Here is a 144,179-nt window from a genome sequence, read left to right as displayed (position 1 = left end):
ATGCACCATTTATCCCAGCAGACTCCAACCTCAGTTGTGCATGAGAATCTGCAGGAGAGCTTTTTAAAAAATACCCATGCCTGGTGTCCAACCCAAAGATTTTGGTTTAGCTGCCTTGGGATGAGGCTCAAGCATTTCCAGATGATTTGAGTTTACAGCCAGAGCTGAGACCAACAAGGTACACAGCTGCCCAGGGGAGGAGCATTCTCCTTCCCCTGAATTCCTCCTCACTCTTGAAGACCCCTGTTGAACTCACTGCTGAGACACTTTTAACTCTTCCTCATTCTCTCTAACCTTGGTGTCAATTGCATGCTTGTTGCTTCTCCATTGGACTGCTGAATAAACCTCCCTCTTGGCTTCTGGACTTTCAGTGTATCCCTCGTCAGTGGTCAACCTGCCCACCATTCTAGCTCCCCAAGTGTTCTTTTCACAGCATGCATCTGATCACAGTGCTTAATCTCTCAATGGTTTGCCATTGCCTATACGATTTAGTCCAACTCCCCAGACTCTATTTAGAAGCCCTTCTAAATAGGCTCAGCCTGTCTTTTCAGCCTCATCTGCAACCTCCTCTTCTGCCTGAACAATCACTGTTTGATCATGCTCTTCTTTCCACTACATCTGTCCTTGCCCAATGGTAAACCCTTACACATTCCCCAGCCCAAGCCCCTCATCCACCTCCCAGGCAATATGGATTGCTTCCTGGGGACTTTGTAGCCTAATATGATACATGCTGTAGAAGTATGTACAGTATGGTTTTTATTTACATATCCGTCTCCCCCATTTGCCTTGGGAATTCCTCAAGTTCAAGGACTGGGTCTTATTCATCCACATGCTTATTCATCACCCCTCAGAAGTATTTGTTGAGCAGAACAAGCTGTATCACTTTCAGGTTTTACTCTGTGGCAGATTCTATTTTCCAGACTGCCACAGCGATATCTTCCATTCTACATCTTCTTCTTCAGCATGACCCTGCGTGCCACGTGGAAAGTCTAGATTCCCTCTGCTTGGGCAGGTTTGTGAATGTTTCTACCAATGGAATGGGGCATAAATGATGTTTTATGACTTCCAAGGTTGGGCCATAAAAGTCAATGCAGCATCAGCTTTGCTCCCTAGAGCACCTCTGCTTGCATCCTTAAGCCTTCATGGAGAAAGTCTGATACCCCTGGGGCCACCATGTTGTGAAAAAGCCAAGCTGCATGGGAAGGCCAAATGTACATGCTCTGTAGACAGTCCCAGCTGAGCCCAGCCTCTAAGTGGTTCCAATACAGGCAACAGATACATGAGAAAAGAAACTTTCAGAAGATTCCAGCGCTAGTCACCAAGTCACCTCCAGGCATTTGAATCTTTCCAGCTCAGATCTCAGACACTGTAGAGCAGCAGTAATCCACCTTTATGGTGCCCAGTCTAAATTCTTGACCCTTAGAACCTGTGAGCATAAAAGCTTTGTTATTGGAAACTGCAAAGTCTTGGGGTAGATTCTTATGCAACAATAGCACCTAAAGGGCTCTGTTTTCTCCTTTGTTTGATATGCAGCCCTGCACTGGTTCTGCCTACCACCCCCTCCCATATCAACCTCCCTCACCAGGATGCACCTTTACTGGACTTTCTGCTCCTCTATCATCCCTACCTGGCTCCACCTCAGGGCCTTCACGATTGCTGTTCCCTCTGCCTGAAACAGTCTTCCCTGCCTCTTCCTATCATGGTACCTTCTTATCATTATTGAATTTTAATTAAAATATGTTTTATATGACATATATGTTATAAAGTATAAACATGTAAATAATTGATAATTATATGTTGTAAACATAGCATAAAAATTATATTTTATGTGATAGCCAATACATTCACAAAAACATGCTCAACATCGTCAGTCATCAGGGAAATGCACTATGTATATACTAAGATGGCTAAAATAAAAAAGGTTGACAATACTAAGTACTGACAAGGGTGTGGAGCTGGTGGGAATGCAAAATGGCAGAACCACTTTGGAAAATAGTTTGGCAGTTTCTAATAAAACTATACACAGAGTCATGCACACATATAAGCCAGCAATTCCACTCCTATGTATTTACCCAAGAAAACGGCAAACCCATATCTACCTAAAGACACATGCATAAGTGTTTACAGCAGCTTCATACATAAGAGGTAAAAACTGGAAACAGCTCAAGTGTCCATCAACTGAGGGATGGGCTAAGGAACTGTGGTTCATCATCCGTACCACCCATACTATTCAGCCACAGAAAGGAACAGGCCAGTGATACTTGCAAGAACATGGATGGATCTCAGCCACACTGGGCTAAGTGAAAAAAGCCAGGCACAAGAGGCTGCATACTGTATGATTCCCTTTTAACCACATTCCAGAAAAAGCAAAACTAAAGGACAGGAAACAGATCAGTGGTTTCGGGAGGCTGTGGGGGTTTGGTGGTGGGGGGCAAATGGACAGGCTGTAAAAAGATTCAAAGGGACTTTGGGGGCAGGAAAATGTTCTGTACTTTGATTTGGTGGTAGTTATACAATAAGACGCATTCATCAGAACTCCTTGAACTATATCATTAACAAGGGAGAATTTTAACATATGTAAATTACCCCGATAAACCTGTCTTACGAAAAATCACTTCTTTAGGGAGGCTAAAGACTTCTCTGACCTTGTTTTATTTAAAAGATATCCTCATCCATCATAATTCTTTCTCACATGACTTTATTTTTTTGCATAGTACTTAATGATTTCTAAAATTATATATAAACCCACATACATTTAATTTATACTATATATATTTTATATAAATGAATAATATATTTATATAAATAAATAAGAAATATATATTTCTATAAATAAGAAATATAAAATATATATAAACAAGAAATATAGAATATATTTTCTATAAATTAATAAGAGATAGTATATTTTTATATAAATAAGGCATATATAACATATTTATATAAATAAGAAATATATATTTTATATAAATAAATAAGAAATATATTTTTATATAAATAAATAAAATATATTTATATATAAATAAGAAATATCCATTTTATATAAATAAATAAGACATATATAATATATTTACATAATATATATATTTTAACTTGCTTACTGTCTGTTTCTCCTCCAGAATGGCTAACTCCCGAAGCAGGGATTATATTCATCATGCTTACTTCTCTATCTCTAGTTCCAGCCCACCGAGTAGCAGACAATGAATGTTCAAAATAAATATTTATTGAGTTAATGGAAAACAAAGTGGCTTAGGCAAATACATGCAGTGACCTAAGCTGTTAAAAAAAATTTTTTTTTAACCCTGAACTGAGTTACTTTCAAACTAGGCAACTTCTCAGCCAGAGCCCACTCTGCCAGAAGAAACTCCAGCCTCTTCAGAAGGGGCAAACGTGGATGATGAGGATTCCCAAGTGGCCTGGGATTAGGGGACAAGACGAGCACTTTCCCTGGACAGCTCAGGTCAGAAAAGAAATCTCCCTCTCCCAGGCATGGTTCACTTCCCCCATGCATGGCTGTGCGTTTTCCATCCGATCAGGTAATAAAAGTACAGTCAGGAGGTCTGCAACCTTTGGGTTTTGCTTTGTTTTATTATTAAAAACTAAACATGTAGAACACAGATAATTTGGTTCTGCATGAGGCTTCCTTTGGCTCCTGCATCTGAGGAATTTAACAAGGGACAAAACAGGGAAATACATACATACACAGCTATTTGGTATAGAGATTGAAAGCAAAGTTTTAATTCAAAGGATTATTAGAGTAACCTCTCTGGGCAAGTTGTGATCAGTAATGGTGCCCAGATCATCATATTGTGGGCTTTTTAAAGAATCTGGAGGCAGTGGGGGACTGTAAGACTTTTTTTTGTTTTGTTTTGTTTTTTAAAAAAATTAGCTTTAAAAGGAAGAGTAGAGTGATGCTAAAGCCAACTTTTAAATATCCTTCTTGGAATGGTTGGAATTGAGTTTCAAACCTTAATGTGCTCCCAGGGACAATAATACAGGCTGGAAAATAATTATTTTCCAAGTTCCAGAGCTGCTTTACCCCTCTATCTGTACTGTCCCTGGCCAAGTTAAGTTCCCACCCGGGGCACATTGCCCCATTTAATTCTTTTTTTTTTTTCTGCTCCTTCCTTCTTAAACATTATAAAGGGGGCAGGTCCTTCATTATAAACTCTTGGGGATCATGCCAAGACCACTGCTAACAAAACAGTTTAGAGTTGAGCCCTCAGAAGCTTGAAAAGATGACACACACCACAGTTCAAGTTGAAAAAGACTCCTCAGGTGTAAAATCAGGCAGCAATATGAAGCTACTCTTTTGTATCTCACTTCTTTCACTCAATGTTATGCTTGTGAGATTCATCCACTTGTTTCCAAGAGGTTGTAGTTCATTCATTTTTCACTGCAGTGTGGTACTCTTCTCAGTGAATTTGCCACAATGTATTTATCTATTTCACTGTGGATGATGGTTGCTTAGATTGTTTCACTTGTAGGGCTATTAGCAACAGTGTTGCCATTAAGGTTCTTCTACACATCCTGGTGAATATGGGTACCTTTTGTTCTCCAATATCCTTAACCTCCTGGCCCGGAAGTTCAGAACCCCTTTGGAGTCATGGAGCTCTTGGATAACCTGATGGAAGCTGGGCCCCATATCCAAAATACACAGACACATACACACAGACAGAGACAGAGATAGACATACACAGATATAGAGAGGCAAAGGTGTAGACATATACGATATTGCATATCATTTTAGGGAGGTTGCAAGGAGCCTCAAGTGTAGGCAGGGATCACCTCAACAACACCAGCTGTACTCTGGTCTGGGAACGGAATCAGGGAGACCTTTTCAGGGGTGCCTGACAAGCCGTATCTTTGGGGGAAACCAGAGAACAATGAGGTGAGTTTCCCTCCAAATCTGCTTCTGAATACTTTTGTTTTTCCTCCTTGGTGCTGGGAGGTTTCCAGCCCCAGAGAGGGAGAAACAAGAGGTCAGTTTCCCTAGCATAACTCCAAATCCCATGGCACTCCTGCAAAGCCTGGTCTGCTCTGTGTGGATGTCTGTGTTTGCACCAAGGGTGAGGGCAAGGCTGGAGCCAAGAATAACCCATAATTCTGCACACAGCAGATTGAGTTTCTTGCAGAATTTGCTCCCAGAGGAAAAGGTAATGGCAGGAGCTGAGCATGGCTAAGGCCTCAGAGAGTGGATACACTATGTGTGTTGGAAAGCACCCAGGGCAAAATTTGCAGACAGTGACGGGCTCTGGGGGGCATGCACATGGGTCCAGCCATGTTGGAAAGTGCCACTCTTAGTCCTGGTTAACAGGGTCCCTATGCTCTAAAGGGTTTTGCCCCGGCTCTCTTCTGACTGTCCCCCTTCCTTAAAGGCAGAAGAGTCGGCAGGAGCCACTTCGCCCCATCATTGGTACTCCCATGTTCAGGGCACCCAGAAACTGAAATTTCTGTCACCTTACTGCAGCTTGGCCACCCGGGGTCACTGGGCTGTGGGTGATGCACCCTCTAGTCCCAGGATGCTGAAATTCCCACCGATGTCTCTCTCTGCATTGCTCTGTGTGTCTCTTGTCTATTGCTCTCCCGCTGCTTCTATCTGTGTCTGTTTCAATATCTATCTCACTGTGCTTTGTTTTCCTGTATGCTTCTCTTCCTCAAACTGTCTCTCCTTGACGCTCCTGTCTCTCTGTTTATCTCTCTGTACATCTCTCTCTGATGTTCCCTCCATCTTTCCTTAGCTCACAAGCCTCTCAGTGCCCTCCCCCCCATAACTGGCCACTGGGGACAGCTGCCAGCAGTGACCCCAGAGCCCTTTTGTGCCCACTTTGCTTTCCTCCCTCTGCAGCGCCAGCCCTGGACCACTGCTGGAAAGGGAGCTGCAGAATGAGCTCAGCTCTCTTTGGAGAGACCTGCACCCCCTTTCTTTCTCCAAGCCCCAGGGCTCCTTGCCGTCAGAGGGGCTTCAGAACAGCCTCTTAATAATTAGAACTAGGTTCCCCATGAATCCTAAAAAATGCATTTCGATCCTCTTAGCACTAGGACAGGAAAAAGACTGGAAGCTCCCTGAAATCAATCGAATCTGCATCTCCCGGGCTTCCTGAACAGGCAGCTCCCTGCACCAGTCGGGAATCTTCCCAGGTTGATGCCTTATCTCAAAGGGAAGGAGAGGGAGATAGTTTTGAACTCATCCCCCTTCCCCAGCTCTCCGCTGCAGGAGCCTCAGGTCCTGGAGTCCAGAAGGAAAAGGACTGGGGGACAGCGCCCCGAGTGTGAGGAGGTGCTCTCGCTGGAACCTGGCACAGGCGGAGCTTCAGGAGCACCCAGGATTTCCTGCTCCGAGTCCGGGGTCGCATCGGAGACCCCCAGCTAATCAGCCTCGCCTGCCGGATCTTGCCTTCTCCAGAAGGTGAAGAAGGCTAAATTTTGAAATTTCCCTCCCCTCCCCGCCAAAATGGGTTGAGATTACTCCAGGCAAAACTGTCTCTTCAAAAATTAAAATTGGGAACGGTTCCATTCCAACTCAAATGGCTGAGCAGAGAATATTGCAAAAACTTTCCCAAGTTGCGCAAAAAAACTGTTTTACTCCCGGCTCCCGCCAGGCATGTCCCTAAAGGGCATTTTTCCAGGCAGACGGTCCATAGCTCTCATTAGATTTTCAAAGAGCTACGAGGAGCCCACCACCGCCACCACCAAAAGGGTGAAAAGGTTAAGGACCCTTACAAAGGTACGCAGCGCCGCGATTACGCTTGGAAAGAAAACCTCTGCCTGCCTCCCCGCTTTCTTCTTATTATTTTTTAATCTCCCTCCCCTTCCTCCTCCTCCTCCTCACCCCACCCCGTTTTTTCTTTCGCAGCTTTTCTTTGACATTTCAAAGCCTCTCTCCTGGTTTCGATTTGAAGCTCCCGGATAAAATCGATCAATTTCAAAAAAAAAAAAAAAAAAAAAGGCAAGGATTCCGGTTCTGGAATTCGAAGTCCTCCCCCTTCCGCGAGGGCGGAGCTGGAGCCAGAGGCAGGCGGGCATCAAAATTTCGCTTGGGCAGGCACCTCATTCCCCCCTACTTCCCTCTTCCCCAGACATTTTTCCCCCCAAAGAAGAGCGGGATCAAAGAAAAAGGTTTAACGTTTTCGGCAAGCGAGCACCAGGCGCCCTGCGCACTTAAGGTCGGGGAAGCGGAATGTTGAACTTGCCCCGCCCATTTGGCGGCGGGAAGCCCCCACATCTGTTTACTACCTGAATCTGCGACCTCAGGTATTCCAGGAAGCCGGTCCGGCGACCTTAAAAGACTGCGAGGTGGCCAAAGTCATAAACTGGAAGACAGAAAGCGACTCTTGGATCTGAGACCTAATTCCTGTTCTGTTGATTAAGGAGGGCAGGCTAGATGGAGTTAGAAACAAGACGAAAACTTGAAAGGTCCTGCACAAGTCCTCTTCCGCTGGCCTTCGCCTTCCCAACAGCTTCTGTGCCGCTCACCCCAGCTCACCTCTGTGGGGAAGGGGGGGACGCCCAGGGAGGGGAGGTGGAAATTTGCGAGTGTGGCCCTTACAGGAAATTCAAAAGGAATAAGGCTAAGGGAGCAGAATTAAATCTCATTTTATTTAGTAACATTGTGGGCTGCAGGTAAGAGGGCTCTATCCTGGTTATTGATTTTTTCTTGATGTAAAATTTTTACATTTTGTTCATCATGGGATTCTTTTTGTATTCATTTTTTGGCGTTTTAAATATACTGCATTAAAATATTATTTGTCTTGATTACCAAGATATTTTCACCATCTTATTGGCCCATGCAAAGCCTCATTCTGGTCCCTGCCCTCTTAGCCAGGGCAGCCGAAAGGGGCTCTCAAAGTCCAAGTCTTGGCTGGGAAACATTTGGAGGTTTGGGTATCACTGAGAGGAACAGGCATTTAGGAAATGAAGAGAAGGAGACAGAGGAGATTTTAAGGGTGCTGAGCTTGTTTCCTGATTGGAATCCCCGGGTCAGATCAAGGCAAGAGAGAAATCTCATTTTCTCCCCTAAAATGTGACTCCATTCACTGTGACATTTCTGGCTGTGATTGAGAGCAGGGAGGCTCGGCCATCTGACGTGAGGTCAGGGGCCTGGATTTTGTTCCTGGGAGCCCAAATCAAACTTACTGTGTGGCCTGGGACAAGCTGTGCTGTGCTGAGACTGTAGCCTCCTTGGGGGAATTTTTTTTTAATGGAAAAGACCAGCCAGAGACATCCAGAATGTGTTAAATAAATCAGTTTTCCAAAATTCTTCTTGGTTTAAGAGTAGGTTTCCCCTACAAAGCCTCTATTTGATTAAAAGGCTTGTAATAATGGTTAAGCTTTAGTGAGTGTTCACCCCAAGTCAGACAGTTTGCCAGTCGTTTTTAAAGCGTTATCTCTTTTAATCTTCACAACAGACCTAGGAGGTAGAAAGTATCTTTCATTCCTATTTTACAAATGAAGAAACTGAGGCCAAGAGAGGGGAGGTAATTTGTTTACAGCGGCTGAATGGTGGACTTCAGAGATCAGGCAAGTATCCTCCAAAGATCCCCTTCTTACACAACACATGTCTGTGAAAATTTCACTGCATTTGCATTTAAGAACATTTGAGGACAATGGAAGTGTGAATGGATTTGGAGAGGGAATGCCACCTGCTCTAGAAGAAGCCGCCTCGGGATCTGCATTTCTGTACCTCCAATTGCCCTTCAGAGCAGCTTCTTCATTGCCCGGTTCATATCCCCCAGAATGAACTACACTGCCATCCAAAAACAGCTGTTTTTTAGCCAGTAACAACCCAGGCATGTACTCTGTGTACCAGAGCATTTTCAATAAGCCACAGATCCTCAGGCTGAGAAAGAGGCCACTGGAGGTTCAGAGCCAGGCATGGGGGATGAGGCAGACAGAAAACATAAGATGAGAAACAGAAACAGGGAATGTCCTGATGCTGCCTAAAATTCCAGGAAAAAAAGGCACACAGTGGTTAGAGGAATGGGTGCTGCAGCCTGAGAACCATGGAGAGGAAACGATGCTGGTTGGTTCTCCATTCATAGCCTTTGGTATCTCTAGGGTATTTGTTTTTGGAGAAGAAACATCTGTGAGGGTAAAACACTTCCTGAGTGAAGCAACTGTGTCCCACAGAAGTTGGGATACATCTAATTTTCTGTGATGCCTTCAATGCAGAAGTAAACATGATTAGACTTTTAGTTTTTCATACAAATACTTTTTTTTTTTTTTTTTGAGACAGCGTCTCGTTCTGTCGCCCAGGCTGGAGTGCAGTGATGTGATCTCAGCTCACTGCAACTTTGCCTCCTGAGATCAAGTGATTCTCCTGTCTCAGCCTTTTGAGTAGCTAGGATTACAGGCATGCACCACCGTGCCCTGCTAATTTTTGTATTTTTTAGTAAAGATGGAGTTTCACCATGTTGGCTAGAATGGTCTCAAACTCCTGACCTCAATGATCCACCCGCCTCGGCTTCCCAAAGTGCTGGGATTATAGGCATGAATCACTGTGCCCGTCTACAAATACATTTTTAAATGTATTTATAAAGGTCTTTCAGATTTGAGGTTCAAACAAAAAGGTCATCAGAGATCAGATTGGCAGCTGGAAATGGATGACCTATTAAAAAATCTGAATTATCGTTCCCTGTTGTTAATGATTATAACTTTAATTCAGAGAGTGCTTTAAACACGTTTCTTCTTTTGTCTTCAGGCCATAGCTCTATGTGATAGATAGATTAACAAGTCATTCCTTTTCACCTGTGAAGAAACTAAAGCCCAGCAAGGTTAACTAAAGCCCAGCAAGGTTTGCTCACCCAAAGTCACACAGCAGTAAACAGAAAAAATAGGATTCAAACCAAGTTTTTGTGGAACCCTAGACCCATGTCCTTATCCCACTCCAGGGCCAGGGGCTAAGCTCATGGAACATACTCAACATTTTGCAAGGCTGTCCAGGGAGTGTCAGAGATTCAATGTGTCAAAGAAATGCCAGATGTGATTTCTGAAGGCAGCCCCAGAAAGTTCTCTCAATCCTTTCTCCTGGCCAGGAGGCAAGAAAGGAGCTGAGAATTGCTGTCCAGGATAGCCACAGTGCTCAAAAACATGGGGCAAGGGACATACGTGTTGAGAAATAGACTGCCACTGACTGAGCAACACGATCCCCAAGCGAGATTTCTCAGTGACTGTCACTTGGCTCAAAGAGACAGCGTCATCCAATCTGTTTGAGCCAGAGCTTAACAGAGTAGTCAGCATTTGCTGAGAACCTGTGTGCCATTTTTTTTTTTACCAAAGTGCTAAATCATTTCTCTTTCTAATACTCCAGTGAGGAATTGTCTGGGCAACCATGCACGGTTGTGCAGGTCATGCACTGCACAAAAGGGATGTCATTCACATCCTTCTATTCTTGCCTTTGCACATGTATATATATATATAGCTGCCCCTCAGTATCCATGGGGTACTGGTTCCAGGACTCCTTGCAGATAACAAAATCTGAGGATTCTCAAGTCCCAGATATAAAAAGGCGTTGTATTTTCATATAGCCTACACATTGTTTTTAATGCTTTAAATCACCTCTGGAATACTTACAATACCTAATACAATGTAAATTCTATGTAAATAGTTGATACACCATATTGTTTAGGAAATAATGACAGGAAGAAGAGCCTGTATGTGTTCAGTACAGACACTTTTTTGTTGTTGTTTTGAGTATTTTCCATCTGCAGTTGGTTCAATCCCTGGATTCAGAACCCACAGACAGGGGGCTGACTGTATTTATTACAACCATTTTCCAGAAGATGGCAGTAAGGTGTCTTGTTTTAATGACAGTGTATTATGACAAAATTCCAATGTGGAAGTAAGGTGACTTGAGGGAAGGGTGCCTTCTTTTAATTGCATAAAGACACAGTATGGGTAGTGACCCTGGCTATGATCATTTTTTGCATTCATAGCTGGGCACACTGAAAAGTGGAGTGCCTGACTTAGGTTCACAGAAATGGTTAGAAGTCAGCCCTCAAACAAGCCGATAGTCTGGGCTTCTACCCACTATACTGGGGCTCCTAGGAGATTGAGAAACAATTTGAAATCACCCAGATCTGGGTTTAACCTCTACCTCTCCTGTTTAAAGCTGTTGTAAAAAGTGATTCATACCCTCTGAGCCTTGGTCTCTGCATCTGTAAAATGGGTACAATAATAGTTCCTCTCACAAGCCTAAAATTTATATGGAACCACAAAGACCTTGAAAAGGCAAAGCAATCCTAAGTAAAAGAAGCAAAACTGGAGGCATCATATTACCTGACTTTAAAATATACTACAAAGCTATAGTAACCAAATCAACATGGTAGTGACATAAAAACAGACACACAGACTAATGGAACAAGATAGAGAACTCAGATATGAATCCACACATTTATAGCCAACTCATTGTCAACAAAGCTGCCAATTACATACAATGGGGCAAGGATAGCCTCTTCAATAAATGGTGCTGGAAAACCTGGATAAACATAAGTAGAAAGAAGAAACTAGAGCCCTATCTCTCACCATATACAAACATGAAATCAAAATGGATTGACAGCTTAAACATAAGACCTGAGACTTTTAAACTACTAGGAGAAAACATTGGGGAAATGCTCTAGGACGTTGGTCTGAGCAAAGATTTTTTTGTGTAAGACCTCAAAAGCACAGGCAACCAAGGCAAAAATAGACAAATGGGATTACATCAAGCTGAAAGGCATCTGCACAGCAAGGTAAAGAATAAACAAACTGAAGAGACACTCCACAGAATGGGAGAAAATATTTGCAACCTATATTTGACAAGGAATTAATAACCAGAGTATCCTGCAGGAGCTGGACTTAAAAATAACCAGAATACATAGAAGTTCAAACAACTCAATAGAAAAAGGGAAAGGAAGGGAGGGAGGGAGGGAGGGAGGAAGGAAGGAAGGAAGAGAGAAAGGAGAGAAAAAGAAAAAAACAGGCATATGAAAAACTATTCAGTAACTCTAATCATCAGAGAAATGCCAGTCAAAACCACAATGAGATATCTCACTCCAGATAAAATGGCTTTTATCAAAAAGACAAGGAAGAACAGATGTTAAGGAGAAAAGTGAACCCTTATGCACTGTTGGTGGGAAGGTAAATTAGTACAGCCACTATGGAAAGCAGTATAGAGGCTATTCAGAAAAGTAAAAATAGGTCAGACATGGCAGCTCATGCCTGTAATTCCAGCACTTTGAGAGGCCGAGGTGGGTGGATCACCTGAGGTCAGGGGTTCAAGACCAGCCTGGCCAACATGGCGAATCCCCATCTCTATTGAAAATACAAAAATTAACCTGATATGGGCCGGGTGCGGTGGCTCATGCCTGTAATCCCAGCCTCTGGGAGGCTGAGGCGGGCGGATCACGAGGTCAGGAGATCGAGACCATCCTGGCTAACACAGTGAAACCCTGTCTCTACTAAAAACATAAAAAATTAGCCGGGCGTGGTGGCGGGCACCTGTAGTCCCAGCTACTTAGGAGGCTGAGGCAGGAGAATGGCATGAACCCGGGAGGCAGAGGTTGCAGTGAGCCGAGATCGTGCCACTGCACTCCAGCCTGGGCAAGAGAACGAGACTCCGTCTCAAAAAAAAAAAAAAAAAAATTAGCCAGATATGGTGGCAGATGCCTGTAATCCCAGCTACTAGGGAGGCTGAGGCAGGAGAATCACTTGAACCTAAGAGGCGGAGGTTGCAGTGAGCCGAGATCATGCTGCTGCACTCCAGCCTGGGTGACAGAGTGAGACTCTGTCTCAAAACAAACAAACAAAAAACAAACAAACAAATAAAGCCCATAAAAATAGAATTACCATATGATCCAGCAATTCTACTTCTAGGTATATCTCCAAAAGAAAGGAAATCAATATATTGAAGAGGCATCTGCACTCCCATGTTTATTGCAGCACTGTTCACAATAGCCAAAATATGGAAGCAACCCAAATGTCCATCAGTGAATAAATGGATAAAGAAAATGTGAGCTATAGCTATAGATATAGCTCTCACATTGGAATATATATATACACACACATACACACACACACACACACACACACACACAATGGAATATTATTCAGACATAAAAAATAATGAAATTCTGTCATTTGCAGCAACGTGGATGGACTGGAGGTCAATATGTGTAGTGAAATAAGCCAAGCACAGAAGGACACATGTGCCACATGTTCTCACTCACATGTGGGAGCTAAAAAAGTGGATCTCATGAAGATAGAAATTAGATTTGTGGTTACCAGAGGCTGGGAAGGGTGATGGGAAGAAGAGATAAAGAGAGGTTGATTAATGATAAAAATATACAATTTGATAGGAGAAATAAGATGTAGTGTTTGATAGATCAGTAGGATGACTATAGATCATGATAATTTACTATATATTTCAAAATAGCTAGAGGAGAATAATTTGAGTGTTCATAGCATAAAGAAAAGATGAATGTTTAAGGTGATGGATAGCCCAGTTACACTGATTTGAGCTTTACAAGTTATATGAATGCATTAAATTATCACATGTATCCTGAAAATATGTACATCATCTATTATGTATCAATTTATAAAACTTTAAAAATAGTCCCAACTGCAGGAAAAAAGAGATAATATAAGCAAAGTGTTTCGTTCAACACCTGGCATGTAAACATTGACTAGCGTTATGATGAATTGTGTCTGATTTGTACATGGTTGAATCTTTTTCTTTCATGTGTCTTGAATGGAAGGATTCCAGACCAAACCCTACCTCCCAGCACACAGGATTGAGAATGTTAACAGGCTTTCTAGTCATCATGGTTCCTGGAAGGGTCTCTTGTTTGGGGACATTCTGTCATGTCTATTTTCAGTCCTATTTTTCTTCAGTTTGCAGCTGGATATGGAGGAATTATTGGGAGGGGGGAACTAGATGATTTGTCCAGCTGTGGCTGCCCTGAGTTCTCTGAGACACAGAGAGAGAAAGGGGGAAAGAAAGACAAAGAGAAGGTGGTAGAGGGAGATTGTCAACCCAGCAATATTCATGAAGCCCTAAATTTATTTTGCAAATGATGACTTTAATAATTCAAACCCAGCAAATGGCTGGGAAAGCCAAAGTACCACCTCATTCAGCACCTTAGTGACATTCAGAACTAAGAAACCTGTCCTCTTATTTCAGCCTGATGATGTCACCAGATGCAGATGATGGAATTTCCACAACCTCCCCCACAACAACAAAATTAAGTTATTAAGACCGCTGGGGAACTTACAATTCTTAACATTTATTATATAATTGTTATGATTATTACCACTCTAATTTATTTCCCTACTTAAAAATGTTCTGGCGACTGTAACTCATTTTAGGCTGATCCTCACAAACCGGGAGACCTCGGATTATTTAGAGAGAGAGAGAGAGAGAGAGAGAGCGTTTAGCCAGGTGCATGAGTCTCAAATTTCCTCAAAATTGCTGCAGGGCCTCACTCAATATAGAAATAAGCAAAAAACAGTGTGTGCATTATATCAATATTATGATAATGTGCACCGAATGCAGATCATAAGTGATTAATTCGGTCATTTTCCAAGTTTATCCCTGGGGGTTTAGATCCTAAAGAGCCCATGAATGAACACAAGCACACACATAATCCCATCTTCCTAGGGCTCTGTGGAAAAACACTTTAATGCAAAATGAGGAATGAGAAATTAGGTATATATAGTAGGAAAAGCAGCTTTTTAATTGCAGTCTTAGTCTTGTCTCTAACCTGTGGGCAAAGCGGGGGGACTCAGGAGGTAGAAAGGAAATAAAAGTGGCTGAATCATATCATTATGTGGTATTTCACCAGTATGTTAATATTATAGAAATGAAAAGCTCTTCTATGGAGAAGTTTGCATCTGAGGTTAAACTGAGTATTTGATCTGAAGGGCCTGTGAGTAGAAAAAGAAATTGGACTCCTACATGGACAGTTAAAATGCCAGTGGATTTATACTAATTCAGCCACTGGATGTTTTATGTTCAGTAAATGTGCTACCCTGTTATAATGATGATATTAATATTAAGGAGAGTTTATTGAGTATTTAATATCCTCCATTGTGCTAAGACAGTGATTCTCAGTGGGGAAGGTGATTGTGTCCTTCCTTCCCTCCCCCAGGGGACATTTGACAATGTCTGGAGACAGCTTAGGCTGTCACAGCTGGCGGGGGTGCTGCTGGCATCCAGTCAATGAAGGTCATGGATGCTGCTACGTATCCTTCAATGCACAGGACAGTCCTCACATCACAGAATATCCAACCCCAGATGTCCATGTGCCAACAGGGAGAAACCCAGTGCTAAGGCTTTGCATGCATCAACTCATTTAATATTTGCAACAATGTTTCAAACTAGATATTACTCGTTCCCCCATTTTACACATGAGGTAATGAGGCTTGGAGAAGTTAAAAGGACTGTCCAAGATCATTCAAGGACTACTGGAGGCATTGAGAAAAGGACTCCCCTTTGTCTCTGTTCACAGCTGGAAACAAGGCAGAGAAATGCTCCCAGATAATCCATGCGGCTCCCATCTAACGCTCCCGTGCAAGCTCAGGTGTGTGGCCCGTGGAAGGTTCTACCTCCAGCCACGTACCAAACCACCTCTGTGTAGACAGAACGTACTCCAAGCCTGGTAGACAGGTAGACAATACTACCTGCCCTGAGCAAATTCTGAAAGAATATAAACAAATCTATCAATGCTTATCTCTAGGGTCAGAGTTGGGAGACTTTATTTTTCACCTTATTCATACATTGAGCATGTGACAATTTCATGATCAGAACAAAACAGTGATTTTAAAAATATGTAGAAAGCTTATGTAGTAATGGGGGAAATAATTGCGAAGGGAAACAAGATAAATAGGTGCATCTTCTGTGGCTACTCTCGGTTTTACAAGAATGTAAACCACAGTGTCAGGATGTCCACCTTGATGGAGGAAACCTGGAAGCCAGGAGTCCTCACTTTCTTACAAGGTAGGAAATGAATGCTTTCTTTCTTTTGTATACCTTGTCTAGTAAATTGACTTACTGTATACTAATATATATTTTTACTATTTTTCATAAATTATATTTACAATAATAATACAAAGTACCTCTGGACTCATTTTATTTTATTTATTTATTTTGAGGCAGAGTCTCCCTCTGTCACCTAGGCTAGATTGGAGTGGCATGATCTCGGTTCACTGCAACCTCTGTCTCCTGGGTTCAAACAATTCTCATGCCTCAGCCTCCCGAGTAGCTGAGATTACAGGTGTGTGCCACCACATCCGGCTAATTTTTGTATTTTTAGTAGAGACAGGTTTCATCATGTTGGCCAGGCTGGTCTCTAATTCCTGACCTCACATGATCCGCCCGCCTCAGCCTCCCAAAGTGCTGGGATTACAGACATGAGCCACCGTGCCTGGCCCAACCTTTGGATTAATTTTAAAAACTTATTTATTTATTTATTTAGAGGCAAGGTCTTGCTCTGTCACCCAGGCTGGAATGTACTGGCATGATCATAGCTCACTGCAGCTCAAACTCCTAGGCTCAAGAGATCCTCCCAACTCAGCCTCCCAAGAAGTTTGGACTACAGGTGTGAGCCACTGTGCCCAGGTTAATTTTTTTTTATGCAAAAGAATGTAAACATTTAATGTATATTTTTCTGAGACATCTTTCCATAGTTTTCTATAGATTCTCAAAGAGGTACAGGGGAGTCCAAAAATAATAATTGCAACTAACATGCATTAAGCGCTTAGTTTCAAGAATTATGCTAAGCATTCCACATTCATCATCTCACTTACTATCCCAATAACCCTATGAGGTCAATAATATTTTTAACCTTATTTTACAGATAAAAGAGAGACTCAGAGAGGTTAAGACACTTGTCTAAAGACCCACAGCAACAATGCCAGAATTTGAACCCAGATGCATCTAGCTTTTAACAGAGCTTTAATCGTCCACCACATAACAATGTTAAGCAGCGCAGGATTCAGTTATTCTTTAGGGACCTTCTAAGTGTGCCATTTTATTATTTTCCAAGAGAGTTTAAGGGACATGTGAAACAGAACCTTAAGCATCTAACAAGAATTCTTCCACCTAAGAGCTAGGGGACTGCAGGTACGTGCGTGGTGAGAAAAAGACTCACCTCTTGTCTCTGTTCACTGCTGGAAACAAGGCAGAGAAACACTCCCAGATAATCCATGAGGTGCCCATCTGGGGATGGGGGTGGGAAAAGGTGACTTTCATTAAGTTAGAAGCGGGTGAAAGTGAGAACTTGAAGAGTACATGGTGGAGACAAGCATTTGGAATGGTCATGGTGGTTTTAAAGCTGTGTTAAAAACACTAACAAAACTGAAGGCAGGCTGGGAGTGTGGACCCATCAATCAAGGCAGGGATTGCAAATAGTGTGTTTCCCTTTGACGAGACTCCTAATTAACCACAAGCCATCACGTCCTACATTTGAGATGTGTCTTTCCTTATGGCTCATTGGAGGGTGGAAGAGTGTGTTAAATATGTCCATGCGGTGAGAGTAGATGGTGAAGAAACCTACAGTGGGTTATTACCTGGAAAACAGTGGCCGGCTTTGGTTGCCCAAGGTCAGGGTGAAAGAAATAAGGCAACTTGGATTAGATACAGTGCCAGGAGCAGGGTAAGGAGAATGAGGCACTCTACTTCTAACGCAGAATTTAAGGGAGCACTGAAAACCTCAGTAATCAAGATAAATAGTATTTTAATGGATTATTTTTTATTTTTTTATTTTTTATTTTTTTGAGACAGGGTCTTGCTCTGTCACCCAGGCTGGAGTGCAGTGATATGATCATGGGTCACTGCAACTTCTAACACCCGGGCTCAAGCAATTATCCCACCTCAGCTTCCTGGATAGCTGGGACTAGGGGCGTGAGCAACCATGCCTGGCTAATGTTTTGTGTTTTTAGTAGAGATAGGGTTTTACCATGTTGCCTAGGCTAATCTCAAACTCCTGGGCTCAAGCGATCTGCCCACCTAGACCACCTGGGATTACAGGTGTGAGCCATTAAACCTGGCTCAACATTTTTAAAAATACAAACTTAATGCACAATAATCTGTGATTTTAAATATCATTTATATTTTAAATGTTAAATGAAAACAAGATCTTATATGTCCAGGTCAGGTGAATAAGATGAAGTAAGACAGGACCAGACCCTGGTTTTATTTAAAATTATTGCTGAATAATTTTAAAAGAAATCCCAGCCATTGTGTTATTTCACCCCTAGAACAGGTTAGTGGGCATCTCTAAATAACATAAGCAGCCTTTTGCATAACCTCAATGCAATATTGCATGAACAGCCTTGACTTATTATCATCTAATGTTGAGTTTAGAATCAAATTCTCCTGATGGTCTAAGAGAGTCTTTCATGATTGATTTGTTCTAACTGGGGTCTGAAGTGCACAGTCACATTTGGTTGAGATACCCCTTAGTTATCTTTCATCTAGAGCAACGCTCCTTTTCTTTACACCGGAAACAAGTCATAGATAATGCTGTGTATTCTGAATTTGTTTGCTTCTTATGATGCCATTAAGTTTTATTTATTTTCTCTATTGATTTCCTGTTTTCAGTTTCATTGATTTCTCTACTTCTTTTTTTCAATAGAGACAGCATCTTGCTATGTTGTTCAGACTGGTCTTGAACTCCTGGCCTCAAGCAATCCTGTCTCAGCCTCTTAACGTGCTGGGATTACAGGCATGAGCCACCATCCAACCAGCCTATCCTTCACTTGTTATTATTTCTCTTCTTCTGCTTAATTTGAACATGTTTTCTATTCTTTTCCTAGTTTCTTAAGCTTCCACCTTAGATCATTCATTTTAGATCTCTCTTCTTTCATATCTGCATTCAATGCTACAAATTCCCCCTTAAGCACAGCTTTTGCTGCATCCCACAAATTTTGATAAGCTGTATTTCTATTTTCATTTAGTTGAAATATTTTTAAGTTTCTCTTAAAATTTCTTCTTTGATCCATGTATGATTTACTAGCATGTTTAATCTCTAAGTATTTTGGAATTTTCCAGATATCTTTCTGTTATTGATTTCCAGTTTAATTATCTTGTGGTCTGAGAGCATATATTCTATGGCTTCTATTCTTTTAAATGTGTTAGGATGTGTTTATTGCCCAGAATGTGATCTAGCTTGGTGAATGCTCCATGTGACCTTGAGAAAAAATGAGTATTCTGTTATTGTTGGGTGAAGTGGTCCATAGATATCAATTGCATCCAGTTGATTGATGGTGTTGTTAACTTCAACATGGCCTTACTAATTTTCTGCCTGCTGGACCTGTTCATTACTGAGAGAAAGCCCATATATATATATGTGTATATATATATATGTATATATATATATATGTGTATATATATGTGTATATATATATATGTATATATATATGTGTGTATATATATATACGTATATATATATACGTATATATGTGTATATATATACGTATATATATATACGTATATATGTGTATATATATACGTATATATATATACGTATATATGTGTATATATATACGTATATATATACGTATATGTGTATATATATACGTATATATGTATATACGTATATATATATATATATATATATATATATTTTTTTTTTTTTTTTTAACTAGCCTGTGTGGGTTTAGAGATTACTGGGTTTTACCAATATGTGATTGGGCAGGAACTAGCCATTTTATTAGGGTAATTCTAAATGTCTTTTCAATTTTATTTTTATTTTGAGATCAAGTCTCACTCCATCACCCAGGTGGAGTCCTAGCTACATGGGAGACTGAGGTGGGAGGATCACTTGAGCCTGGGAGGTCGAGGCTGTAATGAACAGTGACCGCACCATGGCACTCCAGAGCTGGGCAACAGAGTGAGACCGTGTCTCAAACAACAACAACAACAACAACAAAAATACGTATACATTTTGGGATGGCTAAATCAAGCTAATTAACACATGCATTACATCATAGACTTATCATTTGTTTGTGGTGAGAACACTGAAAATCTACTCTCTTAGCAGTTTCCAAGAGTACAATGCATTGTTATTAACTGTAATTATCATGTTACACATTAGATCTTGAAGATTTTCCTCCTATCTACCTGATATTTTGTATCCTTTGACCAACATCTTCCATGCAGGCCCTAGAGTCTCTGTTTCTTAAAATAGAATACAGTTTATGATTTTTAAATTTTTCTCATGGGCTTTTTAAAAATTATCATTCTTAGACAAAATTTATTTTTTCAATAATTTTACTTTAAAAATTATCAAAATAAAAATGTGGTTGAGATAGCACAGTTAGGAAAATAGAAACATAAATTAACAGCTTTTATTTATAAAGCAATAAATCTACAAGAAAAATACACACATTTAAACATAATATGAATAGATGCATGCATTTGTAATGTTTAAACACTCCATATTCTTCCATTCACCACTCTGCTTCTAAAATTCTATTCTTAAGAAATAATCATGGCTGTGTCCAAACGTTTCCCTATGCTCTGTCACCCAGGCTGGAGGGCAGTGGTGCGATCTCGGCTCACTGCAACCTCTGCCTCCCAGGTTCAAGCTATTCTCATGCCTCAGCCTCCTGAGTAGCTGGGATTACAGGTGCCCACCACTACGCCTGGCTAATTTTTGTATTTTTAGTAGAGATGGGGTTTCACCATATTGGCCTGACTGGTCTCAAACTCCTGATCTCAAGTGACCTGCCCACCTTGGCCTCCCAAAATGCTGAGATTACAGGCATGAGCCACCAAGCCCAGACACATGGGCTATTTTCAAAATACTTAACCGCAGATACAGCAGAGACATTAATGAATCCAAAAAGATTCTGGCCATAATAACAGACACAATAGAATTGGTGGATGCCAGTTGAATACTCAGTCTTGGTTTTCCCCCCTCTTCTATTCGGTACTTTTGAATCCTCAAATTGCATCTGAGGTACCTGCTTACATATGTGAAGCACCTGGAACATTTTCAAATGATTTTAGTTTTTCCACTCTCCTACTAAGGCAAGCAGAGATCGGTGAGTTATCTCCCCATCATTTCTACTCTATACAGATGCCACATCCACTTTATTAAATCAGCCTCGGACACTGTACACGCAGGAAAGCTGGCATTGATTCTCATTAAACATAGCCTGAGGAGCTTGTCCAAGCCTCTTCTCTCCCCAGTCCTCTGTGAGCTGAATATATGTGAGCTTCTGTTTATGGAGGAAGATTAAATATAACAGAGGAGAAGAGGAGACTTTGGTAGGTTTTAAGACTTCAGTTTCAAACCAATTGGGAGCAGGTGGTGAGACACACCAACTTCAAAGAGAATGTTGCCTCCAAGCTGATGAAGAGCCAAGTGTGTGGAGGGGAGGCATCTGGGGTCCTGATGTGCTGTGGAGGACCCTAGATTCTGGGAAGCCCCAGGATGATGATGGTAATACATTGTGCTGCTCTGAGACCTTGCATCTAGTGATCTCTGGAGCAGCCCACGTTGAAAATCTGTTGTTCAGTGTAGCCACTTTTATCACTGTTCTTAGCTAGATGTTCTGAATAACTTATTGCAGCTTCTCCATCAGCACTTGCTGTTTCACCTTGCATTTTTACGTTATGGAGATGGCTTCTTTTCTTAAACCTCATGAACCAAGATCTGCCAGCTGCCAACTTTTTTTCTGCGGCTTTCTCACCTCTCTCAACCTTCACAGAATCATAGTTAGGGCTTGGCTCTAGATTAGGCTTTGGCTGAAGGGAATGTTGCAGCTGGTTTGGCCTTCTATCCAGACCACTCAAACTTTCTCCATATCAGGAATAAGCCTATTTCACTTTCTTATCGTTCATTTGTTCACTGGAGTAGCACTTTAAATTTCCTTCAAGAAATTTTCCTTTGCGTTCACAACACGGCTAACTTTGGCGCAAGAGGCCTAGCTTTCTGCCTATCTCTGGTTTTCACATGCCTTCCTCATTAAGCTTAATCATTTCTAGCCTTTGATTTAAAGCAAGAGACATGTGATTCTCCTTTTCATTTGTACACTTAGAGGTCTTTGTAGGGTTATTAATTGGCCTAATTTCAATATTGTTGTGTCTCAGTTGTGTCTACAGCTCCCACAGATAGTGATTTCTCTGATGGATTTAGGCCAAGTATATTGAAAATTTTATGGAAAGGATTCACTATTCTAGATACCATTAAGAACATTCATGATTTATAGGAGAAAGTTAAAATGTAAACATTAATAGGAGTTTGGAAGAAATGGATTTCAACTCTTTTGGATGACTTTGAGAGATTCAAGATTTCAGAGGAGGCAGTCACTGCACATGTGGTGGAAATAGCAAGAGAAACAGCGTTAGAAGTGGAGCCTGAGGATGAGGCTGAATTGCTGTAATCTCATATAAAACATGAATGGAGGAGGAGTTGCTTCTTATGAATGAGCAAAGAAAGTGGTTTCTTGAGATGGAATATACTCCTGGGGAAGATGCTGTGAGCATTGCTGAAATGACAACAAAGGATTTAGAATATTACATAAATTTAGTTGATAAATTACAACAGGATTTCAGTGGACTGATTCCAATTTTGAAAGTTCTACTATGGGTAAAATGCTTGCAACACCATACTACAGAAAAATCTTTTGCGAAAAAAGAGAGTCGGCTGGGCGCAGTGGCTCATGCCTGTAATCCCAGCACTTTGGGAGGCCGAGGTGGGCTGATCACAAGGTCAGGAGATCAAGACCCATCCTTGCTAACACGGTGAAACCCCGTCTCTACTAAAAATAAAAAAAAATAAAAAATAAAATTTAGCCAGTTGTGGTGGTGGGCACCTGTAGTCCCAGCTACTCCAGAGGCTGAGGCAGGAGAATGGCATGCTTGCAGTGAGCCGAGATTGCACCACTGCACTCCAGCCTGGGCGACAGAGTGAGACTCCATCTAAAAAAAAAAAAAAAAAAAAAAAAAAAAAAAAAAAAAAAAAAGAGTCAACCAATGAAGTAACATTTATTATTGTCTTATTTTAAAAAATTGTCACCCCAACCTTCAACACTGCCACCCTGATCAGCCAGCAGCCATCAACATCAAGGTAGGACCCTCCACCAGCAAAAAGATTACAGCCTGCCGAAGGTTCAGGCGATTGTTAACATTTTTTAGCAATAGAATATTTTTAATTAGGGTATGCACCTTGGTTTTTGTAGACATAATGCTACTGCACACTTAATAGACTATATCATATTATAAACATAACTTTTATATGCACTGAGAAACCAAAAAAATTATGTGACTCAATTTATTGCAGTCATCTGCAACCAAACCTGCAATATCTCTGAGGTATGCCTGTAGTTGGAAAGTCTTTGGCTCAAGTAACACAAAGCCCAGATTCAACCTGGTGCTAACAGTGAAGACAAGATTTCACGCAACAACGGGTCTAAGGTAAGGTAGGTTTCAAGGCTGGTTGATTCAGTACTGCCACCGTGCCACCAAGAACTCAGGTTTTTTTCCATTTCTTTTGCTTTACTACCCTCAACATGTGGACCTTGCCTTCAACTGGATTTCCTGTTCTCAAACCGGCTGCATCTAGACCTGACACATCCAGAGGAATCAAGTGGAGGGTGGGTGGTGTCATCTTTCCCCATATCTCTGTCTTAGAAACAAAGAAACTTTCCATAGAAGTTTCTTTTTCATGATTCTTTGGGTTGAGTGGGTTCAGCAGGGCAGATGTCACTTGGAGTCTCTTATGAGACTGCAGTCAGATAACAGCTGGAACTGCAATCATTTGAATGGCAACTGAGCTTGGTGTGCAGGATGGCTTCTTGTCTAGTGTCTCAACTGGGATGTCTGGAACAGCTAGGGGATGGCCAGGCATCTCTCTATGTCCATACAATCTCTCCATGTGGCTATCTTGGGCTTCCTTACAATATGGCAGCCTCAGGGCAATCAGACTTCTCACATGATAACTGGCTTCCCCCAGAGCACATATGCCAAGATATCTAGCTGGGAGCTGCAAGCCATCTTATGACCTAGCCTTGGAAATTCCACATCATTGTCATCATATTTTGTGAGTCAAAAGTAAGCACAGGGTTAGCCCAGATTGGAGACCAGGAGACAACACAAGGTCATGAGTATTGGGAGGCCCAATTCATTGGTGGAGGGTGTCTTCGGAAACTAGCTACCATAGCCCCCTTCCTCCCAGGAAACTTCCGTATGTCATTGGCCAAAAGTGGATTATAGACCCTTTCCTAAATCAATGGCTGGCAAGGGAAATGGAGTCAGTATGATTCATCATCACATCGAGGAAGGCACCACTATGGGGGTCAACATCATGGTATTGAGAGAAGTAATCCAGGGAAGACCCACCTTGCTTCCCTCACACTGCTTTGAATTTATTATGGTTGGTCCTTACAATGATCTCTTTCCCCAAGGTCCAAAGATCACATTCTCTCCCCCAAGACATACTAGAGAAGCAAGAGCTAAGGCCTTAGCCTTGTAACTAATCCCCTGCCATAAAATACACCAAGGTTACAGCAAAGTTCTCTTAGACATTTTTTTTTAAGTTCAAACTGTCCTCTAAGTGACATGGACTAACTGTGTTCCATGCCACTTAGAGGGTCTTGTCCCATGGTATTGGAACAACACCAATAATTGGTTTAGGTTCTGGACTCTTGGGAAGTTCTCCTGTGTCCACAGGTGTTTCTGTATGACCTATAAAATAGGCAAGTGAGAGGGGGAGAGAGATAGCCTGAGGTTACAGAATGAGAATGGGACAAGAAGTCAAAAGGCTTCTTGTTAGCCAGGTGGTCTCAGACTAAATGGCTTTAACCTCAAAGACTCTTGGATTCTTCACTTGTAAATGATAATAATAGTAATAATATCCTCACAGAGTTTTTGTGAAGTTTGTATGAAATATGCAAAAAAGATATAAAGTGATATATAGAAACCAGATATTCTTATGAAAGAGGAGGAAGGCAGAACAGTAGAATGGGCAGAGGGGAGGAGTGGAATGGGAAGCCTTGGATTTGGGTTCTGCCCTTTCCTGGCTGTATGTGTTCTTGGGAAAAATGCCATCACCTCTCTGAACCCCAGTTTCCTTATATGTAAAAGGGGGCAGTGGTAATGCCTACACATCTGCACCACAGGATTAGGGGAAGCTGAATTGTGATAAGAGATGTGAATGAGATTTGAAATTCATTAAGTGCTCTATGGATGGGAGTTATCACGCAAGAAGAAGCAAACAAGAGTCACAGACTTTTTTCTCTCTCTCTTTTCCTTTGCTTTCTTTTTTTCCTTTTTTTTTTTTTGTTTTTTTGTTTTTTTGTTTTTTTGATACAGAGTCTTATTCTGTCACCCAGGCTGGAGTGCAGTGGTGGGATCTCTGCTCACTGCAATCTCCGCCTCCTGGGTTCAAGTGATTCTTGTGCCTCAGCCTCCTGAGTAGCTGGGATTACAAGTGTGCACCACCACACCCGGCTAATTTTTGTATTTTCAGTAGAGATGGGGGTTTTACCATGTTGGACAGGCTGGTCTCAAACTCCTGGCCTCAAGTGATCCACCGGCCTTGGCCTCCCAAAGTACTGTGATTACAGGCGTGAGCCACCTCACCCGGCCAAGTCACAAACTTTTTAAAGAGGGCATAGGACGGGTTACAGTAGCTGCCTTGGGCTGGGTGCCCAGAAGCACATCCTAAGACAAGGTTTGTTTTGTTTTGTTTTGAAACAGGGTCTTGCTGTGTTGCCCAGGCTGGAGTGCAGTGGCACAAACATGGCTCACTGTAGTCTCAACTTCCTGGGCTCAGGCAATCCTCTCACCTCTGCCTCCTGAGTAGCTGGGACTACAGGTGCATACCACAACACTCATCTAAATTTTTTCTCTTGTCATAGAGATGGTGTTGGGGGCTGGGAGGGCAGTCTCACTATGTTGCTCAGGCTGGTCTTGAACTCCTGGCCTGAAGTATTTCTCCCACCTTGGCCTCCCAAAGTGCTAAGATTACAGGTATGAGCCACACACACCCAGCCAAGACTAAGTTTTAAGTAATTTATTTGAGAGGAGATGCCAGGAAATATAGCAGGGGTGTGGGGAAGTGAGGCAGGATGGGAGCGAGTTAATACAGGGTGAGTTGTCCAGCAAGTGAGCTCTGTAGGATATCGGAGCTTAATCCTACTGGCGAATTGTGAAAGTCAGTGTAGACCCACACCCCAGGGTTAACCCACCCAAAAGGCTGCAGTATTTACATACCATGTTCCATTGGTCATCACCTGAGGGCTGTCCTGGGAGTGGAGGTGAAACAGCAATTCCAGTTTGCCCATAAACAGGGAGAGTTTGCCCACTCCAGTGCCACTCCTCAGGCAAAGAATTTCAGGTGCTGGCAGTTAGAAATTAGGCTAGTGTGCCGGAAAAGAAAATGTGAACAGATACAGGCAGGCACTAACTGTACCTCTCTAATAGACGGCCACAATTATCTCTTAGATCTAACCTACTGACAAGACAGCAGGTAGAGTGTAGCCATGGTCAGCTGCAAGGGTTGTCCACTGTGCAGGGGCCATTCTCCTTGTTCAATCCCCATAACAACCTGTAAGGTTAAACAAGATAATGCATACAGAATGGTTTGCCCAGTGCCTGGCATGGATTAGGTGCTCAGTTGCAATTAGATATTCTTCTTCTTCTTGCTGCAAAGGAAGGGCATTCTCTACGCAGAGAGACTTGGAATCTCCTCTCCCTGGTCCTCAGTGAACTTTGAGGGGTCAATGTCTGAGTTTGTTCGTCCTTAAAAGGGAATCCCGATTGCTTCTCATCTCCCCACCATTTTCCCACTGGGCCGTCATCATGAGTGTGGGGCATTTGGGATCCTTCAGCAGGGAGACCCAGGAGAGGGTGACCGTGAACCTCAGAAGCACATCTCACTTCATCCTGGTGCAGGACTTCTCTCTCTTTCCTCGAAGCTTGGCTTTTGTGCATCTGGAAGTCCTTCTCATCTCACTCAAATGTCCATAAACCTCTTTTTTATTAGTCTTTTCCTGACCTCCTACCACCCCCAGTCATTTTACAACGACTACTTCAGAGATATTGAATACATGTATAAAGGAATCCACACCACTGAGGGCAAAGAAGGGAAAGTCATTTTCTTCCTTCTTCCTTTTTTTTTTAAAATCTACAAAAGAACTGTTTTTATGTTCATTTCAGAAATAGCAGAAAATGTGGACAAACGAAAGAGGAAAAGTGTAATAGCATCCACAGACCAAGCCACCCAGAGATCACCAACTCTGTGTATGTCTTTTAAGATATTCTTCTATGCATAAAGTTCATATTCTTTGACTACTTATAACTTCACTTTTTTTTTTTTTTGAGGTGGAGTCTTGCTCTGTCACCCAGTCTGCAACCTCTGCCTCCTGAGTTCAAGTGATTCTCCTGCCTCAGCCTCCCTAGTACCTGGGATTACAGGCATGCACCACCACACTTGGCTAATTTTTGTATTTTGATTTTTTTTTTTTTTTTTTTGAGACGGAGTCTCACTCTGTCACCCAGGCTGGAGTGCAGTGGTGTGATCTTGGCTCACTGCAACCTCCGCCTCCCAGGTTCAAGTGATTCTCCTGCCTCAGCCTCCCTAATAGCTGGGATTACAGGCATACACCACCACGCTCAGCTAATTTTTGTATTTTGATTTATTTCTTTATTGTTTTTTGACATGGAGTCTCACTCTGTCGCCCAGGCTGGAGTGCAGTAGTGCAATCTCAGCTCACTGCAACCTCTGCCGCCCAGGCTCAAGTGATTCTCCTGCCTCAGCCTTCTGAGTAGCTGGGATTACAGGTACCTGCCACCATGCCTGGATAATTTTTGTAGTTTTTAGTAGAGACAGGCTTTCACCATCTTGGCCAGGCTGGTCTTGAACTTCCCACCTCGTGATCCACCTGCCTCAGCCTCCCAAAGTGCTGGGATTACAGGTGTTAGCCACTGTGCCCGGCCAATTACTGTATTATAGTAGAGACAGGGTTTCACCATGTTGGCCAGGTTGGTCTTGAACTCCTGACCTCTCAAGTGAGCCACCTGTCTCAGCCTCCCAAAGTACTGGAATTAACAGTCGTGAGCCACAGTGCCCAGGTCATTTTACTTATTTTTAATAAGAAGAATTCACGTGGTTCGTAGTTTAAAGGCTAAAATAGCATGAAGAGTGAGAAATCTGCCTCCCATCTTTGTCCCCAGCAGTGCATTTCCCCAGCCCAGAGCCACCATTGTCCTCATTCCTCAGGAATCTATCTCCTTTTATATATGCACTGGCTCACACTAGACCCACTGTTAAAACATGGCTTGTTTCTTAATTTGTCTCAGAGATGGTTCCTCTTTTCCTTCTTTTAATGGCTGTATAACACTCCACTGTAGGGATTAATCCATGACTTCTTTTTGGATTTTTGGAATCAGGGACTTGTTCTGTCACCCAGGCTGGAGTGCAGTGGTGTGATCATGAGTCAACTGCAGCCTCCACCTCCTGGGCTCAAGCAATCCTCCCACATCAGCCTCCTGAGTGGCTGGGACCATAGGCATGCGCTACCACAACGTGCTAATTTTTTGTTTTTTGTTTTTTTTTCTAGAAACAGGGAGGGTCTCACTATGTTGCCCAGGGAAGTCTTGAACTCCTGAGATTAAGTGATCCTCCCACCTTGGCATCCCAAAGTGCTGGGATTATAGGTGTGAACCCCCACTTTTGGGAGTTCGAGATTTCTTTAATCAGGCTCCTACAGTTGGGCATTTAAAATGTTTCCAATCTTATGTTATCCCAAAAGATTCTGTAATGTAGAAATATTGTGCAATTTTGCAAGTATCTCTGGAAATGAAATTCCTGAGTCAGAAGGCATATGCCTTTGTTATAATAATAAAACATACAGACATTTTAAGACAATGCATTCAAACTAGTTTGTAACCTGTTTTTTTGTTTGCTTTTACTTAATGGAGAGAGAGAGAGAGATCAGAGATGTCAGAACATATTCCATTTTGTACATGCATGATACCTTTATTTAACCCATTCTAAATTAGGAAATAGACTCCACTTTTGCAAAATTGTAAATCACTGCAGAATTGCAACTGCTCTGTGGCAAATGAGAAGGGTGTTTTCAACCATGAGATTGAATGTGAAATATTAGAATAGCGAATCAAAATCCCGTTCAATTATGCATTAAGGAGTCTGAAAAGAATGAGAAAAATCCAGGTATCAAGAGTCGGTATTTTTTTTTTTTTTTTTTTGTAACGAGTAAAGGATAAGGGATCCTTTTAAGTGATTCTTTTCCCCAAATGAGGATTCAATGTTTCAACTCATCCCGTGCAAATAAATTATTTATAAATTACATTCTTCTCTTTTAAAATAAACATCATTCCCCCAGAAATTTAGATAAATAAAACGTCATCTATTTATCAAATTGACTCGTTGTGCTTAATAACCCACGGCTGAGCTAAAGGAATTGTTATCTAACAGCTAGGTCAAAAGTGCAAGACTCCAGACTTATTAATGCTAAGCCTAGCCTGGCCATTGATTAGCTCTGTGGAGCAAAGACTGGGAGGAGGGGGACTGTGAACACTTCAGTTCCCTGGGTCTTCTCCCCTCTTAGATGATACCATTTTCCCTGGCCTTGGCTTGTGTGTTTAACAATGTTTGTGTAGCACTCAGATAAAAGGTGCAGGGTGAGACTTAAGTGGTTGTTAAAATTGTCAGCCCCAAAGTCATCAGAATTCCGATTGATAACCCACACTTACAGTGAGAGGAGAATTTGTGTTCTTAGGGAGGCTGATTTTCCCTTTTTAATGACCTGGGAAAACTCTCCAAGTTCACTTGCACTTAGAAGGATTTTTATCCAAAATCTTAATTTTCTTTTTTCTATAAGAACTGAACTTCTTAGCTAACAGAAAGAGCTCATAGTCTAAACTGGAAGGTCATGAAAAATAGGATTCAGGAACACAGAGATGAACTCAGAATCATCCTGCAGTTGTGGAAAGTGAGGCCGAAAGAGGGACCAAATGGCCAAGACACATGATGACTTGGAGTCAGCTCTGGGATTGTGACCGAGGTTTCTTGACTCTTGGTCCCTTGCTCTTTTCCTTAATGGTTCCATGAATCACCTCCTATTTAACCCTTGCTGGACCACTCTCCAGAGCCCATCTCCCCATTTAACAGGTGGATAAACTGAGTAAGGGATGAGCCCACACAAATTTAAGCCCAATATCCAGAATGTCTTAATTTTTGTTCTGCATCATCTCTGCTCCTCAGAAACCTTGGAGCCCATTTCCATATTCTTCTAGAATAAAAGCCAGTCTAACATTTAAAAATATCTGGCTTCACGGGTGTGGTGGCATGCACCTGTAGTCCCAGCTACTTGGGAGGCTGAAGCACGAGAATGGCTTGAACCCCGGGGGCAGAGCTTGCAGTGAGCCAAAATTGTACCACTGCACTCCAGCCTGAGTGACAGAGTGAGACTGTCTCAAAAAAAGAAAAAAAAAAGGCTGCATCAGAGAAAGACTACAGGGTTCTCAGCTATAGCCAGAAAACAGCCTCAGCCCCCATTATTTCCTGGGGTATTCAGAAGGTTTGGGGCCAAATCCTGCATCCTTGCTTCTGAACTCTGTACACTTGGAAAGTGAATCTCCCTAGGCTTCAGGTTCCTCATTTATACAATGGGAATAATCATATACTGACCTAATAAAGTTGTGAGAATGACACAACCAGTTTCCTTTATTAATACCCTGTATTAACATAGATGCTACATTTGTAGAGACAGGGTTTCCCCATGTTGCCCAGGCTGGTCTCAAACATCCATTCGAGACCTGTTTGTTCATAATTAATAAAGCAATATTGATACGTTTTATTAAAAATAGTTGTGAGAATGAAATTTAAAAAGCCATGTAAAAAGGCTGGGTGCAGTGGCTCATGCCTATAATCCCAGTATTTTGGGAGGCTAAGGTGAGCAAATTGCTTGAGCCCAGGAATTTGAGACCAGCCTGGCCAACGTGGCAAAACCCTGTCTCTACTAAAAATACAATGGTGGTACACGCCTGTAGTCCCAGCTACTTGGGAGACTGAGGCATGAGAATCACTTGAACCTGGGAGGCGGAGGTTGCAGTGAGCCAAGATCACACCACTATACTCTAGCCTGGGTGACAGAGTGAGAAACTCTGTCTGAAGAAAAAAAGAGAAAAAAATCCATGTAAAGATAAATTACATGGATTAAATGTCAGTTTTAAAAAATCCATATTTAGCACCATGCTTGACTTCCAGGAAGCCCTTAATAAATGGTACCTGTTGTTGCTATTGTTGCTGTCATTGTTGTCACTGCTGTTGTTTTCATTGAAAGTTACATGGCTTTGCATAAGTCACTTCACCTATCTATGCAACAAGTCCCCTCCTGCAAAATGGGTATACTGTCTCCATGAAGGAGTTGTTTTGAGGATGCAATGAGATAATGTATACACAATTCTCAGTGCAGAGTCTGACCCATAATAAACCTGAAATAAATAGCAGGCATAATATTTACCTGTGATATTACAAAATGAGTGGTACAAATAATATTTATTGTTACATCACTTTGCACAACTTGTCTCCTCTGTGTCTCAGTATCTTTTAAAACTAAATGTCAAGGCTGGGCGTGGTGGCTCATACCTGTAATCCCAGCACTTTGGGAGGCTGATGAGTGCAAATCACTTGCGTCCAGGTGTTTGAGACCAGCCTGGGCAACATGGGGAGACCGTGTCTCTATAAAAAATACAAAAATTAGCCAGGGGTGGCGGTGTGTGTCTGTATCCCAGCTACTCAGGAGGCTGAGGTGAGAGGATCACTTGAGCCAGGGAGGTTGAGACTGCAGTGAGCCAAGGTCACGCCACTGCACTCCAGCCTGGGTGACAGAGCAAGACCTTGTCTCAAAAAAAATTAAAATTAAAATTAAAATTAAATAAATGAGTGGCAAAGGTGTCTGTAGCAATACTGTAATTGTGGGGGGCATAAGAATGACCTGTGCTGACTGCTCACATTGTAGATGCTGCAGACCTGAGGTTCTGATTCAATGAGGGTGGAGTGGGGCCCAGGAATCAGTGTTTGTAGCAAATAGATCAGCTGACAGGGAAGCAGGTAGTTGTAGACCACTCTCTGGGAAATGCTGCAATAAAGGTGGGGCCATTTTGCACAAAGTCAACAAATATTAATTAATTCCTTAGTTCATAGACACCAAGGAGTCATGGATGCCTACTCTGTTGCAGGCACTGCAGAGCAGCTGACTACATAGACAGAGGCAGGCCCTTCTTCAGAAACTTACAGGCTGCTATTCCATTGGCTAAGCCAGCAGGCTTCATTTCTAGCTGTGAAAAATTTCCGCCTCATCTCCCTTCTCTCCAAAGCCAGCATGCAGGTTTTCTGCAGGCCAGTGGGCAAGAACATCTACTGGTGATTTCTTTAAAGGTTTTGGCAAGAGAGGCCAATAATTAACTTTCTCCAAAATGGCTCAGTGCCTAGAACCTCAGCCCCTTTGTAAGGGGACCTTCTGCTCCCACCCTCTCATTGCTCCGTGGCTCTCAGTGGCCCCACTATCAGAAGATTTCAAAGCATTTGGGATTACTTAGCCTCAGGGGCACTGGGCCTCTCTCCAGCCCACTGACATGCTCAACATTGCCATTTTTCCTGTTTCAGCTTTGCTGGGTTTGTTCATTCATAATAGCAACCAAATGTCCCCCCAGGTTTAAAAGGTCCTTCTTCTAGTTCCCTTTGGTGACAAGACTTTCTATGTTAACTCCTGGCCTCTCAGAATAACCTCTTATTGCAAGCCCACCTAATTGACTTCTCCAGACTTTGCCCCCTTGGTAGCCTTTGTTGGTCTTCCCAGACAGCTCATCATCAGACATGAAAGTTTGAGTGGGCGGCTCCCCCCTCCTCCCACTGTGGGCCTGCTCAGGTTAGCAGGGTGTCATCCGGGCTTAGGAATCCCTAGAATCTAGAATCATGGCTGCAATGGTGAAGAAAACTTTGGGGGAAGCTCTTAAACAAGAGCCCCAAAGGGGAAATGCACTTGAATGATATTGTTATCACTGAAGAACTGTGCATAATTATAAACATTGTAAATGTCTTATTATGGAAAAATTTCAAACATATACAGAAGTAGAAAGGACACTATAATGAACCACACCATAATTTCATCACCCAGCTTCAAATGTAGAAATATGAGGGAAGGGATGCTATGCACGGTGGCTCATGCCTGTAATCCTAGCACTTTGGGAGGCTGAGGCAGGAGGAGTGCTTGAGGCCAGGAGTTCCAGACCAGCCTGGGCAACACAGTGAGAACCAATCTCCATCCTTTCAAAAGTGTAAAAGAACCCGTCTCTGCAAAAAATTTAAAAATTAGCCAGGTGTGGTGGTATGCATATATATACAAATATGCATATATATGCAAAGGTGATATATATATATATCACCTTTTAAATGTGCACGAATACACACATGCAGATACACACTTATAAAAATGGAATCAAAAAAATACATACAGGCTGGGCACGGTGGCTCACGCCTGTAATCCCAGCACTTTGGAAGGCCGAGGCCTGTGGATCACTTGAGCTCAGGAGTTCGAGACCAGCCTGGCCAATATGGCGAAATGTCATCTCTACTAAAAATACAAAAATTAGCTGAATGTGGTGACAGACACCTGTAATCCCAGCTACTTGGGAGGCTGAGGCAGGAGAATCACTTGAACCCAAGAGGCAGAAGTTGCAGTGATCCGAGACTGCGCCATCATACTCCAGCCTGGGCAACAAGAGCCCATCTTAAAACAACAACAAAAAACAAAACCAAAAAAACACATACATACCAGACTACCTTGAATTTACTTTTCTTACTTAAAATAGGATTTTTGGCTGGGCACAGTGGTTCATGCCTATAATCCCAGCACTTTGGGAAGCTGAGGTAGGCAGAATGTTTGAGCCCAGGAGTTTGAGACCAGCCTGGGCAACATGCTGAAACCCAATCTCTACTAAAAATACATACACACACACAAATTAGCTGAGTGTGGTGGCGATCACCTGTAATCCCAGCTGCTTGGGAGGCTGAAGCAGGAGAATCACTGGAACCCAAGAGGTGGAGGTTGTAGCAAGCCAAGATAATGCCACTGCACTCCAGCCTGAGTGACAGAGGCTCAGTCTTGAAAAAAAAAAAAAAAGATTTTTAATGGTTGCATAATATTTCATCTCTAGATAAAACATAATTTTACCAACCTCCTATTTTTGGACATCTAAGTTTTTAACTTTTTTGTTATGTATTTCCCTGCTATGAAAATTCTTACAGGTAAAGATTTGCCCATATTTCTTTATGTGTTATTTCTGTAGAAAAGTTTTCTAGAAGTGAAACAGCCATAAATGAACCTGTAAACTAAACTGCAAACTGCCAAAGTGCCTCCAGGAAGGTTGTTACCATTTACATTCCCTCCAGTATTGTAACAGGGACCTGCTGTTTCAGTTAGCATCATGTTCCCCCAAACCCTTGATGGGAAGGCCCCAGAGACTTGGCGAGCATTTCTCATTATAATGTTTCCTCCTCAAATAAGAGAGCTCTGAGGAAAGAAAAGATGAAGGAATAAGAAAGGGGAATGATGACTATAGTGGGAAGAGAGAAGAGGTGGAAAAATGAAGGAATGGACGGAGGAAGCGAGGGAGAGAGGGAGGGAGGGAGGAAGGAAAGGGGAAAGGAAGGAAGAAAGAGAGAGAGGGAGGAAGGAAGGAAAGAAGGGAGGGAGGGAAGAAAGGAGGGAGGGAAGAAGGAAAGGAAGGAGAAATGGAAGGGAGGAAAGGAGAGAGGAAAAAAGGAAGGAAAGGAGAGAGAGATGGAGGGAGAAAAGAAGGGAGGAAGGAAGGAAGGAAGGAAAGAAGGAAGGAAGGAATGCAGGCAGGCAGGCAGGCAGGCTGGCTCACATAAGGGCAGAGGGAGAGACAATAGGAGTTAGGGAAATTGAGAAAAGGGAGAGACCAGGCAAAAAGGCGAGGGAGGTGTCATCTTTTGCTAGAGAACAAGAAACTAGGGAACCAGGAGACAGAGAGAGGCAGACAACATCCTTGGCTATTATTCTTCTGAACAAGGGACATGGCAGTATGGATCTTCAGCAAGCTGCCACCCTTTGCCTCATGTCCTGGCTACTCCAACATCTCCAGTCGGGTTCCACAGGCCCTGGGGACAGCCATACTGGCCTCTCCCACCTGTCACTTGGGCGGCTGCCTGGAAGCCTTCACTCTGGAGCTTCATGGGTTTGTCAGGAAGAAACTGTGTTTAAAAACTATATGAAGGACAACACCAACGCCATTTGGGAAAAAAATATCTTGGTTTGAGTAATTTGAACCAAAATAAATAAAAGAGAAAATTTAAAAATTTAAGTGGTGACAGTGTTGGGGATGGGAGTGGGAGTGAGGAGTGAAATGCACAAAATAATTCCTGAAACTTTACTCTGCCCTGGCAGGGACGACCCCGTGGAAAGCCAAAATAGGCCAGGCGCATCTCCCAGTTCCTGTTGTCCAGTGAGTCTGGTGTTGCTCAACCCTCTACCAAAAAGCATGACTGCCCCTCTGCACAGAATGGAAAATGAACATGGCTCTGCCCTGTCTCTGAGAGACCATTTAAGGCTTTGAAAATCTCCTGCAAGTTGAGTGACACTCCGGTGCCAAGAGCGGATGAGCATGTTTTGTTCCTGGGACATCTGCTATCTCTGATTGGAATGTAAGAGATGTCTGAACTTCCCGATATCCTCTCTCTCTCTCTCTCCCTGTCCCTCCCTCCCCTTGCTGCCCCACCCCCCCATTTCTGTCCTCAAGCCGCTACAATGACCCTAAGCAAAAAAAAACCTGACTCTTTACCAACCCCGGGGAAAAAGCTACACCAACATCCACTTCTTTTTGTTTAGCAAAATCTCCTTTTAGGTACAAAGATTATCGATAAAAAGGCCATACTTTGCAAATGTATCATCAAGTTAACCAAATAATAAAAATGCAAAATGCAGAGCAGTTTGTATTGTGAACTCCATTTGCAATTTAAAAGACTTTTTTATAAATATATGCCTTTATACACATATATGAAGAATATAAACAGATACACAAAACACAAACTTTGATATTAGTGGTTGGGGGGAGGGGAAATGAAGGGAGTAGAGGGCGTAGGTCACTGCATACTCTTTCTGTCTGATTTTTTTTATCATGTGCATAAGTGCATATGATAATTTTTTAGGATTTATTTTTTTTAATCCTATTATTATTTAGAGACTGGTGGATTTGGTTCAAATCTTGCTCTCCCACCTACTAGCTCCAGGAGTGTGGGTACCTGACTTCACGACTTCAGCAGTCATTGGTTGTAAAATGGGGCAATTGTATTGTCTGCCTTCTAGGGTTGTTGCAAAGAGCAGATGAGTTAGCACATGTGAAGCACTTAGCACAGAACCTGACACGTGTGGTCAATAAATATGGGCCTCATTATCATCGTCGTCATCATCATCATCATCATCATCATCATCATCATCATCATCGTTAGTGTTACTATCTGTGGCTGTTATCCTGACCCAGAGAACTTGGTTGTTTGTTTGTTTGTTTCCTGAAAGCCAGGAAACCCTGCAATATCACTAACCAGGCTGTTCTTTGAAGTAGGGCTGCCTGCTCCGCCTGGTGAAGGAGGGAGCCATGTGTTACAGTCCTGAGGCATATAGATCTTCCCTCAGCAGATCATTAGGCTCATGTTTGTCACATTTATTTTAAGGAAACTGGTAGGGAGAGGGTGGATGAGGTTAATTGCCCTATGGATGCTGGGCAGCCCTGTTCTCCAGATGGGGGGAGGTTCAACAAAGCCTGGCGTGACCCCAGAGGCATGGCTAAGGCCCTGGCTCCTAGGCCTTATGAAACAGAGAAATAAGGCTTGCAGAGAGGGAAGAGGAAAGGGGTCACTGGGGCCTGAGCTTTCATCTTGGGGACTCTGGGCTTGCAGAGAAACCCAAATGGATTGATTGTGATTCTTACAGAAGTTTGGGAAAGCCCTAGACTTCATCTTATCCAGAATGAATCCGGCAGAGTCTCACTCCCCGAGCAAGTTAAGAGTCATTCTTATGCACAAATAATTCCTTAAACTTTACTCTGCCCTGGCAGGGAGGACCCCATGGAAAGCCAAAATAGGCCAGGCGCATCTTCCAACTCCTGTTGTCCAGTGAGTTTGGCGTTGCTCAACCCTCTACCAAAAAGCATGCCTGCCCACCAGTTAGTGGCGGGTGCAGGGGGTGGGGTGATTCCTATCTTTCCATCAACAGGGTTCAGACTTTCCACAAACCTTTAGCACAGACCTACTGGGTGATGTCCCTACAGCCATGTCACTCCGGGATGTCACTTCACCTTTTCAAGCCTCTGGTTATTCATCTGCAAAATGGGTAAAATAATCGTTCTGCCACATTGACTTTTTGGAAGGATTAATACACATAAGCATTCATCAAATGGTAGCTACGTATATGATGATTATTATTATGCTTCAGTCTACCTGTGAACCAAGATTTGCTTTCTCCTACCCTGTAAGACCTTCATCTTCATAAAAAGAAAACACATCAGTGTCCGTTAAACTGTATGTTTCAGTCCTTCCAGAAAATAATCAGGAACACACGGCAGTCCCGGCTAAATGAGTAGAAAATGAACTCCTGGTGGATGGGCGGGGGCGGGGGGGTGCGGGTGACACACCTAATTCAATGTTGATTTTCTGGCCACCGAAAATATTCCTTTTTACGGACCTGCTGGAGCTCCTTAGATTAACAACCTCGGCCGGCACTCATCGCCCCCACCCTGGCAAAGCTTCCCAGCCAGGGAGAAGGTGTGACTTCAGACTTCGTGGTAAGGATGGGGGTTGGGGGGGCGGAATGCAGGCCGGTGTGTGAGGTGATTGTAACCAGAAACGCCTAGGCAGGCATCTCGCTTCTGTCCTGAGCGGCCGCTGGCAGGCAGCCGGACCGGGAGCCGGGAGACGGTCCGAGGTGCCCTGACTCGCCGCTGACCGTCCCTCCTGGGCCAGGCCGATAGCTTATCGGGTCCACTCGGGGGGCGCCCAGTGCTACAACCGGAAACGCGGCTGGAGGCCAGTGGATGCTTGATGGAGCCGTTGGCGCCATGGTGCGAGCGCGCCAGGGCTTAGGCTCCAAGTAAAGGCCTTCTTCATCCATCCACCCACAACCAGGTAAGTCATTGCCTCCATCCTCGGATCCGTTCGCTATAGGCAGGTGAACGGCTGGTATTTTATGGACACTGCGGAGCAGGGAGGGAAGTGAAAGTGTGAGCCAATGCAGGGGTCCCGGGAGGTCAGTGCCACCTCAGTGCCCACGGGCCTCAGAATGGGGCATGAGCGCGGGGCGAGGGGAGGGGATGCTGGGACTCCGGTTGTGTACCCCAAGTTGCCGGTAAGGGCGCACCTGACCTCCGATCCGCATTTTCTCTTTGCCACAGCTCGACCTGAGACTCCTGGACTCAGGCTTGGCGTGGGCTCCATTCCACCGCGATGCCAGCAAGCATATTGGGGTGCCTTGTCTTGGGGTGGAAGAACCTGTTGTAAGAAGTTGTTTGTGGTATAGTCGAAAATGACAGAAATTTAGTCTGAAGCCTTGAGTTTAGGTCCAGGCTTTCCACTACTGTGCATTCCTGGGCCGCTTGCTTAACCTCTCTGGACCCAGCCTCCTCATCTTGCAGAGAGGTTTTATTATGAACTAAGTGGGTTGTTGGAGTTTGGTAAGATGTAGAGTTGGAAGATCTTTATAAAGTAGAAGGAGCCTTATTTTTGGTGGTCTGTTGTTATTAGAACATTTTGGCACTGTCTAGGGAAAGTCAGCCGGCAGCTCAGCTGACTGGGGTGTATGTTCCCGCAGAAGAAGACCCGGGAGGGGTCAAACAGGTTGAACCATGGCCCTCTTCTGCTCAGAACAGGTGTCCCCAGCCTTGGGGAAAGACATTTGGAAGGAAAAGCAGGGGGCGTCAGTGACCCTCCGAGGGCTGCAGAGGTTAGCCCTGTGCTCCTCTGAGGCCTTAATCCCAGTATCCCAAACAAGCCGCTCAGGACTCGGTCCCTGGCAGATCGCCGCCTGAGCTCGGCCCCCAGTTCGTTTCTTCCAGCGCTTGGCCTGGGCTCACCGCGCGCTCTCACCCCGGTCCAGCTGCGCCTAGAGTTCACTCAGGGCAGCAGAGGACCCGCAAGTAGGCGCTCAGACAGACAGACGCCGCGGTGCCGGGCGGTCTCCGGCTGCGCCCGGGTCTGCGAATCAAAGAAGAAGCGTCTTTCTCTTACCCTCTCACCCCGCTCCGCTGGCTAGCCAAGCACGGAGCCCTCCAGGCTCTGGCCAACCGGCTCACGTGGCCCGGAGCCCAGAGGCTCGCTGAGGCGGCTTCTCATTACTTTAAACAGGGGGCCTCATAAGACCTGTTTAGGGGCCCTGCAACACTGTATACAGAATCGCTTATTTAAGTAAGTGCTTTTCTCTCTCTCTCTCTTTTTGGTTCATCTTTCTAAAATCAGGTTCTCAGTGGGATCCACATTCCCTCTGAGGTTAAGAACCATCCTTCTCCACCAGAAGCTCAGGGAGTTGTCGGTGCAGGATGGAACATTACAAGATTACAGGCCCCAGGTGGTGGTTTACACCTGTAATTCCAGCACTTTGGGAGGCTGAGGTGGGAGGATCACTTGAGGCCCGGAGTTCAAGACCAGCCTGGGCAACATGAGACTTCCATCTCAACAAAAAATTTAAAAATTAAAAATAATTAGCTAGGCTTGGTGGTATATGCCTGTAGTGCTAGCTACTGGGAAGGCTGAGGTGGGAAGATCACTGGAGCCCAGGAGGTTGAGGCTGCAGTGAGCTGTGAATGTGCCACTGTACCCCAACCTGGGCAACAGAGTGAGACCCTGTCTCAAAAACAAACAAACAACAAAAAACAAGATCACGTGTTCTTTCCTTACATGTACCCCTAAGGCACTTGGCTGTGAAGGACAGCACACACACGTACACACTTCAAAAATGTCTCTTCCCAAAGGGAAACTGAGGCCCAGACAGGAGTTGCCACTGGTTCAAGGTCAGACAGCCAGTTAGAGGCTAAAAGTAACACACGGGCCTGTTGGTTCTTGATCTGATGCTAAGTATCAGATCTAATCGATTATTAGCTCTAAACAAGCTAATCACCAGTCCACAATTCAGCCAGAAACTGGCTTCCACAATGCACTTGATTAAGACTCCTGGCTATGGTTACTCTTCAAGGGCACATGCTAAACTAGTTGAAGACCACAACTTGAGTTTGCAGGCTACCAGTGGCTTGGAAAGATGAAAGGTTCAGCTTAGCTCTATCCTTAATTACTAGATGTTTAACCTTTAGAATGGCAAAGTACCCGTGGAGACACTGATGAAAACTATGGACTTTCTCCAGAAAAATACACCCAAAATACAATTTTGAGACCAGCATCCAGGCTCTGAAGACCTGTGACAGCCATCCATGGAGTCATGTTAAGAACCTCCACTCCAACTAACCCAAAGCTCACAGCGCTGGAGGAGAAGCCTGTTTGGGGAATTCCACCTTGGCTCCATGTCTCTGAAGAGGCTTGTCCCAGGGAGTATATGGGATCCTCGCTCACACACAACCCAACAGCCGACCCACAATGGCATACCTGCCAGTTATTGCCTTGGTCCGGCAAACCCCTGGCTAAGCATCCACAGCCGAGCTGAGGGCAGTGAGAAAAGTTCAAGTCGCCAGCTGAAGTGGTCTTTAACACCCCCCGGCCTTCTCAGCCTCACTGTTTATCCATATGAAGGGCTCTCCTTCCCGGCCTACTTCCACCCCCACCTTTCTGAGATCGGCTATAAAAATAAACTATTTTTCCTTGTTAATAAATCTCCGCCCGGCGCCCTCTTTTAAAGAACTCAAAAAAAAAAAAAAAAAATCACTGCGCCAAGCGCGAGCGAGCAGGGAGATTAATCTCGAAGCAGGATTTATGTGGCGCGGGGATCCTCAAACAATTGGAGTTATAAAGTGAAATGAGATTCGGAGGCGGGTGGAGGAGGGGGAGGGCCTCGGGAACCGCAAACACGTTTGTGTAGCTAAACAATGTGGAAACTTTTAAAGACCCATTTCTGCAGACATCTTGCAGCAACCGCGCTTCTCTGTCAGCCCGCGGGAAAGAGAGAGAGATATATTAACTGAAGACACAATCTAAAATTACTTAGGGGTTTTAAACATGCGGACAATGGGGGCGGGCGCGCTGATAAACTGTTGTCCATATTTCCTTCTCTCAGGGTATTATTTCCAAAATATTCCACCCCCTTCACAATGCCCCCTCCCTCCCCGCCCTTTCTTTTCTCTCTCCATTCATTACTTTGACGAGTGTGCAGCGGCCGAAATCGAAGCCGGGAGGTACCAGAAGCCAGCCCGCAGGATCCGGGTTTGCGCCCTAGTGCCCGGCGCAATTGCGCCTGTGCGTAAAGACGCTGGTGCGGCGCAGAGCCCGAATGCCAGGGCTTAGGTACATCACATCTACTTCTGGGGTGGTCTTTCTTAGGACGTTAGATTCTTAGAGGCTTTAGGGATTCTACGCAGTCTTTTAATGCGTGGCCTCGATCAGGATCGCAAACCTTTTTCCCTGGCCTCAGGAGTAAGCGCGCAGGAACACATGCCCAGGCGGTTCCGGTTCTCAGCCCTGATCTGTACACTTAGAGCTGGTGAGCTGGTTTGGACTCCTTGGCTCCAGATATAAAACTAAGAGAGAAGCAGGAGCGAAGGCTGGCCCTCCTTGTTGTTGGGGGGACTTGTGTAGGAATTGTCGTTAAGTCTGGCGAAACTGGGGCACGGGCTCAACATTCATCGTGCCCTGTAGCAACGCCCCCCTTCCGAGCACGGGATTCCTACAGTCGTCAAATCCCCGCAGGAACTAGGCGGCCTGGGTCAGCCTGTTTGACGTCCCGTTTGCTCCTCTGTAAAATGGGGATATAACGGTATCTACCCCGATAATTGTTGGGAGATGAAATGACTGCAAAGCTCGTAGAAAAGTGTAGGTGGTCAATTAGTGTCAGATGTTTCTGTGGTTATCACTTCTTATGATCGAGTTGTAAGAGCGTGGGCAGAACCCGAAAGACTGCCCTGTTACTCTACAGAGGAGACGGGGCCAGAGAGAGGCATTCCGTGTCTCAGTGAATGAGGAGAATGTTAGGGTTGAAAGCCTGATTTCTGGGTTCATTCATTGATTTGATAAATATCCCATTAGTTTCAGGCTCGGTGCTGAGCTCTGGAGGCCCAGCTGTGACCAGGATGGTCCTCTGCCCCGCGGAGCCCGACGATCAGCGGGAGAGACCGATGCTGAAACCTACAGTATTTCCTTTGATGCCAAATTCTTGCCCGCGCCGCTCCTTAATGCTTCTCTGGTCACAGCTGGGGCGCTGCAGGCTGCAGACAGACCCCTGCCCCCAGGAGGCATACAAACGTGGGGGTTAGGGGAGAACAGGCAAAGGCAGAGGCATTCTCCACCTAGGACGCCTCTGTGGCCGCCGCCGCGCGCCAGCCTGTGACCAGCGGCGCAGCTTCACCCAGGCTGCCGGCTGCCGCTGTCGCCCTTGCGGGGCACACGTCCAGCAAAACATTTCTAAATGTGTCTGGGCCCAATTCCGGAGTGTGAAGCAATCCCTCCGGCCCACGCTGCCGGCGGAACCTTTATGTAGTCGCGTTTCAGCCGCGCAGCGCTCATCAGCGCCACTTATGTCATCGTTTCTGGGTGCGCGCGGGCAAATTTGCTCCGCGCGCGCGCGCCCAGCGACCCTCCCCTCCCAGTGGCCTCCACTCTAGCCCTGCAGGGCCCCCAGGGATTTACTCTGGGGGCTTGGCCAAGAAAAGGGGCCACCGGGACGGGCTGTTCTCTGCCTCCGTGAGTGTGGCCCAGGTGGAAATTCCAGTGAAAACTGAGCATTCTGAATTAAAACAAAACACAGCTAACTTAAACTAACCTAAACTCGTTTAGAGAGGTTTGAATTGGCTGCCTAATTACGGATTCCTCCATCATAAGTCTCTTGAATTACCTAGGCAAAACTGTCAATTATCCAAATGTTATGTTGAATTTCCCAGAATTTCCTGGATTTGCCAGGTAGTCGACATCTGCTGTTGTGGGGACAACCGTCCAGATTGTATTAGCACAATGTTCTGTTCTCCAGCTGTGGCTGGATGCCTGCTCACTCTCCTGAATTTTTCTGATACAGTACTTCTGGATTTATTTTTCCCTGGCAAATTCCACGATGCTCCCAAGGCTGTGATGGAGAAGGGAGGGAGAGATGGGTGTGGTGATGAGAGTGGTGGTTACCTTGGCATCTTCTCCGAGCTTCATGGTGTTCATGGCTGGAAGAAGAGCTTCAGAGGCTGCCCCACCGGGTTTCCCAAATTAGAGAATTAAAGCAATCTCTCTGGTCATCCAGACACTAGATCTCTCAACTTTTCCCAAATTTCCAGATAATTAAGTGTATAAGGGAAAGGAGAAGATGGGCCAAAATTTCCACATAATTTTCTAATTTTCTTTCATCTCCATTATTCATGAGAAGTGTAAATATACCCTTTTTACCTTGAAAGGAGAAAGAAAGAAAGAAAGAAAGAAAGAAAGAAAGAAAGAAAAAGAAAGAAAGAAAGAAAGAAAGAAAGAAAGGCAAACAAAACAAATCTCCTGTATTTGTTTGAAACTCTCTTCCTGCATTTAGAGGCTGTGTGTTTGTGTTTGTGTTTGTGTGTGTTGAGCCAAGGTCACTGGGCAGCAGAGGAACAGGGCTAGGGTTTGGGAAACTGTGTCGACGTTTTCTATTTAGGAAATGTCTGTTGGATCTCAATCCCAGTGGATCCCATTTTCCCCAGAAAGCACCAATTTCTAACACTTTTGTTTCTTCAGGTCCCTGCATCTTGTAACCTATGACAGAGCTCAAGGATAGAGGCTGGTTCTACACTAACAAAGTCCAGTTAATCTGTCCAAAAAGTCTCCTCAACAACTTTGGTATGGTGGTGGTGGTGGTGGGAAACGTGTGGCTGCCTGGGGCAGGAGTCCACATAATCCAGCTGGACTGGATCTTGATTCCTTTCCCTTCCCTTAATTTCACCAGTGTAGATCTCTGCCTAGAGACAGGGAAGTCTGAGAGAAGATCTAGAAGTCCCTGCTCTGGGAGCTCCTTAAGGGCTGTGGTTGGTTATGGTCTTCCAGTTGTTGGGGATATTTTTGAGGGCACAGAGACCCCTGACTTTTGCAGCTGCAGAGGGGATTAAACACATGTCCAAGCGTGTGCACACCCTCTTCCTCCCCCAGCAGCACACAAAGAGGAGGAAAGGTTGGAACATGTGAAGGATCAATCCTCAGCCCTGTCATCAGGGAGGCAGCCTGCAGATCTCCAGCTAATTACAGTGAGGTCCTGGACCATGATCCCGGTTCTAAAGACTTTAATTGGAGTTCAGGAACACCTCCCCATGGGAGGGAATATCCAGAGATTCTATTGCATCCCAAGGATGTGCCCAACTCCCAAACATTAAGAATATCCTCATTAGAACCTGTTTCCCACTGGCGGTCCTCCATCAACTCTTCAACTCGAATTCAACTGGGGACACTTCGGAACGGGTCTGGGTCTGGAAATGCAGCTTTCAGAATGAAGGGCTCTGGAGTCTGAATGCCGAAGCTGAACCTCTTCCCTCACTTGCTAAGTGATGTTGGGAAAGCAATTTAACCTCTCTGGACCTGGCTCTCATCTGTGAACCGTGATAACAGTACTCCCTTCTTAGGGTTGTTTGGAGAAGCCAGTGAAGGAGGCAGGAGGAGGGAATGGCTAGATCAAGATTTATCTGGTCTGTAGTAGAACTGGAGGCCTGTCCATACTGGGTCCTCAGCCAACAGGTTGCAGCATGCAGGCTGGCAGCGGCTCCTCTCAGCCAGATGGTGAGAATGTAATAAAATAAATATATATTGTTGGGCTATTCCAGAAACAGCAATGTGTGGTGTAGGAAAGCTTCGTGTCGAGCTATGTTGGTGGATGTCTGCTTTTCACTCCTAGGCCAGTCCTCAGGCTGTGGGTTCCAGTCCAAGCCCTGCCCCTTTCTTGCAGGGTGACTCTGTGTAAGTGTCTTCCCCTCTCTGGACGTGGAGTAGGCAGTGTTGGAAATGACTCCTACCTGCGGGTCATTGTGCGAATGAAATAAACGAGTAGGTGCGTGGCACGTGGTAGTGAGATTGAAAGATACAGTATCACGGCACGTCGTAACAAACACATAAGCACAGCCTAACACAATATACACATCCTAATGGAAGGTAAACGTGGTATAATATCCGATATTACGATGTGTTATATTGTATTATAATTCTAGGCACACGTGAGCATGCTGGAAGAGACAGACTGCGTTAGCCAGGACGTGCTTCGCCATTTTAGTGCCCGTGGGGGACGCAAGGTCTTACCGACTGGGGTTTCGAAGCGCGGGTGAGCGCTTGGCAAAACGCGACATTTTTCTCCCGGCAGCGCTGCTCAGGGCCCACTGCTCCCGTCCTGGGAAGATTCTTGCAGGTATCCAGGCACTGGGAAACCCTGGTAGGATCCGGCCGCTCTGTGGCTGCAGCTAGGAGCCCACATGGCACCGAGGAAATCTGGCGTCTGTGGCAATTCCCGACTGAGCGCGGCACAGCGCTGTGCAAACTGATGCAGCAACCTGAACGCGCCGTACCTCACCGAGCACGAAGCTTGGAGGAGGCCAAACAGAGAACCCAGAACACCGAACCCACCCTTCCGCCCTCTGCTTTCCGTGCGGCGCAGGGAGCAGGCGGTTGGCGCAGGGAGCAGGCGGTTTCCGCAGGGAGAAGGCATGGTTGGAAGCAAAGCACATTTTGCTTCTCCGCGCTGCTTCCCGGGATTTAGCCAGTGCCGCAGATGCGCGCTGACCAACCATTGAGACACGGTTCTTTAGAGCCCTTTCTTCTAAAGGCATCGACACATCTACAGAATTGTTTTCAGCGGTGGAATCACTGACGCACACACCAAATAGCTTGCACTCGGAACAATTTGCCCGTAGAATTATATGCACATAGAAGTACTTGAGAATTGCAAATCTGTCGGCTCGTGGGCATGGAATTATCTGCACATAGATAATCGTTTGCATATGTTGTTTTCATATGTCGTTTGCATATGTTGTTTGCCACGGATAATTTACGCGTAATTATCTGTAGACAGAAACATCTTTGCGCACACACGTTATTTGCAGGCGCGTTAGCACGCACACACTTCATTATATACATGAAAATTAAGGGCACACCCGCGGCTATGCGCTCCGGCACAGCCCGTGGCCCCCACTCGCAGGCGCAGACCTAAGGGTGTAAAGATGAGCACTGGGTGTCTTATGTTTCGGGGAAAGTTCCAGAGTTGAAAGGAGAAAACTCTCTGGAGTCCGCGTTCTCTCTTTGTTGTTGGGGTTTGGGTGTTTGTTCTTGTTTTTTGTTTTTTATTTTTTGACAGAGGTTGAATTCCTGACAGTTTTCCTGCTCGGAAAGACAGCGGGGACAAAGGCCAGAGGGTCTCCCTGCTTGGAATCGAGGTCCGGGAGCAGTCCTTTTGGCGTTAAGGGCAGCGCCATGGGAACAATGAGTACAGAGATCGTGGCGCGGCCTCCTCGCCTCCCCCAGGCCGGAGAAGAGCCAGGTGGGGCCTGGAGGGACCCGCGGCCTGCGCTCAGAGGGCCGGGGAAGCTGTGTTTATTTTCTAGTTATTCTTGGCCGCCTTCCACGCGATTATTTGTAGCAGCTTAGGGAAGTTCAGGGAGAGCTGGGGCCTTAGGGGGTGGGGTGGGGGTTCCTCTGCCAGACCCCATGGATTTTATGGCATCGGAGCTCCAAGGGCAAATTACAGGCGGAATCAAAATGTGTAAATTCCAGTATAATATATAATAATATAATTATATATAAAATATATAATATAATGTAATGTGTAAATTATAGGTTAGTATCGTAAAGAATCCTAAGTCTGGCCGCTCAAGAAAGGCGAGTTGTGGGTTTCCAAGCTGACTCCCGGCCGGGCGCGCGCCAATGCGCCATGGGCTTCTGCTTCTGCGGGCTCCGTCCCCAGGCTTGGGCAGCCGGGGCGCCGGGGCGCTAAGAGGGACAGCTGAGACGCAGGCCCAGAGTTCTGTCCCAAAGCTGGTGCCCTCACCAGCAGGAAAGAAAGGGGGCCAGGTTGAGCACCCTGGCTTCGGAGGCTGACAAAAGACCGGCAACCTGGAGCTGGGAGCATGGGAATTGGGAACGCTGCTTTTTCTCCCTGGGCCCCGCCGCTGTGGCGGCCTTTTAGCTCAGGCTCGCTAATTAGACTTAATCGAAAGTGCTTTTATACGCCTAGCCAAGAGCTAAAGCTAGTTGAAGAGGTTAGGATGTATGTGCTGCCACAAAAGTGCGTCGCAGAGGTTCCTTGGAAAGAATTTCAGAAGCCTTACGGTTCAGAAAGCTCTCTTGACTTCATTTTTCATTATTTAGCGTTTTCTGGGTCTCGTTTGTTTTCTTCTTTTCCCTCCATAGTCTTTCTTGTTACGTCCTCTTTCCCCCTTTTTCATTTTTTTCTTTCCTCGGTTTCCTTTCCCTTCTTCCCTCCTCCGCCCTTTCTTCCTCCCTCCCTCCCTCCCTCACAACTTTCTTTCTAATTTTTTTTTTCTTCTTCCCCCTTTTCTCCTTGCCTCATCCTTTCTCACTTCATGCCCAATTTTCTTGTTGTTCTCCCCACATTTGCAATATTTCAAAGTCCCTCCTTTCTGGTGTCTTTTTTTTTTCTCTTTGTTCACTCTATTTTGCAATCCCCCATCTATTTCCTCCTTTTCTGCCTTTTCTTTTTTTTTTTCTCTTTCTTTTCCCATTCTATGATTAATTCTTCATGTCTTGGCCCAGAATGTGGTGCAATTGAACTTAAACTTCCTTGATTATGGCAAATTTAACTAAAAACAGGTCACACTGGCCTGGAGAGAATTAGAAAAGGGAGGAGAACATTTTGATAGCAGCATCAAGAAATCCTGCATTCAGTTAGCACTAGCCTCTCCAGGGCTGGATACAGTGGAGAGGTGAGGGGGCTGAAAGATTGGTAAGAACTCAAACTTTCCATGGCCAACGAGATTGTCCATTTGGAAGGGGTGAACTATCCAGTTATCAGCAGGACACTGGTGCGTTATCATGCACATGAGCATACCAGGCTCTGTGCATATCAGCTGTCCATTTGATTTCCATCTTTGTTCTAGGAGCTCCTGAGAAAATCTTGCTAAGAGTTAGCACGAATTTCAAGAAGACAAACCACCATGATAAAAATCCTTTAGAGACCACCTAGCTCCCTTCCTGGATGACAGATTTCTATTTTTCCTCCCTAGGAGCCCAGGTCTCCCCTTCTCAACAGCTGTTCGTCCATTGTTATATTTATTGGGTAAATATAAACCCATAAATACACCTGAATGAAAAGCTTCATGTTCCATAATATGCTGTTCAGAGCCAACAACATTCATCTTCCAACCATTTCACTTCTTTGGTTTGACAATGAGTGTAGGAATTCTACACTCCTGCTCCTTTTCCCAAGTGATGAGAATATTAACATCTGACCACTCTGCCCCCAGGAGTAGCCTCCACCCCTATCCACCTTTCCAAAGCCTCCTTATTAAGAGGTCACTTCCTTCCAGGCCTTAAGCTCAGCCTGCAATTCAGACCAGACAGGGAGAAAATGTTGACATACCTGAGCCAGTGGCAATACCAGGGTGATCCTATCCTCATGAAGGGAAGGGAAGTGGCTTCCTAGGGGCCCATGCTGGGGACCTGTGCTTCTAGAGACCAGAGAAACAGACGCTCCTGTGTGGAGATCAAGGGAGTGACTTCAGGAAAGAAATCCTGGCTCCATCACAGTTCATTTTCATAAGTGCATGCCCTTTAAGTCTGGCTTTCTGGAATGACCCAAGCAGCAAGCTGCTGAGCCCTTCTCCTAGCCATTGATTGCCTGGCTCTTTTAAAGCTTGGAATCCAGTAAGGTTGGTGTAGATGAAAAATATTCAATTAGCATATCATGTTGTTGAGGGTGTGGGTAATAAGCACTCAAACATGGGCACTTACAACTTTTATGGGGGGTGGCAATTTGGTGTGCCATCAAAATGATGACAGCACAACCTTTTGACATAGCAATTTTTGTCCCAGGTGTTTATCCTACAGATGCGGTCATGCATTTGCAAAATGGCATTTGTATGAGGATGTTCAATGCAGCACTGCTGTAATAGCCAAAGTTTGAAAATGACTTGGTGGGCATGAATGGGAAGCTGGTTAAACTGATTATAATAAGAGAGGCAGTGACATACTATGCAGCTATAGAACAGATAGAGGGCTTTCTGTATGTACAAATATGAAAGCATCTCTAGGGTATAAGCAAAGGACAATGAAACTAAAAGCAACAGGCAGAATGGTTTGTATAGCATGCAACCGTGTGTGTGTGTGTGTGTGTGTGTTGTAGTGATTCCCCAGAGGGGCATAAAAGACACTGCCACCCTGTCACCATGGTTACCTCCAGGCAGAGCCAACTAAATTGTTGAAGAAGGAAAATCTGCTTTTCACTGTATACTGTTTTATACTTTTTCAGTTTTTTTTGTCTTTCACATATCCTACTTATGCTATACATAATTTTTAAATGAATTGAAAAAAATAATAGAAAATGGTTGCTGTCCTCATGGTCTTTTCTTCTTCTCTGCAGGCTTCTTATTGCTTTCTCTCATTCTCCTCTCCCTTTCAGAATAATAGTCACCACCTGATGAACACTCACCCCATGTAGAAGTTGTGGCAACTGCCTTAAAAATACCTCACTTCATTCTCACATCAGCTCTGCAAGAGAGGCATTCTTAGTTCTATTTTACAGGTGTATAAACTGAGGCTCTTAGCGACAAATCTCCTGCCCAAGCTCACATACCTGATAAGACGCTTTCCAACCCAGATAGTCTGTTTCCGAAAGCAAATGATTACAATCTAACTGACCCCTACTTCCATATTCTCTTTCTTTTCTTCATTTATTCTCCCAAGACTTCCAGCCACTCCCCCATCCCTTAATTTCCACCCCATCTCCCACCACTCACAACTGAATAAATGAAAATAAAATACTGGAAGGAGAACAGCTAAGTCCAGACCAAAGCAGGCCAACTGGTTCTAATGCAAATTCAAAGACAATTTGCTGAACTACATGGTGGCAGACGGCATGGAAAGGTAGACTTGATGGAGACAGAAATCAGTCAGTCCCTCAGCTGTTCATAGGAAACCCACCCATGGACTCACAAGTCCTGTTTCTTTCTCCAGCAGTTCCCATAAATCCTAGCAGGTCTTCATTCTTGGAGCCAGCACTAAGCCCTGAAAGGTAATGGGGTGTGAGAATTTGGCTTTGGAAAAATTCTCGGTTAAGATCCGGATGTGGGGCCAAGATTCCTGCGGGGAGCCCTTAAACATAGGAGCTGGGGCTGTTAACCAAATTTCCTCTTATCTGAGGATTGGGCTTCTGCAGGTGAGGCCTCCAAACTTCAAATGCATTCCTCTGCTACCACAGCAAGGCCCCAGAAAGATACCAGGAATCATATTTTTTGGCACATGGAACTAACTCGTGGCCAAGTCAGCAAATAGCTCTGGAATACTTAGGATGTCCAAGGCACTGCACAGCCAAGGTACCAAAATGTGTGTCAGTTTCATATATACTTGCATATTATAAAAATTAAATTCAAATTATTACAAAAATCAAATTCGAATTCTATTTTTTAGAAGTTATACGGTGAAAATACATTTCTATCTCAGTTCCTTTCCCCAGTCCTCTAGTTTGCTTTTCTGAGGCCATTCAACTGTAACCTCTTTCTTGTATATTTTCTGGATATCATCTAAGCATGATTGATTTTTCTCTTATTTGAATCATTACCTTTTAGACCCAACATATAGCCATGGCCTAGTATGTAAGAGTCTGGATCCACACACTGGTCCATGACTTTTTTGGTCTATGTACTTGGCCTGGTTCCTCAAAGGCCGTGCTTTGGTTTTCTCATCTGAAAAAGGGGATGATACCAATACTCTCCTGAAAGGTTTCTTATGCAGATTAAATGTGACAAAGCAATGTAAAGCATCTAGAGTTGTGCCTAGCACAAATGCTCCTTTATTTATGAGAGGAGTTAAGATAATTAGTACTTTATTATCTTAATACATAGTTGTGTTCTATTCTGTGTGTGTGACTGTGCATTCTTCCCCATCAAATTTCTTCCTGATGCAGCATAGGTGACAGTATCTTAGACCATAACTAGGAAAATAAGTGAAGAATTAAGATTCTACCATCAGTGAAAGTATCTTATAACTTCCAATGTCTAAAAAGGAGAAAGATGTTAAATTTTTCCAATACTGGCTTTTTCCAAATAGAAAGATGTTGTATTTGGTGGTTCTGTACAAAATAGAACTAGCATTTCTGTTACTACTCTGGGGCGTGTGAGTGTGTGTGTGTATATGCATACACCTGTATATGTGTGTTACGTAGGCAGTTGAAGCAAATGCCTGAACCCAGAACCTGGCCACATTGTATATGAATAGACCTCAATAAGAAATAAAATTTGCATTAAACTTGAAAATGTTCGTAGTCATATTAAAAAGCATGGTGGCATTTACAAATTTAAGGTTATGCACAAACTACATCAACTTTTAAAATAAATTTGTCTGGATAAAACTTTATTCTCTTTAAGAAGTGTGTTCAAGTATCGTTTATTTAAGTTGAATCCTCACATTGTGTAAAATATTGGGGGACCCTAGAAGATGATATTTCCCCTGCATTCTTTTCTGGTCCCCTTGGTGATAGAGTGGTCTCTGATGCTCAGGGCGTGGGTGAAGGTCTCTGTACTTTATAGGTACAAAGACAAATGCTGGGCTCTTCCCTGTAGATGGGTTTTGAAAATGACTTCATAGTTCTTTGCAAAGATCATTGCACAGTTGGATAGTAAATGATGCGTTTTTTTTTTTTTGTTTTTTTGTTTTTTTGGTCATTCGCAAGTACCATCTACCACTTCTCCCTGCCAGGAATGAAGCCAAAAAACAGAAGGATAGCAAGATCTCAAATCTGTTGAGTGTGAGCTTCTCATAGCAACATAAACATAAACTTTGTGAGTTTTTTCTTTATACTTAAAAAGCTGTTTAAATACAGAAAAGTACATAGATTAATATGTCAAATACCTATGTACTCACACCTAGAAAAAACACATATTAACAAGTGGTCATATTCACTTCAAATCTTTTTTTTTTTTAATAACAGAAGCAAAATACTATAAAGTTCAAGTGCTTTTTCCTTTTATAACTTTGTCCCCCTTCCTCTTCCTCTTCTTAGAGAAAACCACTGTCATAATTTTGGTAAATTATTTGCAGTCTAATTTCTTATATGTTTATAAAATATACACTTGTCGGTTAGCAATACAAAATTTTGGCTTGTGTTTTTTAATTTGCATAAATCTTATATATACAGGTCTACAATTTGCTTTTTTATTCAATATTATACTTTTGAGTTTAATACATATTGGTGGATAATATATAGTTGTAAATATTAATATTATATTATATAAACATATTTCATTCATTTTAATTGCGACATAGTAACCTATGATTGAATACTAATTGTAGCTAATACTTGCATAATACTTTCTATGTGCCAAGCACTGTTCTAAACATTTTATGTAATGAACTCACCTAATCCTCACACCTATGAAATAGTTGCTATTGCTATCCTCATTTTCCAGATAAGAAACATACAGTTAAGTAATTAGCCCAAGGTCACTTTCTCAGCTGATGGATTTTTATATATTTTTTCATAACCATTACAGATGGCCGGGCGCGGTGGCTCATGCCTGTAATCCCAGCACTTTGGGAGGCTGAAGCAGGCAGATCATGAGGTCAGGAGATCGAGACCATCCTGGCTACCATGGTGAAACCCCATCTCTACTAAAAATACAAAAAAATTAGCTGGGCGAGGTGGCAGGTGCCTGTAGTCACAGCTACTCGGGAGGCTGAGGCAGGAGAATGGCGTGAACCTGGGGGGGAGAGCTCGCAGTGAGCCAAGATTGCGCCACTGCACTCCAGCCTGGGCAACAGAGCGAGACTCCGTCTCAAAAAAAAAATAATAAATTAAATTAAATTAAAAAACCATTACAGACAACACAGCAAACATCTTTGTATCTGCTTCTTCATATACGCCATTTATTTTTATATGTGAAAGGTTTATTTTGAGTAGAATTGCTGGGACTTTGAGTATGAACACTGCTAACTTTGCTAAATATTTTCAGTGTCAACATCTGCATGTGTGGTTTGGGGCAGCCTTCACTTTACTGAGCCTCAGTTTCTTTCTTTGTAAAATGGGAACATGAGGGCTGGCTCATAAAGGTTGAGGTAGAGATTTAAAAAGCTGTATGTGGTAAACCTGCAATGATGAGTAGCTATTATACATCCTCATAAGAATATTACTGTTGCATTACACTGTGATAGCACTGACCAGACTCTAATTAAGGATAAGTATTTCAAAGTTCAAAAATGATCGTTAGCACCGAACTGGACAGTTCTTAGTTGCTGTCTGATTTTTATAGGCTTGAAAATAAGCAAAAGGAATTTCTGATAAAATTTTATATCAAACCATACCAAACAACCCAGAGGAGGGAATATGAAGCCAAAATTTAAACTACACAACTGAACCATTCTGGACTAATTGATGACTGTGGAGCCTGGTCAGGTCCCTTGGACTTTCTGGGTGTCTTGTTCTCCAGGTCTTAAGGAAAAACAACGATACTTTCTTGCCTTGCAAGGTAAGGTTGTTTTAAAGAAACAGACGAAATAACTGGGTGAATCCCCTTTTTTTCTTTTTTTTGAACTATGGAAAATCAAAGATCTGAAGTAGATTTAAAGATATTATTTTATGGCTGGATACCAGAAAGTATTTTACTATTGCATACATACTCAAAACATTTCAGAAAATTTTATCTTAACTTTTTAAATTAGTTTGTCTTAGAAGAGGAAAGGAACATACCATATTGGTGTGTTCCTGGAATTTTTCTCATTGCTGTGCCAACTTCAGGTTCATGAAAATATTAAGGCTTTGTTTTCCTACACAAACTGATTTAGGTAGTAGAAAGACGGGAGAGAGAGGAAAATACACAGATGCAACTCAATCAAACAGTTGTTTTACAAGCAATTGGTTTCTTGATGGGATTTGATTAATTGTTTTCAAAAATAACTTGCCTGAACAAATTTGGTATCTTTCCTTTGTCTATCTGCCATGACTGCCAAGATATTAAAACCCAAACTAGCTGTGTTTAAAATTTCTTTAATCAGTTATCAGCTAAATTCAGCATCTTTTATGTCAAAAATAGCTCACTGGTAGCTTGGGTAAAGCCAACTGGCTCCTCTTCAAACTGGTTTGTCTGAGGCTGGGGCCACAGGAAATGCTCTGGTCCTGTTCCTAGCTGAGACCCCACTGATGTCAGCTGGAGTTGGGCCATTTTCATTTGCTAATAAAGCCCCAGTATCCATGGTGAATAACTGATGAAAGATGCTGGCTGCTGTTGGTGGCAGGGAAAGAATGCAGCACATCCAGGGGGAAGGCAAGAAATTAGAAGGAAAACTTAACCAGTGGTTCAAACCTGTTCTTTCAGCCAAGTCCTAATGGTGTAATGGCTGGCTTATTTTTCCAAAGGCTAGGGGTATGGGAATAAAAGGGCTGAAGAGAGAGAAGGACAGAAACACACACACACACACACACACACACACACACACACACGTATACACATACACACACACAGAGAAGACAAGGTGCATGATGAAATAGATGTTTTATAATTGTTTAAATCAGCTAGAAGAAGAATAGGCACTACTCAAAGACAAAGACAGTTTATTTTCTCTTGTAGAGAAAGGGTCAGCACAGTTTCAGTTGTATGTGGGATAGTTGTATCGTGTTAGGCAGAAGTACAACTTCGTGATCGTCTTTATTTAGAGGTTAAATACCATTGAAAGAGATGAGTCTGGGTGTTAAGCTGACAAAGGGCAAAATGATGACTTTGTAATGTGGTTATATGATACAGAAATCACTGTTTTCTGAATTTAGTTACTGTTAAATTCACTTAATGACTTTTGCCATATTCAAGTACCGTCTATTCTATTTTCTCTTTTATTTACTTTTCTAAAGCTAAATGTCTATTTTGGCTTCATCTGAAACCATTATGGGTTTGTTGGGTTCATCTTTTTAAATAGCATCCATTACAATAAAGAGATACATATTAACATTTCTTCTAAAGTTCATCTGGTCACACACTTAAAATCATCTTGAGGATGGCCAAGGGTGTGGGACACTTTAGGGTGACGGTTAAGAGTGTAGGGTTTGGTGTCAGTCAGACTTAAGTTTCAGCACTAATATTTAGAAGCTGTATAACTACATTCAAGTTACTTAACCCCTTTGAGCCTCAGTTGACCCACCAGTAAAATGGGGATGATACTGCCATCTTCATGGGGTTGTTGTGAGCATTGAATAAGATCAAGCATGTAAAGTGTCTGTGCCTGGCACCTATGCTATTGGGTGCGTTGTGTCCCTCCAAAATTCATGTTATCAAGTTCTAATCCCTAGTACCTCAGAATGTGGCTGTAATTAGAGGCAATGCCTTTAAAGAGATAATGAAAATAAAATGAGGTCATTAGGGTGGGCCCTCATCCATATGACTGTGTCCTTTTAAGAAGAGGAGATCAGGACACAAAAATGCAGATGGAGGCAAGACAAAGTAAAGATAGGGGAAAAGCAGCCATCTGCATGCCAAGGAAGGAGACCTCAGTACTTAATCAACCCCACCAACACCTCGCTCTTGGACTTCCAGTCTCCAGAATCATGAGAAAATATGTTTCTATTGTTTAATCTGCCCAGTTTGTGTTATTTAGTTATGGCAGTCCTAGCAAACTAATACCATGCATATAGAGTGTATATCCAGAAAGACTCTTGTTTACTCCCTTGGTGGTTAGCCATATGCAGACATGGGCTCAGACTCTACTTAGATCCAAGTTTCAGATGATGGCACAAACCACAAAATAGTGGATCCTGCATTGAAGCAGGGCATCCTTACTGCCTTCTTGACAAATTCACAGCAATGTTGTCATCTAAGAAATGTGGTTATTACGTGGGAAGAGTGACTAATCCCCAATGATTCTGACCCAGTTTAATTTTTAGGTAAGAATTCTAGGATTCTGTGAAACACAGTCATTTTTTTGTTGAAAAAAAAACTTCTGATCCAGAAGTTTTATATTTTACCAAATGAAATTTAAGCCTGCAATTTCATTTTAGATGGAAAGAAAATATAAGTCTTTGAAATAAAGTTGTACATTTACATGCTTTTACAACTCAAAGGCAATTTTTATTTTAATATCAAACTCTTTCAGATTTTGGCACATCATAAGAACAAGTGCCTCAGGACCTTTGTTTTATTCTTTTTTTTTTCAGTTTTATTTGTTTATTTATTTATTTATTTTTGTTTTTTGTTTTGTTTTTGAGACAGAGTCACGCTCCGTCACCCAGGTTGGAGTGCAGTGGCACGATTCTGGCTCACTGCAACCTCCACCTCCCAAGTTCAAGTGATTCTCCTGCCTCAGCCTCCCGAGTAGCTAGGATTACAGGTGCCTGCTACCATATCCAGCTATTTTTTTGTATCTTTAGTAGAGGCGGGGTTTCACCATGTTGGCCAGGTTGGTCTCGAACTCCTGACCTCAGGAGATCCACCTGCCTAGACCTCACAAAGTGCTGAGATTACAGGCGTGAGCCACCACGCCTGGCCTTATTTTATTTTTAAACTTTTTTATTTTTTAAATTGTTTTCCCAAGTTTTTATTTTAGACTCAGGAGGTACCTGTGCAGGTTTGCAATATGGGTAAATTCCATGTTGCTGGGGTTTGGTGTGCAAATGATTTCCTCAACCAGGTAGTGAGTATAATCCCCGATAGGCAGTTTTTCAATCCTCACTCTCCTCTGACCCTCCACCCTTAAGTAAGCCCTGGTGTCTATTGTTGCCCTTTTTGTGTCCATATGTACGCAATTCAACTTTTATTTTAGATTCAGGGGGTACATATGGTACATATGTAAGCTTGTTACCTGGGTATATTGCATGAGGCTAAGGTTTGGGGTATGAATGGTTCTGTCACTTGGGTACTGAGCAATGAATTCTGCAGAGCTTCTGACCCAGATTCATGCTTCAAGATGCAGTTAATGTTGTCCGATGTTTCAAATGGCTTATCAGGCTTGAGAAAATGTTCATCTCAGAATCTGTTTTCAGCTTCTCTCTCTTGGAAATTGTCATTAACCTTCCCACCTCACTACCTCATACCCCTTCACACCTTTCATCCAACTACCAACTAGATTTTTTATAAGGTTTTGTGAATTTCAAAAACATTTTATAGTTATTGTTATATACCCATCTCTATATACTTTATTCCCAATGAGCTATGCATGCAGATGGCATGGTAAGGCATGTGGTGTTATTTACCATTTTTCGCATAAAGTGATGCTTGATGGTTTAATCACTATGAAAACAGTGGTTCATAGGCTCATGAAGGAGGGTTAACTTGGGCTGCCTCCTAAAGGATGATAATTTAGATAGGTAGAAAAAAGAGGACTGGGTGTGGTGGCTCATGCCTGTAATTCTAGCACTTTGGGAGGCTGAGGCAGGCAAATCACTTGAGGTCAGGAGTTTAAGACCAGCCTGGCCAACATGGTGAAACCCTCTCTCTACTGAAAATACAAAAATTAGCCAAGTGTGATGGTGCATGACTGTAATCCCAGCTACTTGGGAGGCTGAGGTAGAAGAATCACTTGAACCTGGGAGGCAAAGTTTGCAGTGAGCTGAGATTGCACCACTGCACTCCAGCATGGGCAACATAGTGAAATTCCGTCTTAAAAAAAAAAAAAGTAGAAAAAAAAAGAGGAGAAACTACTTCAAGCAACAAGGAGACATTGCGCAAAATCAGATGGTATTGTGTTGGTTGAATATCCCTTATCAGAAATATTTGGGGCCAGCAGTGTTTTGGATTTCAGATTTTTTCAAATTTTGGAATATATGCAAATACCTAATAAGATATCTTAGGAAAGGGACCCAAATCTGAACATGAAATTCATTTGTTTCATATATACCTTGTACACATAGCCTGAAGGTAAATTTATACAATATTTTAAAATAATTTTGTGCATGAAACAAAGTTTTGACTGTGTTGACTGTGACCCATCACATGAGGTCAGGTGTGGAATTTTCCACTTGTGGCATCATGCTGGCACTCAAAAAGTTTTGGATTTTGGAGCGCTTTGGAATTTAGACTTTCTGAGTAGAGACATTACCTGTATTGTAATAATTTGCTTGTACGTTCATCTCCTTATTGGAGCATTGTGAGACCATTAAGATGAGTGGGTCTTATTCATCTTTTTCCACCTGTTGCCTAGCACAGTGCCTGCAATGTGGTGGTCATATATTACATCGCAATAATCGGCGGGACTCATGGATTCTCAGCTGACTTCACTCAACTCATAGAAACACAACTCACACTGGTTTATGCAAAAATAAAATTTTAAAGGGGAGAAATTATTGGCTTATGAAATGTGGAAGCTTATGGACATGTCAGCCTCAGGTATATTTAGATCAAAGGACCCCAACAATGTCTCTTCATCTTTTGGTTCTGCTTTTTTCTCTGTTGAATTCCTCACCAGACAGAATCATTCCAGATAGTAGTCTCTTTTTCTCTCTCCCTATATAAATAATTATTAATGAACCATCTAAGCAAGTTAGAGACATTGTGCCTCTTTAAATACAACAGAGAGCATTTGCTAAAAACAAGGATTTTATCTTACATAATCACAGCACAATAACTGAAATCAGAAAATTCAATGCTATTATCAAATCCACAGTTTACGTTTCATTTCCGTCAATTGTCTCAATAATGGCTATTGTGGCTATGACACTCCCACCAATCCAGAATCATGCATTATATTTACTTGATATGTTGTCCTATAATTTGGAAGTGTTTATCTGTTTTTCTTTGTCTTTCTTGATCTTGACATGTTTGAAGAGTACTGACCAGTTGTTTTGGAAAACATCCCTCTATTTGAGTTTGTCTAATGTTTCTGCATGCATTTTTGCAGGTATAACATTTAATCCTTTGGAAGGTGACAGCTTTTTCACTAGACACTTAATATGAGATTGCTCTAAGCCTTTGCCTTCCATGAACTCCACGGAAGTGGTCTTTGGAAAAAGTCTATTTAGCTTCCTGTGTCTACTGGCTCATAGTTTCATGAGGTTTATTGGCCAAGCCTTTATGAGTGCTGGGTTTTCAAAGCCATGTGACTCTTCAGACCTACCTTCAAACCACAGTCCATTTTAAGTCATCTTCAGCAAGGTGTGTCTCCATAAGTCTTCTTTCTTAGGGTCACTTTTTCAAGATTTGTTCAGGAAGGTAGCCTTCCTGCAAAAACATAAAGGCCCCTGGTTTCCTTCATCTCGCCATGCACTGGCAAACCATTTCCACTGTCCCATATTCTACCTGGTCTGAATTTATTTCATGCCCTCTGATCCATTCCATTAACCCAGCTTTTACTCACAAGCTGCACTTATTTACACTAATTGTAGTTGGAGTTCTGGAGCAATTCTTTATTAAATCAAATTACTTTTATTCTGAGCCTCAAGTGTTCTCATCTGTAAACAGGATACAAGAAGACTGCCTATTTCAAAGCTGGTTGTGAGGACTAAATTTGAATTAAAATTAAGTCAAACATTTAGTACAATGCCTGATACAGGGCCAGGACTCAGATCATTTTCTGTATCTCAAGCTATGTATTTATATAGACCTATATGTATCTCTATCTGTTTCTCAGTATGGGTAAATTCTACCCTTTGCATTGCGAAGATCTTTATGCATGGTTCTTTCCAGAATGACACTTGAGAGAAAGCATGATGCAGTTGATATCCAGTTGTGTAGGCCTCTTATGCATTGGTAATTGGTATGACATTAGAATATGAGCTTCTTGAGGGCAGAAATATTTGTCTGTTTTGGTGACTGTTGTAACTTCAGCACCAGGAATAGTTTTTGAGCAGGTAGTAGACAGTCAATGTTTATTTAAATTACAAGCCCCTACTTGGTAATCCTGGAGGTTGATTTTAGAATTAGATAAAGTTGGAGCATTCAGTTAATTCCAAGTATAGCTCAAATCTACATCTGATAAATTTCTTTCAGCTGGTCCAGAGAAACAGGGTGGAAAAGATGCTCTTAGCGGTAGACCAGTGGCACATTAACTAAGTACTCATATTTGAGCTGAAAAGTGAGTGTTAAGAGAATAGCAGTGAACTAAACCTTGGCAAATTCAGTCCTATGGGCTCCTTGATCTGACTTGTCACTTATGATGGCAGTTATACCTGACGTCAGGTTATTGTGTTTCTCCACTGTGCCAGACTTTTTGCAAATGTAACCCCCAATCTTTGTAATATCCTTACGTCGTGGGTGTTCACAGCTTCACTTTTTCAGATACAGTCAGGAAAGCTGAGAAACAACCTAACCAGAATTGGCTTTTTCCCTCTTAAAAGGCTGAAAGACTATTTTGCGGGGTTAAATTTTCTTAGTTCTACACATTGAGCACATGAAAAGAGAATAGCAATTCTACTAGATTTGGTAACCTTCTGTTTGGAGTACATTACATGTTTTACATAAGAATCTTTTTCATCCTCTCAACAATTCTAAAAGGTAGGTAGTATTGTGGCCATTTTACAGAAGAGGAAACTGAGGGTCAGAGAGTTTTAATAACTTAAGTGCAATCATCCATATCTGCCTGTCTATGCTTGAAACCATGACAAAAAAAATACCCTGCACAGGGGGATCTATTTACAGAGCTTGATTCAATATGTGCTTTTGCACTGAGGATCCCTTCCCTACACCCTACACTCCCCAAAGTCCCAAAAGACCAGGAGGAAGTAGGTTGTTTTTACATCACACCAGAGCTTACTAAAAACTTCACCATTTCTTTTTCTCCATGTTGATGAAATGAGACATTAGACAGTGGATGGGCCAGGAAGTGTTGCAATACTGGATTCTAAACAAATATTCACTGAATGCTTGAGCAATCATGTGAATGAATCCTTCCAGGCAAATCTGCCCAGGGCTACTGAGATGTGGAAACTGAGCTGCAGCTGGGATGTGACCACCAGCTCCACCCTGCAATCACTCAGCTCCAAAGAGATGATAATGACTTTCAGCCAGAATATAGACACAAAGATGAAAGACCCTTTTTCAACGTCAATGCTTTAGCCAGTCACCTTGGCTTTAGGGCCATCCTTTGAACTCCCTTCATAATCCAGCAGAAGAGAAGCTATAGGTTAGCTCTGAGCAAGACTGTCTTTCATTATTGCTTAATAACCCTCCACAGGTCTCTTGGTATATTGTACCCCTATACTGTTTGATTTCTTTTGTAGGGGTGTGGAAGGGGAAATCAGGCTTTGACATAAATAAATGGAGACTGATACTCCTGGGAGAAGAGGATGTTGTCCCCAGGATCCATGTGGTCTGCACCAATATCTTCTTTGTTTGGAGTGTAAGTTGTTTCTGGTAAATTTCTGAGCTCTCATAGCAGATGGGTCAAAGTACATTCATTCATTGTTTCTTCCCATACATCGAGGCATGGCTACTTTATGAGCTTTGGGGGTTGAGGGAAAACTGGACCAGGACAGCCTACAGCTGCATTGCCATAAAATGGTGCCTGAGCTACCTCCAGGTGTTTAAACCCACATCCTTGCTTTTGGGCTTTGACCTGCTGAAGACATTTTACAATCTCAGCTTCTTTCACTGACACTTTGTAGATGCTTCCTTGGGAATGCACTATGAGCTGATGTTTCATTTAGAAGCTTCCTCTTTCCAAAAACCATGTCCCACCATGTCCCAGAGACTTGAGTTATCCACAGCAGAAATTTGGGGTGATTTGTCTTGCTCAATAGGTCTCGGCTCCGAGGTTGTACACTGTAGTATATATGTACTTACCAATTCTTTAAAATTGAGATTTAAACAATTATCAAGGGAAAAAATGAGGGAAAAACTAGGAACATTTATTGAGCCATCACTCTGTGCCAGGCACTGTACCTGACACATATTGTTATCATTCATCTACTTTTCTAACAGATTATGTGAGTCCTGTAATTTTCCTGATTTCAGACATAGAGAAACTGAGGCTCAGAAAGCTTGCTAATCTATGAAAACTGTACGATATGTAATTGTCAATGCTGGGACTTGAGCCCAGATTAATGGATGCTTTAGATATGTTTATTAACATCCATGTAAACATGGAAAACATCAGACACACACACACATGCTCATTTTTAGTTACAAGTTAAATATCAGATACTGATCTAGGACAATAGTTGCACCAAATTAATTACAATAGCTTACATTTATGGGTCACTTGCCTGGTACTTTTTATTTATTATCTCCTCACACCCTCACAACAATACTGAGGGGACATAGTTATTATCCTCTTTTTACAGATGAAAAATACTGAGGCTTAGGGATGTCACATCACTTGCGTGTTTGGGCAAACTCTCCCCTTCTGGTAACAAGATGGTGGCCAGTATCACTAAGCTTTCCACCCTTAATACTCTAAGGCCAGTAGAGAGGCCTTCTCTTCCCCGTATTTCTAGCAGATGTCCCACAATAACCTCTGATTGGATAGAATTTAAACACGTGCCTACAGCTGAACCAATCATTGCAGCTGGAGGATAGACTATGCTAATTGGTCATCCACTGGGTAATGAGAGCTAGGAAGGGAAACTCAGGATGCTGTCACCAGAGGAGGAAATGGATGCTGTCCACTATTGCATGACTTGTGCTACAGAAAAACCTGCCATAGATTTCAGAAGGGGCTTCCACTCACTTGGCCTTACTAAACCCAGGTCTGTGTGATTTAGATGAACCAGGAAATTTTTTCAGTGTAAACCTAGTCTTGTTGGAATTCTTGTCAGCTCCAGTTTCCATAATTTTGAAGCCAGAAGCACCACTCTATTTCTGATGCTTTAAATAGCCAACCCTTGAAATTAAAGTAAGGCTGAATGTTTGCAACTGGAACCTCAACATTTCTTTCTTTCTTTCTTTCTTTCTTTTTTTTTTGAGATGGAGTCTTGCTCTGTCACTCAGACTGGAGTGCAGTGGCATCATCTCGGCTCACTGCAAGCTCTGCCTCCTGGGTTCATGCCATTCTCCTGCCTCAGCCTCCTGAGTAGCTGGGACTACAGGTGCCCGCCACCACGCCCGGCTAATTTTTGGTATTTTTTAGTAGAGACGGGGTTTCACTGTGTTAGCCAGGATGGTCTCGATCTCCTGACCTCGTGATCTGCCCGCCTCAGCCTTCCAAAGTACTGGGATTGCAGGTGTGAGCCACCGTGCCCAGCCCAATATTTCTTTCCTTGCCAAAAACTCGAATGTGGAGCCAGTCAGGGATAAATATAGCTCAAGGCTCTATTGGTTAGCCATATTGCTGCAATTATGTCACACAACAAATTACTACCACCACCAGTGGCTGACAACAATAAACATTTATTTTTACTTATAAATCTATGGGTTAGCTGGACAGGTCTGCCAAGTGGAGTGTACTTAGGTATTTGTGGTCAGCTGCAGTTAACAAAGTGGCTTTGTTAGTCTTAGTTGGACTCCCTTACTTATCTAGAGCCTTGGCTGAAACAACTGGGCAGACTCAGTCGTGTGTCTCATCCTCCAAGAGGGTAGCCCAGAATCGTTCACACAAAGAAATCAGAGAGATGAGAGTGTAGAAACATACAAGGGGTTGAGTTTGCTACTATCCCATTGGCTAAAGCGAGTCACAGAGGCCAAGTCTAGAGTCAGCATGGGTAGACGGTAGCATGGCAAATTGGGTCACTAGATGCAATCAATCTTCCGTAGGCTCCAAATGGATTCTTTTTTAAAATTGTTAATTTTTGTGGGTACATAGTAGGTGTATATATTTATGAGGAACGTGAGATATTTTGATACAGCCATACAATGCCTAATAATCACATCAGGGCAAATGGGATATCCATCACCACAAGCATTTATTCTTTGTGTTATAAACAATCCAATTATACTCTTTTAGTTATCTTAAAATGTACAGTTGAATTATTCTTGACTATAGTCACCCAGTTGTGCTATCAAAGGCTAGATCTTATCTTATTCCTTTTTTCTAACTATATTTTGTACCCGTGAGCCATGCCCACCCCTCCACTCACCACACCACCACCACTACCCTTCCCAGCCTCTGGTAACCATCATTCTACTCTCTATCTCTGTCCGTTCGATTGTTTTAATTTTTAGCTCCCACAAAGAAGTGAGAGCATGTGAAGTTTGTCTTTCTGGGCCCGGCTTATTTCACTTGGCATACTGACCTCCAGCACGGATGGATCCATGTTGTCGCAAATGACAGGATCTCATTCTTTTTTTTTACAGCTGAATAGTACTCCATTATGTATATGTACCACATTTTCTTTATCCATTCATCTCTTGATGAACATTTAGGTTGCTTCCAAATCTTAGCTATTGTAAACAGTGCTGCAACAAACATGGGAGTGCAAATATCTCTTTGATATACTCTTTTCCTTTCTTTTGGTGATCCAAATGTATTCTTTTAGTTTCCTGATAGGAGGTAATCAGATAGTGAGAATTATGCCACAGCTAGCAGAAAAACTGAACACATTCACTCCTAGTCCCTGACTCTGGCCTCATCCACACCAAATGCCAGGAGTACAAAGCCGGAGGTCCCCGTCCTCACGTTTGACCATTCACTTAATGAGTGCTTCTTGATGATCTGGGAGCTGGGAGAGAAAAATCACAGAGTTCCTGTCCCCAAAGAGCTGTGTCCTATGGGAAGACAGGCCTGGAAGTCAATGGTTACAACTTAGGTTCTTAAGTGCTGGGCAGAGATGGGGGTGCAGGGCCGCAGAAGACCAGAGAGGCCATTGCTCCCTGATTATGAATTCACAGAACAGCCATGCTTCGTCCCTCTACCCCCGATGGGGGTCAGGGATCTCCAGGCCCATCGACCAGGCTATGAGCATTTCTTCCCTCCTCCTTCTGTCCTCACCCTGCCTCCTGTTTCTTAGAAACCTTGCTCAGAGGAGGCTTAGCTTCTCCTTCCAGATACTGATCAGTTAGTATTAATGTTTTCCAAGAGATCAATTACACATACAGCTGCTGAATCCTTCTCCTGCCTCCTCTCCCCACCGTGGGCTGGGACTCTGGTGAAGCCTGCCTCTGCTTGTCTCGAGAGGATTGGCATTCTTCAGCACAGCGCACTCAAGACCTATTCTAAACCTGTGCCAGATGTTTTACGTACACAGTCATATGTCCCTTGACAACAGGGATACATTGTGAGAAATGCATTGCTAGGCAATTTGGTTGTAGTGTGAACTCCTACATGGTACAGCCTACTAAACACCTAGGCTGTATGGTATAGCCTATTGCTACCAGGCTATCAACCTGCATGTTTCTGTACCGAATACTATAAATAATCATAACACAGTGGTATTTGTGCATCTAAACATAGAAAAAGTACAGTAAAAATACAGCATTATAATCTTATGAGACCACTGTTGTGTATGTGGCCCATCATTGACCTAAATGTCTTTATGTGGCATATGACTGTACTATATTGTATTATTTTTCCTCTCAACAACCACCTGAAGCTGATATTCTTATGAAACCCATTATACGGATTGAGAAACTGAGGCTGAGAAAGGTGAAGAGACTTATGTTCCCTAGTTCGTAAGTCCTAGTTCTTAAAGTTCATTCAATTAGGAAGTGGCAGGGCTAGGATTTGGATACGTGGCAATGCCTAAGGCTTAACCACAATATCTGGCTTCCTCTCTAAGCAACGTCCACTCCATTTGTCTGCTCTCTTTTCAATTCCGAGTCAAAATTTGGGTTTAGCTCTGCTCAAGCTACAATACAAACAAATTCTTCTACACGAGCCCAAGACAGGGAAGTGGAGAGACTGGAGTTTAGAAAGACTGGTTTGAGAAGAGCCCAGCCAATGCTCCTTTTAAGTTGGCTTTTTCTCGCCTCCCTAAATCTCCTTTTCTGCCAGGAATCCAATCCTTCTCCCTGCTCCTGGAAGCCTCCACCCAGGGAAAACAGGAGGTCAGAGTGTGGGCAACAGGCCAGCAAAATCAGCTAGAAACAGCTCTTTCTTTTCTGCCAGTGACGGGTCCACACCCTGGATGCATAAATCCTTTATTTTATTTTTATTATTATTATAGCTCAGGGTCTAGCATGGGCCATAAACGGATTTAAGAGGCTGCTAGAGTATAGAATTTAATATAGTTAGCATCATTAAATAGTGGCACAGCAAACCCACTTGGGAAAGTCTGGACCCCACTATCCCTCTCCCCATCTCTTCTCACCTCCCTCCTGATTCCTCAAATTCTCCTGGCAAACATTGCATGGGGCAGCCTCTCTCTCGCAAAGGCAAAGGGCAGAGAAATTAAATAGAGAGGCAAGAAGGCCAAGGAGGGTGGCCTGAGTCACGTTTCCCTGGTGTCTGCAGCCCTGGTGGAGAAGGCATTGGGCAAATGATCAATTAGGGACACGGGGAGATGGGACAGAGCCTTCTAGATAAGCATGGGTTTTATCAGCCTATAAAAAGTACCACTTTCACTTATCTGCTGGCTCCTTCTCTGGGCTCCTGGGAAGAGATGGAAAGGTAGCCAAAAGAAAGGCCCAGGGGACAGGAGAGGGGTAATCGGTGATGGGGGCCACTTGGGGCAGAAGGAGAGGAACTTTCTCAGGGAAGCAAGGCTTAGAAAGCCAAAAACATGCTGCGGGGGAGGGGGGTATTGTCCCCTGCAAACTGATCGCCATTCAGAATCATCTTCTTATTTTTATCACCCAGAGGATGGAGAGCTCCCTGGTCCTATGCACTTTATTGATTCCTTATGCCGATGGTCCCTGACTTACAATGGTTCAATTTACAATTTTCCAACTTCAGAATGGGTTTATCCGGGTATTAAGTGCACTTTTGACTTAACAATATTTTCATCATACGATGAGCTTATTGGAACGTGACCCCATCTTAAGTCGAGGAGCATCTGTATATGTTTTGCATATGTCTCCCTGGGTTCAAGACCATCTGTCATGACACCATTATATATTTTGTTTAACACATGTTTAACTAGTGTCAATTACAGGAAGGGCATAATCCTTGATACTTGGGATGCGGTGTTGAAGGAAACAGCCATGACCTCTGTTTTTAGCAGCTTAGAGTCTGAGGTGGAAACATAATAACTAAGCACATAACAAAAAATGACAGCAATACAGTGTGCTTATTAGATGCCAAGTATTTTCTAAAAGCTTTACCTCTAGAAATTCACTTAATCCTCACAAATGCCCTAACAGAAGGGAGTACCACTGTTAGCCCCATTTTACAGAGAAGAAACTAATACATAAGCAAAATAATTTTTTTAAAATTATTATCTTTTTTAAGTTCTGGGGTACATGTGCAGGTTGTGCAGGTTTGTTACATAAGGTAAATGTGTGCCATGGTGGTTTGCTGCACCTGTCAACCCATCACTTAGGTATTAAGCCTAGCATGCATTAGCTCTTTTCTCTAATGCTCTCTCCCACCCCCCACCCTCCCCTGACAGGCCCCAGTGTGTATTGTTCCCCTCCCTGTGTCCATGTGTTCTCATTGCACAGGTCCCACTTATAAGTGAGAACATGCGGTGTTTGGTTTTTTGTTCCTTCGTTAGTTTGCTAAGGATAATGGTAAAATAACTTCTGATAGTGATCAGTGCTATGTAATAAATAAAACAGAGTGATAAGATGGAGAGAGGGAATTTCAATGGCCAGTGGTCAGGGTTGGCCTCATGGAGAGGCTGGCCACAGAGGAGGCAGTTGCGAGGGGGGCTGGGAGTAGAGGGAATGGCATGTGCAAAGGCCCTGGGGTAGGAGCAAAGGCTGGTACAAATGAGGATCAGAGAAGGAGGTGGGTGGAATGGAGAGGCAGAAAGGAGGGCAGGATGAGATAGGAGGGCAGGCAGAGGCCAGCTCCTGCAAGGCCTTCTTGATACGGGAAAGAGTTGGGGTTTTATTCTAAGACTTTTTGTTTGTTTGTTTTGAGACAGGGTCTCACTCTGTCACCCAGGCTTGAGTGCAGTGGTGCAATCATATCTCCCTGCAGCCTTGAGCTCCTGGCCTCAAGTAATCTTCCCTCCTTGGTCTCCCAAAGTACTGAGATCCCAGGCATGAGCCATGGTGCCTGACCTTTGGAGGGTTGTGAACAGGATCAGGACATGAGCTGATGCTTCATTTTTGCTCAGTGGCAGGTATCTCAGGCATCCTTGGGGGCTAGATGGGACCACTGGGTGGAAGGATGGTGATGGCAGTGGTGGTGCTGTGAGGAGAGGGGGTTAATGGGATCCAGGAATCTCCCAGAGGTCACTGTAGTGTGGTTTGCACTGGAGGCAGAAGAAAAGGGTCCCACTCTCAGCTTGCTTCGAACTCCTGGAGAACTTTAGCAATTCCCTTCACTCTCTGCACCTCTAGATCTCAGTTTCCCCATATATAAAATTACAGAGTTGGACTAGTTATTGCTAAGGGACTATTCAGGTCCCACCCTCAAGGATGGGGCTGTGTCGAAGCCCTGGGACCTTAAGGGGTGGGCTGAGGACTGAGGATATGGCTGGAGATGGGCTTTTCTTTTGCCTGCTCCAAACCCACATGTCTTTTTTCCTCCTGAATTGGTGGTTTCTAGTCTGAGTGGGACCTGTGGAATCAAGGGGTTCGTTCCAGGCTAACCTCACCATGTCAGTGGGGAACAGTCTCTAATTGTGACCACACAATTCCTTCTGCCAGACTGGGCAGGGGCAGCCCGCCTCCAAGTGTACCTGTGTGTGTGTGTGGCCACATAAGAGGATACATGAAGGTCTGAGGCTGATGTGTGGGGGACCCTGGAATGATGCAGTGACCGTGTGAATATGGAATGAATGGATCTGAATGCGACCGTGAGGGTATGTGTGGATCCAAGAGTATGCATAGGCTAATGTCTGTGACTCAGGGGGAAGACCTATAATTGTGAGTGTGGCTGGTTTGGGACTGAGTGTGTGAGAGTGTGTGTGACTGCACATGCACAGCTGTGCACACAGCTATGAGTGCATGTGAGCTACTCCATGTAAGATGGGGTCACATTCCGATAAGCTCGTCGTACGATGAAAATATTGTTAAGTCAAAAGTGCACTTAATACCCAGATAAACCCATTCTGAAGCTGGAAAATTGTAAATTGAAGTCATTGTAAGTGTGTGTATGCATGGCCTTGGTTGTGATGTGTGTGCCTGACACTGAAGGGGGAGATATACTGGGGGTGGGGGGCAGTGTGTGATTGTGTGTGAGGGTGGACAACAGGGAGTGTAAATGTGACTGTGAGTGTGTGTGTGACTGAACTAATGTGCATTTATGCACAGCTGTGAGTCTGTGGGTGGTTGTGAGTGGCCAGGATTGTGTGTCTGAATTGGTATCTGTGGGTGTGTGCCTTTGTGTGAGAGTATGTGTATGTGGCCAAAGAGGTGTATGTTTGTGGATATTTGCCTATTGTGTGAGGCTGAGTGTTAGAGTATACATGGGTGTTGGTGCATATCAAAGATTCAGTGTGTTTCTGTGATGTGTTGTTGAACGTGACCATGAGAGCGGCAGTGGGTTTGTGATCAGGCCATGTGTGTATAGGGGTGTGTGCATGTGTGGCTGTGTGTGACTTTGAATACTGGAATGTGCACGTGACTGTGTCTACGCATATATGAATTCGTATATTAATATATACATGTATTTATGTATATGTATAGTATATATGTTTATATGAATGTGTGATGAATACGGTGGCGGCTATGTGACAAAATTGCTGAACCTAGACACGCGGTGGGTGGCTGCTTGGCGTGCTTGTGTGTGTGAGATAGAAAGGCTGCACTCGTATACAAAGTGGGTGGCTATGCATGGCTGTATGTGCTATAAGTGACTCCCAAGTGGCCGGGCCTGGGGCATCTCACCGCTTGACCCCTTGGGAACAGAGGGCTGAGGTGGTGGTGTCAGTGAGGGGCTGGGCCACCCTGAACAGGTGAACCAGCTTTCTCCCAGCCCCGTGGTGTCATAGGTGGCCGAGGCCAGAGCATTGCTGCTGCTTTCAGCATGTGGCTGGTGGCTGGCAGAGGGATCGGCTCAGCAGTCCAGGTCTTTACCTAGCCCAGGAAAGATTTGCTGCAAGCAGCTGTCTCTAATCATGCCAACCCTGGAGCTGTCACCCTGGTATCTATGGAGCAGCAAAAGCAAACCCTCCCTGGAGTCCACCAGGTCTGCGAACCCTCGGGGACAAGGTCAAAGGCTGCTTTGGACAAAGGACTTGTGGGCAGCCAGACTGGTTCATCTGATGTCCTGGAATCAACTTCCAAGAAGTACACATAATCAGGATTTAGAGTCAACTCCCCTGTCCTTCTGGGACTGGGGAAGGCCCAGGAGGTGTGTGCAGGGGGAGCATGTGCACAACTGTGGTGCAGGTGCTCTGTGTGCCAGTAGGTGGGTTGTACTTGTATATCACCTACTCACACCTTTCACTCTACCTATGGAGGAAGTAACTGTGCCTCCAATACTGCAAAGGGGTGCATTTCTGCCCGTGTTCGTGCCCAGCATGGATCTTGCACCTGCTATTTCCAACCTGCTAAGGGTGTGGGGGCTTCCCCTGCACGCTCGGGGACAGGGACAAAGTTGCACTGACAACACTGTCCTCTCCAATTCCCAGGCACCTTTTTCCAGTTCCCAGGAAGTGGCTGTGGAATTTGCTTCCAAATATAGACTCGGGTGGCCCAGGCTGCTGCAGACAGCCCCTTTGGCCTCCCAGGCTGAATGGCAGAACAGTGATTGCCTTCTAGGAGGCCCAGGCCCACAGGCCTCTGCTTGGAGTTGTCGGTAAAAATAATAATCATAAAAGTGGCCAATAAAAGCGGGGGGGGGGGCACTGAGCATTAGGTTATGAGCCCAGAAAACCATCTGACCCGAGGTGATGTTTGGGCGGTGGCTGCCCCACCCTCTAAACACACACACACACACACACACACACACACACACACACTCACACACACTGCCTTCCACAATGACACACAGGCTCACACAAACTCCCACCACACATGCACAAGACCCCATGTGCCACAGGCTCACAGCTGTTTTCACATAAGGAGGTCCACAGAAAAAGTGCCTAGGTAACTATTTTCGAAATGCCCCCTCCCAAGGAAGCACATGTAATGACACAGACACACACAACTAACACAACAGCACAGAGACACATAAAGCCCCCCCTCAAATGACTCAGTCCTATAGAAAGACTCCAGGACAATGCCATATTCAGCCACACAGAAGCAGACACAAAAGCCCACCTCTCCAGCTGGGCAGCCTGGACCCTCTGGTTTTGTTAGAAAATGGAGTTTGGGAGCATGGGCAGGAACGCTATAGGACTGACCCTTGTCTTTACGATTCAGTCTCCTGGGTCCTGGGCACTCATCAAAACTCACCCACGGGGACCAGGAACCAGGATGCGGGGCTCTTGTGGGAGCTGTTGCTAGTGAGCAGAGCAGGCTGAGAAATCTGGGAGGAACCCCAAACGTTGAGCCTGGTGTCTGCTAGCATGGGGTGGCCTGGGCTGGGGGGTAGCCGAGGATCCTGGAGATGAGGCAGGATCACCCGAGAGTGCCTCGGAGGGGATGCATTCTACGTGGAGGTGGAAAGACTCAGGCACTAAAAGAATGACTCCGAAGCAGGGAGGACACCGGTGGAGGAGGGTGGAGGGAACCGAAGGGAGGGAAGTGAGAGAGTGGGGATCCCTTGCACCTCCCTTTGAGGCGCTGCTCGAGGGGTTTGGATCTCGGAGTCCCCCACTTTCTAAAGAAGTCATTTTCTTCCTAACTTGGCAAGTGTGGCAGCCAGCGCTGCGCCCAGAGCAAACAGGCCGTGGGAAGAGCCTGAAACACCGGGAAGCGAAGGGAGCGCCTGGGGAGGCTGCAGGAGCGGCGCTAGCGGCAGGTCCCTCCGGGTGCAGAGTCTGGAGACCCTATGAGGTCTGGGACTTTCTTGTCACCAATGGGGCCTTGAGGCGGCAGGACTCCTCCGGCCCCAGGGAGAGCCACAGAGCAAAGATAGGAGAAGGGCTGCGCCTGGCGGGTGCTGTCCCGGCCGTAGAACGCAGTGCCTGGGAGGGGAAGGCCTGGAACGGGGAGGCCGGGCGGCCGCGTCCGACTGCGAACTCCACACTTCACCGGGACGCTCTCCGCCGACTGAGCCCGCAGCCGCAGCCGCTCCAGCACGCCGGGGAGCAGCCTCCACGTGTACTCGGGAACTGCTGGGAATCCCTTCAACGCCTTCTACCTGAAGGCGCGGGAGAGTAGGGAAAGGGAAGGAGCATTTCCAGCAAGGGCTGTGCGCATTTCCAGCAGGGGCTGTGTGCATTTCCAGCAGGGGCTGTGTGACTTCGGGCAAGTCCTCACCCTCTCAGAGCCTAATTATTTGTTTCAAAAAAAAATAAATAAAATAAAATGGAGCCGGGCACATCTCTGCCCGGCTCCATCCCACCCACCCATCTTCCTCCCTCAAAGCCAGGGGACAGTGTGTACTGGCCTTGAGGCTATGATGAATGTGGGCCAGGATTTGGGAATAGAACAGTGAGGTTTGGAAAGGAGAACATCAGCATCTTTCCGTCCTCCCTCCCATCTTGGTTAATGCCAGTGAATCTGGGCTGTTTGCCCCCAGGCTCTCTTCTGGGGCCTCAGTGGGAGTGGGGAGAAAAGACTGAGACATCAGAAATGATCTGAGTCTTCACTCTGTGACACAAGGAGCAATTTCCCCCGGTTTTCAACTAAATGTGCTTTTCAATGCTGAAAAAGTGCCCTTTGCACTCCCCCAATCCAACAGACCTCTCCCCGGTTCCCCTTCCTGCCTTGATAGAGGAACCCTGCCTTCAGATAGGTTCGAATCCCACCAGAGTGGGGCGGTGGCCAGAGCGCCAGAAATCTCTTCTGTAAGGTTGAGGAGAATTGAGCTCCCTTCTCATAGAGCAATTCAGAGCTAAATGTGTGAGCAAAACCAGGTTACAATGGCTCTTTCCTGGCCTGCCATAAATGTTAGCTATTATTGCACCTCAAATGCTAACAGATTTGTGAGCCTAAAATACTCACATTGCTCTCTTGGTGGCTGTGTAGACATAAGAAGGACTCTTCTAAAATATTAATGCAAAATGCTGGGGAGAGAAGGAAACAGGAGGCCTTGGGTTAGAAGCGGGAGCCTCTGTAGGCTGCCTGGGCTCTTAGAAGGGAAAGGAATGGGTGGAGGCACCACAGAGCCAGCCAGCAGCTTTGAGGGACATTAGATGTCCTGTCGGAAATAGGGGGAGAGAAGTTAAATTTTGTCTTTCCTGAGCAGTCAGGAGAAAGATGGGGTTGGCAGCAGAATGGAACAAAGCTGAGAGAGGACCCAGAGGAGGAGTTGCTCCCATCCCACCGCCAAAGACCTCTGTCGGCACCTGAGGCCTGGACGCCTTCTCTCTGTCACCCTTTCTCTCCTTGCTGCCTGCATTGCTGCCAAACCCTGCAGGCGCAGTGCCTCCGAAATGGACACAAGAAAATCAGCCTGTATTATCCACTGTCCACCCCAAAATGAAAAGATCCACTTCCCCCTCCCCTCTGATAAACATTCAAGAAGAAAGCAATGCAATCAGAAATATTATTTTAATGTTATTTGTATTACATCCACAATTGAAATTTTTTTCTAAAAAGAAAAGGAGAATAATGTATTCTTTTCACTCCATTAGCCCTTGCAGACATTAATGCCACAGTTTCTAATGCTCAGACTTTTCTCCTTCCATTTAGGAGAAACGGCCCCAGGCAAAGAAAAAGGTTGCCTGGACTGATGTGGGGAGCCTCCTATGCAAATAGGTGTAGTTAACAGATGTGAAGAGATTAAGTGACACCTAAAGTCCCAGGTTCCTGGCTGAGATGTTTGGGCCATGGGTTTCGATTATCAAGATACACCATAGGCTCTACACGATCGGCCCTGGGGTCAGCATTCTGAATTCAAAGATGGGGCTTTTGCTCAAGACCTGAACCCACCTGGTACTAAATCTCAATTTTCTCCCTTGTTTAAAAAAGGGGGCAGTTTTAAAAATCCCTGCTCTGTTGAACCCACTAATGAGGCTCCAGAAAGTCAAGAACGATGGGCAGAAACGCTTTTCAGGCCTCAGACTGCGCAGCCAATTGCACGAATGTCCTCGGGGTACCCCATTGTTGAGGGCATTCAGTGGGACTTCCAGGTTGCCATGGTGACCAGGAAATTCAAGGTCCTTGCGGAAACAATCATCAGGAACTTTTCCACTGGAAACTTCGGTCAGTTGCTCGCCACAGAGAGCCTCTGTCAGTTGTTTCACCCTAGTATGTTTTGGGTGTGATTTGGGAGAGGGAGCAAGGTGTCTGGGGTCCCTGCTTCCGGACCCTTCTGTTAGGATGTCACCAAAGGCCAGAAACCGAGCACCAGGGAGCCACAGAAGACTGGCTGGAGAGGAAGAAAAATTAGAGGTCTCGACCAAGCAATTGTTTCAGTGACAGATCCTTCCAGATTGGGGTTTGGCCTCCCTCATCACCCACACCCCCACCTACCTCCCTTCACCTCCTCAAGGTCATTACTAGAGTTTTCACTCACAGTTCCAAGTGGGGTGGCGGCCTCCACTCCCACCCATGTATACCAGAGCTCTGTAGCTGAGACCTGCAGTGTCCTCTGTCAAGAAAGTCTCTCCCCAAAAGAGAGGCCTGAAGGATGTAGAGATTAGCTGTCCTGATTAAGCTGGTGATTTCAGAGTCTCTTGACAACAGCATTTCAGGTTCTCTTGACCCAGCTAGGCCCAAGTCCGAAAGCCTGGTCAGACCTTAGGAATTTTGTAAAATAATGGCCTGGATGATTTTGGCCATTGCTTGAATATTGCCTGAATTGTTGGTTTGATTTGGAGGACATCGAGATGAGTTTTCATAAAGAGGGTAATTATGATTACAATTGCTATCTCCTTTGTTTTCTTTGCCGCTACAAATTCTGGATTTCTGCAGCATAGACTTGGAGACAGACCCATACTGCTTCTCCTTAAATAAAGTGCTTTATGAAACTTCAGATCGAATTCTCTCCAGTGGGGATGGCTTGCTCTGTGAGGCCTGGCTGTTTGGAAAGAGGCCCGCGGGCAGCCAGAACTGGAGTCGAAGTTTCATCTCTGGTTTTGACTCTGGCCCTTTGAGCGAGCTTAACACGTGTGGATTTAATTTCCCTTTCTTTCTTGCTTCCTTTTCTTTTCCCCCACCCCCACCTTGTGAGGGAACAAGAAAAATAGTCTGCTCTGTCGACAGCACGACACTGTTCCGTTTGCCAAAGAAAATTTGTCTTTCCAGAGTCCCAGAGAGCAGTGGGTTCCTATGTTTCCAACGAGCCCTTCAATTGAGGGAGGAGGTACCCAGACAGGCCCCCCACCTTCACCCCAGACCTAGACATATTAGTTCGAGTCTCTCTCTTGCAGGGTTACAGACCTGGAATGCCGTATGTTTCTTCCCCCTACCCCAAACATTTTGGGAGACCTATCAGTGGGTTTTGACCTGCAGGATGGTTGAAGTTGTTAGGCTCAGCGTGACCCTGGGGGTACTCCATGGTCTCCCAGATGGGACCCTCACCTTTCTAGGCTGGGCACTTCCCAAATTGGAGGAGATAAGAACAGTGGCACCCTTGTGTCCAAGCACCACTTGCTTCCACTTTTCTGCTCTTTGAAGTGTGTAAATTTTTAGCATTGGGATCCTTCTCAGCTGGACCTCGAAATGATATCCCCTCTTCCAGTTGTCATTTCATTACCCTGAACAGGAAAAACAAAAAACAAAAACAAAGAAAAACCCAACCACCACCACCACAACAAAAAACCCTCACCCTCCAAACTTGGAGAGTAAAGAGGATGATTATCATCTAAAGCACACGAAGCAACACTAACATGAATGAGGAGAGCAGCAATAATAATTCTTGGTGGAAATATTAGAGGAGAGTATTGGATACTCAAAAATCACAATAATAACAGCCAGTATTCTTCCCACATACTTCCGGTCAAAAGTGGGGAAACCAGAAACCGAATAAAACATTGGGAAGAGACATACTGTGTTCCTGGAAAAAATATAACAGAGCCAGATTTAACTGGGTGAGAGGGAAAGTGACCCCCTTGAGAAACCAGGGAATGTCTCACCCTCAGACCAACCCTTTCTTTTGCAAATTGAATTGGTCAAAGTTTAGTTTTTTCATCATTTCTATTGTTATAATTCTTATTCATTTTTCCAGCCCCGTCCACACTTCTATTTTTCACCACCCCCACGCCCCCAAGTTGCCACCGGGTCAGGTGGGGACATATCGGGAAATAAATAGAAGGGGATGCATTTTAAAACAAGTTCTCTTTTCAGAGGAAAACAATGGGTAGTGTTGGAAGTGTCTTTCTTAAAAACGGAAGGAGAAAGTGAAGAAAAAAATTATCAACAGCAATGGGTCCCTTTGGTTTTGGTTTTGACTTTTTAAAGAGGAACCTCTGCTGTCCTGTTGCAGTATTAAAATCAGGGCAGGAATTTTGCAAAATGAGAAAAATAAACTTCGGGAGAAAACCCAGCTGGGAGCAGCTTCGGGAAAGCGACAGTTCTCCGAAAGGAGGAAGGGAGGATGCGCGCTGTAGCCGGCTCCGGAGTTTACTGCCCGAACGATTAGGGAAAAGAACGAGGATTCTCAAATCTAGTTGCGATCTCTCGTCTCTCCTTTATTCTGTTCGTGGTGCGGGCTTCGGAGCCTCTGGGAAAGCCAGTCTGTGAAGCTGGACTTGCAGAATCCTTTGAATGCCGGTCCAGGTGGCTGCAGGGCCCGCGGTCCGGGATGCCAGAGAAAGGAACGACACGGAAAAGACGCTACGCTCGGAGTTTCGCCTTTTCCTTGCAGCCCTGGCGGGGCCTAGGCCTCGGTTTCCGGCCCACCTCGGCTCAGAAGTCAAGTAGGAACTCATCTCGTCGAACTAGGGTTTGGGAGAAGGATTTCGGGTTGCGTTCTTGGCATCTGGGAGCAAACATCAGCCTTGGATTTGGGGACATATCGTTATTAACAACTTGGGAAACGAAAGCGAAGCTCGGGGCAGCCACTGCAGCCTGGCTGAGAGAAAGGACGCGGGTTGTGCTCTCTGGAAGAAAGGGGTCTGCTGCCCAGCTGGCCTGGGAGCTTGCGGCCGGCGCTGGAAGCTGCCCGCTCTCCCCTCGAGGCCTGACCTTGGCTCCCGCCGCAGCTCTGCCGGCCGACTGCCTCCCTGCACATTTTGCTGCCGTTCCAGTCCTGACAGGACCGGGCCTGGAGCCAGGCCATGCTTCGGAAAGCCCTGGGGGTTGGGGACGCGCAAAACCCAGAATCGAACCCCGAAGCTGGGGGCAAGCCCAGATTCAGACGTCCAGCTCCCTCGGGACCCCTTGTCGGAGAACTTACCCTTCCGGAAGGCCCGACGCTCTCCGGCTCTGTGCTGGGCCGGCCTAGCTCTTCTCTCGGCGCCACCAGGGGCGTCTACGCGGTACGTTTTGCAACTCAACCTAGTGGGTTTCCAGCGGTGCGCAAAAGTTTGCGCGCATCCACCACTGCGCTGCCTAGAAATTGTGCCCATTGATCAGACTAAAAATAATAGTCGTCGTGATTACAAAACAAAATAGAGTGCCTCGTGCCTCGGCGGGCCCTTGTGCAATAATTATTCTCTACAGAAATCATCTCTCTCCACTCCCACCCCTACTCTACCACCCACTCGCACCCCGCCCCTGCAGGGCCACTCTGGGACGAATTGCATTCTTGGACCTTTCTCTCAGCAAGGCACATTACGGAGAACTCCCTCTGTCTCGTGTCCCCTCCACGACAACCCAGTAATTATTTCTATGCAAGTCTGCAAGAGGGCACTGAGTTATCGCATCCCAAGCCTAACCAGCTAGAGCGGCGCCTCGATATTCATTTGCCAAGAGCTCCTCCGCGGGGGATTTAAAAAATAATAATAATAAGGATCCCATGCCTTATGCAAGAGACCTCAGTCCCCCGGAACAACTCGATTTCCTTCCAATAGAGGTCTGAGGTGGACTCCCACCTTCCTTCGTGAAGAGTTCCCTCCTCTCCCCCTTCCTAAGAAAGTCGATCTTGGCTCTATTTGTGTCTTATGTTCATCACCCTCATTTCTCCGTAGAAAGCCAGGTTGGTTTATGTCTTTATTTATTCCCGGGGCCGAGATGTCCGGGACTTGTGGCTGCGCAGACCCGGCACTGATAGGCGAAGACGGAGAGAAATTAACCTCCCGCCGCTGCCCCCCAGCCAAACGTGACAGCGCGCGGGCCGGTTGCGTGACTCGTGACGTCTCCAAGTCCTATAGGTGCAGCGGCTGGTGAGATAGTCGCTATCGCCTGGTTGCCTCTTTATTTTACTGGGGTATGCCTGGTAATAAACAGTAATATTTAATTTGTCGGAGACCACAAACCAACTTTGAGCTGGGAGGTTCGTGCTCTTCTTGATAGACGTCGGAAGAAGACCTGGCCTAAAGAGGTCTCTTCTGGTGGTCCTTTTCAAAGTCTTCACCTGAGCCCTCCTCTCCAGCGAGGCGCACTCCTGGCTTTTGCGCCACAAAGAAGAGGTGGGATAGTTGGAGGTGAGTTTCGCCCTGGAGGACTAAAGGGGGAAATAGGTTTCTCTTTGCACTTGGCCATCCTTGGCTTTTCACCCCGTCTTGGTCTTGCTGAATCTTCTCTTGCTGTGCTGCTACTTTTCATGAACGAAATAAGAATGTCTTCGTGTGTCACCTGGCGAGAATGGATTCTCTCGAAAGGTTTGAAAATCCCTATTTTGCTTGGTGGCCCAGACCATCTGTGCTCAATGAACTAGGCAAATCTGGCTGGGCTATTACCTGGGAGAGTCCAGATTTTTCCTCTCTGGAGGGGCCTGAAGATTATTTATGGGAATTAATTTTATCCCCAAATATCTGAGAACTTAAAGGGATTGGGAAGGTCTTTCTGGATTTCCCTTTCCCTCTACCGGAGATGTAGCGGTTCAGCCTCCTTCCGATGCCATGTTTGTTTTTTTGTGTCTTTGGCCTAGGGTCACCTTGTTAGCAAGCCCAAAGGCCTCCAAGCTGACTTGGATGGTGAGGGTGTTTTCACAAATAAATAAATCGCCTGGGCAAAGATCTGTTTGCAAACAAACCTGGAAGGAGGAGTGAGCACTATAGCTAAGGAGGGCTGGCTTTCTCCCTGGTTGCCCCACATTTAGGGTTGGAGATTCTCCACTTTGGCATTTTGCAGCAATGGCCTGGCCTGGGATTTTAGCAGGGCAGTCACAGAGGGTTACACAGCTGCTGATCTCGGGGCATTTCTCCTCCCTCCATCCCTTTCTCCAGACCTTGACTTGCAGGCCCAAGTCTCTTATCAGAACCCTAGAAAAATCAGTATGATGGGGGTACAGGAGGTAAGGATGGGAAACAGAACAGGACTCCTGACATTTACTCCAAGCACCAATATTCGGTGTCCCAATCTGGGTCTGCTCAGACTGAGACCTACTGACTGTGTTTATGCTTTTATTGACCTCTTCAACTCACCCTAAAAAAAAAAAAAAATACATTTCAGAGAGGGGAAGGGCAAAGAGAGGAGACCAGTGGAGATGAAAACCCTAGCCAGTCCCCAGTGACTGTTTGATTATTTTAATAAAACTGGGCACTGCCTTGTGTACACCTGGAGCAGGGGAGGTCTGGTGGCCCCACTGGGTGGGGGGCGGGGGCCCGCAGCGATTTCTTAGCATCTTTGATCTCGGCCCCCGTCCCAATGCACCTTCACCCTGCCTTCACCCTAGAGTCGTTGAGAGTAGGGGTGATGAGTAGGGGGTGGAGGGGAGATGTCAGGAAGGCGAGCGCCGGCCAGGCGGGGTCAGGCAGCTCTCCTTCTCGAGGTCAGCGTTGGAGAGAATGTCTGCAAGGCTGCGGAGGCCCGCGGTGTGTTTGTGTGTGTGCGTCCAGACTCGGTTCTCTGCACCGCCAGCGTCACTGAGATTACTTCCCGGTTAGAAGCCGACCGCGTTTGAAATGATTTGTGCAGGAGTTTTTGCAACCACCGCTTGCTCAGAGAAGCAGAGATGGATGGAGGTTGGGAAAAGGGTAGAGAGGAGGGAGTTATTGCAGGTCTGGGTTGAGAGTCGTATTGTGATTTGAGTGTTCGGGAAATCTAGTGGAAAAGTTGGGGGGGGGGTGGGGAAGGGAGGACGGGAGGGTGGGAGGGAGAGAGAAGGGGGAGGGCGACAGAGTGCAGTGGGAGCTAGTTGGATAGGCGATTTCAGTACTTTGTGAGCATCGAGGCAACCCAACGTCACTGTGCTCAGCTGAGTTGACTTGTATTTCAGAGAGAGAGAGAGAGAGAGAGACTGACTCTTACCTCGAATTCGGGAACTTTAATCCTGAAAGCTGCGCTCAGAAAGGACTTCGACCATTCACTGGGCTCCAAGCTTTCCCTCCCTGGGGCTGTAAAGGAGGAGCGGGGCACTGAGATTATATGGTTGCCGGTGCTCTTGGAGGCTATTTTGTGTTCTTTGGCGCTTGCCAACTGGGAAGTATTTAGGGAGAGCAAGCGCACAGCGGAGGAGGTGTGTGTTGGAGGTGGGCAGTCGCCGCGGAGGCTCCAGCGGTAGGTGCGCCCTAGTAGGCAGCAGTAGCCGCTATTCTGAGTAAGCAGTAAACCCCGCATAAACCCCGGAGCCACCATGCCTGCTCCCCCGCCTCGCCGCCGGCTTCCCTGCTAGGAGCAGCAGAGGATGTGGTGAATGCACCGGCTTCACCGAACGAGGTAACCGTCCCGGCAGATGGCCCGGGAGGCTCAGGAGGGAGCTCGCCGGCCGAGTCGGCTGGGGCGGCGGGAATGGCGGATTCCAGCCCGGCTTTGCATTCTGCAGAGCGCAGCTTGCAGAGATTTTGCGCGGCTCGGAGCTCCCCGGCGAATGGAGTCCGGGAGGCCGCCGCGGCTGGCGGAGCGGCATTGAGGTTTGCAGAAGCACGGCCTGGTTCTGTCAAACCACATCTTGTTCGCCTCCGCCAGCCCGGAGCTCCCTGGGACCCTGGCGAGGGCGCGGGGTAGGATTCTCCCCGCGGCCGGCAGTGAATGGGAGCGCGTGTGGGGGCGCCAGCCCTGCTTTCTTTTGTTGTGAGTGGGCTGCGGGGCTCCAGTCGCCGCCTCCCTGAAGCCCCGAGAACGAGGCGAAGAAAGCTGCTTGCAAGTCAGGCCTCAGAAGCTGTCCTCCACGGCCCCATTTCTAGATCTCTGGCCGCTGCAGATCAGGGTGGGATCTGGCCCCTTGCTTAAGCAGCTGCTAAGGTTTTGGGGGACCATCGCTTGTGCCCGCTTCCCAAAGCCTTTCCGTTCTAGGGGGAATTCCTACTTGAGTATAGAAGAGATTGGAAGGAGATCAGAGAGCAGGAGACAGGCTCATCGGGCTTGAACAGCTCTGCGGCAGTTATTTTGTGTGTTCTAACCTCATACGCCTGCAAACCCGGGCCGTTCTATGCATTGCGGGGACCCGGGCCGCAGATTCAATGTCTCCAGCCTAGGACTTATCCGAGAATGATTTTGTCCTCGCCAGTCCGGAGCCTGAGCCTGCAGTTTTAGCAAGCCAGGCCTGGCTGAAGTTCAGAGAAACCCCTTTCGGCCTGGTCACTCCACAAAATGCCCGCCATCCCTCGCCCGGCATCAGAGCGCTGGTGGCGGGCACCCAGTGATGAGCCTCCCTTGGAACCGCTGCACGGTGGCTTTCTTCATCCAGTCTTCTGTTTGGCTACTTTTTATCTTTTAACGAATCTTGCTTAAGGTTGGGGTAAAGAAAAGGACTTTTAATTTTAAAGGACTTTTAATTTTAAGGCCTGTAACTGATAAAAGATGTATATGAATTCTCTTTTGAACCTAGTCTCAATCTGTACAACATTCCCCTTCTGTGTTTTTGTTTTTGCAAGAGGCGGGTTATTTCAGACATTTTTGCCTGCTGCAGAAAACGATGCCTCTTGTGAGGTTTAATAAAAAGAGTTTCGACGGCATCTTGTAATTTGGCGAAGAAAGAAATTCTCTAAAGGACACTGGGTTTTTGTTTTGTTTTGTTTTTGGTTCCTACCTAGTGGCTTCCAAAAATACCCACGCCTTATCTTTATTGGCTCTTCCAGAAGTCCAGACAAATTTGACGGGCAGCTTGCTTATCACGGAGCGCCTGCGCAGGGGAGATGCGGGCCTCGCCTCCTCCGGGTCTGACGCGAGTCTTTTGCAAGAGATTGCGCCTGCTCATAAAGTAATAGTAATACTACCAGGAATACTAGTAATAGTAATAATTCTAGGGTCTTCTGCAGTCACCTTCAGCTGGGAACGGAGGTGCTGGTAGCTGGAAACTGGGGGCCAAACTGCTCCCTCCTGTCACTAAAATTGTGCTCTCCAACCTTTCTCTCGTTCTCTCTCTCTCCTCCCCACCCCCATCTCCCCCTGCTTCTTGTCCTCAGAGCAGAACCTTGCGCGGGCACAGGGCCCCGGGCGCACCATGGCCGACGCAGACGAGGGCTTTGGCCTGGCGCACACGCCTCTGGAGCCTGACGCAAAAGACCTGCCCTGCGATTCGAAACCCGAGAGCGCGCTCGGGGCCCCCAGCAAGTCCCCGTCGTCCCCGCAGGCCGCCTTCACCCAGCAGGTAAGGAGACCTCGCGCTTCGGGTCCCTTTGCAGAGATCAAAGTCAGAGTCTGGCTTCCCTGCTCGGCTCCTCTTGCGGGGACAGAACAAAAACAAAATAAAAAAAAAAACCCAAAACGAACCCAACGACTATAATCATCCCTTTTCCTTTTTATTCCCACTCAATTCCACCTTTCTCTGCCCTGTCTCCCCAAATACTAGCGTATTGCCATCTACTTTATTGTGACGGTTATCTTTACGGCCAAAGGATTTTTGAAATCTATTTAAATTGTTCGAGAAATCTCAATTATCCGGCTGTTTGGGGTCATCTAACATGGCCTAGATAATTCCTTTCCCTCTGCACTATGTGTAGAATCGGCCCCCAGCATCTTAATAAGGGCCAGGTCAGCGGCCGATTCAGGCCGGCATGAGCGATGGCTTGACCCCTTTTCTGATCTTCCGTAGCCTTCGCCTCCTCCTGCCTCCTCCTGCCTCCTCCGCGCCTCCGCCTAGACCCGCGCGCCGCACCATTTGTCTTGCGGTCGGGGCCTGGCTGGCTGGCGCGCCATCACCGGCCGCTGGGAGCGCACAGGTCTCTGCCCGGAGGGCACCGGGAGCCTCGGGTTCGCCAGGCTACAACCTGGGCCCAGGCAGAGGGAGGAGCCTCACCTTGCGCTCTGCGCCCAAAACCCGGGACGCACTGGGCACTCAAGTCGGCCCCTCAGTAGATCCCGGTGATTTTTAAATAAGGTGTCACATGGGGTGAAACGGGGTGACGACCAGAAGAGACACTTGCACATGGCTAAAACCCTGCCTTGGGATTTCGATCCCTTCCTGGCTTTCCCCGGCTTCTCTCTTTGGCCTTTAAGTTTCAGGAAAACGTGTGTATATTTGTAGAGAAGCAGAGAGCGTGAACACAGTTTAGGAAACTTACAGATTTTTTTTTCTTTTAAGGAAAAGCAACCCCACTTTTTAGACTGTTGTAAATTATTCCAAAATGAAGAGTTTGTGTGTGTGTGTATGTGTGTGTGTACATATGTATGTATGTGTATATATATATATTTGCATCGGTTCTGTAAATTTAGTTTTAGCTGAAAGCCAAAATGTTAAATGGCATCAGGCGTGTCCTATAATCAAAATAGCTGGATGTGAATGGAACTACTTGTAGGGAGAGCCTGGAAGATTTGTTAATACAGATATTTAGGATTAATTATCCTTCTGGACTGTAAGAACATATGATAATACAAACATTTTTAGGTTTCAAAATTCATGTATGTTCAGGTTTGCACTCACCATGGCCGAGAATAAGCAAGTATTTGCACATCTGTATGTTTGATGTGTGGGCATCTGAGTGTCTACATGAGAATATTCTGAGTGGTTTTCTAGATTAGGTTTCTAGTTTTTCTAGATTAGGTTTTTTTGGTCTGTTTTTGTTTGTTTGTTTGTTTGTTTGTCCCCCCCCCCACCCCATATCTCAGGTGAAGTGGATTGAAATTGGCTCTGGGTTTTTTTTTTGGTTTGTTTGTTTGGTTGGTTTTTGCTTATTCCAGTCCTCCTCAGTGACATTCCGGAGCACCCTGATGGTGAGTGATCATTCCATAGCCTTGTGCTGGTGGCATTAGAAGGAGACAATACAGCACTGTGGGTTCAAGTCGTTGTTGCAAACCTCAGGGATTCAGCCTACATAGGGATTCCTGGGCAGAGGCTGTTGGGTGCTCCAGATAATTCTGCAGTGGGCTGAGGCCACTTTTTACCCTCTGAGACCACAGGCTCCAGCGGGAAGGAGGAGCAGTCTCCGTGTTTTGGGGGAGTTTGGGGAAGAAATGCCCACTACTGCCAGGGCTTGTCAGTGTGACTTTTTTCTCCTTCTTGCAGGGCATGGAGGGAATCAAAGTGTTTCTCCATGAAAGAGAACTGTGGCTGAAATTCCACGAAGTGGGCACGGAAATGATCATAACCAAGGCTGGAAGGTGAGATGGTTAGTTGTGTAGAGAGAGGGACGCGAGGAGAAATTGTGGGAGAGGTGAAGAAGAAAAAGTGGCTTCGAAGAGAAGAGGGAAGGAAAGGGGCAAAAGGAGAGGGAACACAGAGAAAGAAGAGAAAGGAGAGGAGAGGAGAGGAGAGAGAGAGAGACAGAAAGAGAGAGAGAAAGATAGATCCTGGTTAAAGAGGCACAGGGAGATTCCTCCATTGATCTCTCCTAGGATGGAGGAAATACTCCAGAAGTTCAAGCCCAGAAACTGGGCATTTCTCCCACCTCACATATAGAAAGAATAAAGAGCTTGGGAGGCCGTGGTATCTGGATTCGTAATGAGGGAAAGAGAGAAGAGGGAAAGGAAAAAACAGAAAACAGAGACCCAGAGAAGACAGAGTCTAGAAGGTCTTTGGGTTTCAGGGATCTTAGACTTTATCTTTACTCCCACCCTCATTCCCACCCTCCCTGACCTTGGAGTGGCTCCAGGGTCCCACCCGATTGTCAAACTCTGAATCGTTGAATGTATTCGCTACCTCTTTCATTGTTTATAGAAAGCAGGCGAAGCCTTTGAAACTGAACCGGGGCTCGGCCGGGCTCTATATACAGACACCGATAAACAAGGCAGCTTCGCCAAGACACTCGCCCCGGAGTTCCCCTTAAAAGCTCGCAGAGTTTTAGCTAGAAACGCTAGACTTCTGGGGGAGGAGGAAGGAGAGTGGTGCAGCTCTGTATGTTAGTGTGAGTGTGTGAGCGTGTGCACGCGCGCGCCCAGGCCTGGGGACGTCCTGACCACATCCCTACCCGTGCTGGACGGGTCTTCCGCGTCCCGCAAAGCAAAAAAGCCAGAGGATGCCCCGAGCAGGCGTGTGGAGCAGGCGACCTGTAGGCCCAAGCCACCGACTGTGTGAAAGGGGAGGGTGGAGCCGCCTTTCCAGACGCCCCCCGCCCCCGTTCTCCAGCCGAAGCCTCCCTCAATAAACTGACAACAGTGACATTTATTATTATTTAAAATTAAACAAAGTCTGCTCCCCGCTCGGCCCAAGGCCTGAGTGAACTAGGAGGCGCGTTCTGTTTATATCAACGAACTGCAGTCCTCTTCCTATTCCCCCAGGAAGGAAAGACACATCCGAGTCCCTCTTTCCCCCCGAGCCTGAGCCGTGAGGATTTAACTATAAAAGGCCTGCGAAGTCCTCTGCGCCTCCGCCTCCGGGCGCGCTCGCTCAGGCTGATAAACACTGAGAGGCTTTGGCTCCGAGGCTCGGAGGGAGAGGCCTCCATTCGACCCTTCCCGCCATCGCTGAGTGAGCCGAGATCGGCCAACTTGTCTTTTCGCCCCGGGCCAGCCTTGAGAATCTTCGCTTTCTGGGGCATGCTCCTCAGAAGGTGGAGGGAAATTTGGAGTGCGCCAGGGCGCAGAAAGGCAGCAGAGACGGCACAGCTCCGGGCCATCGGCTTGATAACGACTGGATCTTAGTTCAGGCCTCAGCTTTTTCTGAAACCAGATCTGGAAGGGTCTGGAATTTCTTTGCTGAAGGCCAAGGAATTTCGACTCTCCAAGGAAGAGTGCCAGGCGCCTTGGAGAAGTTGTGGGGGCATTCAGGAATAAACTCCTGCTACAGACCCATGTCAGAGGTCATTAACCGAGTTATACTGGGAACCGCGGCTTTCCCCCTCCTCCAGGGGCAGAGGGCCAAAGCCAGGTCGGGAAGCCTGTGCGCACCCACGCGTGTGCATCTCTGGGGCGCACACACCTTGTGTACACGTGACACCTTAGCACCGCGAGGATCGGCGGAAGCACCTGGTTAGACAGATCCTCTAGGATCAGCGCCTAGCTTTGTACCTAATAAGCCTCCTCTCCCCACAAATATTAATAGTAGGTGTCTGGCTCTGAAAAGGGCGGCTAGCAAGAGTTGAAATGGAGGTCCCTTTGAAGCATCTTCAAAACCCGTTCTCTAGAGGCGCATGCGTCCTGGTTTGTTTTCAGCTTAGGATACCTACAGTTGCCCTCCTGCTGTTACCTCCTCCCTTCGCCTTTCTCCTCCCTAAAACTTCAAGGGAAACCCGGCATGGATCTTGCGGAGAGCGGAACGGGGCTAGTTTCCGCTTCCACGTTTCTCCAGGAATTGCTTTTTCCCTTAAAATGGATGGAGGCTGCCTTAAAATACCGGCATTAATTCCCGCCCCCCTCTCTCCCTCCGTCCCTCTCTCTTAGGCGGATGTTTCCCAGTTACAAAGTGAAGGTGACGGGCCTTAATCCCAAAACGAAGTACATTCTTCTCATGGACATTGTACCTGCCGACGATCACAGATACAAATTCGCAGATAATAAATGGTAGGCACTGGGGTGGCAGGTGGAGCGGGGAGAGAGAAAAGTGGAACCTTCTCCCGAAAAGTTGAAAAGTTGAATCAGTGAATTTTTTTTTTTTTTTAGTTCCTACTGTGTGCTAAAGGCGTCTGTTCGCCTATCCCATTGCTTTTTACTAACCATTCTCAGACGAAGAAACTACAACAATTAGCTCCGGTTTTCCAGATGAGAAAACGGAGGCTCAGAGGAAGTGAGGTGCCTGTGTCTATCGCTGCACCCACAGGTTGTGGATTTTTACAAAGCGTATTGTTACCAAGTGCTGGAGGTATTTCTGGGGGCATAAAACCATTTACAGTTATTTTTTATGAGTTACCTGCTTTGAACATGCATTTTTATGAAATTGCAAAATCGGCTCGTGGTATTCTAGTTAAGCAGTTAGGAGAGGCCCATTTCTTGGGTAGAATTGTTCCCATGGCTGCCAGCAGTGCAGGGGCCTGACGATGAAACCCCTGTTGAAAGCCCTCAAGGAATTTTCAAGGCTTTTTGCACGTCCAGACCTCCAGAACCCACCACTTGTTTGTGGGATCCCACTTGTTGTGGGATGTAAGAAGAAAGGGCTGGGCCAGGGGCTTGCCTGGACGCAGGCACAAAGTATTCTGGGGCAGCTGGGATTGCAGATACCTAAGGGAGACGGGAGAGCCTCCAGATTATTCCCAGCTACTACTCAACAACCCTCACCTGGTGCGTGAACTGAATGAAGCACGCTTCGGTGCAGTGCGCTACCTCCAGACTCTGAGCCAGGCCTCTAGTACACCTCTCCTTCGTCTAGGTCTGTGACGGGCAAAGCTGAGCCCGCCATGCCCGGCCGCCTCTACGTGCACCCAGACTCCCCCGCCACCGGGGCTCATTGGATGAGGCAGCTCGTCTCCTTCCAGAAACTCAAGCTCACCAACAACCACCTGGACCCATTTGGGCATGTGAGTACCGTGGCCTGGATTCCCCGCCTTGTCTCCCTCTTGTCCTCTTTCCCTTCTCACTGGGTTTCTCTCGCTTCTTGGCTGTGTGTGCCTACATTTCTCCTTTTCTTTCCTCCATTTTCCCCCATTTCGTCGCTTTCTGCCTCTACCTTCTTGATCTGGACTTCCTTCCTCTTCCTTTTCCTCCCCTCCGTCTCAATTCTTCTTTCATTCCTTTCTCTTCTTTCACCTTCTCACTCACTTTCCCTTTGCTTTCTTTTTCTTCCTACTACTTCATCCTCTGTCTCCACTACTCTCCTACACAGATATCTGCCCCTCTGCAGTCCTCCCTGTGATCCACACTCCCCAGATCTGGGTCTGTCGTTCCTTGGTGGCTGGAGATACGGCCCCCGGCTCACCTGGTCTGGGGCTACATCCTTGCCGCTAGGGCCCAACCCCTCCCCCTTTGCCTAGGGATGAAGGAATGATTGAAGCTGCTCATTCCAGGCCTGGAGAGTCTGTGAATTCGATCTGTGGTTAGGAGTGGAGGGCTGTGTTTCAGTCTTGCAGAAAATACGGACCCCCTAGCCCAGTGGATACCCAGTATAGACTGAACAGAGGCTGGACCGCAATGAAAGCCATATACCTTCCCTCCCCACTTCCCAGCCTGCCTTAATTTTGGTATGTTCCAGGGGAGAGGGAGAGCCCAGCTCACCTGCCCCCTCTTTTCCAGATGGGAAAACTGCCCCCTCTTTTCCAGAGGAGAACTATGGTGCCAGTGCCACTTTTTAGCTTGATACTCCTGGGGAGATCTGTTTTTTCCAACAACCAGCTTTCTCCCTTTCCACACTGGGCCCAGAGCAGGCGAACGTAAACCAGGGTCCTAAACTTGGAGTCTGGATTGGACCCAAGAGAGGGGACTGGTGAATTTCCTGAAACTGAATGCAGGGTATTGAATGTGCAGCTTGCCCACCACCCAAAAGAATGTGTAGGTTTTAGTGGATTCTTAGTAGGGTCATCACCCCTCTTCCCCAAAGAAAAACAAAACACAAAACACTGATTTTTGAAAAAATGTCCCCAAATCTCATCGTAGAAGATAATCAAGAACAGAACACGGATTCTGTATTCACGTTTAGAACTTTTAGCTGGATGATTCTGCCATACAAGTGGGTACATTCGTCTTAGGGCATTTGATTCTCACGGCAGCCTAGGGGGAGGACGGAGAAGCATAGCTTTTGCACAGGAGAGTCCAGGGGACGGGGGTAACTTGCCAAGGTCCTACAGCTTGTATTTGGGAGCAGAGATTTGCGGCTAGGTCTCTCTAATTACAAAAGGAGTTCCCTGTCCTGGAAGGTTGTAGCTTCAAAGAGGAGCAACAGATAGGCCCATGGTCGCCGATTTCAGGGAAAGGAAGGGGCTGGGAGGGAATGAATTTGGTCAAGGGGGCGGGGAGGATGGTTTATGAAGGTCCAAACGAGAAATCTGCTCCTTTGAGGCCTTGGGGCTGAAGCACTGAAGTCCCCAGGATCTGGGATGGGAAGAGGATCTCAGGGGTCCCCACTGATGGGTAAATGCAGCTCTCAGCAGGTGGGTGGAGAGGAAAAAGAATCACTCTCTGTGCAGCCTGCTTGGAGGGCTCGGAAGGCATTCCCAGGCAAATGCAGAGCCACTCTGTTAAACCCAGGTGTTTTGCCCACGAGTCCTTCTTGCTGGGCTTCCCAGGAGGTGCTCTGTAAATTCAGCTTGCGTAGGCATTGGCTGACCCGCCCTGGCTGTGTATCTGCCAGTCCCCAGCAGATGCCTTATCAGCACCAGGGGAAACCGGGACCATTTCTAAAGGTTCCACATGCATCTGTGGGCTGGCTCCTTCTGGAGGATGGGACCCTTAGGTAGGGTCCTGCGTGGTAAGGCCTTGACGCTGGGAAGTGGGACGGTTTCCCAGGCTCATTTCAGCTCCTAGCTTTTTCTCTGCTCCTCTGGAGTGCCTTTGGGGTCTCTCCAGGGCGGATGCCTGCGGAAGGTGCAAAACTCCACCACCAAATTCCTGGCATCCCTGCCAGCTTCAGGACCTTCCCTGCGGGGGAGAGGGGCTCGGAGCTGCTCAGAACTGCCTAGAAGCCAGGCATTCCCACCCCAAACTCCGGACTTTTAATTCAGAGCCGGCCTAATGAAATTAGGAGCCATTAGATCGCCCTCTCGCTGATGTCTCCACACTGTCCCCAGCCGTCAAAGCAATTTGGCTAAGCCGGGCCGATGGCCCCGCCGGCCGGGGACTGTGGCGGCCAGCGGGGCCCCGCTGCGTCTCTCTGTCGCCACGCCGCCCCGGTCGGCGTCGCTATCGGCCGGGGAGGCGGCCGGGCTACGGCGGCCGGAGATTAGAGCCGCGCGGCCCGGGGTCGGGCAGCCGCGGGGCCGGCGAGTTCCTCGTCCCTCCCCCGCCCCCGGCCGCGGTTCCCCTCCCCCAACTACCTCCACCCGCTCCAGGTCGGGCTGCGGGGTTGGTCCAAGAATCTTGCCCCAGGGTCATCAATGCAAATAATCAAAGTCACTGAGACAACCTCCTCAGCTCCCGGGAAAAAGCAGGCCAGACTTTCAGGCTGTTAAACGCGGCGATTCGCACGTTCCGTGGGGATGTATCAGAGCGTTTTGGTAAATGCTAGCGTCATCAGAACAACAAACCCAATTTTATTGGTGAGGATGCTCATCTGTGACTAGCCCTGGCTCCAGCAAGAACGTGCAGCCTGGAAGTCCTCCTCCTCCTCCTCTTCCTAATGATAATGGTGGTTGTAAAAATAACAGCACAACTACAGCAGTTAGGACCCCTCTTGTCCCTGGGAGCACCCCTAAATATGGGGAAGATAGGAAGTAGAAAGAGAATATTCCGGAAAAAGCAGATGTAGCCGTTCTGTCTGGGGCCAAGCGTGGAGATAATTCTGGTTGTGGATCCTGAAACGTGATAAAGCTGGAGAAAGGGAGTTTCCAAGGCAACCAGCCCCTTCTTTGAGGGGTGTGGGGGGTGCTTCCTCCCCATACCTTATGAGCCGACATCCTTGGAGGGCAGATCACCCGCAACCCCCAAATATCTTTTCACGAACTCTGCTTTGCTTGTTCTCCAAACAAAGGCCCCAGATTTGAGGTCTGATCACCCACCCTAAGCCTCAGAAAAATGCTGTGCAGCGAACTGGTGATTTTTTAAATTTATTTCAGTTTTCCAAACACTTGGTATCTTCTCTTGCATCCCTTAGAGATTTGGGGAGTGGGGGTTATTTTTATGTTTGTTATTTGTTTGTCCCGGTGCCCCCATACCGCCTGTCAATCCAAAAGTGCCATTCAGGCTTCCCTCCAGACGCGGATTCCTCGATCCAGACTTGCTCAGCTCCCGTTGGGGGTGGGAAGTACCCTATGCAGGGAGTTAATTTATTAAGCAAACTTTATTAAGAATTCTGATTTACTGCTCTGTATGCCTTGGGCAGATTCCTGGAATATTACCCTGGCTTTTTCGGTTGGAAATTGTTATTTTTGAAATGTTTCTTTTTAATGAAATCCCTGGCCCCTTTTCAAAACAGAAGAAAAATATCTATTTTTCGAGAGCCGATATAACAAGGCGAATTTAGAGGGCGGGGAGCAGGGTTTTATCTGGAGACAAAGGGAGTTTTGATTTTCTTACAATCTCATTTTCTTTATTATTTTTAGATTATTCTAAATTCCATGCACAAATACCAGCCTAGATTACACATCGTGAAAGCGGATGAAAATAATGGATTTGGCTCAAAAAATACAGCGTTCTGCACTCACGTCTTTCCTGAGACTGCGTTTATAGCAGTGACTTCCTACCAGAACCACAAGGTAAGCCTGAAGCCCAGGAACCAGTGCCTGGGGCTGTCTGCTCTTTTGCATGACTCTGCAAGGGTTTCCTGCTGGAACTTTGCTTCTCTGAATGGCAGCAGTCACCAACCTCGACCCCAGGGTGCTGGGGTGGGGACAAAGCTGCAGCCTAAGGGTTTCAGCTGTTTTTACTACATCCACGGGCCGGGCATGACAGTCACAACCACACATATGCACCCACACCAGTTAGAAACAAACTTATCAAACCATAGAAGGGCCACACACTCAAATGCCACGAGAAGGCATCCCACTATCTTATGAAATGTCTAGTGGGAAGAAAGGTTGCTTAATGGCTCTGGTGCTGCCATTTCATTTCTGGGGCAACCGTTTCTGCTGGGGTCAGTTTTCTCCTGTCTGCCTTTTTAATTTTTTTCACTCCGAGACAGGGTCTCACTCTGTCACCCAGGCTGGAGTGCAGTGGCACAATCATGGCTCACTGCAGCCTTGCCTCAGCCTCTGGAGTAGCTGGGACTATAGGCACACACCATCATTATGCCCAGCCAATTTTTAACTTTTGTTTTTTGTAAAGACGGGGTCTCGCTATGTTGCCAGGACTGGTCTTGAACTCCTGGCCTCAAGCGATCCTCCCACATTGGTCTTCCAAAGTGTTGGTATTACAGGCATGAGCCACTGCGCCCAATTTTGCCAACCAACTGGCAACAGAGCAAGTGGCAAAGTTGCTGGGATCCTTAGGATTGGACTTTCCTGATGCTTCCCTGATTGTTTCAGAAATCACTGACTCCAGACCACATTCTTGAGCAAGGTTTGCCTTGTTAAAATGAAAATAGAGCAACCTGAGCCACCAGCAGCTTGGGATAACACTCCCAAGCTGGACTTAGACAAGAGCCTGCGGAACCACAGCTTGGTGAGGGGAGGCACACCTGCATTGCTTGGGAGAAGGTGGCTGCAGTTTGGTGTAGGGGTGGGATGCTGCTGGATGGATTGTGTGAAAGTCAGACCCCATGAGGTTCAAAATCCAGGCGCTGGTTTCAGCATTTCAAAGCTTGACAATGACTTTGGAGCAGGCTGCCTATAGCGGCAGGTTGGAGGGTGGGGGAGGATCTTCTCTTTTTCCTCAGGAGAAAGCTTGTCTCGACTTGTCAGGATTCACCTCTCTTCCTTAGATACCCGAGTGCATGTGGATTTGTTTTATTGTGGGTGGCAGGAGGGATTTAATGTTTCCTAAGCCTTGGTATGAAAAGTTCTAGAATCTGGAGAGGCGAGCAATAGGTGCTGGGGGAGGGCCCCCTGCCCTTGTGTGGTTGTAGACTGTTAGGAGTATTAAGCAGTGATTTGGGCTTAGAAGGCTGTGGAAGGGCAAGGTGGGAGGGGGGTCCATAGGGGATCTGTGAGGGCAGGTCACCTAGATGGATGTGGAGATGGTGTGCCCCTCCCTTTTCTTAGCTACTGTCCCCACCAGCAAGGCTGGGGTGGAGGGGGAACTGCAGGAGCTGCGGACTGGACAGGAGAGGCTGGAGAAGGGTGAGAGGAAGGCTTAGCACCCCAGATCCTCCCGTCACCCCTCAAAGGTCATTCCAGTGCAGGCTGGCTTGGCAGAGAATACCCCAACTGAGGCCGGGACTGTTCCAAAATGCTGTGGGTAATCTCCAAATCCAGATTGTCTGTGAACAGGCCAAGCTGTGATAGACAGTCCTTTCCAGGCCACATAGCCTGTCTGGGAACCCAGGTCGAGAGAGAGCTTCCTGCCCTCAGAAAGAAAACTCATTCCCCTCAAAACACCATTCCTTTTTAAATGGGTAGGAGGATTTTTCTGAGTATCCTTCCACTTGTTGAACCAGAAAGAGCAAAACTGAGGGTCAAATGCCCTGAAAGATGCAAAACTATTTCAGGCCAATTTGAGTCTGGCTCCTTGAAACCTGTTTCCCTCAGTGGTTGCTGTAAACCTGTGTTTAGGTTTGTGGTGACGGTCACAGAAAAAAAAATAGCAATAAGGAAGCTCAGTTCTTCCTATATATGTATATACTTACATGCTCTCAGACCAGACAGGGGTCCAAAAATATATCAGATCTTTCCCCCCTCTACCCCAAGAAAGCCCAAGTTCATACAGGAGGATAGGAAAGGGTAGACATATAAAAGTCACCTGCTTAAAAACCCATCTGAGTGCTCAGGTCCTTTGGAAGAAACACCCTAAATTCTGTGTAGTTATGGTCTTAAGACTCATCAGGTGTGGATAGATGTGGGCAAACTCACTCCCTCTCTCCTTCTCTCTGTTGACAGCCTTATTGAGGCATAATTGTCATCTAATAAACTGCCACATATGAAATAGACAACTAGATAAGCTTCATGTGTATATATATGTATACCTGTGAAACTGTCACTGCAACCATTTGTGAATATGCCCAACACACTTTACATAGCTATTTAAAAAATTTCTTCCCCAATGCACATATTTAGTGATTGATGTGCATGAATGCCTGCCTGCCCAATAGGGTGTGTATGTGTGATTTTTTTTTTTTTTTTTTTTTTTTTAGCACAATCCAGGGAATCGTGTGTCTGAATGCTCACAGGTCTAAGAATGTGTGTCTCCAAATATGCATTTGGATATATGCGTATTTCACGGCCACACTAAGTGTTCACACACAATAATTGCTTTTTTTTCTGTATTGATTGAGTCAGGGAGCCCAGTTGAGCAGTGCATAAAGTTCTGTTTAGCCAGCCTGACAGATTCCTTGACATCCAGGAGAGAAATTTCATGGGAGACAACTTTCTGTTACCCTCCCCCACTTCTTACTTTAAAGCACCAAAGACACCTATTTTCTTTTTCAGGAGCAAATCCAAAACTGTGCACTTTCCCAGTCAAGTGCAGGGCCCCTGCAAACATTTCCCACATGGATATATGATGTGTGATTTAAATAAGCGGGCCAGGGTTGCATGTGATTTGTGGACTCAGTCTTGCTACTTTATTGTCCCACCTGGACTGGGTGTTGAGACTTCTGACTTCATGCGTAGAAGCCAGCTGAGCTCACCATTGCATAGGGTTAAGGTGGAGGACTGTGGAGGCTGACTGCTCAGGTTCAAACCTATCTAACTTTGGGCAAATGACTTAACTCCATTTCCCCACCTGTAAAATGGGGATAATAAGAGAACTCACCTCATAGGGTTGTTGTGAGGATTCAATGAGATAATTCCCAGCAAGTGTGTCATGTGGGACCTGGCAGAGAGCTAGCACAGAGCATTAGCAATGGTTGATGGACCATTGATTGACTACTTAGCAGATCAGTTTATTAACAGGGCGACTCCATCCAAAACACAGACTTCGGAAAACTCTTTGTTTACTCATTCTAACTTCCTGGCTAGTTTAGAATCTGAAAGACTGGGAATTTAAATAAGTTCTTATTCCTGTGGTTGAAAAACAACTGCATATTTTAGTCTTTGTGGTTTAGTTGGCTCATTCCCTGATCATGTCATCAATTCAAGGACTATTTGTCTAGCGTTTCGCCTTGGATAAATGAGCAGGGAAAAGAAAAGCAATGCATGTGATTAAATTGCCAAGACAATTTGGAAAAATAAGGGCCACCGTTTTTATGGTCAAAGGGCCCAGTGCCTTAGGAATGATCTGTCTCTATTTGGATGTAGGTACCAGGTGGAGGTAGGTATGATACAGGGTTCATTTCTTAGGCTGCAATCACATACCCATACACCACTGGGCCTCTAATGACGAGACACATTTCCTCAGCCCAGCTGTGATCTCGGGCTGGATTTGGGACTTATTTCCCCAGATGGTTGACAGCTTGAAAAAGATATTTAAAAACTCAAATCTTCCCCAGCGACGTTCATTCTGTGAAACACGTTTTTGTAAAGTTTTCACTGCAGTTGTCAGCAGCTCCCAGGGCAATCCCTAGAAATATTTAGGTGTTAAAAAAAGGTCACGTGGGCATTTCATTTCCCTGTTCTTGCAACAATGGCTGTGTATGCAAGCAATGTCTATCCCCAGATATTAACTTAACTTTGCCATTAAAAGGCATTTTCCTCCTGCTTAAATCATTGTGTAAGGAGTCTATATTTATGAGGTATGAGGTTTCTGGTTCGGACCAGGAAATGAACCCTTAATAGAGAGACATAATTAAGATTTTTGGTCCTCGTGAGGGTTTTAAAAAATTTTTTTCAAAAGCAAGAATTCACAACAATTATTCTCATTAATTTTTACAACCTCTGTCTCAGTTGGAGCTGGTATTTATGTTTGTTTTTCCCCCACTCCCAAATCTCTCCCGGATATCCGGTTTTATGTTGATTTTGAAGGGAGTACATTTGCATGGTGAATAGAAGTCAGTTTCAGTGAAGCTTTTTGGTGGAACCGGGAAATTCCACCAAATTCCAGGTGTATCAGTTTGTGTGCCCATGATCTAACACACAGCATATTAGGAAGAGAATTTTATAAACATGGTTATAGTATGTAAGTGGACAGATATTTTGACCTGCAGACAATGTATGTTGTATGTTGACATTTCTCAAGGGTAATTCTTAGGTCATATAGGCATCTATAATCAGTTTCCAAAAGAAGTTATGTGTAAAGATCAACATACCTAAGTGAATATATAAGAAATTGTGCTTATCCTATGCAATCATATTTTTGCAAGCTATGATGGTAAGTGCAAGATTAGGTAATAGCCAATCTGAGGTGCAAGGAATGGATTTGAGCAAAAGGTTTTTGCTGATAACATAAAATTCACCATTTTCTTCTTTCCTTGGGGCAATTTTTTGTTCTGAGTTCTTGGTGGAGCAAGGACACATGGACTGAGCACTAATTCTCATGCTCAGATCCGCACTAAATTCTGGTGTCACAGCCTCACCATCTTCAACATTTACTTCTGAGACTGCGGTGGGGCAGGCTGGGAAGTGGGAGGAAAAGATGTCCTTCATCCGCTTTTAAATGATCTATTTCTCCTTAACTTTTTGCAAGTCCATTAAAAGATGATTTATGGTCAACTGGGTGAAATTTCATTGTGATAAAGGCTGAGTGAGAAAGAAAAGCCCCATTAGGTGTTGGGTTTTTAGACTCTTAAAATACAAGTGAATACAGGAGTACACATCTTAAGATGACTTTCCGAAAGGATTTTATAGATTTTTCTACTCATTCAGAAGAGTCAAGAAAAAATCTGAGGCCAAGCGTGGTGGCTCATGCCTGTAATCCCAGCACTTTGGGAGGCCAAGGTGAGTGGATCATTTGAGGCCAGGAGTTCAAGAGCAGCCTGGCCAACATGGTGAAACCCTGTCTGTACTAAAATACAAAAATTAGCCAGGTGTGGTGGTGGGCACCTGTCATCTCAGCTACTGGGGAGGCTGAGGCAGGAGAATCACTTGAACCTGGGAGGCGGAGTTTGCAGTAAGCCAAGATCGTGCCACTGCACCCCAGCCTGGGCAACAGAGTGAGACTCCGTTTCAAAAAATAAAAAATAAATAAAAAATCTGAAAGCTACAGGAATAGACACAGTTAAACAAAAATGGGCTGGGTGTGGTGGCTCACACCTGGAATCCTAACAATTTGGGAGGCCAAGAGCTGGAGGATTGCTTGCGCCCAGGAGTTCAAGACAAGCCTGGGCAACATAGTGAGACTCTGTCTCTCCGAAAACCTAAAAAAAAAAAAAAAGGTTGGGGGAGGGAGAATGTGTACATACACACACACACACACACACACACACACACACACACACACGGATACTTTAAAAATATTTTAAAATAGACTTTAGGGTAGGAATAGTGGCTCATGCCTATAATCTCAGCACTTTGGAAGGCCAAGGTGGGAGGATCACTCCAGCTTGGGAGGTCAATGCTGTAGTGAGCTATGATCACTCCACTGCACTCCAGCCTGGGTAACAGAGTGAGACCCTATCTCAAAATAAATAAATAAATAATTTAAAAAAATACTTGGCTCAGCTGGGCATGGTGGCTCACGCCTGTAATCCCAGCAGTTTGGGAGGCTGAGGCAGGCAGATCACCTGAGATCAGGAGTTTGAGACCAGCCTGGCCAACATGTTAAAACCCCGTCTCTGCTAAAACTACAAAAATTACTCGGGCGTGGTGGCAGGCACATGTAATCCCAACTACTTGGGAGGCTGAGACATGAGAATTGCTTGAACCAGGAGGTGGAGGTTGCAGTGAGCCGAGATCGTGCCAGTGCACTCCAGCCTGAGTGACAGAGTGAGACTCCGTCTCAAACAACAACAACAACAAAAAACCTGGCTGGGAACAGTGGCTCAGCCTGTAATCCCTGTACTTTGGGAGGCCAAGGCAGGAGGATTGCTTGAGCTCAGGAGTTCCAGACCAGCCTGGACAACATGGCAAAACCTCATCTCAACTGAAACTAAAAATAAAAATAAAAAAATTAGCCCAGCGTGGTGGTGCATGTCCGTGGTCCCAGCTGCTCGGGATGCCGAGGCAGGAGGATTGCATTAGCCCAGGAGTTTGAGGCTGCAGTGAGCTATGTTCGCACGGCAGCACTCCAGCCTGGGTGATAGATTGAGACCCCATATCCAAACAAAACCAAAAGGCTTCATTTTTTAGAGCAGTTTTAGGTTCACAGCAAAGTTGTGCAGAACATACCAAGATTTCCCCTATAGCTTCTCCCCACCACATGCACAGCCACCCCCACCACGGACATCCTGCACCAGAGTGGAACATTTATTGCAGTTGATGAGCCTACATTGACACATCATCATCACCCAGAGTCCATAGTTCACCTTAGGGCCCACTCTTGGTGTTGTACATTCCATGGGTTTGGACAAATGCATAATGACGTGTACCTGCCTTTATAGTATCATAGGGAGTAGTTTCACAACCCTAAAAATCCTCTGGGCTCTGCCTATTCATCCCTCCCTTTTTCCAACCTGTGGCCACCACTGACCTTTTAACTGACTCCACAGTTTTGCTTTCTCTAGAGTGTTGTATAGTTGGAATCATATATCTTAAAATATTAATTGTATGTATATTTTTTGTGGTGAATACACATAGGTACACATACATATAATAATTTTATTTTCAATAATTTTGGGGTTAGAGGTAAACCTCATAGGTTATCTCTTCCAGAAGGCAGAATAGGTAAGAATTCCTCTCTTCAAATGAAGAAATTAGAGGGTACATTCATTTATCAAGCACAGTTTCTCAAATCTGTAACTATACTACTGGGAAAGACTTGAGATGATGTTTAGGGATACTTGAATATGATGAAATCACAGAGAAAGTGTTTTTTTTGTTTTTGTTTTTGTTGTTGTTTTTTTTGAGATGGAATTTTGCTCTGTTGCCCAAGCTAGAGTACAGTGGTGTGATCTCGGCTCACTGCAATCTCTGCCTCCTGGGTTCAAGTGATTCACCTGCCTTAGCCTCTGGAGTAGCTGGGATTATAGGAGCCTGCCATCATACCAGCCTATTTTTTTTTTAATTTTGTATTTTTTGTAGAGATAGGGTTTTACCACGTTGGCCAGGCTGGTCTTGAACTTCTGATCTCAAGTTATCCACCCACCTTGGCTTCCCAAAGTGCTGGGATTAGAGGCATGAGCCACCATGCCTGGCTGAAAGTTGTTCTTTTTAAAATTATCTTTCTAGTCTTCTGTTAGAGAGGGAGTCTCAGTTCAGTACTAGTTTGTGTTAACTAGTTCTCTAAAAGTGTCTAATTCGTACTTGCAACAAAGAGAAGGCAAGATTTGGATACGAGTAAAGACAATTTCATATATTTGTTTTCTTCTTATTGAGTAGCAAGTGATTCTAGTTTGTCATACAAAGTGATATCATATTTGTGTGAAATAAATGTAAATTAAAAGTGGTTTGATTTAAATAAAAATATTAAGCCAGTGTACAGGTGCTGTATAGATATGGCAATAATAGTGAATTAAAACCCTGAATGACTGAAGTTTGAGTCATGTTGCTCTCATGTCTATAACATGATTCTCTATGTTCTCTATGAAAATTCAGTTCACATGCAATGTTCAGGAAATACTTCTAGCAAACTCCGTATGGTTGCATTCTGTCACCTGGGTCTGCTACTGTGCATTCACACTAATATAATGCGTTGATGGATTAAATTAAAGTTCTGGGCCTGGAACCAAAACGTGCAAAAAGACCTTGTTCTGTAACTATGCCTTGTATGTTGCAACACAGATTTCCAAGACAGAAACCTCTCTTCTTTGCTTAGGACATTAAAGAGGTTTGGTGCTGTTCAATAGCTATTATATAAGTTATCATTATGTATATTGGTGTTTATTTCATTAGGCACCATTCTCCATCAGAACTAGGAAATGCTATCTGCAAAACTATGAAATGAACATGAAATGAGGCATAATATAATTTTCGAATGCAATAATCAAGGCATGTTTTCTGCAGAAACACATGATGGGTCAACCCTTCCAAATGGAGATTACCATGCTGCCTGATGTGCAACGATCATGTCAACATGCACAGCTTTCCAAAGGGGAGGGAGTACTGAGTATTGAGGCCTAGATGGTGTTTAAAACACAAAATACAAGATTGGAAAAAAAAAAAGAACCCGGCTGGAATGATGCAGAGTATGACTCCAATTAATGGGCAAACCAAATCCAGGTGTTTTTCGCCTTTTAAAAGCAGTCCAATGGAGGACATTTTTCAAAGCCTCCACTTGAATGAAGTGGTGGGTCTCATTGACGTGACTGGCTTAATTTGCTTCTTTTGGTTGCCAGAGGCTGCATTTCCATGACATTTATTATTAGCTCATGTCCCGAGGTGGTCTTGCAGCAATCAAGTGAAAACCAGCTTGCTCTCTCTTCCTCTTTCCTTCAGATCACGCAATTAAAGATTGAGAATAATCCCTTTGCCAAAGGATTTCGGGGCAGTGATGACATGGAGCTGCACAGAATGTCAAGAATGCAAAGGTAGGAAAGTGGATTCCTCAACTTTCTCCTCCACACATACCCCTCAAATTACCCAGGTAAGCCAGCAGCAACCCAGCACCTCCCTCCACCAGCCTTCCTGCCCGTAGAATGCCAGGCACAGGGAAATGGGGAGAATGAGCCCCCTCTGTCGCATTTTTTGATAACCCTCACATGTGGTTGGCGCCATTGGGCAACCTGGAGAATACATTTTCTAGTGGAGAGAAGGTACAAAGAGTTCGGCATTCTCCATTCTCCCAGGGAACAAAAGGCACAGCTTTCTCTTCTTTCTCTGCTGTCTCTCTCCCTGTAGGGAAACCCTTTCTCTTTTTCTTCCCATAGGTCACAGCCGATGAACGCTTCTTTTTTTTTTTTTTTTTTGGCAACAGCTCTTGGTAAATGAAAGAGAAGTTAATGACTTGATTTCCTGAGGGTGAAATACAGACTAACTTGACACCATGTGGTGTCCAGGGCACTGGAGGATTGGAAGCTGGTGCTAAAAATTGCTCGGTATTTTTACATATCCTGTGGTCATAGTTGCTGATATGATGAATAGAACGGGCTGTAGCAAATGTACATAGTGGGAATTTGGTCTGATTTGAAAGGATTGTACAAGCATTGCCAATTTTGTGGAACATTCTCTCTACCTCTTGATGTGCTTCCAGAATAACTTACCATATGGCAAGCGAATTAGAAATACATCTTGATCCCTCTGACCAAGAAGGTTTGTGTGTGTGTTGTGTGTGTGTGTGCGTGTTTTCTTTTTTTCTGTTTGGTGGGTTTAGTGTTTCAAAATAAAATGAGATCCTTTTGCATGTTTTCTTTATCCTTTCTGGAAAATGTGAAAAGGGAGAGTCAGGCAGATAGACAGATATATTCATTCAAAGAAAGATAAGAGACCTAAGAACAGAAAGGGAGAAAGACCTTAGATCTGTGGTTTTAATATTAGGTTTAGAAATACATGCAGTGGAAAAATTGTTTTTAGATAGCTGGCTTATCAGGTCAAATTTTGCATGCTTTTTAAAAAATAATGCTAGCCCAGGTGGCATGTTCCTGTAGCCCCAGCTACTCAGAAGGCTGAGGCAGGAGGATCTCTTGAACCCAGGAATTCGAGGCTGCGGTGAGCTATGATCACACTACTGCACTGCAGTTGGGACAACATAGCAAGACCCTGTCTCCAAATATTAAAAAAAACAAGACAATGACCCTGTTTCCAAACATTAAAAAAACAAGGAGTGTGGTACATCTGTGCACACATTCCTGTTTTCATAAATTGGTTTCCTTCAAGATTGTGGACTCACAAGGTACTTTTTGTGGCTAAAATAGGCAAGTTCTGAGTTTGTTATTTAAAATTTGTTTTTGGTTTTAAGCATCTACATTTTGAAATTGATTGGGCCATAGGATCAGTGGAAAAGATGACAACAAATATCATGTTTTAGCTGAGAGAGGTTCAATTATTCACGGCCCTGGGCTCAGAGTGCCGACTTTCTGTTCCTATCCCATTCTGATGGCGATTTGCCGTTAAGGTGGCTTAGTCATTGCCACACAAAGTCACCTCTCAGTCCTACAGGCAAAGTTCCTGCTGTGCAGGTGGGAGCTGAAGGGAAATCACCCATTCCAGCCTGCAATCAAAGGGTTTCATCATCTCTCACTTCTTCCCTCCTTTTTTACAAGGTCAAGGGCAGGGGGTGAATAATAGATTTAAGGTGTGTTGAATCATCCCTTCAAACTTTACCAGTTACCACCTCCTACTGATTATACCTTCCAGCATAACTCAGAATTCAGCCCTCTTCTGCCAGGGTGCTAATTCTAGCCGCCACCAGCCTCCTAACTGATTGAGACCCAAATTCAGTCCTGGTCTCCTCCAGGGACTTTCTTTAGGCAGCCACCAAAGAGATCTTTGTAAAACACAAATCAGGCAAGGTCTCTTTGCAGTGGAGAACATGTCCAAGCCCCCTGTTGCCATCAGTATAAGATTTGGACTCTTTTGCCTGGTTAGCCATGACCTTCCCATCTGGCCTGGCCACCCCCCTAGGTTTGTCCTTCACCAGTGTCCCCCTAATATGTGTCAATCATGCTAAAGAAAAGGCTTCAAACCTGTGTTCTTTCCTTTATTTTTGGCCCTTCGAACACACGTTTCGTCTGAGTCAAACTCTTTTCCCTCCTTCTCACCAGGCCATCTCCCAACCATCACTGGGTCTCCTTGTAGCTTTTCCTTCCTTCAAGAAGCTTTCCCTGGCCACAGACTGTGTGGTCAGCCCATGTCTCCCCCAGGACCCCTCCTGGGAATCAGCCCCTCAAACTTTACCAGTTGCCCTCCAGGCTTTTCTGTGTCCGAACCAGGCCCGGAACTTTGGAAGCTGATTGGACAGATGACAGCCAGCTATGAAAGTAGAGACAGGTGGGCATGTGCAGGTGTGTGAGAGCTCAGATGTCAGTCATCAAGGAGGGAGTCTTTCCTAAAGCTCTTTTTTTTTGGAGACAGGGTCTCACTCTGTCGCTCTGGCTGGAGTGCAGTGGCACGATCTCAGCTCACTGCAGCCCTGACATCCACAGGCTCAGATGATCCTCCAACCTCCCAAGTACCTGGGACTGCAGGCATGCGCTGTCTAAAATGCGCTGCAGGCATGCCTGACTAAATTTGTATGTTTTTATTTTATTATTGTTACTTTTTTGAGGTGGAGTCTCCCTCTGTCACCCAGGCTGGAGTGCAGTGGCGTGATCTCCGCTCACTGCAACCTCGGCCTCCTGTGTTCAAGAGATTCTCCTCCCTCAGCCTCCTGAGTAGCTGGGATTACAGGCGTTCACCACCACGCCTGGCTAATTTTTGTGTTTTAGTAGAGACGGAGTTCACCATGTTGGCCAGGCTGGTCTCAAACTCCTGACCTCAGGCAATCCACCCTCCTCGGCCTCCCAAAGTGCTGGGATTACAGGTGTGAGCCACCACGCCTAGCCTAAATTTGTATTTTTTGTAGAGACAGGGTTTCACCATGCTGCCCAGGCTGGTCTAGAACCCCTGGACTCAAGTGATCTTCCTGCCTCAGGCTCCCGAAGTGCTGGGATGACAGACATTACCCACAGCCCCTGGCCAACTCTCCTAAAGTTCTAAACACAGATTCATTTGTTTGTGTACTTACTTATTGATTGATTGATTGATTGATTGAGACAGGGCCTCGCTCTGTTGCCCAGGCTGGAGGGCAGCGGTGCGATCACGACTCACTGCAGACTCAACCTTCCAGGCTCAGGTGGTCTTCTGGCTTCAGCCTCCCAAGGAGCTGAGTGTCCAGGCACATGCCACTGCATCCAGCTAATTTTTGTATTTTTGTAGAGGCAGTATCTCCCCAGGTTGCCCAGGCTGGTGACACAGCTGTTTATATATTTAGGCAGATGACTCCTCTTTGGCCTGAATTGGCTGTCCTAACCGTCTGTCAAGGTATTGCAGATTGCTTGAGGCCTGGACTAGGTGTCCTTAATGGGTAGGAACTTTGCAGATGGAATGGAGGAAAAGTGTGGCTAGTCATTGGTAGAAAGTCAGTAATTGACATGTTGAGTCAAACCTCTTAGCCTAAGAGCCATGTGTGTCTTTGTGGCCATGTTAGCAGTTGCCCTGGAAACCAGAGGGCTGAACTAACCACTGATGAAGTTGGGGGAGTAGATGAGGTCATTGGCCAAGGTCTCCAGACATGTCCTTGGGGAAGGAGAAAGAGTGAAGAAGAGTGGTTCCCACAGAAGGCTTTGGAGTCAGACAAACCTGAGGTCAATTCTTGCTCTACATTTATCAGTATGTGCCCTGGGATAAGTGATTTAACCTCATGGAACCTCAGTATTCTCATCTGCAGGAGGGGCATAGATAAGTATAGCCTCTACTTTCTAGGGTTCCTGTAAAAATTATATGAGCAAATGCCTATAGAGTGCTTGATTCCTAGTCTATATGTTTAGTAAAATTTAACTAATTTGGGGGAAAGCTCCCCAGTACTCCCAATTTTGCCCTTGTTCAGAATTTATTTTGGGTCATTCTCCCAACCCCCAGGTTGCAGTCAGTAGTGACAAGTGGGGAATATGGCTCTCCAGAGTCAGCCTTGATAACAGCCAGGCAGGAATGGCAGGCTCACTGCTAATCTTGTAATCCTGTTTCCTGTCCCCTACACACCCGGTGACAGCTGGCTATGGGAGAAAAGCAGGAGGGATGAAATATCCTCTAATTCCAACAATTGGTAGAAGGGAGTGAGGTAGGGTTACAGAGAGTTAAGCATTACCTTGCACTTATTCCACAGAAGTAACTTTTGGATTTGCTTGGCAAATGTCTGGCTGTTCCGCCCTCTACCTCTTGGCCCAACTCCCTGTGTTTGGAAAACGCAGATGATGTCTTCTTTATTTTCCAACATTTTTTAATGGTTTCTAGTTACAGGAGCAATCACTGCTTATTATAAAAATTTGGGAGCTATGGGAAAGCACAAAGCAAAAAGTCATTTAAACATCCTGTCTTAAGCAGACCAATTGAAGGGTGTGCCAAGTTTATTTAGAAAGGTTAGTCAATCTGTGACTTAAAAAAAATCTAATCCTAAAAACTAATATTTCCCTAAATTGCAGTACCCTTAGATTGGTGACAAAGGATATTTTTTTTTTATAAAAACTATTTATTTATTTATTTAGGACACGGTCTTTCCCTGCCACCCAGGCTGGCATGCAGTGGCACAATCATAGCTCACTGCAGCCTCGAACTCCTGAGCTCCAGCAATCCTCCTGCCTTAGCGTCTGAAGTAGCCAGACTACAGGTGCATACCACCGTGCCCAGCTAATTTTTTGTGGCGATGGAATCTCACTATATTGCCCAGGTTGGTTTCAAACTCCTGGTCTCAAGCAGTCCTCATGTCCTGGCCTTCTAAATCATGGGAATTACAGGTTTTAGATGGTGCGCAGACCCATGGACACATCAGTCCTGTGATTTCATAGATGTTATTGCTCAGAATGGACTGAGTTATGAGAAAGGAAGAAAAGAAGGAAGCAAGGAAGGGAGGGGAGTTAAGGCTGATTAAAGAGGAATATTAACTGAATAGCAAAACGGCTCGTATCAAGGTTTGGGGAACATTGTCAAGATAATATGCAAACCACAGAAATTTGAGAAACACACATAAAAGCTCAACCACCTACAAAGAAAGGCTTGAGAGTGCCATTGCTGTTTGAAACCATCTAGGCCCTGGTTTTTTATAGAACAATTCTTTCTTTGGACTTTGCTTCAGTCTTCAAGATGTATTCAAACAAGTTCTGAACTTCCTAGGAGCCAAAGGAGCTGGAGCTGGAACTGGGGCAGAGTAGGCTTTATGGAGAGGGTAAAAGTAGGCCTCAGAGAGAGAATGGGACCTGAATCTGTTGGGAAGAAGGATGTTCTGGGTTGAAGCAAGGAAGAAGTGGGCAAGGGTCTAGAAGTCTAGGGGGCTGGAGTAGGGGTCAGATTCTGAAGATCTCTGAAAGCCAGCTGGAGTGTCTCTGACAGGTATGAGGAGAGCTGCTCCTAGAAACATGGAATTGTAGAGATAGAAGGGATTCCAGGAGACAGCATCTGATCCACCTGCTCTCTTTTGCAGAACAGGAAACTGAGGCCCAGAGACTCAATTACTTATTCAGCTTTTGATCCATTGATTTGTTTTGCAACTAAAACATTTGTTAAGTGTTTGCTGTATGCCAAACACTAGGCATACAAGGATGAATCAACACACAGGGGACCAGGGTCCATGGATGGAAACAGGCTGAGGAGCTGGGGTCCAGGCTGCTGCACTGAGCAGCTCTGGGGCTTTTCTACTCCACCAAGTGTCTGTTTCCTCATCTGGAAAAAGGAAATCATTACAGAGCCTACCTCCAGGCCTGTTGCAAGGAAGAAATGAGGTAACGTGTGTGTACTGATTGTTATTGCTGCATAACAAATGACTCCCAAGCTTAAGCTGGGCTGGCTGGGACATCCTGGCTTCCAAACTATCCCATCTGTTCTCTGTGTGTGATGCTAAATCCAGGCCAGCCAAAGTGGCTCACCTGAGACAACTTTCCCCAACAACACACTGGGAGTCTTCTAACAGAGGAAGGAAGTATACACTTCCACAAAGAGCTCCCAGACCATCAAAGTCCCCAAGTTCCCTACAGTTGCAATCTGCTAGCCCCCACTAATGTCCCATAAATGCTGCATGTGATGAAAAGACCAGGCCTTGCTGGTCACCATTGTGTGCAAGGGGAAGCAGGAAGCACCAGGGAGGCACTTTTATTTTGTCTGTGATTGGTGGGTCATGCTATTTGGAAGGACTCAGCTGTGCAATTCTTGCTGGCCATCAGATGGTGGCTGGGCTACCGGTATCGGAAGGCAGGTCAGGCAGGATGTCCAGCTTGGCACACTCCTGTGACCCACAGTTGATGCTGCTTTTGGATGGGACCTCAGCTGTTGTCCACTGAAAAATCAGAATGTGGCCTCTCTAGCATGGCAGACTCAGGGTGTTCAGACTTTCTCACGGAAGTGGAAGCCGCCTGGTCCTTGCTGACTGCACCTTGGAGGTCAGGTAGTGTCACTTCTGCTGCATTCTTTTGGTTGAATGTGACTCACTCAGGTGGGTTCAGATTCAGGGAGTTTGAGACCAGCCTGGACAACACGGTGAAACCCCATCTCTACTAAAAATACAAAAAATTAGCTGGGTGTGGTGGCACACACCTGTAATCCCAGCTACTTGGGAGTCTGAGGTGGGAGGATTGCTTGAACCCTGGAGGTAGAGGTTGCAGTGAGCCCAGATTGTGCCATTGAATTCCAGCCTGGGCAACAAGAGTGAAACTCCATCTCGAAAAAAAGAAAAGAAAAGAAAACAAAACAAAACAGAAAACAGATTCAAGAAGGGAGGACAAGTTCTCGCCTCTACCTAGATGGAGTGTCAAGGAATGTGTCAACGTGTTTTAAAACTGCCTCAGCAGGCACAGAAGCACACAGCGCAGTGTCTGGCCCAGAGGGATGCTCCATCGCTGGTAGGTGTTAAGACACGGTCCATGTTCTGTTGAAGCCAGATGCCAGGTTGACTTGCCCACGGTCACACAGTTAGTTTGAATGAATGGGCCTGCCTGGATGCAAGCTTGCTTTCTTCAGGATGGAGAGAACCTCTTTTCCACTAAACTGGGCTTCTACCTGCTCATCTTCTTGTAACCATAAACCCCAGAATATGAACAAGCAATAGCAAGGTCCTTCATCTCGGTATTTCTTACCTCACCTCACACAGAATGACCATGAGCAATGACTGGTCTTTTCACCATAAGAAGTATTTATGGGGGTTAGTAGATGATGGATTGGGAGACTTGGTTGGCCTCCGAGTTCTTCATGGATGAAATGAAGCTCCCTTTACTTCTTTGCTCTTTTAGTGTGCTGCAGATGACATCAGGGGGCGTGGTGCCTGAACCTAAGGGGTACCTTGAAGCTCTGTTTTGGGTGACTGGGATCTGAGCCACCCAACCAGAGAGTGGATGGGGAAGTTTGGAGTCCAGAATGTCTCAGCCAGACTGAAGCCCACCCATTACTCAGCTCCAGTTTGGTTATTGAAAGGACTCTACGCAGCCACATTGGGAACTGACCAACCTCACCTGCCTCTGTGGGTGCTTATTTTCACCCTCTCTACCTTGTTTCTCTAGGATAGGTGTTCTGAAAATGGGTGCAAGGCTCCTTTTGAAAATCTAATTAAAGCAAGAGACCCTCTGAAAGACTCACAATATATGAATAGAGAAAAAGAATTCAGGCTAGGTGTGGTGGCTCATGTGTGTAATCGCAGCACTTTGGGAGGCTGAGACAGGAGGATTGTTCGAGATCAGGAGTTTGAGACCAACCAGAACAACATACGAAGATCCTGTCTCTAAAAAAAAAAGAAGAAAAAGATTAAAAAAAAAAAAAAGATTAACTGCACGTGATAGCATGTGTCTGTAGTTTCAGTTACTCTGGAGGCTGAGACAGGAGCCTCCAGGCTTGAACCCAGGAGTTCGAGGCTGCAGTGAGCTGTGATTATGCCACTGCATTCCAGCCTGAGCAACAGAGCAAAATGCTGTCTCAATTTAAAAAATTTAAACAATTTCAAGGGATGTATAAGGCCTGGGTCTCCTAAAAGTTTAAAATTCTTATATTTGAACCTTCCCTCTTCTATTCCTTCCTTCCTAATTTTAAATTAAGTTTCAGCTCTTAACCTCAAATGATCATTTTTCAAACTGAAGGCTTAGCACCCTTGTGTTCTCACGCTTGTGGTTAAAGGTAATCTGAATGCCCAATTAATGAGAAGTGGTTTTCGAGACAACGTTAGATAACCTTCTGGAGATGGCATTAACTCCCCTCTTAGGGTTGTAATTTACCTAGCCACATGGCTTCCTCCAGGGAAGCAGTGCATTTATGTAAAACAAGAGAGGGGTTGTGTCTGGGGAGCTGAGACAGCCTAAGTGAAGCTGTAAAATTGAGATGTTTTTCTGAAAGGATCTCATCTTGGATCATGGCTATTTGTCAAGGCATGGATGCTCAGAACCCACCCCTGCCACATTCCCACTTTCCCACTTAGGTACCTCCACCCCTACCCAACCCATCCCCAGCATATCTGCTATTTGGGAACAGGGTTGGGAGCAACTCACTCACCCCTCTGTTTTTTCCTCATCTTTAATGAGGTATAATTGACAAAAAGTGTATATACTTAGGTTATACAACTTAATAGTTTAATATACGTAAATGTGAGATAATTACCATGATCAAGCTAATCAACATGTTCAGCACCTCATATAGTTACCATTTTATTTTCTTGTGTGTGTGTGTGTATATGTATGTATGTATATATATAAAAATATTTAAGATGTACCCTCTTAGTTAATTTTAAGTACACAATACAGTGCTGTTAACTGTATTCACATTGCTGTACGTTAGCTCTCCAGGAATTATGCCTCTTGTATAACTGAAACTTTGTAACCTTTGACCAACATCTCCCCATTTCCCCTCTCCCCAGTTCCTGGCAACCACCATTCTCCTCTCCACTGCTACAGGTTTGACTATTTTAGATTACACCTACAAGTGAGTCATGTCATGTTGATCTTTCTGTGTCTGGCTTGTTTCACTTAACAATGTCCTCCAGATTCATTCATGTTGTCTCAAACGACATTCAGCCTTTATTTTTAAGGCTGAATAGTATTCTAGTGTGTGTGTGTGTGTATATATATATATACACACACCATATTTTCTGTATCCATTCATCCACTCATGGATACTCAGGCTGATTCCATATCTTGGCTCTTTTGAATCATGCTGCAATGATCATGGGAGTGTAGATATCTCTTTAAGATACTGATTTCATTTCCTTTGGGTGTATATCTAGAAGAGGGATATACATATATCCCTCTTCACATATACATATACATATACATATATATGATGTATATATATATATGTGTATATATCACATATACATATGATAGTTCTATTTTTTTAGTTATTTATATATTGTTTTGTTTTGAGACAAGGTCTTACTCTGTTGCTCAGGCTGGAATGCAGTGTCATGATCAGGGCTCATTACAGCTTCCACTTCCTGGGCTCAAGCAATCCTCCCACCTCAGCCCTCCAAGTAGCTGGGACTACAGGCACGTGCCACCATGCCTTGCTAATGTTTTTCAATTTCAGCAGAGACAAGACCTTGCTATGTTGCTCAGGCTAGTCTTGAACTCCTGAGCTCAAGTGATCCTCCTGCCTTGGCTTCCCAAAGTGCTGGGATGAGAGAACATGGGCCACTGTGCCTGGATGATAGTTCTATTTTTAATTTTTTGGAGAACCTCCATACTGTGTTCCATGGTTGCTGCACCAACTGCATTCCCATCAGCAGTGTGCAAGGATTCCTTTTTCTCCACATCCTTGCCAACATCTGTTATCTTTTGTTTTTGAGAATAGCCGTCCTCACAGGTGTAAGGTGATATATCTCATGTGGCTTTGATTTGTATTTCCTCAATGAGTAATGAAGTTGTACTTTTTAAATATACCTCTTGTCTATTTGTATGTCTTCTTTTGAGAAACGTCTATTCAGGTCTTTTGCCCATTTTTAATGGGATTTTTTTCACCACTATTGAGTTGTATGTTTCATTCATCCACAATTGAGCAGTGTTTCTCAAACTTTTGGTAGACATCACAATTACCTGGGGGGCTTGTTAAAAAAGATTTCTAGGTCTCACTCTCAGAGGTTTGAGTCAGTGGCTCCAGGGATGGGTCAGAAACTGCCCTTCAACAGTTTTCTCCAGTGTCTCTGATGGAGGTGTCCCCTGGTCACACTTGGGTAATCCCTTGGTTCTAGAGAATGAGTGAGCACTAGAGAATGCAGATGAACACGTGATTGTATTTCTGCAAACAAAGCCCATGTATGGGCTGTTTTACATAAAAGGCAACCCTTCTCTCTACTTAGTACTCAACTCACATTGAACATTAGCATTACCTGTAGTCCTCCCCTCAGTGTTCTATTATGAAAAATTGAAGGAGTGTGAGAAACATGCAAGAATTGTACGATGAGTGCCCATGTACTCACTGCTTAGAGTCTACAATTAGAATTTTGCTATATATTTGCTCTACCACATATCCCTCCATCCACTTATCTATCCATCCATTCATCATCCATCCTTCCATCCCTCTCTCCCTCCCTCCTTCTTTTTATTGATGCATTTCAAATTAAATTGCAGACATGAGTACATTTTACCCCAAACACTACAGTGTGCACATCATTAACTAGGACTCAATTTTTGTTCACACTCCTTTATTTTAGGTTGAATTTATATAGGGTGAAATGCACAAATCTTACATACGCCTCTCACTGTTTGGCACATGCACCCAAGCCCCTTTCAAAATATAGAATATTCCCATCACCCCAGAAAATTCTCTCATTTCCCGTCTCCTTAGTCACTCCCTGCCTCCTTTTTCTTCACCAGAGACAATCAATGCCCTGACTTTTTTTCACCATAGGTTAGTTTTGTCTGTTATAGAATTTCATATAAACAGGATCATCCAGTGTGTACTCTTTTGTGGAAGACTTTTTTCTCCTGGGAAGCTTTTAAAAACTCCCAATGCCCGTGCTGTTCCCCAGAACAATAACATCAAATTCCCTGGGGGTGAGTTTGGATGTCAATATATATATTTTTAATTTCCCAGGTGATTATGGTATGCAGCCAAGCTTGAAACCAACTCCCCTAGAGGAAGTTCCTTGTCTTTGTCCATCCCCACCCTAAGCCGTGTCCCCCAACCACCCAACTCCACTAATTAACATCCTCACATTAAAATTTTATTTTCCAAGAGACTGCTACCTTGTAGTTGTTTTGAACAGGGAAGGAGGCAGACTTTTATATTAGCACACAAAACATTTAGCATTCCTTCAGAAATAGTTGCTTTGGGTGACTTTGCCAAGGTCATCTTCGGAAGTGAAGGTCACCAGGAAGTCCTTGGCTTACTTCTCAATCATCAATGGCCTCCACATGATTTTCTCCAGAACAAAGGATGCCCCAAGACAATCCCTTTGGTACAGAAAGCAGTTTGAGAAAGCTGTAGCATTCCAGCTTCCAGAAGGATTGAGGCCTTGGAGGACTCCTTCTCACCACCCTACCCATGTTCCAAAATCATGCAAAAGAAAAGACTAAACTTAAGTCATAGTTAAGCTGGTTTAAATGGTTAGTTTACAAGACTGGACTAAAATATTGGCTGTTCAATTCAGTACTAGACTATTTGATGAATTATTACCATAAATTCATTAAAAGTTTAGCTTGAGGCTGGGTGCAGTGGCTCATGCCTATAATCCTAGCACTTGGGGAGGGCAAGGTGGGTGGATCACAAGGTCAGGAGTTTGGGACCAGCCTGGCCAACATGGTGAAACCCCATCTCTACTAAAAATACAAAAATTAGCCGGGCGTGGTGGTGGGTGCTTGTAGTCCCAGCTACTTGAGAGGCTGAGGCAGGAGAATCGCTTGAACCTGGGAGGCAGAGGTTGCAGTGAGCTGAGATTGCGCCATTGCACTCCAGCCTGGGTGACAGAACGCGACTCCATCTCAAAAACAAACAAACAAACAAACTTTAGCTTGAATTGTCCTTTTATGTCTGTGGTTTTACAAAGTTTAGCTTGAATTGTCCTTTCTTGTCTGTAGTTTTACATCTAGCTTTTACCCGCAGAATCCACACCTACCCTGTGAGATAGGCCTCTTGTTCTCTGTTATGCAAACAGGGAAACTGAGACAAAGGGTAATGTCATGAATTGTCCAGGACTTTTCTCCATGATTTCCGAACCATCTCTATAGTTTGAGTCAAAACCGTTGTTTGAATCACAGACCCTTTTGGAGTAGCCAATGCAAATGTGAACCTCTTCCTAGAAAAAGTGATCAGCTCTAAATATTTGACATTTTTGGGTATTCACACCCATTGGAAGCCCTTGCTGGGTAAGAACCTCTGCTCCAAAATATAATAATGTATATTTACAAAATAGTGTTTATTGAGCAATGTGTCCCCAGTGTGTGTGTGTGTGTACGCGCTAAGCCTTTCCATGCATCATTTCATTTTATAACCCCAAAGAGGTGGCTATTTTATTATCCCCATTTTACAGACAGAAGACTGAGGCTTGGGAAAAGGAAGAACCTAGCCAGCAACGTAGTGGTCAAGTTTGTGGCTGGGTACTGAAGGAAGGCACATTCACCTGGCCTGACTTCGGAGCCTGAGCTTGAAGTGATACTATATTATCTACAGATTTAACAAGTGGGACCCAAAGCCCCAGGCCAAAATTTTTAAAGTGGTGGGTGCTTAAGGCCAGAGAGAGAAGTGCCTTTGAGTTTCTTGGCACCCCTCAAATCATATAGCCCTGGTTGAGTCAACAATGGGAAATTTAGGCCTTACAAGGTGGCTCGTGCCTATTATCCCAGTGCTTTGGGAGGCAGAGGGGAGGATCAGTTGAGGCCAGATCAAAACCAACCTGGGCAATATAGCAAGACCCCATCTCTAAAAAAAAATATGTAACTATTGGCTGGGTGTGGTGACACATGCCTACAGTTCCAGCTACTTGGGAGGCTGAAGCAGGAGGACCCCTTGAGCCCAGGAGCTTGAAGTCACCGTGAGCTATGTTCATGCCACCTCACTCCAGCCTGGACAACAGAGTGAGAGTTTGTCTTAAAAACAAAAGAAAAAACCAACAATGGGAAAGTTTTATAACCTCTTTGTGCCCTCACCCCCATTCTTTTTTGAAATTTGTATAAATTTAGAGAGTACAAGGGTAGCTTTTATACCTGGATCTATTGCATAGTGTTGAAGTCAGGCTTTTAGTGTAACTATCACTTTAATAGTGTACATTGTATCCATTAAGTAATTTCTCATCCCTCACCCACCTCCCACCGGTTGGAGCCTCCAATGTCTGCTATTCCACGCTCTATGTCCACGCCCACATTGTACACATTCTTTAGCTCCACTTATAAGTGAGAACATTGTGTCCCCTTATTCTCATCAGCAACATGGTACCCAGCGCCCTTCTCCTGCTGGTGTAGTGTAAACTGAGTAAGCACTTTGCAGACTTGAAGAAGCCAGTGATTATTTACTATTTGCGCTAGGCTAAATCCAGCCTTGGGTGTGCCCTCCACAGTCCCTGCTATGTCCATGCCTGTTAGATCAGAACAACTTCCTCAAGTGTATTAGAATGTTAATAAATCAAGAAAGCTCTCAAGGGGTGATGTGGCCCCCTTTTTAATTTTAATCACAGATTAAAATGCTATCGAGAAGAGGAATTTGCTCCAAGAGAAGAGGGATTTTACAGTCCCTCGCCTTGCCCCAGTGCACTGCTTTAGTTGTTTGAAAAAGGCTGCCAGAAATTGGGTAAGGATCACCAGGGGAAAACAAACAAACACAAAAATCTGAACATGCCAGCGCCCCTGCCACCTGCTCCCGTGAAAAGGCCAATTCAGTCTGCTGTGGTGGAAAACGTTCTCCCGGGTGTTCATTAGCTGGAGGGAGGCTGAGGATGCAGTTTGGCCGTGGATTTCAATATTCCCTTGTAACGTTTTACAACCCAGACCCGGCGACAATGGCGTCATTCATTGCACTCGCTCACGTGGAACAGAACGTGAGAGAAGGGCAGAGCTGGGGAGAAGCTGGTCTGTGGGCGCTGATACCCAAGGCCAGCTGAGGTACTCAGGACCCCCAGCTCGTGTTGGGGTCGGGGGTCCCAGACTCTTGTCAGAGCTTGTCCATGGGATACAGGTGTAGCTGCTTGACACAGCAGAGAGCAGTGAGATTTGACTGTTGCAAACTAAAGTTTCTGCAAACGGTAGGATCGATCAGTAAATCTTGATATTGCCCAGGTGGAGCCAATATCCAATTCTCTCATTACTGGCATGCCTTATGAAGTGGGATTTGCCAAGTAGTTGGTATGGAGGTAACAATTGCTAATTATTAAGTATTAGTTAGGTGGCTGATATAATGGGCTTATGGGGACTTTTATCACTCACCCCTGTTCCACCATTCCCCTTCATATAGGGACTTGGAGGGAAGGGCGGGAGGGGGATGAGGGATAAAAGGCTACATATTGGGTACAGTGTACACTGCTCAGGTGATGGGTCCATCAAAATCTCAGAAGTCAGCACTAAAGAACTAATCCATGTAACCAAGCACTACCTATTCCCCCAAAACACAAAAATTTTTAAAATGTTATGTGAAAATAATAAACATGATAACTGATAGAAAAAAAAAGGTTAAATGAGGTCATAAGTGAGGGGCTTTAATCTCACAGGATGGTGACCATATAAAAAAGAGGAAGATAGAGAGAGAGAGAGAGATCATCCCCCACCCTAACCCTCCCTGCCTGGCATGTGAGGACACTGAGGGAAGGCGGCCATCACAAGCGAGGAAGACAGGCATCACCAGAAACTGACCATGCTAGCACCCACATCTCCAGAACTATGAGAAAATATATTTCTGTGTGTGTGCTTTTTTAAAAGTATTAGGTGGCATGAGTTTTGGAATAGGACTGACCCTGGGTGAGACTCAGCTTTGCCTCTTAGCTGTGTGGTCTGGGACAAGTCACTTGACCTCTCTGTACCTGCCTTTTCTTTTCTTTCTTTTCTTTTTTCTTTTCTCTTTCCTTTTCTTTTCTTTTCTGAGACAGAGTTTCACTCTTGTCATCCAGGCTGGAGTGCAATGATGAGATCTTGGCTCATTGCAACCTCTACCTCCCAGGTTCAAGTGATTGTCCTACCTCAGCCTCCCAAGTACACGCCCAGCTAATTTTTGTATTTTTAGTAGAGACAGGGTTTCGTCATGTTGACCAGACTGGTCTTGAACTCCTGACCTCAAGTGATCTGCCTGCCTCAGCCTCCCAAAGTGCTGGAATTACAGGCATGAGCCACCGTGCCTGGCCCATCTGCATTTTCTTATCTCTAATGTAAATCTAACTGTACCTGTGAAATGAGGTTCTTGCCAGGATCAAATCAGGATAAGGATATAAGTCAAGCAGTACAGTGGCTGGAACATTAGGAGGCACTTGAAGAACAATGTAGATGAGAATGATGATGATGATGATTAAAAAAAGAGCAGGCTCCTTTTGCTGCCTGTATTTCCAGAGACACAAGGGCTTTTCAACTTTCACTTTAATTTCCTTGTGTCCTTGCTTCTTCATGGATGTTCTCAAGCTGTAGAAGAAAATAGTTTTATCTTCTCATCTGGAGGACTTTAGAGATTTCTGCCATAATGATACTAACCACGTCTCTTTGATTGACTGTTCCTTTGATCCATGGATGAGCTATGTGAAAATTGCCCCGCTGTTGTTTGATCCTAACATTTTCTTTCCTTTGCCTGTGTAATTCTATAATGATTGAGAAGTCACTTCCCCATTCCACGCCCATATTTTGACACCTGTCAGAGGGGTTTGGGGACATTGTATTTCAGGCATTAACAGAGATGTTCATGATTGGTGATGGGGATGATGTTTCAGGCTCCTTAGAGGGAAACAAGCTGTGAGGGACAAGTGGTTATTGGGATAATATTGCTTTTCCCACTTCTGTGTTAGTAATCAAAAGCAGGACTTGGCCTTTCCAGAGAGCAATTTTGCAATTTGGCTGTACTGGAATGGAGAATTCCACGGAGTCCACTGATACATTCTCTTGTAAATTCTCTCAGCCAACATTTTTTGGAGGTTATTTTCTTTAATTAAAAAGAAAAACCATTCCTATTAAAAATATAAAACCAAAAGAGATTTCCCCCTTCCTCTTGGAGCTCTGACAGCAAAATATTGGAACTAAATAGATCTAAATAGAATTGCCAGCAAGTTTTGACAACTTTTATAATGTTTTATTGTTATTATAATTTTTCTTCTTTTTCTTTTTCTTTTTTTCCATTACGTAGCTTGAACCACAAAGCAAGAGCTATAAAGCTAATTCCATTCCCTTCAGCCTCCTGGCCCCAGGGGGAGATTCTGACTGGTGCGGCTGCTCAGATGGCTCCAGCTTTGGTTCTGAGATGGCACAGGAAAGCTGGGCTAGGAGACCCCTGGGTGTCCTGAGGTTGTCTGTAGCCTCATGGAAACTTGGCAGATGCTCTGTGTTCCTGCCTGGCCACTCTGATGTGCTTTCACATGACAAACAAAGGCAGGGACATAGGGTGGAGATGTTCACACACTTGAGGGGGTAGAAGTAGAAAGAGTCTTGTGCCCCAAAACCCTGCTCCCCTAAAAGCATATTGTGTTGTAAAAATTGAAAGACATCATTAGGAGACAATGCAAAAGTTATGAGGAAATGATTGGATTCGAATTTTAGTTGTGTCTCTTTCTAACTCTGTGATCTTGAACAAGTTGCTTCATCTCCCTGGGCCTCAACTTCTTCATCTGTAAAATGGGATCAAAAGTAATACCACATAGAGTCATAGAAAGGATGAAATGGACGAATTCAAGATCCTTCAAAATGCGTTATGTGTAGCTCTTTGCACATGAGATTATTTCAGGTATATTCTTTAATTTTAATAGTTAAGCATTGATCGATTGATTGATTGATTGATTGATTGATTGATTGATTGAGACAGGGTTTCGCTCTGTCACCCAGGCTGGAGTGCAATGGTGCAGTCATAGCTCACTGCAGCCTCAAACTCCTGGGCTCAAGCAATCCTCTTGCCTCAGCCTCCTGATTTGCTATGACCATAGGCACATAAACATTTGTCTTAATTGCATTAAAAGAACTATAATTAGCACCACAAGCCTGTAATTTCACAGATATGATCACTTATAGTGAAGCTTAACTTATTTGGATAAACGATTAATTTTTAAAATGTGATGAGTTAAAGAGTAGATGGTTCTAGATCATGGTGAAAATTGTGTCTGACTGAAGTTTGGGATTTACTGACACATGCTCCTTCTAGGATAGGGGTTCTTAACCTGTTTGATGCCATGGGCCTCTCTGGCAGTGTGTTGAAGCCTATGAATCATCTCTAAGAATAATATGATTAAATGCATGCAATAGAATACATAGGTTACAAGAGAAGCCAATTATATTTGAAATATAGTTACCAAAATATGTTTTAAATGGCTGTATAGCAATATATGCAGTTTGTAAATGCCATGCCCAAGATTCCCTATCCGCATCCTAAATGCTGGGTATGGGATGTTAGGGGTCAAGCTGTTCTTCTCTCACATACTTGGATATTTCTCTCTTTGTCCCTTCTATCTTGAAGCACCACCCCCCCCCCCCACCCCCAACCTTCTCTCTACTCCTCTGCAAACTTCCACATCCCATCCATTCCCCACCTCTCTCATTTCCTTTGAGCCTCCTGGTGCTGCACAGCACAACTTTCCTTCTTCCCAGGAGAGGTTTCTACTGAGTCCTTCTGAGGAAAAAAAAAATGGGAACACCTGGTATAAAATCTGAAGGTAAGGGAATGTGGAGGACCAATCCTAAGAGTGTGAGGGGCCAGATTTTGAATGCATTGAGGGATGCTATACCTATGATGTCATGGAATTTTTATTATGCTTTCTTTGCCTGTGTGAGCCCTGAAGCTCAGGGGAGGGTTGTGTGTCAGATGGACACACAGCCTGTAAGGGATAGGGATGGGGCCTGAATTGGGAGCTGCGTAATCTTAGATCCCATGCTGTTTTTCTTTCTTTTTCTTTTCTTCCCTCCTACCTTCCTTCCTTCCTTCCTTTTTCTTTCTTTCTTTCTTTTTTTCTTTCTCTTTCTTTTTTCTTTCTTTCTTTCTTTTTCTTTCTTTCTTTCTTTTTTCTTTCTCTTTCTTTTCTTTCTTTCTCTTTTCTTTCTTCTCTTTCTTTTTTCCTGTCTTTCTTTCTTTTTAAATCTTCTATGTCCTTGTTCCTCCTTCTTTCTCATTTTCTTTCCCTCTCTTTTTTCCCTCCCTCTATTCTCTCTGCCCAAAACAATAACAGTAATGATGATGGTTGCCATTTGTTGAGCATTTACTGTGTGCCATGTACCTTTCTGAGTCTTCATGGTTAACTCATTAACCCGTTTCTTCTATCAACAGCCCTTTGAACTGGGGACATTCATTATCCCTACTTTACAGATGGGAAAACTAAGGTATGGAGAAGTTAAGTATATCAGTGGCCACAAGGACAGAAGCTCAGGAGGAAATTCTGACACTAGCAGCCATCTATCCAGATGAGAGTAATTTAGGATTATACCTGACCTTCCTAGGTGGTCAGCTACCAGTTTTTACTAACTTTGGGCAATGATCTGAGCCCCACCTTAAAGATGGACACCCACAGGTTAAGTCTAAATAAATACTCAGATTAACTAGCTTTCAAATTAGGGAATTTAAAGACATACATAGACTAAATTGACATATTTCAAAATACCATGTGTGTTTATTGATTGTTAAAAGGGGTTCTTAACTGGGGGTGTTTATTTACTTTTCTGCTTAGGTATAGAACTGTTGGTAAATCTACTTGCCTAATGTATAAGGCATGAAAAATTAGTACCCAAATATACATTTGTGAAATATGATGGACATGAATATAACTGGATCATTTTATTCATCAAAGACCGCTTTTTTTTTCCTTATTCTGTGACTTTTCTGGTGGATTCTCTCACGCCTGGTTCAGCCACTCAGGAAATCTGTATCAGGGCACTGATAAGCGTTATCTCCCATCTTTTCTCTTTCAGTAAAGAATATCCCGTTGTCCCCAGGAGCACCGTGAGGCAAAAAGTGGCCTCCAACCACAGTCCTTTCAGCAGCGAGTCTCGAGCTCTCTCCACCTCATCCAATTTGGGGTCCCAATACCAGTGTGAGAATGGTGTTTCCGGCCCCTCCCAGGACCTCCTGCCTCCACCCAATCCATACCCACTGCCCCAGGAGCATAGCCAAATTTACCATTGCACCAAGAGGAAAGGTGAGTGTGATCACCCCTGGTCAATTCACTTTCTTTCTTATTCCTTTCCTTGGGTTGGGGGTGAGGGGGTGAGGAGTATGCATTTATTTACTTTATTTATTTAAAAATGTAAACAACACAAAAATACATGGAGATAAGAAATTTAAACCATACAGCTAAAACAAAAATTTCCCTTGACATGTCCCTACCCCCAGTTCCAGCCCCTTCTTTGGAGAAAGCTTATTTGAAATGTTCAGACCTATTGTATTCATTTATGCACACACACACACACACACAGAGTGCAGAGAAAGAACTAGATTTATTTTTACTTTTTTTTTTTTTTTTGAGACAGGATCTTGCTCTATTACCCAGGCTGGAGTGCAGTGGTGTAGTCATGGCTCACTGCAGCCTCAACCACCTGGGCTTAAGTGATCCTTTCACATCAGCCTCCCTAGTAGCTGGGACTACAGGCATGCGTTCACAAACTGTACTAAATTTTTGTTGTTGTTGTAGAGACAGGGTCTCCCTATGTTGCCCAGACTTGTCTAAACCTCCTGGGCTCAAGTGACCCACCTGCCTTGGCTTCCCAAAGTGCTGGGATTACACGCCTGAGCCACCACACCCAAAATTTTTTTTAAAAACTTTTAATATAGATGAAATCACACTGCATGTATTTTTGCAACTTGCTGTTTTTTTTCTTTTAAACTTTAGAATGTGTTTTGGGTATCTTTTTATGAACCTAGACTGCCTTATTTTATTTTTAACCGCTAAGGAGGAAGAATTGACTGGAAAGGATAAAATGGAGTTTATTTTGCCACCCCCTCTGGTAGGCAGGGAGGTTGCTTGAGTGGTCCCTGATTGTATTACAAGCCGTGATGTAGGAAAACCCCTTGTGACTATGAATGCTTCTCTGGCATATGTGTCAGTGTTTCTCCCAGGTGGATTTTGAACTCTTTTTTTTTTTTTTCCTGATCAAAACCAACACACACACACACATCACAAATGATTTTCCGCGTCTCATCCCCCATTTAAATCTACTAAGTTGAGGCCTTCTGTGGTTTTCTTTGCCACATGAGAAATGAATGGCTTTTTTTTTTTCTAAGTCATCCAAGTCCAAAGGGGCTAAGCTAAAGAAAGAATTTTCTGGTGGCCCTTCTTTTGAGCCAGAATAGAAGTATTTGGCACAGGTGGTGTGGTGGAGTTCAGCTCAATAGAACCATTGCTTGGTGTGAGCTGTAGATGGTATGGTGGGGAGACTGCAGCCTTTGGGGACAGAGAGATGCGGGTTTAAATCTCATCTCTGCTTCCTGCTTCTTGTGTGACCTCACTCAGGTGTTCTAGCCTCTTCTAGCCTCAGTTTCTCACTTTGTAAATGATGATGTTTCCTAAAGCATCTGATAGTTAGCAAGTACCCAGTAGGTGGCAGCTGTGATTGGGTATGTGGCAGATATCACTTCAGAAGGTGACTCCCAGGAGGAATCTGCCTGTTGTCTTTTGGACTGGCATTAATTTAATCAGTCTTCCCAGAGAAGACTGCCTCTCTAGGTGAGAGCTTGAGAAGACAGATACAGAAGAGATGGGGTAGGCATCTGTGGTCTGCAGAATCAATCAGGATGAAGTTCACCTTTGCAATTTAAAAATTTTTATAAGTAGTGACAAGTTGCTTAACCTTTCCAAGCCTCATTTTAAAAAATCTGTAAATATGGGCTCAGGGTACGACTTGTCTCATAGGCTTGGTGCAGAGATGTCAAAAAATCATACACATCATATGTTATCTCAGGGTTGACTCAGAAAGTAGTAGCTGTTTTGCTCTAAAAGACACCAATTTTAATCTACAAAGTGGCCTGTTGAACCTCACAGCCTCAGTGGTCAACACAAGCCTTTGTGAATCCAGTGCCCAGTGCCTAGCCCTTTAGGAAAAAACTCGCTAACAACCAATGGGAATGGATGCTTTGGTAGCTTTTACTGGAGCTGGGGTTACATGAGGAAAGTAACATAGTTTGACTATTTGACATTTACCGATCTTGCTTTTTAAAGGAGGGAAGAGCTGTCATTGGTATTTACATGGGGCTAGGAGCTGACCTGGATGAGGCCTGACTTCCAGACTTACCTGAAGCCAATACAAACTCCTTGAATCTCAAAACCCTGAACAATATCACTCCAACAGGCCCCCTGACATGACTCCTGGCACTCTGCTGCTGGATGGACTGGAGACCAGATGCCTGCAAATATGTCTGCCTCTTTAGGCATGAGCAGGAGGTTAAGAATGTCCTATGGGACACAGGTCCCTGAATAGGGATTCTGTTTTATATTATATTTAAGGGTACCCTTCCTAAGTCCCAGACCAGCTTTTTCGACAACACTATGGAGTAGATGCTATTATTAACCCACTTTATCCATGGGGAAACTGAGGCTCAGGAAGGTTCCAAACAAAAACTGCCAGTGGTTCTTGAACCCCAGCCTGGTCTGCAGATTCTATACCTGTGCATTTCACCACCACTCCATACCATATTGGTTACCTTTGCTCATCTGCTACAATCTCAAAATTTCATTTTCCACTGAAGATCTGTCTTTTAGACTGTGTCAAACATGCTGATTAAGAGCTCACCAGGTTTGAATTCGGGAGCTCTAATCGATTAAATTAATGCCAGAACAAAAGATAGGCAGGAAGAAGTTAAAAAGGATCATGGTGTTTTTTAGGTTCAATATTTACAGCAGCATCCTTATAAATGCATTCCTGAAGGGCGCGGCAGGGAGGCTTTGAATGCACGGTTCACAAACCTCTTAGGTTATGACTTGACTTTCATGGAGTGTTTGATGGATCCTTGGATGAACTTAAAATCAACTTGGAGTGGCCACTGGGGAAGCTGGAGTTGGGGGCTGATCCACTGTAGTAATACTCACAGTTGACGGCACTTTGCAGCTGTGTGCCCATGGATGAGTTGTTTTACTTTTCTGGGCCTCAACTATCTTTTGTGCAAAATGAGGATAACAATAGCACCTGCTTGATATGATTGTGATGAGAGAAAATGAGATCATCCACAGAAAGCACCTAGAACAGTGTCTGGCACCTACAAGTGCTCAATGAACATGTGCTTGCCACAGGCCTGCCCTTATGAAGCTCACACTGTTGCAAGCAGGTCGGACATTACACAAGTAATTATAAATTGCTTAATTGAAATTGTGAAGCCTGGCACTGTGGCTCACACCTGTAATCTCAGCATTTTGGGAGGCTGAGGCTGGAGGATTGCTGGAGTCCAAGAGTTGAGACTAGCCTGGGCAACATAGTGAGACTCCATCTCTACAAAATATAAAAAATTAGCCTGGCATGTTGGCACTTGCCGGTGGTCCTAGCTAACCCAGGAGGCTGAGATGGGAGGATTGCTTGAGCCCAGGAGTTCAAGGCTGCAGTGAGCTGTGATTGCACCACTGCACTCCAGCCTGGGTGAGAGAGAGAGACCCTGTCTCAAAAAATAAATAAGTAAAATAAAATAAATGATTGAATGCTATAAAGGAGATACGCAAAATGTTAAGGAATATCAAACTGGAGTGTCAGTCTAGGGTGGGAGATCAGGGAAGCCTTGAGGCTGAGATCAGAGGAGAGTGAGTGTTGGATAGGAGAAGGGGGAGGTGTGAGGGTATCCACACATAGAGGAAAGCATGCATGAAGCCCCTTGGCTGAGGGAGAGCCTGCCCCCTGAGGAGTGAACAGAAGGCTGAGATGTTGGCACTCAGGGCAAGGGCAAAGTGGTGGGGGATGAGGGCTAGAGGGGAAGGCAGGGACCAGCGAGATGCCAGCCTGTATAAGCCATTTTAATGAAAGATGTCAGATTTTATCCTACCACCAGTGCACGTCCATTGGAGGGATTTAAATTTGTGAGTAACATGCCTAAGTTCTTTATTTGGAAGCAGTCACTTTGCTATGATAGCACAGGACTATTTAGTTGGCACCAGAGACCCATTGAAAGGCCGTCATGGGGTCTGAAACAGGAGACAGTGGCTCCGACCAGAGTGTGGGGAGAAGCTGGAGATGTGGGTGGAATCAGGCCTTAGTGGCTGGTTGGCGATAACAAGGTGAAGAATTACGCCCCTTCTTTGTGGATTTGGAAACCAACACTGAGGAACTTACCCAAAGTTACCCAGCTCGTGAGTGGCCCAGCTCGAGATGTAAACTGAGGCCTGTGGGCTCAGGGTGAATGGGGCGTGCACCCTGAAGAAATCCTTTCACCTTTCCAGAAACCTCTGCCCTTCTCACCTACCTCCACCCCCAAAAGGGAGCTCCCAGTGACAGGGAACATTCCAGCTGAGGGCTCTCTGTCCTGCCTAGGAGACAACAAATAGCAATTCATCATCAGCCTCCACATTGTAAAGTGATAAGGAATCAGCGGAGGTTTCCTTCCAGTTGGGATTCTCGTTAAGTGATAACTCCATGGGTGGTTTTCCCCCTGGCCCCTGCCTGCCCCACTATCTGACTTCCCCTCATTGTCTGTCTCCTTTCCAATGAGCCCAGGAGTCAGGCCCAATGAAATGTCAAAGGGCCAGGCAGGCCGGAGGGCTCCTTGTGTTTGGAACCGGCTGTCTCCAAACTATCTCTCCCGACGGATTGAGCCAAAAAAGCCGGGAAGGTCTTTTATCAATGCCACTCAATCAAATTCAGGACCCCAGGGCCTGGGAGAGCACTTGTCTGTCTTTCTCCCTCCCACCCCTGACTCTCACCCCCACTCGCATTAGAAACTAAAAGCAACCCAAATAAAGATTCTAGCAAAGCCATGAGCTGAATCAGATATTCAAAGGAAAGTTAGAGATTGAGAGCGGAAGGGGAATTAGTTATGGAAAAGGGCTTTGCAGGGTGCATTTTCTCAGTGCTGTGTCTTAAAATGCGATTTCACATCCATTCCTTTGCTGATTCTCCAGTTCCCTGCAGCAGCCTTTGAACTAGGGGAGATGCCACCCATCTCTATTTTGCAGGGGTCTAATGGAGGACCAAGAGACAGGGTTAGATTTTAAGTTTATGTGGCTGATGAGTGGCAGATCTGGGATGGATGCATCAGATTAATCTTTATTTATTGAGCACTTAATGTATAATGGACACTGTGCTAGGTGCTTGGGATAAGTGGAGGACATGGTGGAAAAGGCTCCTGCTCTCAAGAAACTTGAATTCTTACTGGAAGAGACATATAATAAGCCAGTAAGTAAATTTAATGGTTTCAGGTAGTGACTAGGTGATGTTTGAAACTGAGTCTTTTGATTTCTATTGAAAATCTTCACACGATACCATTCTAACCCTTCCTACTTTATGCTAAGAGCTAAAAGCATGGGGACACCAAAAACAAATAATAACAACAACAACAACAAAAAGTCATCCACTCACTCATCCACCCACCCACCAATCCATCCACCCACCATTCACCCGTCCACCCACCCATCAACCCACTCACTCATTCATCCATCCACCCATCCATCACTCATCTATCTATCCACTCACTCATCCATCCACCCACTCATCTATCCACTCACTCATCCATCCACCCACTCATCCATCCACCCACTCATCCATCCACCCACTCATCCATCCACCCATCCCCCCACCCATTCACTTATCCATCCACCCACTTATCCATCCCCCCACCCATCTATCAACCCATCCATCCACCTACCCATCCACTCACTCATCCATCAACCCACCCATCTGTTCACCCATCTACCCACCCACCCATCCATGCATCCATCCACCCATCCAACCACCCATCCATCCACCCACTCATCCACCAGTCCTCCCACTCATTCATCCATCCACCCATCCACCCACCCATACATCTACCCACCCATTCACCCACCCATCCATCCATCTACTCATCAACCCACTCATCCATAAGAGTCAAGGTTTGCTACCTTTTCATGTTGGCTAAGCATGTAGGAGTGCGTGAAATGGAAATCCTGGGGCCATCTGTCAGAATGAGCACTGCTCTGTGAGTCAGAAGACCTGAATTATAACCACCTTCCCAACTTGCTGAAGGTCACTCAGCCAGAAAGATTACTACTCTGAGTTTCAGGGTCTCTGTCTAGGACGACTCGCCAATGGTTCTTCATCTGAATGAACTGAATTGGCAAGAGGAATGACCCATTTGGGAATAATAACAATATTTGCTCAATAGGATTAGTATTTGAAAGCACCCTGTGAGCTTTCCAGCTCTGTAATCTACCCAAATACTTTTAAGTATGGGACAACTTTCAGAAAGCTATCTGTCCAGTCTTCCAAAAGAGAGAGAAGGAAAAGAGAATGGACCCAGGTCATTTGGACAGACAAGATTTGAATGCTTTATGTGCAAGGAAGATAAAAACTCAACTGCCCTCAGTATTACCTCAATTAAATCTCATAAAAAAGTTCAGGTATTCTCTCCATTTACAATCAAGAACTGAGATTGGAATGACCTGGTGATTCATCCACAGTCACATGGCCAGCGAGCATTGGAGCTGTAACTCTGTGCCTTAATATCTGTGCCCTGGATGCATTACTAAAGTCACTTTATCCAGAATCAAAAACATCTAGAAAAATCCAAAGTACTAGGGTTTTCTACAGTGCCATGCCATAATGAGTGGTCAGAATCAGGAAGATTTTTACTGTTACCTAAGAGACTCATTTGGGTTTAGGATAGGTGCAATATAATTGACCCTCTTAATATGCAGCTTTCTGAAGCCGAGTTGTGGACTCATCTCATCAGAAGACTTGATACTTAAATATTGCACATTTACCAACCCTGAAAGTTAATCATGACTTAGCCGGAGATAGGTCTTTGCTGTTGAACAGTTATTGGGCTCTCAAAGAAGAGAAAAAAGAAAAAAAGAAAGAAACTGAGCCATAACCAAAATAAACACAGAGATTACATCCAGAGCGTTTATCATGACTGACCTGAAATTTGGATCCTTGAGTCGGAATTTCTTTACAATGTGGTGAGGGCTGAGAGGAATTTGAGAATGTTCAGGACCTGCTTTCATCAATAAGCCAAGATTGAGTTTTTCTTAGTGCTCTGCATTAGATCTTTGGGGTATTAAAGACTGGAATGTATAATTTTACGATTTTCCAAAATGTGTTCTGGCCGTTTTCTTATTATTCTTCCTTTTTCACTTGTAACAAATCTGGAAGGGGATCAGAAACTTCAGAATAGTTAGTTTGCCTTGTTTTTTTTTCTCTTGCCAAGGGTACCCTGCAGCTGTACTTTCTATTATTGAAAAGGGGAACACCCTGGTTAAATGGAAAACCCAAAGGTTATGATTCCAGCAACAATGGAAACACTCAGGTTTATGAATCTGGGGGAAGGAAGGAAGAATTGAAGGAAAGGAATCAAGGGAGGGGGTGGTAAGGACAAAAAGAAGCTGAGTATAGCAATGTCTTCAAGCCTCCAAAAAAAAAATAAAAAAACAAAACAAAACAAAAAAACATGCACAGTTAAAAGGTGAAAAATGTGGCCATTCACTCATCTGGATGTTTTCAAACATCTGCATGGTTGGCATGATGTAGATAGAACACCTGGAAGAGTGTGTTTTTCTTTTTTTTTTATTTTTGGTACAAATCTTTTTGGTATCCTATAGGTACCAGATGTGGCCCAGAAAGAGTCTAGTGGAAGTAAGTTTGCTTGCCGTTAAGTGGACACAACCCTAAGAGATATGTTTTGTTTGTAGATACTTTGGGCTTATCTGTGGGAGTCACTTGGACATTGATACAAATGGAGCTGATTGGTGGAATCCAAACCCAAGCTACTCTACCTGGGTTGGGGAGCTGTTTTACAAACCAGTCCAAAGCCAAAGGATTTAGTCTTGAGTCAATGGCTTACTTGTGTCTTTATATCTGAGGACCACCTCTCAGTCACAGAGTGTCAGCCTCCCTCACTTACTGCTCATGGTAGGATAGACTGAGACTGAGGACATGCACCAAAAACGATCATGTCTACCCTGTTCACCACTCTATCTCCAGCACCTGGCACAATACCTAGCACTTTGGAGCAGCTCAGTAATTATCTGTTGTATGATTGCATGAGTGGCACTGGATATTAGAAATCTAGAGAGTTGGAAGCAAGGTGTGTAGGCAAAGTCAATCCAATCTAGCTTGGATTCCAGCCTCTGTTCCTTCTCAGCCACGTGACCTTGGGCAAGTCACTTCTCTGAGCTTTAGTTTCTGCCTTTATGAGACAGGCATTACAGCAGACACCTTGAGGAATTACTGGGAGATGAAGAGTAAGGTCATGTCGTAGGTACGCAATAAATAATAGCTCTGATCATTTCCTCTCATTATTTAGTTCAGCATTCTGTTTTCATGGCCATGAGCCATCACGGTGAGTTCCATGGATGCCCCAGTGTTTCATTTTTCTTCACTTCTCCAAAGACAGACATAATTTCTTAACATTTATTGACTAGAAAGACACAGAAAGATGAGGAAAGAGAATTTTCAGTTTGGACAGTAAAATTTCAGATAAGTAATGAGTCTGTGTTGAGGTTTATACTTTGGTAGATACCCCCAAGTATTGCTTCCCCTGAAAGGAATACTTTGAGGGTATTATTGTGAATTATGTCTGCCATAAGCTTGACTGGTGTGTCACCCCTGCAACAAGAGCTGTTCCTGTTGACGGAAATCAGGAGACTTACATGCTCAATCTTACTTAGTTCTTAGCTACCCAGTAAGGTAAGTATTACTCACTTTGATTCAGAGATGATGAGTCTCTGAGCGTAGATGCTCTGCTGGTATTATGCAGATATTAAGTAAAGGAGCCTGATTCAAATCCAGACATGTCTAGGCTTCTTACCCTAGGGTCTGGGTTTTAGGGAGTCTTTGAACCCCCTGAAATTGTATGCAAAGCCTTGTATGCATGTGCAGTTTTCAAAACATTGTGTTTCAATGTAGTTTTCTAGGTAAGAGCCCAGCACTTTTGCTTGTTTTCAAAGGGGCCAGTGGCCCCAAAGTGGTGAAAGGAGACCCTCTTTCAGAGACAGAACTATCTCCACTTCCCTACACTAGGAAATAACTAGTACACAGGGAAGGGAAGGGACTTGCTCAGCAGGAAACAGCAACACATTAACTTGTACCAACTTAACAAATATTAACTAGGCACCTGCTTACATAAGGCATCAGGAAAGGATTTGAACATTCATTCAAGCTCCCTCCCACTCATCCATGCATCCATGCATCCATCCATCCATCCATCCATCCATCCATTCATCATACAAATATTTATTGCATGCTTTCTCTATGTATCAAGACAGTGAAAAACAAGGACTTTGTGGTCAGACTACTTGGATTCTAATCCTGGCTCTACTGTTTATCAGCCATGTAAAACCTTGGGCAAGTTTCTTAACCTCCGTGAGTCCTTTTTCTCTCATCTGTAAGATGAGGATAATAGTAAAACCCACCTGGTAGGGTTGTTGTGATTAAATGTGTTACTTCATGGAGAGTGCTTAGAATCGTGCGATGCAGAGTACACACTGTATATGTTTGTTTTGACTTATTGTTGATGCTATTGTTAATAGTAGGTGTTTACTAGGTTCTGGGAATATAGTCATAGATAAGGCAGACAATGTCCTGCTTTTCTGAAATTTACATGCTGGAGAAGAGGAAAGATAATAATAATTGCTATTTATTTATTTTTGAGATGAGGGGGGTCTCACTATGTTGCCCAGGCTGGTCTCAAACTCCTGGGCTCAAGTGATCCTCTTTCCTCGGCCTACCGAGCAGCTGGAACTATAGGCGTGCACAACTGCACCTGGTTAGTTGCTATTTATTGAGTGTTTCTGGGCTCTGGACTAAGTGCTTCACGTATTTTCCCATTTAATTCTCAACACTGCCCTTTGTAGGAAGTGCTATTTCCTACCCTTTCCATCTTACAGATGAAGAAGCTGAACCCAGAAAGGTCAAACTGTTTGCATAGAACTCCATAGCCCAAGGTCTTAACCATTACAGTCCACCCCCCCTTTTTTTTGTTTTCAGAATGGCAGTTGGGCTAACAATCTCTCAGGCTTTATTCTTCAGTACTTTGGCCAAATAACTGTCTCCACTTTTAGCTGCCTGGTGCCTGCTCCTGGCCTCACTGCTGTCTCTCCTGTCTTCACAGAGGAAGAATGTTCCACCACAGACCATCCCTATAAGAAGCCCTACATGGAGACATCACCCAGTGAAGAAGATTCCTTCTACCGCTCTAGCTATCCACAGCAGCAGGGCCTGGGTGCCTCCTACAGGACAGAGTCGGCACAGCGGCAGGCCTGCATGTATGCCAGCTCTGCGCCCCCCAGCGAGCCTGTGCCCAGCCTGGAGGACATCAGCTGCAACACGTGGCCAAGCATGCCTTCCTACAGCAGCTGCACCGTCACCACCGTGCAGCCCATGGACAGGCTACCCTACCAGCACTTCTCTGCTCACTTCACCTCGGGGCCCCTGGTCCCTCGGCTGGCTGGCATGGCCAACCATGGCTCCCCACAGCTGGGAGAGGGAATGTTCCAGCACCAGACCTCCGTGGCCCACCAGCCTGTGGTCAGGCAGTGTGGGCCTCAGACTGGCCTGCAGTCCCCTGGCACCCTTCAGCCCCCTGAGTTCCTCTACTCTCATGGCGTGCCAAGGACTCTATCCCCTCATCAGTACCACTCTGTGCACGGAGTTGGCATGGTGCCAGAGTGGAGCGACAATAGCTAAAGTGAGGCCTGCTTCACAACAGACATTTCCGAGAGAGGGAGAGAGAGAGGAGAAAGAGAGAGAAGGAGAGAGACAGTAGCCAAGAGAACCCCATGGACAAGATTTTTCATTTCACCCAATGTTCACATCTGCACTCAAGGTCGCTGGATGCTGATCTAATCAGTAGCTTGAAACCACAACTTTAAAAATGTGACTTTCTTGTTTTGTCTCAAAACTTAAAAAAACAAACACAAAAAGATGAGTCCCACCCCCCACGACCACCACACTCATCAACCAGCCACATTCACGCCACTCCCCAGATCTCTTCCCCCATTCCTTCTTTTGGGCTCTAGAAAGTCTTGCCTCGTTGAGTGTTTTTCCCTAGTGCGTAGTTGGAGTCTGTCCCTGTCTTGGTGTTAATGTTGACATTGTTATATAATAAATGATAATATATTTTTTTCTTTCAATTTTCTTAATGGGACCCAGTCCCTTATTTGGGGGGAGGTCTGAGGCAAGTATATTTCAAAATATGTACTTGCGGGATTCCCTTCAAGTAAACCATCCCTGAAACCTAAATTCACGTTTACCCTTGACTAAGAAAAGCACCTACCTCTGCCATGTGATGTTTCTGAAAAGCCTCCCTATGTCCCCATTTGCTTTGGTTTTGTCCTGCCTTCTCCAATATCACGTGCTCAGTTTTGCCTCTACTTACCCATGGAGTCAGGATAACACTGACGCTCCCTAGCATTCTATCTTATTCAGCCTTACCATCTTGCCAGCTCTGTCTTTCCAGCTGTCTGTCGCTAAAACGTGGCCTATAGCTTCCCTTCCGGAAAGCTTGCTTTGAAAAACTTAAAAAGCCCCCGTTTACATGCAGGCAGGATTGTGATAACAGTGCAAGCTCTGTGTTGACAAGAGTTGTGGACAAAAAGCCAAAATAAATATTCTTCCTGATTAAAAAAAATCTTTTGAAAAAAACAAGGCCAGCCCCAACCTTCCAAACCTCCATCACCAACAACCCAAACTGGATGTCAAGCAAAATGCACAATTCCTACAGAAGAGGCAAGACACAGTCACCGATGATATCTCTCCAAAGAAACCACGCCCACACCAATGCCGACACAAAACTGTTTACTGAAAGCCGAAAACAGTATTAAAAAAAGTGTGTAAGTAAAGTGTTATGGTAGGGTTCTTCAGATGTAATATTTTACTGGTACTATTTATTTATAAATAGGAATTCTAATTAAGTAATAACATGAAATGAAACCCAGCATACGAGCTGGCCAAGAGCTTTTAATTTTATTGATACTCAAAACCAAGTTTGTGTTTTTTTGTTTTTTTCCTCTTTCGAATGTGTTTTGCTTTTTTTGATTAAAAAGAAATTTTTTTTCCTCTTTTATAAACAGACCCTAATAAAGAGAACAGGGTAAGATGTGAGGCTGAGTGTGTTTAAGTACGTGAGAGAGTGTGAGTGTGTTTGTAAGTGAGTGTCCCTATGCGATTATGTCTCTTTATGTTGCTAAGGGGGGAGGGTGAGGATTAAGTACTCGTGCCTTATATTTGTGTGCCAATTAATGCCTAATAAATACCATGTGCTTAAACAAGTACAAGGAACTTGAACACCCATTTTTTTTTTCCTGTTCTTTCTACCGACTGAATAGAGGAGATAGGAAGTGGAGGAAACAGGAAGATGTTGTCTTGCATGTGAATTACTCACCCCACGTGGTTTCTCATGCCCATCTCAGGAGAATTTGGGATCCGTTGTCCTTGAGTGTGATGCAGCTGAATATATGATCCACTGGTTTATATCCCTGGAATGAGGTTACTTGTTTTAATGGAATTTGTGTAGGCATTGGAGAAGAAAAGTCTTTAGGAATTCCAACTGATTTAAAATGGTAAAGGTCATACTATATGTAACGCCTAATGTTTGGGTTTTTCAAGAATCTCTTTCTCTGAATTAATTGTTGGAGCCAGGCATTTTGGGGGTTCTACTGCAAATAACTTTATGAACCATCAGTGAATCAGATATTGATTTTAAATCCATGGATCTAGGATTTGTGAACTTGAGGTCTAGGACACATATGGGACAGAAGAGAGAAGCAAATTGGTGAGTACATTTGTGCTGCAGATTTGTTCTGTTTTTGTAATTTTGATACCCACACCCCTCAAATTATCAAGAGCTATCAAATATGCCACATCCCCTTGAAAAAGAAACAATTGGCTTGTTGATTACAAATTATTCATTTAATCAGGTCCCCTGGGACCTCTCCCAGGCAAAGAAGCCCTGAGAAGTGTGAATTAATTATAAAGAAATGACAATTCAGCTTCTTTCAAGTGCAATGGAGAAACTAGGTCAATGGCTTTCCTGTTCCCCCAAAGGACTGCATTAGTAAAGTTTCACTGAACAGGTTCTGACTGTGCCCCAAATAGATATTTATTCTGATGGGTTCAGTTTAAAAAAAAAAAAAGTTGCCTTTGAAGACATTGCTTTTGAAACTAATTTTATCAACTCTATACGTCAGTCTTACGCTTTCAGAGAAACATCATCCAAATTAGGAATCAGCGTCCCCACCCCACCACTCAAACAGTTGCCACCGTTGGAAAATCATTAAAAACATGCTCACAGCAAGTTTCACAAATCAGACAAGGGACACTGTCATTTCCTAACCAATACAGGTAAACCTCTTTGGGTTCTAAACGATTGTTATAGTGGATCTTTTCACTGAATCAGTAGGATTAAGGATGCAATGTCCAAGAGTTAATGTAGTTTCATCATGGTGTTGATAAAACCATGGTAAGGCACACAATGCACATTGTTACATTTCTATAATATATTTGGTGGGTGCTTGCTTTAGACTGGACATGTGGTAAGTACCGGGGACACAGCAGTGAACAAAAAGAGAGGGGCTGTGTCCTTTGGAACTTATGATTTAGTGAGAGAAATAGCCCTTAGGAAATTATGTGCATCCTCAGTGGATTGCAGTGGTGGAAATTACTACAAAGACACAGTGCACAATGGCATAAAGGGATAAGGCAAGGGGTCCTAACCCCATCTGGGGGAGGTGACTCTTGAGCACAGCCCTAATGATAAGTAGGAATTAATCAGGTAAAAGCTTGGGAGGAAAAGTATTGCAGAGAGAGGGAACAACTTGTGCAAAGGTCCTGAGGCAGAAATTGTGATGGAGGAATGAGATGTAGGTTTGTAAGTGGGTAGTAATCACCTAGTTCACATTCCTTCATTCAGTAAACATGTAGGAACATTCTACTATGTGCAGTCGACATCTTTATTCATACAGGACCTACTAAGTGTGATAGTCTCCTTTCCAGGTAATTTCTTAAGTTGCAGAGGACAGACTCTGGATGTGTGGGATGGTAGGTTTTTTTGTACTCAGGAGAGTAGTATTATAGCATCCGCCTGGCTTCCTGGTCCTCTACAGTTTAGGACCCAAGCTTATTGGGCAGAAGAAACACAAGAACTTTCAAGAGGGTCAGCTCATTAGTATTCTTGAGCTCAGAGATGTTGAAAATTCCTCCCAGATTACACAGCTGGTGTGTGGCAGGGCTTACCATGAAACCTAAGTTAGCCCAAGCCTTAAGTTTCCTCTTCTATAAAAAGGAGATAATTGGCTGGGTTTGGTGGCTCATGCCTGTAATTCCAACACTTTGGGAGGTCAAGGATGGAGGATTGCTTAAGCCCAGGAATAGGCTTGGGCAATATAGCAAGACCCCTGTCTCTACCAAAAAAAAAAAGAAGATATTCTACATGCTTCAAAGAACTGTTGTGCATTTAAGTGAGATAATATCTGTGAAAGTTTCCAGTAAAGTATTTAACACAGTAGATATTCAACAAATGCTTGAAAGACTTTAATCAATGAAATGCAAGTTAAATATAACTTTTTAAATCATTGACTTGGCAAATATATATTTAAAAAATAATATTACCTATTGCTAATGAGAAAGTAGGAAATCTCATAAACTAATGGTTGGGAATACAAACTAGATAAGCCTTTGGGAGGAGAGTTTGCAAAATGTATCAAAAGTCTTAATGTGCAAATCATTTAATCTGATAATTCTGCTTTGAGGAATTGGTCTGAAGGAAATAATCAGAGATGTATATAAACATTTATTTTCTGGGAAGTCCATCATGATTTTTTAAAATCATGAAAAATAAGAAACAGCCTTAATATCCAATAATATGGAGTTGGTTAAATAAATTAGTGCATGATGAAATACCACATGGCCGTTAAGAAACACATTTGTGGGCCAGGTGTGGTGGCTCATGCCTGTAATCCCAGCACTTTGCAAGGCCGAGGCAGGCAGATCACCTGAGGTCAGGAGTCCAGGACCAGCCTGGCCAACATGGTGAAACTCTGTCTCTACTAAAAACACAATAATTAGCTGGGCGTGGTGGTGCATGCCTGTAATCCCAGCTACTCGGGAGGCAGGAGAATCGCTGGAACCCGCGAGGCAGAGGTTGCAGTGAGCCAAGATCGCGCCACTACACTCCAGCTGGGATGACAGAGCGAGACTCTGTCTCAAAAAAATAAAAAAAGAAGAAACACATTTGTGGAGAAGTTGTTTAAGATTGGCTGCAAGCGAAAGAAGCTTCAAGTAGCTTGCACAGCAGCTTCTCAATTTTATTAAACACACCAGCATACATTCACACTTGAAAGGAAACAAAAGCACTCTTAGGACGTATAACAATAACAGTGATGGGATTGTGAGTGTTCAAATTTTCTTTGTTCTTTCGGGATGTCCCAGTTTTCCTCATGATGAAAATGAATTATCTTTGTAGCTAGAAGTAGAATTAGTAAATAAAATCTAGCTTGTTTGTTCATTGAAATGAGTCTGTGAGGAAGATGGGACACTCCTGTCTACCTTGAGGAGGAAGGCATAAAGCTCCTGTAATGAGACACATTGGCCCCATCAGTGACAGAACTGGATACTGGTACTGATCAGCAGACTGCTCATCATGGAATGTTCCATATTCAACTCAAAAACAAGGTGATGTCTGGATATTTCTCTCTGTCTTCACTTTCTGAGATTGCTACTTGTGTGCTTTCTTGGTCCTTTTGGGAGGTTAGGCTACGGTGGTGGGATGAGCTATTATTCCCTTTTAGTAAACACAACACCAATGTTGAATCAGGCACTCATTTATCTCACCTTTGTTCTCTAATTGAACTGGGTTATAAAATTCACCCTGTCATTTACTGCCTTTGTGACCTTGGGCAAGTCACTTAACCTCTTTGACCTTCCATTTGATCATATGTAAAATGGGGTTACTATGAGTATTTATCCCAGAGATTCCTCGTTTGTCTGAGGATTCAGTGAGAAAATGAGCATAAAGTGCTTAGCACAGAGCCGGGTGTATTAGTCTGTTCTCAGCTGCTAATAAAGACATACCTGAGACTGGGTAATTTATAAAGAAAAAGAGGTTTGATGGACTCAGAGTTCCACATGGCTGGGGAGGCCTCACAATCATGGTGGAAGACAAAGGAGGAGCAAAAGCATGTCTTACATGGTGGCAGGACAGAGAGCTTGTGTAGGGGAACTGCCCTTTATAAAACCATCAGATCTTGTGTGACTTATTCACTATCACAAGAACAGCACGGGAAAGATCCGCCCCCATGACTCAATTATCTCCCACCGGGTCCCTCCCAGGACACGTGGGGATTATGAGAGCTACAATTCAAGATGAGGTTTGGGTGGGGACACAGCCAAACCATATCACCTTGTATAGAGAAAATGCTCAACAGCTGTTAGCTCATGAAAAGATTAACAAGGATTTATAGTTTTTTTCTTTTGGAGATGGAGTTTTGCTCTTCTTGCCCAGCCTGGAGTGCAGTGGTGCGATCTCCGCTCACCGAAACCCCCGCCTCCCGTGTTCAAGCGATTCTCCTGCCTCAGCCTCCTGAGTAGCTGGGATTATAGGCATGTGCCACCACTCCCAGTTAATTTTGTATTTTTAGTAGAGATGGGGTTACTCCATGTTGGTCAGGCTGGTCTCAAACTCCCAACCTCAGGTGATCCACCAGCCTTGGCCTCTCAAAGTCCTTGGATTACAGGTGTGAGCCACCACGCCCAGATGGATTTATAATTATTAATGCTGCCTCTTCTTGTCTTTCTCCTCTTTCTTCTCTGTTGGAAAATTTGCCCCATAATCTTCTACTATTTTTATAATAGACCTAAGCGCAGTAGAGGCTAGAAAACATCACCATCATCATCCTCACAACCACTGACACCACCACTACCATCATCAGTATCATCACTTTCAACAATAATTAAAACATAGCTTTCCCACAGGCATCATCTTAAATCTTATTTAAATATTTGACTTTAGACCAGGTGCACTGGCTAATGGCTCACACCTATAATCTCAGCACTTTGGGAGGCTGAGGCAAGAGGATAGCTTGAGGCCAGGAGTTCAAGACCAGCCTGGGCAACATAGCAAAACCTCATCTCTATTAAAAATTTTTAAATTAGCCAGGCATGGTGGTATGCACCTGTAGTCCTAGCTATTTGGAAGGCTGAGGCAGGAGGATTGCTTGAGTCCAAGAGTTGGAAGTTCCAGTGAGCTATGATTGAGCCACTGCACTCCAGCCTGAGTGACAGAGGGAGACCCTCTCTCTCTAAAAATAATAAAATAAAATAAATAGCTGCTTTTGTAAGTGACCGTCAACTTTGGACCTTTGTGGCCACAAAGAAGGAAGAGTAGTTTTTACGTCTCTGAAGACTGATTATCAGCACCTCACCTTTTCTTTTCTGACTTCAGAACGCTTTTTTTTTAGAGATGGGATCTTGCTTTGTTGCCCATGCTGCTGGAGTACAGTGCCAACTCACTACAGCCTCAACCTCCTGGGCTCAAGTGATCCTCTCACTTTAGCCTCTCGCGTAGCTGAGACTATAGGTGCACACTACCATACCTGGCTAATTTTTTTTTTTTTTTTTTAAAGAGATGAGTTCTCAACTACGTTACCTAGGCTGGTCTTGAACTCCTGGCCTCAAGAAATCTTCCTGCCTCCGCCTCCTGAGTCACTGGGATTACAGGCAGAAGCCCACTTGCCTGGCCAGAATTCATTTTTATTCCACTTAGAAAGAAGTCAGGCATGTTAATCCTAGTGAATATGTTGGTTTAGGCATACTTGGTTCCAGTTCCTAGAACTGTGAGTGTTGGGGTGGAGGAGACAGCCTGGTGTGCAAGTTGAAGGTTGTTCCTGGCAGAGTTTTGATATTTGACTGATGTTCCTCCAGTGTTGATAATAGTAGTGGCAATAGCAATAATAGCTTTCATTTATGTACCATGTGCTAGTCCCTATACCAAGCAACATGGTGATTGTCCAGTGTTACCTAGCTCATGGTGGCTTGTCTTCCATTCCACGCTGCCCAGACTCCTTTAGAGGATGGAATGATTCATGTCATCTCTGTCCTTTCCCATGGGCCTAAAAGAAGAGAGGGAGGGACAGAGGGAGATGGTGGCTGGAATGTGACAGAGCAGTGCTTTTGGGTGGCATGTCCTTGGAGATGTCAACCTCAGGACAAGTAAAGGAGGATTTGTAATCTTGTGGCTAAAGACTGGCTTCCTGGTCTTGGAAGCCCAGCTAGCCCTCTAGTGTGTGAGCAAATTATTCACTTGCCCCAGGCCTCAGTTTCCATCTCTGCAAAGTGGAAGTGATAAGATCTACTTTGCAGGCCTGAGGTAGTGATAAAAGGAGAGAGTTTATGTAAAGCAATCAGCAGGGCATCTGGCCCTTTCTACACGTTTAATAACAGAGGCTTAAAAACCATAACTTCCCTCAGGAGGACTTTGCCATCCTAATGACACAACCTCATGACATAACGAGTTAGGAGAATCTTCTCTCTTTTGTCTTTTTTTTTAAACATTAATCACAGTTAACATTCCTTCCTTCCTGCCTGCCTCCCTGCCTTTCTTCCTTCCTTCCCTCCTTCCTCCTTCCTTCCTTCCCTTTTTTTTTTTTTTTTTTTGTAGAGATGGAGTATCATCATTTTGCCCAGTCTGGTCTTGAACTCCTGAGCTCAAGTGATCCTCCCACCTCGGCCTCTCAAAGTACTGGGATCTTCTCATTTCTCGAACTGTAGATTTTTTCCTGGGACCAAGAGAGCTTCATGGAGGCAGGATTGCCCCAGTCTTAATTGCTTGTACTTTCACCCTGGAAGGTGTTCACTATGATCTGAGTAAATGGATTAAGAATGACTCACCAGATGTGCTCATTGGAGGACAGGGTTCTACATGTCGAGGTTGCTGTAGCAGAGAATTCCTGTGCTATGTCTTGCATCCTCTGTGCCCGCCTCTAATTTCAGACATAGTTAGGGCAGAAGGCTCAGTGCATGCTGACGGCATCCCACCTTGAGCTTCACCACGAATCTGTTTTTCTGCAGCAGAGCTATCTCTAAAGCTGAGAGGCTCCCTCAGCCTGAACGCAGGCACAGCCCAGAAATAATGACTCTGGGAACACTCTCTGTAGAGTGGGTGGGGAGTTGGTGGAAAGAGGCCTCAGCCGCCTGTCCTTTGGCGGGACAGTTTGGAGGTACATTCTACACAATTCCCCAGAGGGTCCTCAGAGGCCTGCACTCTGGTTGCCCACAGTGGTAATCAGCTCAATACCTCAATCACTTGGCTTTTTCTCCTTTCATCCTTCTTCCTCCCTGAGATCACCTTTCAAATCCTCCCAAATCCTGCCCTCAGGGTGAGCCCAGACTAAGTCAGGGTCTTACCAGCTCTTACTAGGCCTTCCTTCTCCAGCCTCATTGTATTCCCTCCCTTTTTCTTAAACATTTTTTCTTTTTTTTTGAGACAGAGTCTCATTCTGTCACCCAGCCTGGAGTGCAGTGGCCTGATCTTGGCTCACTGCAACCTCTGCCTCCCAGGTTCAAGCAATTCTTATGCTTCAGCCTCCCAAGTAGCTGGGATTACAGGTACATGCATTACAGGTACACGCCACCATGCCTGGCTAGTTTTTTTAGTATTTTTAGTAGAGATGGGGTTTCGCCATGTTGCCCAGGCTGGTCTCAAACTCCTAGCCTCAAGTGATCCACCTGCCCTGCCTCCCAAAGTGGTGGGATTACAGGTGTGAGCCACTGTGCCCAGCCTCTCTTAAACTTTTTATTTTGAAATAAGTGTAGATTCACATGCAGTTGTAAGAAAACACAGAGAAATCCCATATACCCTTTACCCATATATCCTAATACCTTGCAAAACCTTAGCACAATGAGGATATTAACGCTGGTACAACCACCAATATTATGCAGATTTCTCCAGTTTATTTGTACTCACTTGTGGGTGTGTGCATTTAGTGCCATGCAGTTTTATCACACATGTAGTATCTTCTACCACAGTTAAAACACAGAACATTTCCATCACCACAAGGATCTCTCGTGTTACTCTTTTATAACCACATACAACCCCTGCAACCCTTTTTCAAACCCCAGACAACCACTAATTAATCTGTTCATTTCTATAATTTTATCCAAGAATGTTATATAAATAGAACTATAGAGAATGTTATATAAATGACAAGAATGTTATATAAATAGGACTATTTCAAGAATGTTACATAAATAGGACTATACAGTATATAAGTTTTGGGCGGTTGGCTTTTTTTCATTCAGCATAATTCCCTTTAGATTCATCCAAGGCATTGGGTGTATTAATAGTTCATTCATTTTTTTTTTAAATCACTGAGTAGTATTCCATGGTATAAATGTACCTTCTGGCTGTCTCCTCACATGGTCTCTTCTCTGTGGGCACATGAGGGTGGGAAGGAGAGACAGACAGAGAGAGAGAAGAGAGAGAGAGAGATCTGGCATCTCTCCCTCTTTCTATAAGATTAGGGAACCCTCTTACAACCTCACTTGACCTTCATTACCTCCTTAAGGCCCCATCTTCTACTACAGTCATATTGAGGGTTGCGGCTTCAACATATGAATTTTTGGCAATGGGGGCTGGGCAAAATTCATTCAGTAACTGGCAGGCTGTGACTCTCAGGTATGGCCGAAGCTGCTGCCCACAGGCATAATTTCTTCTTTCTCTTTAGGGATGCCTCAGCTCTGCTTTTTAAGACCCCACACGAGCTCTCCCATCTAAGGTCCTTCCTGTTGCAGGCAAATTCTGAGCTCAGCTGTGATGTGAACTCTCAACCCCCATCTGATGAAGTGGGGCAGACACTTAGTGGACGTCTCATGCTGGAGAGCAATTCACTTAGCCTTTGCTTTATGTTACAACTCCAAAACCACTGGGAGAGGAGCCCCTGTTTTTATCCCCGAGGTCTGAGGCCCCTGGAAATGTCAGATATTAATCTTCCACAGAGTTTTGAGAAGGGGAAACTGAGGCCTGAGTATCTCCAGAGTGGAGTCAGTGACTTGCTCAAGGTCATAGGGCTGTTTAGTGGCAGAGATGGGGCAAAAACCTGGGCAAAATTGTACTTGTTCTGGAACTCTTGCGTGACTGCCATTGGGTGCCTTGTGACTTCCCTGAATCCATTTCTTCTTCTTTTGGAGATGCCACCCCAATTGTTTTTGGTGGGAGGCATTTATCTTTCTCTTTTTATGACTGATCTTGGCAGGTACGCAGATGTTGTCAGTGCCTGGTCCTATCTGCTGGGCCCATCCTCCAGGTCTCCTGCAGCTTCGGTGTGTAGCTCCCATGCAGGCCAGTGACTTCCTACCTCCAGCGTCTATGTCTCTCTGCCTGAGGTCTTTCTCTGGCCACAAATGTGTAATTGGCCTGTGTGTGGGTCAGGCTATAAATGCCAGGGAATTAAGGCCTCCTAGAGTGTCCCCTAAGCAATGAGAGATAGGAGTTGGTATGTAAATATCCAAGCCTTCTGTCCCCTTGGTGGGAAAATTTTGAGCATGTTCCACACACTTTCAGAGGGTCTCCAGCAGGGATCAGTTGCAAGCAAGCCTCAGTTGCACACAGAGGTGACCTACTCATTAGCACATTACTATCATAACACATTGGCTTCCTTCCCCTCCTTGTCTCATTTCCCACCCCCCTTATCCAAATAAAATGCTGCATCCAAATCCTCATCTCAGGGTATGCTTTACTAAGAAAGTAAAGCTGTTAACCAAAGAGCTTTCTCCTCCTTAGACAAGGGGCTAGGAGTAGCTGACTCATGGGGGCTTGTAGACTTTCTTTCCCAGAGAGAGAATCTTGAGTGGAGAAATAAACAGACCAAAACTACTGGTGCTCATTTAGTCCCTAACAAAACTCTTATTATGATTATCTTTGAGTTCCCTTTCAAATCTTTCATTCACAGTTTTAGGACTTGTGCACAGCACAATCCTAAGGGTAAGTCACTCACGTTGATAGTCCATCTCAATGGTGCCTCTTGGAGTTGCGTAGTGCACAACCCACCCAACTGTTCATGTGGTTCTGTGCCACTATATTTTCAAAACATTCTCTTCTTTCAGGTTGTACTATAGCTGATAAAAACTTTGATATGAGAATAACTTCAAGATCTTGTGTCCCTCCCTTTGCCTTTTGTAAGTTAATGTCTAAGCCCTGGGCATGAGATAGTTGTGGCGTGGTTGCATCCTGCTGAAATACAATTCAGGTATTCTTCAGTTTAAAGTTTGTCCAAAAACAAGAGTTCTAATGAGAAAAATTCAGCTATTGCAAGGGAAAATTGGGGCAGAAGATTTTACTTTGCTTTCTCAATACCAATTGTATAAGGGAGTTGAGACTTATTTTCTTGCTACCTTCATACACTTGAAACAAGCAGCCAGAAACCTAGCTATTATCAGTAGACTTTTCTAGCTCTTTCTGCTGCCTGCCTCCTCGCTCTAGAGAAAAATACAATTGAAGGGAGAAAAGAGAGAGAGAGAGAAGGAACTCAGTAAAAGCTTTTACATTGCTCTAATTTCTGAAACATAAAAGCTATTCTTTTAGAGTAAATCCATTTTTTCCCAGTGGCATTACGGATAGAGAAATTCCTAGGAAAATAATTTGTCAAGTCCCGACTGATCAAAGATACATATGAAAGAACCCCACTTTTTTTTCTTCCCAAGGAAAAAACCAGTCCCCATCTAAGCTCAGAATGAATTGGCAATTCATTTACCGACTGTCAGATAAAGTAGCACAATCCCCATCACATCTTTAGCAAGGACGGGACCAGAAGGAAGCAATTCTGTGCCCACTGAGTGTACAAGCTGGGGGTATGTTAGTGATTAAGGGATCCTGGCCTGGGGGAGGCAGAGAGATATGACTCAGATTCGCCATTGCACCATAAATCTCCCTCTTTTATTCAAAATGTGTGTTTTATAGTCGTTTCCTGGCCAATTGCTGCCTTGAATAAATATATAACATATCTGGACTTAGCTTTTAGGCCCAAAGCTGGGGTTTGTCTTGAGGGCCAAGTATTCTTGATATTTCCAAGAGCAAGCAAGGAACAAATAATGAGGCGCTCTTTTCTTCCTGACTCACCAGCCACATCCTACATCAAAAATAAAAATAGCAGTCAGTGCTAATTGGGCCAAGAGAGACAAAGCAACACCTGGCCATTGGAGCTAACTTCTTGTGTTCTGCAAATAGGTTGCTATCCCCATCTGCTCACTCAACACCCCTCCACTAGGCACACCCCAAAGAGGCTGCAACCTCTGAGCATCATTGACTGCATTTGGTTAGATCCACTAACTCAGACATTTGGCCCAAAGATCTTGGCTTGAAGGATCAAAGGTTTACAAAAATAGGTTTTTAGGAGATTTCCATTAGTTCTCGAAACACCAAAGCCCGAGTTTCCATCCCATTGCACTGAGGCTGCCCCTTTCAGAGGTGGGGAAAGGAGAAGACCAATGACTTCACTCAATCTTTTCTTCCGCTTTGCCATCAACTATAATGGGGTGTGGAGCAGAAGACCCAGAGTGCTCCCAAAGCCCTGTTTATTTTGGGCTGATTACGTGCTAAGCATTTTATATGCTTATCATGCATAGGTCTCAAAACTGCCTTTGAGCTTTTTGGAAGTCAGAGCCAGAAGGGAGACCTACTCAGTTAAAGGATTCCCAGTATAGCCCTGTGAGGTGTGTAGGAAAATATTCTTATCCCTGTTTTATGGATGAGGAAATGGAAGCTTAGAGGGTTGTCACTTACCTAAGGTCTCATTCTTGGGATAGACAAACACTTTCACTTTCTTCATTCACCATACTAGATACATTTTGTAATGTGCCAAACTACAAAGCCAAACAACCCCAATCCCTGCCCTCAAGTAGATCTCAGGCCAGTGTGACATGGACTGCTTTGTTCGCTGATTCGTGAGCATTAGCTCAGTGCTGGGCCAGAAGAGGGTGCTCAGAAACATTCTGCCTCGTTTCCCTCAGGCTAGCTGATCTAAGTTGGAGAGAATGCTAATTTTGATGAATATGCAGGGGTCACTTAATACTCTTATTTCCTGGCAAAAGTGGCGTTTCAGAACACTTGGT

The 144,179-nt window shown here is 44.7% G+C and overlaps 2 protein-coding genes across 7 annotated transcripts; one reads left to right on the top strand and one right to left on the bottom strand.

Annotated features, from left to right (window-relative positions):
* Nucleotides 1–73,749: 73,749 nt before the first annotated feature.
* LOC134759534 (uncharacterized) lies at nucleotides 73,750–77,809 on the bottom strand. Of its 4 annotated transcripts, none has more exons than XR_010135827.1 (3): nucleotides 77,559–77,674; nucleotides 75,743–77,100; nucleotides 73,750–74,842 (listed from the first exon to the last, which is right to left on the bottom strand). XR_010135827.1 is itself a non-coding variant. In XM_063712261.1 (2 exons), the coding sequence occupies exons 1-2, from the start codon at nucleotides 77,728–77,730 to the stop codon at nucleotides 74,080–74,082; spliced, it is 681 nt and encodes a 226-aa protein (XP_063568331.1). In that variant the 5' UTR covers nucleotides 77,731–77,809; the 3' UTR covers nucleotides 73,750–74,079. The 4 variants fall into 4 exon arrangements, 1 of the variants encoding a protein (XP_063568331.1); XR_010135828.1 differs by having other exon boundaries at nucleotides 73,750–74,588; XR_010135829.1 differs by having other exon boundaries at nucleotides 73,750–77,100; nucleotides 77,559–77,637.
* On the top strand, nucleotides 76,786–132,371 carry TBX5 (T-box transcription factor 5). 3 transcript variants are annotated; one of them, XM_063712259.1, is made up of 9 exons: nucleotides 76,786–78,747; nucleotides 82,612–82,796; nucleotides 84,651–84,745; nucleotides 86,963–87,082; nucleotides 87,885–88,032; nucleotides 91,705–91,857; nucleotides 100,663–100,754; nucleotides 119,886–120,112; nucleotides 130,192–132,371. In XM_063712259.1, exons 2-9 carry the CDS (start codon nucleotides 82,650–82,652, stop codon nucleotides 130,764–130,766), a joined length of 1,557 nt encoding a protein of 518 aa, XP_063568329.1. In that variant the 5' UTR covers nucleotides 76,786–78,747; nucleotides 82,612–82,649; the 3' UTR covers nucleotides 130,767–132,371. The 3 variants fall into 3 exon arrangements, with proteins under 3 accessions (XP_063568329.1, XP_002823843.1, XP_063568330.1); XM_002823797.6 differs by lacking the exon at nucleotides 76,786–78,747 and adding an exon at nucleotides 80,028–80,923; XM_063712260.1 differs by lacking the exon at nucleotides 76,786–78,747 and adding an exon at nucleotides 82,301–82,406.
* The last annotated feature ends 11,808 nt before the right edge of the window (nucleotides 132,372–144,179 follow it).

Source organism: Pongo abelii, chromosome 10 (assembly GCF_028885655.2).
Source record: "Pongo abelii isolate AG06213 chromosome 10, NHGRI_mPonAbe1-v2.0_pri, whole genome shotgun sequence".
NCBI lineage: Eukaryota > Metazoa > Chordata > Mammalia > Primates > Hominidae > Pongo > Pongo abelii.
This window is presented reverse-complemented; position numbering and strand designations above follow the sequence as displayed.

Excerpts from the sequence above, each read along its gene's own strand:
- TBX5 (XM_063712259.1), top strand. The coding sequence starts at position 82,650 with ATGGCCGACGCAGACGAGGGCTTTGGCCTGGCGCACACGCCTCTGGAG. Across the intron at positions 91,858-100,662 it reads CTTCCTACCAGAACCACAAG|ATCACGCAATTAAAGATTGA; the intron begins GTAAGCCTGAAG and ends TCTTTCCTTCAG. Across the intron at positions 120,113-130,191 it reads CCATTGCACCAAGAGGAAAG|AGGAAGAATGTTCCACCACA; the intron begins GTGAGTGTGATC and ends CTGTCTTCACAG.
- LOC134759534 (XM_063712261.1), bottom strand. The coding sequence starts at position 77,730 with ATGGGCACAATTTCTAGGCAGCGCAGTGGTGGATGCGCGCAAACTTTT. Across the intron at positions 74,589-77,558 it reads GCGTCGGGCCTTCCGGAAGG|CCAGTCTTCTGTGGCTCCCT; the intron begins GTAAGTTCTCCG and ends CTTCCTCTCCAG.